Consider the following 144,179-nt stretch of genomic DNA (forward strand, 5'->3'; position numbering starts at 1 on the left):
TGACGCGCTGAATGCGATAAAACAAGTTTTAGGTCGCTAGCATGTATAGAAAAAAAGTTACTCACCGATATCCACGAAACAAACGAACGGAATTCGACTTCGTGTTTTAAGCAATATCAAAACAAAGACGACCGTTTCCGGCGTAATTTAACGCGCTGAATGCGATAAAACAAGTTTCAGGTCGCTAGCATGTATAGAAAAAAAGGAACTTACCGATATCCACGAAACAAACGAACGGAATTCGACTTCGTGTTTTAAGCAATATCAAAACAAAGACGACCGTTTCCGGCGTAATTTGACGCGCTGAATGCGATGAAACAAGTTTTAGGTCGCTAGCATGTATAGAAAAAAAGTCACCTACCGATATCTGAAAAACAAACAAACGGACTTCGACTTCGTGTTTTGAGCAATATTGAAACAACGACGGCCGTTTCCGGCGTAATTCGACGCGCTGAATGCGATAAAACAAGTTTTAGGTCGCTAGCATGTATAGAAAAAAAGTTACTCACCAATCTCCACAAAACAAACAAACGGAATTCGACTCCGTGTTTTGAGTAATATCAGAACAAAGACGACCGTTTCCGGCGTAATTTGACGCGCTGAATGCGATAAAACAAGTTTTAGGTCGCTAGCATGTATAGAAAAAAAGTTACTCACCGATATCCACGAAACAAACGAACGGAATTCGACTCCGTGTTTTCAGCAATATCAGAACAAAGACGACCGTTTCCGGCGTAATTTGACGCGCTGAATGCGATAAAACAAGTTTTAGGTCGCTAGCATGTATAGAAAAAAAGTTACCAACCGATATCTGAAAAACAAACAAACGGACTTCGACTTCGTGTTTTAAGCAATATCACAACAAAGACGACCGTTTCCGGCGTAATTTGACGCGCTGAATGCGATAAAACAAGTTTTAGGTCGCTAGCATGTATAGAAAAAAAGTTACTCACCGATATCCACGAAACAAACAAACGGAATTCGACTCCGTGTTTTGAGCAATATCACAACAAAGACGACCGTTTCCGGCGTAATTTGACGCGCTGAATGCGATAAAACAAGTTTTAGGTCGCTAGCATGTATAGAAAAAAAGTTACTCACCGATATCCACGAAACAAACAAACGGAATTCGACTCCGTGTTTTGAGCAATATCAGAACAAAGACGACCGTTTCCGGCGTAATTTGACCCGCTGAATGCGATAAAACAAGTTTTAGGTCGCTAGCACGTATAGAAAAAAAGGTACTCACCGATATCCACGAAACAAACGAACGGAATTCGACTTCGTGTTTTAAGCAATATCAAAACAAAGACGACCGTTTCCGGCGTAATTTGACGCGCTGAATGCGATAAAACAAGTTTTAGGTCGCTAGCATGTATAGAAAAAAAGTTACTCACCAATATCCACGAAACAAACGAACGGAATTCGACTTCGTGTTTTAAGCAATATTAAAACAAAGACGACCGTTTCCGGCGTAATTTGACGCGCTGAATGCGATAAAACAAGTTTTAGGTCGCTAGCGTGTATAGAAAAAAAGTTACTCACCGATATCCACGAAACAAACGAACGGAATTCGACTTCGTGTTTTAAGCAATATCAAAACAAAGACGACCGTTTCCGGCGTAATTTGACGCGCTGAATGCGATAAAACAAGTTTCAGGTCGCTAGCATGTATAGAAAAAAAGGAACTTACCGATATCCACGAAACAAACGAACGGAATTCGACTTCGTGTTTTAAGCAATATCAAAACAAAGACGACCGTTTCCGGCGTAATTTGACGCGCTGAATGCGATGAAACAAGTTTTAGGTCGCTAGCATGTATAGAAAAAAAGTCACCTACCGATATCTGAAAAACAAACAAACGGACTTCGACTTCGTGTTTTGAGCAATATTGAAACAACGACGGCCGTTTCCGGCGTAATTTGACGCGCTGAATGCGATAAAACAAGTTTTAGGTTGCTAGCATGTATAGAAAAAAAGTTACTCACCGATCTCCACAAAACAAACAAACGGAATTCGACTCCGTGTTTTGAGCAATATCAGAACAAAGACGACCGTTTCCGGCGTAATTTGACGCGCTGAATGCGATAAAACAAGTTTTAGGTCGCTAGCATGTATAGAAAAAAAGTCACCTACCGATATCTGAAAAACAAACAAACGGACTTCGACTTCGTGTTTTGAGCAATATTGAAACAACGACGGCCGTTTCCGGCGTAATTTGACGCGCTGAATGCGATAAAACAAGTTTTAGGTCGCTAGCATGTATAGAAAAAAAGTTACTCACCGATCTCCACAAAACAAACAAACGGAATTCGACTCCGTGTTTTGAGCAATATCAGAACAAAGACGACCGTTTCCGGCGTAATTTGACGCGCTGAATGCGATAAAACAAGTTTTAGGTCGCTAGCATGTATAGAAAAAAAGTTACTCACCGATATCCACGAAACAAACAAACGGAATTCGACTCCGTGTTTTGAGCAATATCAGAACAAAGACGACCGTTTCCGGCGTAATTTGACCCGCTGAATGCAATAAAACAAGTTTTAGGTCGCTAGCATGTATAGAAAAAAAGTTACCAACCGATATCTGAAAAACAAACAAACGGACTTCGCTTTCGTGTTTTAAGCAATATCAAAACAAAGACGACCGTTTCCGGCGTAATTTGACGCGCTGAATGCGATAAAACAAGTTTTAGGTCGCTAGCATGTATAGAAAAAAAGTTACTCACCGATATCCACGAAACATACAAACGGAATTCGACTCCGTGTTTTGAGCAATATCACAACAAAGACGACCGTTTCCGGCGTAATTTGACGCGCTGAATGCGATAAAACAAGTTTTAGGTCGCTAGCATGTATAGAAAAAAAGTTACTCACCGATATCCACGAAACAAACAAACGGAATTCGACTCCGTGTTTTGAGCAATATCAGAACAAAGACGACCGTTTCCGGCGTAATTTGACCCGCTGAATGCGATAAAACAAGTTTTAGGTCGCTAGCACGTATAGAAAAAAAGGTACTCACCGATATCCACGAAACAAACGAACGGAATTCGACTTCGTGTTTTAAGCAATATCAAAACAAAGACGACCGTTTCCGGCGAAATTTGACGCGCTGAATGCGATAAAACAAGTTTTAGGTCGCTAGCACGTATAGAAAAAAAGGTACTCACCGATATCCACGAAACAAACGAACGGAATTCGACTTCGTGTTTTAAGCAATATTAAAACAAAGACGACCGTTTCCGGCGTAATTTGACGCGCTGAATGCGATAAAACAAGTTTTAGGTCGCTAGCATGTATAGAAAAAAAGTTACTCACCGATATCCACGAAACAAACGAACGAAATTCGACTTCGTGTTTTAAGCAATATCAAAACAAAGACGACCGTTTCCGGCGTAATTTGACGCGCTGAATGCGATAAAACAAGTTTCAGGTCGCTAGCATGTATAGAAAAAAAGGAACTTACCAATATCCACGAAACAAACGAACGGAATTCGACTTCGTGTTTTAAGCAATATCAAAACAAAGACGACCGTTTCCGGCGTAATTTGACGCGCTGAATGCGATGAAACAAGTTTTAGGTCGCTAGCATGTATAGAAAAAAAGTCACCTACCGATATCTGAAAAACAAACAAACGGACTTCGACTTCGTGTTTTGAGCAATATTGAAACAACGACGGCCGTTTCCGGCGTAATTTGACGCGCTGAATGCGATAAAACAAGTTTTAGGTCGCTAGCATGTATAGAAAAAAAGTTACTCACCGATCTCCACAAAACAAACAAACGGAATTCGACTCCGTGTTTTGAGCAATATCAGAACAAAGACGACCGTTTCCGGCGTAATTTGACGCGCTGAATGCGATAAAACAAGTTTTAGGTCGCTAGCATGTATAGAAAAAAAGTTACTCACCGATATCCACGAAACGAACAAACGGAATTCGACTCCGTGTTTTCAGCAATATCAGAACAAAGACGACCGTTTCCGGCGTAATTTGACGCGCTGAATGCGATAAAACAAGTTTTAGGTCGCTAGCATGTATAGAAAAAAAGTTACCAACCGATCTCCACAAAACAAACAAACGGACTTCGACTCCGTGTTTTGAGCAATATCAGAACAAAGACGACCGTTTCCGGCGTAATTTGACGCGCTGAATGCGATAAAACAAGTTTTAGGTCGCTAGCATGTATAGAGAAAAAGTTACTCACCGATATCCACGAAACAAACAAACGGAATTCGACTCCGTGTTTTGAGCAATATCAGAACAAAGACGACCGTTTCCGGCGTAATTTGACCCGCTGAATGCAATAAAACAAGTTTTAGGTCGCTAGCATGTATAGAAAAAAAGTTACTCACCGATATCCACGAAACAAACAAACGGAATTCGACTCCGTGTTTTGAGCAATATCACAACAAAGACGACCGTTTCCGGCGTAATTTGACGCGCTGAATGCGATAAAACAAGTCTTAGGTCGCTAGCATGTATAGAAAAAAAGTTACTCACCGATATCCACGAAACAAACAAACGGAATTCGACTCCGTGTTTTGAGCAATATCACAACAAAGACGACCGTTTCCGGCGTAATTTGACGCGCTGAATGCGATAAAACAAGTCTTAGGTCGCTAGCATGTATAGAAAAAAAGTTACTCACCGATATCCACGAAACAAACAAACGGAATTCGACTCCGTGTTTTCAGCAATATCAGAACAAAGACGACCGTTTCCGGCGTAATTTGACGCGCTGAATGCGATAAAACAAGTTTTAGGTCGCTAGCATGTATAGAAAAAAAGTTACCAACCGATATCTGAAAAACAAACAAACGGACTTCGACTTCGTGTTTTAAGCAATATCAAAACAAAGACGACCGTTTCCGGCGTAATTTGACGCGCTGAATGCGATAAAACAAGTTTTAGGTCGCTAGCATGTATAGAAAAAAAGTTACTCACCGATATCCACGAAACAAACAAACGGAATTCGACTCCGTGTTTTGAGCAATATCAGAACAAAGACGACCGTTTCCGGCGTAATTTGACCCGCTGAATGCGATAAAACAAGTTTTAGGTCGCTAGCATGTATAGAAAAAAAGTTACCAACCGATATCTGAAAAACAAACAAACGGACTTCGACTTCGTGTTTTAAGCAATATCAAAACAAAGACGACCGTTTCCGGCGTAATTTGACGCGCTGAATGCGATAAAACAAGTTTTAGGTCGCTAGCATGTATAGAAAAAAAGTTACTCACCGATATCCACGAAACAAACAAACGGAATTCGACTCCGTGTTTTGAGCAATATCAGAACAAAGACGACCGTTTCCGGCGTAATTTGACGCGCTGAATGCGATAAAACAAGTTTTAGGTCGCTAGCATGTATAGAAAAAAAGTTACTCACCGATATCCACGAAACAAACAAACGGAATTCGACTCCGTGTTTTCAGCAATATCAGAACAAAGACGACCGTTTCCGGCGTAATTTGACGCGCTGAATGCGATAAAACAAGTTTTAGGTCGCTAGCATGTATAGAAAAAAAGTTACCAACCGATATCTGAAAAACAAACAAACGGACTTCGACTTCGTGTTTTAAGCAATATCAAAACAAAGACGACCGTTTCCGGCGTAATTTGACGCGCTGAATGCGATAAAACAAGTTTTAGGTCGCTAGCATGTATAGAAAAGAAGTTACTCACCGATATCCACGAAACAAACAAACGGAATTCGACTCCGTGTTTTGAGCAATATCAGAACAAAGACGACCGTTTCCGGCGTAATTTGACCCGCTGAATGCAATAAAACAAGTTTTAGGTCGCTAGCATGTATAGAAAAAAAGTTACCAACCGATATCTGAAAAACAAACAAACGGACTTCGCTTTCGTGTTTTGAGCAATATCAAAACAAAGACGACCGTTTCCGGCGTAATTTGACGCGCTGAATGCGATAAAACAAGTTTTAGGTCGCTAGCATGTATAGAAAAAAAGTTACTCACCGATATCCACGAAACAAACAAACGGAATTCGACTCCGTGTTTTGAGCAATATCACAACAAAGACGACCGTTTTCGGCGTAATTTGACGCGCTGAATGCGATAAAACAAGTTTTAGGTCGCTAGCATGTATAGAAAAAAAGTTACCAACCGATCTCCACAAAACAAACAAACGGAATTCGACTCCGTGTTTTGAGCAATATCAGAACAAAGACGACCGTTTCCGGCGTAATTTGACGCGCTGAATGCGATAAAACAAGTTTTAGGTCGCTAGCATGTATAGAAAAAAAGTTACTCACCGATATCCACGAAACAAACAAACGGAATTCGACTCCGTGTTTTGAGCAATATCAGAACAAAGACGACCGTTTCCGGCGTAATTTGACCCGCTGAATGCGATAAAACAAGTTTTAGGTCGCTAGCACGTATAGAAAAAAAGGTACTCACCGATATCCACGAAACAAACGAACGGAATTTGACTTCGTGTTTTAAGCAATATCAAAACAAAGACGACCGTTTCCGGCGTAATTTGACGCGCTGAATGCGATAAAACAAGTTTTAGGTCGCTAGCATGTATAGAAAAAAAGTTACTCACCAATATCCACGAAACAAACGAACGGAATGCGACTTCGTGTTTTAAGCAATATCAAAACAAAGACGACCGTTTCCGGCGTAATTTGACGCGCTGAATGCGATGAAACAAGTTTTAGGTCGCTAGCATGTATAGAAAAAAAGTCACCTACCGATATCTGAAAAACAAACAAACGGACTTCGACTTCGTGTTTTGAGCAATATTGAAACAACGACGGCCGTTTCCGGCGTAATTTGACGCGCTGAATGCGATAAAACAAGTTTTAGGTCGCTAGCATGTATAGAAAAAAAGTTACTCACCGATCTCCACAAAACAAACAAACGGAATTCGACTCCGTGTTTTCAGCAATATCAGAACAAAGACGACCGTTTCCGGCGTAATTTGACGCGCTGAATGCGATAAAACAAGTTTTAGGTCGCTAGCATGTATAGAAAAAAAGTCACCTACCGATATCTGAAAAACAAACAAACGGACTTCGACTTCGTGTTTTGAGCAATATTGAAACAACGACGGCCGTTTCCGGCGTAATTTGACGCGCTGAATGCGATAAAACAAGTTTTAGGTCGCTAGCATGTATAGAAAAAAAGTTACTCACCAATATCCACGAAACAAACGAACGGAATTCGACTTCGTGTTTTGAGCAATATTAAAACAAAGACGACCGTTTCCGGCGTAATTTGACGCGCTGAATGCGATAAAACAAGTTTTAGGTCGCTAGCATGTATAGAAAAAAAGTTACTCACCGATATCCACGAAACAAACGAACGGAATTCGACTTCGTGTTTTAAGCAATATCAAAACAAAGACGACCGTTTCCGGCGTAATTTAACGCGCTGAATGCGATAAAACAAGTTTCAGGTCGCTAGCATGTATAGAAAAAAAGGAACTTACCGATATCCACGAAACAAACGAACGGAATTCGACTTCGTGTTTTAAGCAATATCAAAACAAAGACGACCGTTTCCGGCGTAATTTGACGCGCTGAATGCGATGAAACAAGTTTTAGGTCGCTAGCATGTATAGAAAAAAAGTCACCTACCGATATCTGAAAAACAAACAAACGGACTTCGACTTCGTGTTTTGAGCAATATTGAAACAACGACGGCCGTTTCCGGCGTAATTCGACGCGCTGAATGCGATAAAACAAGTTTTAGGTCGCTAGCATGTATAGAAAAAAAGTTACTCACCAATCTCCACAAAACAAACAAACGGAATTCGACTCCGTGTTTTGAGTAATATCAGAACAAAGACGACCGTTTCCGGCGTAATTTGACGCGCTGAATGCGATAAAACAAGTTTTAGGTCGCTAGCATGTATAGAAAAAAAGTTACTCACCGATATCCACGAAACAAACGAACGGATATCGACTCCGTGTTTTCAGCAATATCAGAACAAAGACGACCGTTTCCGGCGTAATTTGACGCGCTGAATGCGATAAAACAAGTTTTAGGTCGCTAGCATGTATAGAAAAAAAGTTACCAACCGATATCTGAAAAACAAACAAACGGACTTCGACTTCGTGTTTTAAGCAATATCAAAACAAAGACGACCGTTTCCGACGTAATTTGACGCGCTGAATGCGATAAAACAAGTTTTAGGTCGCTAGCATGTATAGAAAAAAAGTTACTTACCGATATCCACGAAACAAACAAACGGAATTCGACTCCGTGTTTTGAGCAATATCAGAACAAAGACGACCGTTTCCGGCGTAATTTGACCCGCTGAATGCAATAAAACAAGTTTTAGGTCGCTAGCATGTATAGAAAAAAAGTTACCAACCGATATCTGAAAAACAAACAAACGGACTTCGCTTTCGTGTTTTAAGCAATATCAAAACAAAGACGACCGTTTCCGGCGTAATTTGACGCGCTGAATGCGATAAAACAAGTTTTAGGTCGCTAGCATGTATAGAAAAAAAGTTACTCACCGATATCCACGAAACAAACAAACGGAATTCGACTCCGTGTTTTGAGCAATATCAGAACAAAGACGACCGTTTCCGGCGTAATTTGACCCGCTGAATGCGATAAAACAAGTTTTAGGTCGCTAGCACGTATAGAAAAAAAGGTACTCACCGATATCCACGAAACAAACGAACGGAATTCGACTTCGTGTTTTAAGCAATATCAAAACAAAGACGACCGTTTCCGGCGTAATTTGACGCGCTGAATGCGATAAAACAAGTTTTAGGTCGCTAGCATGTATAGAAAAAAAGTTACTCACCAATATCCACGAAACAAACGAACGGAATTCGACTTCGTGTTTTAAGCAATATTAAAACAAAGACGACCGTTTCCGGCGTAATTTGACGCGCTGAATGCGATAAAACAAGTTTTAGGTCGCTAGCGTGTATAGAAAAAAAGTTACTCACCGATATCCACGAAACAAACGAACGGAATTCGACTTCGTGTTTTAAGCAATATCAAAACAAAGACGACCGTTTCCGGCGTAATTTGACGCGCTGAATGCGATAAAACAAGTTTCAGGTCGCTAGCATGTATAGAAAAAAAGGAACTTACCGATATCCACGAAACAAACGAACGGAATTCGACTTCGTGTTTTAAGCAATATCAAAACAAAGACGACCGTTTCCGGCGTAATTTGACGCGCTGAATGCGATGAAACAAGTTTTAGGTCGCTAGCATGTATAGAAAAAAAGTCACCTACCGATATCTGAAAAACAAACAAACGGACTTCGACTTCGTGTTTTGAGCAATATTGAAACAACGACGGCCGTTTCCGGCGTAATTTGACGCGCTGAATGCGATAAAACAAGTTTTAGGTTGCTAGCATGTATAGAAAAAAAGTTACTCACCGATCTCCACAAAACAAACAAACGGAATTCGACTCCGTGTTTTGAGCAATATCAGAACAAAGACGACCGTTTCCGGCGTAATTTGACGCGCTGAATGCGATAAAACAAGTTTTAGGTCGCTAGCATGTATAGAAAAAAAGTCACCTACCGATATCTGAAAAACAAACAAACGGACTTCGACTTCTTGTTTTGAGCAATATTGAAACAACGACGGCCGTTTCCGGCGTAATTTGACGCGCTGAATGCGATAAAACAAGTTTTAGGTCGCTAGCATGTATAGAAAAAAAGTTACTCACCGATCTCCACAAAACAAACAAACGGAATTCGACTCCGTGTTTTGAGCAATATCAGAACAAAGACGACCGTTTCCGGCGTAATTTGACGCGCTGAATGCGATAAAACAAGTTTTAGGTCGCTAGCATGTATAGAAAAAAAGTTACTCACCGATATCCACGAAACAAACAAACGGAATTCGACTCCGTGTTTTGAGCAATATCAGAACAAAGACGACCGTTTCCGGCGTAATTTGACCCGCTGAATGCAATAAAACAAGTTTTAGGTCGCTAGCATGTATAGAAAAAAAGTTACCAACCGATATCTGAAAAACAAACAAACGGACTTCGCTTTCGTGTTTTAAGCAATATCAAAACAAAGACGACCGTTTCCGGCGTAATTTGACGCGCTGAATGCGATAAAACAAGTTTTAGGTCGCTAGCATGTATAGAAAAAAAGTTACTCACCGATATCCACGAAACATACAAACGGAATTCGACTCCGTGTTTTGAGCAATATCACAACAAAGACGACCGTTTCCGGCGTAATTTGACGCGCTGAATGCGATAAAACAAGTTTTAGGTCGCTAGCATGTATAGAAAAAAAGTTACTCACCGATATCCACGAAACAAACAAACGGAATTCGACTCCGTGTTTTGAGCAATATCAGAACAAAGACGACCGTTTCCGGCGTAATTTGACCCGCTGAATGCGATAAAACAAGTTTTAGGTCGCTAGCACGTATAGAAAAAAAGGTACTCACCGATATCCACGAAACAAACGAACGGAATTCGACTTCGTGTTTTAAGCAATATCAAAACAAAGACGACCGTTTCCGGCGAAATTTGACGCGCTGAATGCGATAAAACAAGTTTTAGGTCGCTAGCACGTATAGAAAAAAAGGAACTTACCGATATCCACGAAACAAACGAACGGAATTCGACTTCGTGTTTTAAGCAATATCAAAACAAAGACGACCGTTTCCGGCGTAATTTGACGCGCTGAATGCGATGAAACAAGTTTTAGGTCGCTAGCATGTATAGAAAAAAAGTCACCTACCGATATCTGAAAAACAAACAAACGGACTTCGACTTCGTGTTTTGAGCAATATTAAAACAACGACGGCCGTTTCCGGCGTAATTTGACGCGCTGAATGCGATAAAACAAGTTTTAGGTCGCTAGCATGTATAGAAAAAAAGTTACTCACCGATCTCCACAAAACAAACAAACGGAATTCGACTCCGTGTTTTGAGCAATATCAGAACAAAGACGACCGTTTCCGGCGTAATTTGACGCGCTGAATGCGATAAAACAAGTTTTAGGTCGCTAGCATGTATAGAAAAAAAGTTACTCACCGATATCCACGAAACGAACAAACGGAATTCGACTCCGTGTTTTCAGCAATATCAGAACAAAGACGACCGTTTCCGGCGTAATTTGACGCGCTGAATGCGATAAAACAAGTTTTAGGTCGCTAGCATGTATAGAAAAAAAGTTACCAACCGATCTCCACAAAACAAACAAACGGACTTCGACTCCGTGTTTTGAGCAATATCAGAACAAAGACGACCGTTTCCGGCGTAATTTGACGCGCTGAATGCGATAAAACAAGTTTTAGGTCGCTAGCATGTATAGAGAAAAAGTTACTCACCGATATCCACGAAACAAACAAACGGAATTCGACTCCGTGTTTTGAGCAATATCAGAACAAAGACGACCGTTTCCGGCGTAATTTGACCCGCTGAATGCAATAAAACAAGTTTTAGGTCGCTAGCATGTATAGAAAAAAAGTTACCAACCGATATCTGAAAAACAAACAAACGGACTTCGCTTTCGTGTTTTAAGCAATATCAAAACAAAGACGACCGTTTCCGGCGTAATTTGACGCGCTGAATGCGATAAAACAAGTTTTAGGTCGCTAGCATGTATAGAAAAAAAGTTACTCACCGATATCCACGAAACAAACAAACGGAATTCGACTTCGTGTTTTAAGCAATATCAAAACAAAGACGACCGTTTCCGGCGTAATTTGACGCGCTGAATGCGATAAAACAAGTTTCAGGTCGCTAGCATGTATAGAAAAAAAGGAACTTACCGATATCCACGAAACAAACGAACGGAATTCGACTTCGTGTTTTAAGCAATATCAAAACAAAGACGACCGTTTCCGGCGTAATTTGACGCGCTGAATGCAATGAAACAAGTTTTAGGTCGCTAGCATGTATAGAAAAAAAGTTACCTACCGATATCTGAAAAACAAACAAACGGACTTCGACTTCGTGTTTCGAGCAATATCAAAACAAAGAGGGCCGTTTCCGGCGTAATTTGACGCGCCTAATGCGATAAAACAAGTTTTAGGTCGCTAGCATGTATAGAAAAAAAGGTACTCACCGATATCCACGAAACAAACGAACGGAATTCGACTTCGTGTTTCAAGCAATATCAAAACAAAGACGACCGTTTCCGGCGTAATTTGACGCGCTGAATGCGATAAAACAAGTTTTAGGTCGCTAGCATGTATAGAAAAAAAGTTACTCACCGATATCCACGAAACAAACAAACGGAATTCGACTCCGTGTTTTGAGCAATATCAGAACAAAGACGACCGTTTCCGGCGTAATTTGACGCGCTAAATGCGATAAAACAAGTTTTAGGTCGCTAGCATGTATAGAAAAAAAGTTACCAACCGATATCTGAAAAACAAACAAACGGACTTCGACTTCGTGTTTTAAGCAATATCAAAACAAAGACGACCGTTTACGGCGTAATTTGACGCGCTGAATGCGATAAAACAAGTTTTAGGTCGCTAGCATGTATAGAAAAAATGTTACTCACCGATATCCACAAAACAAACAAACGAAATTCGACTTCGTGTTTTAAGCAATATCAAAACAAAGACGACCGTTTCCGGCGTAATTTGACGCGCTGAATGCGATAAAACAAGTTTTAGGTCGCTAGCATGTATAGAAAAAAAGGAACTTACCGATATCCACGAAACAAACGAACGGAATTCGACTTCGTGTTTTAAGCAATATCAAAACAAAGACAACCGTTTCCGGCGTAATTTGACGCGCTGAATGCGATGAAACAAGTTTTAGGTCGCTAGCATGTATAGAAAAAAAGTTACCTACCGATATCTGAAAAACAAACAAACGGACTTCGACTTCGTGTTTCGAGCAATATCGAAACAAAGAGGGCCGTTTCCGGCGTAATTTGACGCGCTGAATGCGATGAAACAAGTTTTAGGTCGCTAGCATGTATAGAAAAAAAGTTACCTACCGATATCTGAAAAACAAACAAACGGACTTCGACTTCGTGTTTCGAGCAATATCGAAACAAAGAGGGCCGTTTCCGGCGTAATTTGACGCGCTGAATGCGATAAAACAAGTTTTAGGTCGCTAGCACGTATAGAAAAAAAGGTACTCACCGATATCCACGAAACAAACGAACGGAATTCGACTTCGTGTTTTAAGCAATATCAAAACAAAGACGACCGTTTCCGGCGTAATTTGACGCGCTGAATGCGATAAAACAAGTTTTAGGTCGCTAGCATGTATAGAAAAAAAGGAACTTACCGATATCCACGAAACAAACGAACGGAATTCGACTTCGTGTTTTAAGCAATATCAAAACAAAGACAACCGTTTCCGGCGTAATTTGACGCGCTGAATGCGATGAAACAAGTTTTAGGTCGCTAGCATGTATAGAAAAAAAGTTACTCACCGATATCCACGAAACAAACAAACGGAATTCGACTCCGTGTTTTGAGCAATATCAGAACAAAGACGACCGTTTCCGGCGTAATTTGACGCGCTAAATGCGATAAAACAAGTTTTAGGTCGCTAGCATGTATAGAAAAAAAGTTACCAACCGATATCTGAAAAACAAACAAACGGACTTCGACTTCGTGTTTTAAGCAATATCAAAACAAAGACGACCGTTTACGGCGTAATTTGACGCGCTGAATGCGATAAAACAAGTTTTAGGTCGCTAGCATGTATAGAAAAAATGTTACTCACCGATATCCACAAAACAAACAAACGAAATTCGACTTCGTGTTTTAAGCAATATCAAAACAAAGACGACCGTTTCCGGCGTAATTTGACGCGCTGAATGCGATAAAACAAGTTTTAGGTCGCTAGCATGTATAGAAAAAAAGGAACTTACCGGTATCCACGAAACAAACGAACGGAATTCGACTTCGTGTTTTAAGCAATATCAAAACAAAGACAACCGTTTCCGGCGTAATTTGACGCGCTGAATGCGATGAAACAAGTTTTAGGTCGCTAGCATGTATAGAAAAAAAGTTACCTACCGATATCTGAAAAACAAACAAACGGACTTCGACTTCGTGTTTCGAGCAATATCGAAACAAAGAGGGCCGTTTCCGGCGTAATTTGACGCGCTGAATGCGATGAAACAAGTTTTAGGTCGCTAGCATGTATAGAAAAAAAGTTACCTACCGATATCTGAAAAACAAACAAACGGACTTCGACTTCGTGTTTCGAGCAATATCGAAACAAAGAGGGCCGTTTCCGGCGTAATTTGACGCGCTGAATGCGATAAAACAAGTTTTAGGTCGCTAGCACGTATAGAAAAAAAGGTACTCACCGATATCCACGAAACAAACGAACGGAATTCGACTTCGTGTTTTAAGCAATATCAAAACAAAGACGACCGTTTCCGGCGTAATTTGACGCGCTGAATGCGATAAAACAAGTTTTAGGTCGCTAGCATGTATAGAAAAAAAGTTACTCACCAATATCCACGAAACAAACGAACGGAATTCGACTTCGTGTTTTAAGCAATATTAAAACAAAGACGACCGTTTCCGGCGTAATTTGACGCGCTGAATGCGATAAAACAAGTTTTAGGTCGCTAGCATGTATAGAAAAAAAGTTACTCACCGATATCCACGAAACAAACGAACGGAATTCGACTTCGTGTTTTAAGCAATATCAAAACAAAGACGACCGTTTCCGGCGTAATTTAACGCGCTGAATGCGATAAAACAAGTTTCAGGTCGCTAGCATGTATAGAAAAAAAGGAACTTACCGATATCCACGAAACAAACGAACGGAATTCGACTTCGTGTTTTAAGCAATATCAAAACAAAGACGACCGTTTCCGGCGTAATTTGACGCGCTGAATGCGATGAAACAAGTTTTAGGTCGCTAGCATGTATAGAAAAAAAGTCACCTACCGATATCTGAAAAACAAACAAACGGACTTCGACTTCGTGTTTTAAGCAATATCAAAACAAAGACAACCGTTTCCGGCGTAATTTGACGCGCTGAATGCGATGAAACAAGTTTTAGGTCGCTAGCATGTATAGAAAAAAAGTTACCTACCGATATCTGAAAAACAAACAAACGGACTTCGACTTCGTGTTTCGAGCAATATCGAAACAAAGAGGGCCGTTTCCGGCGTAATTTGACGCGCTGAATGCGATGAAACAAGTTTTAGGTCGCTAGCATGTATAGAAAAAAAGTTACCTACCGATATCTGAAAAACAAACAAACGGACTTCGACTTCGTGTTTCGAGCAATATCGAAACAAAGAGGGCCGTTTCCGGCGTAATTTGACGCGCTGAATGCGATAAAACAAGTTTTAGGTCGCTAGCACGTATAGAAAAAAAGGTACTCACCGATATCCACGAAACAAACGAACGGAATTCGACTTCGTGTTTTAAGCAATATCAAAACAAAGACGACCGTTTCCGGCGTAATTTGACGCGCTGAATGCGATAAAACAAGTTTTAGGTCGCTAGCATGTATAGAAAAAAAGTTACTCACCAATATCCACGAAACAAACGAACGGAATTCGACTTCGTGTTTTAAGCAATATTAAAACAAAGACGACCGTTTCCGGCGTAATTTGACGCGCTGAATGCGATAAAACAAGTTTTAGGTCGCTAGCATGTATAGAAAAAAAGTTACTCACCGATATCCACGAAACAAACGAACGGAATTCGACTTCGTGTTTTAAGCAATATCAAAACAAAGACGACCGTTTCCGGCGTAATTTAACGCGCTGAATGCGATAAAACAAGTTTCAGGTCGCTAGCATGTATAGAAAAAAAGGAACTTACCGATATCCACGAAACAAACGAACGGAATTCGACTTCGTGTTTTAAGCAATATCAAAACAAAGACGACCGTTTCCGGCGTAATTTGACGCGCTGAATGCGATGAAACAAGTTTTAGGTCGCTAGCATGTATAGAAAAAAAGTCACCTACCGATATCTGAAAAACAAACAAACGGACTTCGACTTCGTGTTTTGAGCAATATTGAAACAACGACGGCCGTTTCCGGCGTAATTCGACGCGCTGAATGCGATAAAACAAGTTTTAGGTCGCTAGCATGTATAGAAAAAAAGTTACTCACCGATCTCCACAAAACAAACAAACGGAATTCGACTCCGTGTTTTGAGCAATATCAGAACAAAGACGACCGTTTCCGGCGTAATTTAACGCGCTGAATGCGATAAAACAAGTTTTAGGTCGCTAGCATGTATAGAAAAAAAGTTACTCACCGATATCCACGAAACAAACAAACGGAATTCGACTCCGTGTTTTCAGCAATATCAGAACAAAGACGACCGTTTCCGGCGTAATTTGACGCGCTGAATGCGATAAAACAAGTTTTAGGTCGCTAGCATGTATAGAAAAAAAGTTACCAACCGATATCTGAAAAACAAACAAACGGACTTCGACTTCGTGTTTTAAGCAATATCAAAACAAAGACGACCGTTTCCGGCGTAATTTGACGCGCTGAATGCGATAAAACAAGTTTTAGGTCGCTAGCATGTATAGAAAAAAAGTTACTCACCGATATCCACGAAACAAACAAACGGAATTCGACTCCGTGTTTTGAGCAATATCAGAACAAAGACGACCGCTTCCGGCGTAATTTGACCCGCTGAATGCGATAAAACAAGTTTTAGGTCGCTAGCATGTATAGAAAAAAAGTTACCAACCGATATCTGAAAAACAAACAAACGGACTTCGACTTCGTGTTTTAAGCAATATCAAAACAAAGACGACCGTTTCCGGCGTAATTTGACGCGCTGAATGCGATAAAACAAGTTTTAGGTCGCTAGCATGTATAGAAAAAAAGTTACTCACCGATATCCACGAAACAAACGAACGGAATTCGACTTCGTGTTTTAAGCAATATCAAAACAAAGACGACCGTTTCCGGCGTAATTTAACGCGCTGAATGCGATAAAACAAGTTTTAGGTCGCTAGCATGTATAGAAAAAAAGTTACTCACCGATATCCACGAAACAAACAAACGGAATTCGACTCCGTGTTTTGAGCAATATCAGAACAAAGACGACCGTTTCCGGCGTAATTTGACGCGCTGAATGCGATAAAACAAGTTTTAGGTCGCTAGCATGTATAGAAAAAAAGTTACTCACCGATATCCACGAAACAAACAAACGGAATTCGACTCCGTGTTTTCAGCAATATCAGAACAAAGACGACCGTTTCCGGCGTAATTTGACGCGCTGAATGCGATAAAACAAGTTTTAGGTCGCTAGCATGTATAGAAAAAAAGTTACCAACCGATATCTGAAAAACAAACAAACGGACTTCGACTTCGTGTTTTAAGCAATATCAAAACAAAGACGACCGTTTCCGGCGTAATTTGACGCGCTGAATGCGATAAAACAAGTTTTAGGTCGCTAGCATGTATAGAAAAGAAGTTACTTACCGATATCCACGAAACAAACAAACGGAATTCGACTCCGTGTTTTGAGCAATATCAGAACAAAGACGACCGTTTCCGGCGTAATTTGACCCGCTGAATGCAATAAAACAAGTTTTAGGTCGCTAGCATGTATAGAAAAAAAGTTACCAACCGATATCTGAAAAACAAACAAACGGACTTCGGTTTCGTGTTTTAAGCAATATCAAAACAAAGACGACCGTTTCCGGCGTAATTTGACGCGCTGAATGCGATAAAACAAGTTTTAGGTCGCTAGCATGTATAGAAAAAAGTTACTCACCGATATCCACGAAACAAACAAACGGAATTCGACTCCGTGTTTTGAGCAATATCACAACAAAGACGACCGTTTCCTGCGTAATTTGACGCGCTGAATGCGATAAAACAAGTTTTAGGTCGCTAGCATGTATAGAAAAAAAGTTACCAATCGATATCTGAAAAACAAACAAACGGACTTCGACTTCGTGTTTTAAGCAATATCAAAACAAAGACGACCGTTTCCGGCGTAATTTGACGCGCTGAATGCGATAAAACAAGTTTTAGGTCGCTAGCATGTATAGAAAAAAAGTTACTCACCGATATCCACGAAACAAACAAACGGAATTCGACTCCGTGTTTTGAGCAATATCAGAACAAAGACGACCGTTTCCGGCGTAATTTGACCCGCTGAATGCGATAAAACAAGTTTTAGGTCGCCAGCATGTATAGAAAAAAAGTTACCAACCGATATCTGAAAAACAAACAAACGGACTTCGCTTTCGTGTTTTAAGCAATATCAAAACAACGACGACCGTTTCCGGCGTAATTTGACGCGCTGAATGCGATAAAACAAGTTTTAGGTCGCTAGCATGTATAGAAAAAAAGTTACTCACCAATATCCACGAAACAAACGAACGGAATTCGACTTCGTGTTTTAAGCAATATTAAAACAAAGACGACCGTTTCCGGCGTAATTTGACGCGCTGAATGCGATAAAACAAGTTTTAGGTCGCTAGCATGTATAGAAAAAAAGTTACTCACCGATATCCACGAAACAAACAAACGGAATTCGACTCCGTGTTTTGAGCAATATCAGAACAAAGACGACCGTTTCCGGCGTAATTTGACCCGCTGAATGCGATAAAACAAGTTTTAGGTCGCTAGCATGTATAGAAAAAAAGTTACCAACCGATATCTGAAAAACAAACAAACGGACTTCGCTTTCGTGTTTTAAGCAATATCAAAACAAAGACGACCGTTTCCGGCGTAATTTGACGCGCTGAATGCGATAAAACAAGTTCTAGGTCGCTAGCATGTATAGAAAAAAGTTACTCACCGATATCCACGAAACAAACAAACGGAATTCGACTCCGTGTTTTGAGCAATATCACAACAAAGACGACCGTTTCCGGCGTAATTTGACGCGCTGAATGCGATAAAACAAGTTTTAGGTCGCTAGCATGTATAGAAAAAAAGTTACCAATCGATATCTGAAAAACAAACAAACGGACTTCGACTTCGTGTTTTAAGCAATATCAAAACAAAGACGACCGTTTCCGGCGTAATTTGACGCGCTGAATGCGATAAAACAAGTTTTAGGTCGCTAGCATGTATAGAAAAAAAGTTACTCACCGATATCCACGAAACAAACAAACGGAATTCGACTCCGTGTTTTGAGCAATATCAGAACAAAGACGACCGTTTCCGGCGTAATTTGACCCGCTGAATGCGATAAAACAAGTTTTAGGTCGCCAGCATGTATAGAAAAAAAGTTACCAACCGATATCTGAAAAACAAACAAACGGACTTCGCTTTCGTGTTTTAAGCAATATCAAAACAACGACGACCGTTTCCGGCGTAATTTGACGCGCTGAATGCGATAAAACAAGTTTTAGGTCGCTAGCATGTATAGAAAAAAAGTTACTCACCGATATCCACGAAACAAACAAACGGAATTCGACTCTGTGTTTTGAGCAATATCAGAACAAAGACGACCGTTTCCGGCGTAATTTGACCCGCTGAATGCGATAAAACAAGTTTTAGGTCGCTAGCATGTATAGAAAAAAAGTTACCAACCGATATCTGAAAAACAAACAAACGGACTTCGACTTCGTGTTTTAAGCAATATCAAAACAAAGACGACCGTTTCCGGCGTAATTTGACGCGCTGAATGCGATAAAACAAGTTTTAGGTCGCTAGCATGTATAGAAAAAAAGTTACTCACCGATATCCACGAAACAAACAAACGGAATTCGACTCCGTGTTTTGAGCAATATCAGAACAAAGACGACCGTTTCCGGCGTAATTTGACGCGCTGAATGCGATAAAACAAGTTTTAGGTCGCTAGCATGTATAGAAAAAAAGTTACTCACCGATATCCACGAAACAAACAAACGGAATTCGACTCCGTGTTTTCAGCAATATCAGAACAAAGACGACCGTTTCCGGCGTAATTTGACGCGCTGAATGCGATAAAACAAGTTTTAGGTCGCTAGCATGTATAGAAAAAAAGTTACCAACCGATATCTGAAAAACAAACAAACGGACTTCGACTTCGTGTTTTAAGCAATATCAAAACAAAGACGACCGTTTCCGGCGTAATTTGACGCGCTGAATGCGATAAAACAAGTTTTAGGTCGCTAGCATGTATAGAAAAGAAGTTACTCACCGATATCCACGAAACAAACAAACGGAATTCGACTCCGTGTTTTGAGCAATATCAGAACAAAGACGACCGTTTCCGGCGTAATTTGACCCGCTGAATGCAATAAAACAAGTTTTAGGTCGCTAGCATGTATAGAAAAAAAGTTACCAACCGATATCTGAAAAACAAACAAACGGACTTCGCTTTCGTGTTTTGAGCAATATCAAAACAAAGACGACCGTTTCCGGCGTAATTTGACGCGCTGAATGCGATAAAACAAGTTTTAGGTCGCCAGCATGTATAGAAAAAAAGTTACCAACCGATATCTGAAAAACAAACAAACGGACTTCGCTTTCGTGTTTTAAGCAATATCAAAACAACGACGACCGTTTCCAGCGTAATTTGACGCGCTGAATGCGATAAAACAAGTTTTAGGTCGCTAGCATGTATAGAAAAAAAGTTACTCACCGATATCCACGAAACAAACAAACGGAATTCGACTCCGTGTTTTGAGCAATATCAGAACAAAGACGACCGTTTCCGGCGTAATTTGACCCGCTGAATGCGATAAAACAAGTTTTAGGTCGCTAGCATGTATAGAAAAAAAGTTACTCACCGATATCCACGAAACAAACAAACGGAATTCGACTCCGTGTTTTGAGCAATATCAGAACAAAGACGACCGTTTCCGGCGTAATTTGACCCGCTGAATGCGATAAAACAAGTTTTAGGTCGCCAGCATGTATAGAAAAAAAGTTACCAACCGATATCTGAAAAACAAACAAACGGACTTCGCTTTCGTGTTTTAAGCAATATCAAAACAACGACGACCGTTTCCGGCGTAATTTGACGCGCTGAATGCGATAAAACAAGTTTTAGGTCGCTAGCATGTATAGAAAAAAAGTTACTCACCAATATCCACGAAACAAACGAACGGAATTCGACTTCGTGTTTTAAGCAATATTAAAACAAAGACGACCGTTTCCGGCGTAATTTGACGCGCTGAATGCGATAAAACAAGTTTTAGGTCGCTAGCATGTATAGAAAAAAAGTTACTCACCGATATCCACGAAACAAACAAACGGAATTCGACTCCGTGTTTTGAGCAATATCAGAACAAAGACGACCGTTTCCGGCGTAATTTGACCCGCTGAATGCGATAAAACAAGTTTTAGGTCGCTAGCATGTATAGAAAAAAAGTTACCAACCGATATCTGAAAAACAAACAAACGGACTTCGCTTTCGTGTTTTAAGCAATATCAAAACAAAGACGACCGTTTCCGGCGTAATTTGACGCGCTGAATGCGATAAAACAAGTTCTAGGTCGCTAGCATGTATAGAAAAAAGTTACTCACCGATATCCACGAAACAAACAAACGGAATTCGACTCCGTGTTTTGAGCAATATCACAACAAAGACGACCGTTTCCGGCGTAATTTGACGCGCTGAATGCGATAAAACAAGTTTTAGGTCGCTAGCATGTATAGAAAAAAAGTTACCAATCGATATCTGAAAAACAAACAAACGGACTTCGACTTCGTGTTTTAAGCAATATCAAAACAACGACGACCGTTTCCAGCGTAATTTGACGCGCTGAATGCGATAAAACAAGTTTTAGGTCGCTAGCATGTATAGAAAAAAAGTTACTCACCGATATCCACGAAACAAACAAACGGAATTCGACTCCGTGTTTTGAGCAATATCAGAACAAAGACGACCGTTTCCGGCGTAATTTGACCCGCTGAATGCGATAAAACAAGTTTTAGGTCGCCAGCATGTATAGAAAAAAAGTTACCAACCGATATCTAAAAAACAAACAAACGGACTTCGCTTTCGTGTTTTAAGCAATATCAAAACAACGACGACCGTTTCCGGCGTAATTTGACGCGCTGAATGCGATAAAACAAGTTTTAGGTCGCTAGCATGTATAGAAAAAAAGTTACTCACCGATATCCACGAAACAAACAAACGGAATTCGACTCTGTGTTTTGAGCAATATCAGAACAAAGACGACCGTTTCCGGCGTAATTTGACCCGCTGAATGCGATAAAACAAGTTTTAGGTCGCTAGCATGTATAGAAAAAAAGTTACCAACCGATATCTGAAAAACAAACAAACGGACTTCGACTTCGTGTTTTAAGCAATATCAAAACAAAGACGACCGTTTCCGGCGTAATTTGACGCGCTGAATGCGATAAAACAAGTTTTAGGTCGCTAGCATGTATAGAAAAAAAGTTACTCACCGATATCCACGAAACAAACAAACGGAATTCGACTCCGTGTTTTGAGCAATATCAGAACAAAGACGACCGTTTCCGGCGTAATTTGACCCGCTGAATGCGATAAAACAAGTTTTAGGTCGCCAGCATGTATAGAAAAAAAGTTACCAACCGATATCTGAAAAACAAACAAACGGACTTCGCTTTCGTGTTTTAAGCAATATCAAAACAACGACGACCGTTTCCGGCGTAATTTGACCCGCTGAATGCAATAAAACAAGTTTTAGGTCGCTAGCATGTATAGAAAAAAAGTTACCAACCGATATCTGAAAAACAAACAAACGGACTTCGCTTTCGTGTTTTAAGCAATATCAAAACAAAGACGACCGTTTCCGGCGTAATTTGACGCGCTGAATGCGATAAAACAAGTTTTAGGTCGCTAGCATGTATAGAAAAAAGTTACTCACCGATATCCACGAAACAAACAAACGGAATTCGACTCCGTGTTTTGAGCAATATCACAACAAAGACGACCGTTTCCGGCGTAATTTGACGCGCTGAATGCGATAAAACAAGTTTTAGGTCGCTAGCATGTATAGAAAAAAAGTTACCAATCGATATCTGAAAAACAAACAAACGGACTTCGACTTCGTGTTTTAAGCAATATCAAAACAAAGACGACCGTTTCCGGCGTAATTTGACGCGCTGAATGCGATAAAACAAGTTTTAGGTCGCCAGCATGTATAGAAAAAAAGTTACTCACCGATATCCACGAAACAAACAAACGGAATTCGACTCCGTGTTTTGAGCAATATCAGAACAAAGACGACCGTTTCCGGCGTAATTTGACCCGCTGAATGCGATAAAACAAGTTTTAGGTCGCCAGCATGTATAGAAAAAAAGTTACCAACCGATATCTGAAAAACAAACAAACGGACTTCGCTTTCGTGTTTTAAGCAATATCAAAACAACGACGACCGTTTCCGGCGTAATTTGACCCGCTGAATGCAATAAAACAAGTTTTAGGTCGCTAGCATGTATAGAAAAAAAGTTACCAACCGATATCTGAAAAACAAACAAACGGACTTCGCTTTCGTGTTTTAAGCAATATCAAAACAAAGACGACCGTTTCCGGCGTAATTTGACGCGCTGAATGCGATAAAACAAGTTTTAGGTCGCTAGCATGTATAGAAAAAAGTTACTCACCGATATCCACGAAACAAACAAACGGAATTCGACTCCGTGTTTTGAGCAATATCACAACAAAGACGACCGTTTCCGGCGTAATTTGACGCGCTGAATGCGATAAAACAAGTTTTAGGTCGCTAGCATGTATAGAAAAAAAGTTACCAATCGATATCTGAAAAACAAACAAACGGACTTCGACTTCGTGTTTTAAGCAATATCAAAACAAAGACGACCGTTTCCGGCGTAATTTGACGCGCTGAATGCGATAAAACAAGTTTTAGGTCGCCAGCATGTATAGAAAAAAAGTTACTCACCGATATCCACGAAACAAACAAACGGAATTCGACTCCGTGTTTTGAGCAATATCAGAACAAAGACGACCGTTTCCGGCGTAATTTGACCCGCTGAATGCGATAAAACAAGTTTTAGGTCGCCAGCATGTATAGAAAAAAAGTTACCAACCGATATCTGAAAAACAAACAAACGGACTTCGCTTTCGTGTTTTAAGCAATATCAAAACAACGACGACCGTTTCCGGCGTAATTTGACGCGCTGAATGCGATAAAACAAGTTTTAGGTCGCTAGCATGTATAGAAAAAAAGTTACTCACCAATATCCACGAAACAAACGAACGGAATTCGACTTCGTGTTTTAAGCAATATTAAAACAAAGACGACCGTTTCCGGCGTAATTTGACGCGCTGAATGCGATAAAACAAGTTTTAGGTCGCTAGCATGTATAGAAAAAAAGTTACTCACCGATATCCACGAAACAAACAAACGGAATTCGACTCCGTGTTTTGAGCAATATCAGAACAAAGACGACCGTTTCCGGCGTAATTTGACCCGCTGAATGCGATAAAACAAGTTTTAGGTCGCTAGCATGTATAGAAAAAAAGTTACCAACCGATATCTGAAAAACAAACAAACGGACTTCGCTTTCGTGTTTTAAGCAATATCAAAACAAAGACGACCGTTTCCGGCGTAATTTGACGCGCTGAATGCGATAAAACAAGTTCTAGGTCGCTAGCATGTATAGAAAAAAGTTACTCACCGATATCCACGAAACAAACAAACGGAATTCGACTCCGTGTTTTGAGCAATATCACAACAAAGACGACCGTTTCCGGCGTAATTTGACGCGCTGAATGCGATAAAACAAGTTTTAGGTCGCTAGCATGTATAGAAAAAAAGTTACCAATCGATATCTGAAAAACAAACAAACGGACTTCGACTTCGTGTTTTAAGCAATATCAAAACAAAGACGACCGTTTCCGGCGTAATTTGACGCGCTGAATGCGATAAAACAAGTTTTAGGTCGCTAGCATGTATAGAAAAAAAGTTACTCACCGATATCCACGAAACAAACAAACGGAATTCGACTCCGTGTTTTGAGCAATATCAGAACAAAGACGACCGTTTCCGGCGTAATTTGACCCGCTGAATGCGATAAAACAAGTTTTAGGTCGCCAGCATGTATAGAAAAAAAGTTACCAACCGATATCTGAAAAACAAACAAACGGACTTCGCTTTCGTGTTTTAAGCAATATCAAAACAACGACGACCGTTTCCGGCGTAATTTGACGCGCTGAATGCGATAAAACAAGTTTTAGGTCGCTAGCATGTATAGAAAAAAAGTTACTCACCGATATCCACGAAACAAACAAACGGAATTCGACTCTGTGTTTTGAGCAATATCAGAACAAAGACGACCGTTTCTGGCGTAATTTGACCCGCTGAATGCGATAAAACAAGTTTTAGGTCGCTAGCATGTATAGAAAAAAAGTTACCAACCGATATCTGAAAAACAAACAAACGGACTTCGACTTCGTGTTTTAAGCAATATCAAAACAAAGACGACCGTTTCCGGCGTAATTTGACGCGCTGGATGCGATAAAACAAGTTTTAGGTCGCTAGCATGTATAGAAAAAAAGTTACTCACCGATATCCACGAAACAAACAAACGGAATTCGACTCCGTGTTTTGAGCAATATCAGAACAAAGACGACCGTTTCCGGCGTAATTTGACGCGCTGAATGCGATAAAACAAGTTTTAGGTCGCTAGCATGTATAGAAAAAAAGTTACTCACCGATATCCACGAAACAAACAAACGGAATTCGACTCCGTGTTTTCAGCAATATCAGAACAAAGACGACCGTTTCCGGCGTAATTTGACGCGCTGAATGCGATAAAACAAGTTTTAGGTCGCTAGCATGTATAGAAAAAAAGTTACCAACCGATATCTGAAAAACAAACAAACGGACTTCGACTTCGTGTTTTAAGCAATATCAAAACAAAGACGACCGTTTCCGGCGTAATTTGACGCGCTGAATGCGATAAAACAAGTTTTAGGTCGCTAGCATGTATAGAAAAGAAGTTACTCACCGATATCCACGAAACAAACAAACGGAATTCGACTCCGTGTTTTGAGCAATATCAGAACAAAGACGACCGTTTCCGGCGTAATTTGACCCGCTGAATGCAATAAAACAAGTTTTAGGTCGCTAGCATGTATAGAAAAAAAGTTACCAACCGATATCTGAAAAACAAACAAACGGACTTCGCTTTCGTGTTTTGAGCAATATCAAAACAAAGACGACCGTTTCCGGCGTAATTTGACGCGCTGAATGCGATAAAACAAGTTTTAGGTCGCCAGCATGTATAGAAAAAAAGTTACCAACCGATATCTGAAAAACAAACAAACGGACTTCGCTTTCGTGTTTTAAGCAATATCAAAACAACGACGACCGTTTCCGGCGTAATTTGACGCGCTGAATGCGATAAAACAAGTTTTAGGTCGCTAGCATGTATAGAAAAAAAGTTACTCACCGATATCCACGAAACAAACAAACGGAATTCGACTCCGTGTTTTGAGCAATATCAGAACAAAGACGACCGTTTCCGGCGTAATTTGACCCGCTGAATGCGATAAAACAAGTTTTAGGTCGCTAGCATGTATAGAAAAAAAGTTACCAACCGATATCTGAAAAACAAACAAACGGACTTCGACTTCGTGTTTTAAGCAATATCAAAACAAAGACGACCGTTTCCGGCGTAATTTGACGCGCTGAATGCGATAAAACAAGTTTTAGGTCGCTAGCATGTATAGAAAAAAAGTTACTCACCGATATCCACGAAACAAACAAACGGAATTCGACTCTGTGTTTTGAGCAATATCAGAACAAAGACGACCGTTTCCGGCGTAATTTGACGCGCTGAATGCGATAAAACAAGTTTTAGGTCGCTAGCATGTATAGAAAAAAAGTTACTCACCGATATCCACGAAACAAACAAACGGAATTCGACTCCGTGTTTTCAGCAATATCAGAACAAAGACGACCGTTTCCGGCGTAATTTGACGCGCTGAATGCGATAAAACAAGTTTTAGGTCGCTAGCATGTATAGAAAAAAAGTTACCAACCGATATCTGAAAAACAAACAAACGGACTTCGACTTCGTGTTTTAAGCAATATCAAAACAAAGACGACCGTTTCCGGCGTAATTTGACGCGCTGAATGCGATAAAACAAGTTTTAGGTCGCTAGCATGTATAGAAAAGAAGTTACTCACCGATATCCACGAAACAAACAAACGGAATTCGACTCCGTGTTTTGAGCAATATCAGAACAAAGACGACCGTTTCCGGCGTAATTTGACCCGCTGAATGCAATAAAACAAGTTTTAGGTCGCTAGCATGTATAGAAAAAAAGTTACCAACCGATATCTGAAAAACAAACAAACGGACTTCGCTTTCGTGTTTTGAGCAATATCAAAACAAAGACGACCGTTTCCGGCGTAATTTGACGCGCTGAATGCGATAAAACAAGTTTTAGGTCGCTAGCATGTATAGAAAAAAAGTTACTCACCGATATCCACGAAACAAACAAACGGAATTCGACTCCGTGTTTTGAGCAATATCAGAACAAAGACGACCGTTTCCGGCGTAATTTGACCCGCTGAATGCGATAAAACAAGTTTTAGGTCGCTAGCATGTATAGAAAAAAAGTTACCAACCGATATCTGAAAAACAAACAAACGGACTTCGACTTCGTGTTTTAAGCAATATCAAAACAAAGACGACCGTTTCCGGCGTAATTTGACGCGCTGAATGCGATAAAACAAGTTTTAGGTCGCTAGCATGTATAGAAAAAAAGTTACTCACCGATATCCACGAAACAAACAAACGGAATTCGACTCCGTGTTTTGAGCAATATCAGAACAAAGACGACCGTTTCCGGCGTAATTTGACGCGCTGAATGCGATAAAACAAGTTTTAGGTCGCTAGCATGTATAGAAAAAAAGTTACTCACCGATATCCACGAAACAAACAAACGGAATTCGACTCCGTGTTTTCAGCAATATCAGAACAAAGACGACCGTTTCCGGCGTAATTTGACGCGCTGAATGCGATAAAACAAGTTTTAGGTCGCTAGCATGTATAGAAAAAAAGTTACCAACCGATATCTGAAAAACAAACAAACGGACTTCGACTTCGTGTTTTAAGCAATATCAAAACAAAGACGACCGTTTCCGGCGTAATTTGACGCGCTGAATGCGATAAAACAAGTTTTAGGTCGCTAGCATGTATAGAAAAGAAGTTACTCACCGATATCCACGAAACAAACAAACGGAATTCGACTCCGTGTTTTGAGCAATATCAGAACAAAGACGACCGTTTCCGGCGTAATTTGACCCGCTGAATGCAATAAAACAAGTTTTAGGTCGCTAGCATGTATAGAAAAAAAGTTACCAACCGATATCTGAAAAACAAACAAACGGACTTCGCTTTCGTGTTTTGAGCAATATCAAAACAAAGACGACCGTTTCCGGCGTAATTTGACGCGCTGAATGCGATAAAACAAGTTTTAGGTCGCTAGCATGTATAGAAAAAAAGTTACTCACCGATATCCACGAAACAAACAAACGGAATTCGACTCCGTGTTTTGAGCAATATCACAACAAAGACGACCGTTTTCGGCGTAATTTGACGCGCTGAATGCGATAAAACAAGTTTTAGGTCGCTAGCATGTATAGAAAAAAAGTTACTCACCAATATCCACGAAACAAACGAACGGAATTCGACTTCGTGTTTTAAGCAATATTAAAACAAAGACGACCGTTTCCGGCGTAATTTGACGCGCTGAATGCGATAAAACAAGTTTTAGGTCGCTAGCATGTATAGAAAAAAAGTTACTCACCGATATCCACGAAACAAACAAACGGAATTCGACTCCGTGTTTTGAGCAATATCAGAACAAAGACGACCGTTTCCGGCGTAATTTGACTTGCTGAATGCGATAAAACAAGTTTTAGGTCGCTAGCATGTATAGAAAAAAAGTTACCAACCGATATCTGAAAAACAAACAAACGGACTTCGCTTTCGTGTTTTAAGCAATATCAAAACAAAGACGACCGTTTCCGGCGTAATTTGACGCGCTGAATGCGATAAAACAAGTTTTAGGTCGCTAGCATGTATAGAAAAAAGTTACTCACCGATATCCACGAAACAAACAAACGGAATTCGACTCCGTGTTTTGAGCAATATCACAACAAAGACGACCGTTTCCGGCGTAATTTGACGCGCTGAATGCGATAAAACAAGTTTTAGGTCGCTAGCATGTATAGAAAAAAAGTTACCAATCGATATCTGAAAAACAAACAAACGGACTTCGACTTCGTGTTTTAAGCAATATCAAAACAAAGACGACCGTTTCCGGCGTAATTTGACGCGCTGAATGCGATAAAACAAGTTTTAGGTCGCTAGCAGGTATAGAAAAAAAGTTACTCACCGATATCCACGAAACAAACAAACGGAATTCGACTCCGTGTTTTGAGCAATATCAGAACAAAGACGACCGTTTCCGGCGTAATTTGACCCGCTGAATGCGATAAAACAAGTTTTAGGTCGCCAGCATGTATAGAAAAAAAGTTACCAACCGATATCTGAAAAACAAACAAACGGACTTCGCTTTCGTGTTTTAAGCAATATCAAAACAACGACGACCGTTTCCGGCGTAATTTGACGCGCTGAATGCGATAAAACAAGTTTTAGGTCGCTAGCATGTATAGAAAAAAGTTACTCACCGATATCCACGAAACAAACAAACGGAATTCGACTCCGTGTTTTGAGCAATATCACAACAAAGACGACCGTTTCCGGCGTAATTTGACGCGCTGAATGCGATAAAACAAGTTTTAGGTCGCTAGCATGTATAGAAAAAAAGTTACCAATCGATATCTGAAAAACAAACAAACGGACTTCGACTTCGTGTTTTAAGCAATATCAAAACAAAGACGACCGTTTCCGGCGTAATTTGACGCGCTGAATGCGATAAAACAACTTTTAGGTCGCTAGCATGTATAGAAAAAAAGTTACTCACCGATATCCACGAAACAAACAAACGGAATTCGACTCCGTGTTTTGAGCAATATCAGAACAAAGACGACCGTTTCCGGCGTAATTTGACCCGCTGAATGCGATAAAACAAGTTTTAGGTCGCCAGCATGTATAGAAAAAAAGTTACCAACCGATATCTGAAAAACAAACAAACGGACTTCGCTTTCGTGTTTTAAGCAATATCAAAACAAAGACGACCGTTTCCGGCGTAATTTGACGCGCTGAATGCGATAGAACAAGTTTTAGGTCGCTAGCATGTATAGAAAAAAAGTTACTCACCGATATCCACGAAACAAACAAACGGAATTCGACTCCGTGTTTTGAGCAATATCACAACAAAGACGACCGTTTCCGGCGTAATTTGACGCGCTGAATGCGATAAAACAAGTTTTAGGTCGCTAGCATGTATAGAAAAAAAGTTACTCACCAATATCCACGAAACAAACGAACGGAATTCGACTTCGTGTTTTAAGCAATATTAAAACAAAGACGACCGTTTCCGGCGTAATTTGACGCGCTGAATGCGATAAAACAAGTTTTAGGTCGCTAGCATGTATAGAAAAAAAGTTACTCACCGATATCCACGAAACAAACGAACGGAATTCGACTTCGTGTTTTAAGCAATATCAAAACAAAGACGACCGTTTCCGGCGTAATTTGACGCGCTGAATGCGATAAAACAAGTTTCAGGTCGCTAGCATGTATAGAAAAAAAGGAACTTACCGATATCCACGAAACAAACGAACGGAATTCGACTTCGTGTTTTAAGCAATATCAAAACAAAGACGACCGTTTCCGGCGTAATTTGACGCGCTGAATGCGATAAAACAAGTTTTAGGTCGCTAGCATGTATAGAAAAAAAGTTACCTACCGATATCTGAAAAACAAACAAACGGACTTCGACTTCGTGTTTCGAGCAATATCAAAACAAAGAGGGCCGTTTCCGGCGTAATTTGACGCGCCTAATGCGATAAAACAAGTTTTAGGTCGCTAGCATGTATAGAAAAAAAGGTACTTACCGATATCCACGAAACAAACGAACGGAATTCGACTTCGTGTTTTAAGCAATATCAAAACAAAGACGACCGTTTCCGGCGTAATTTGACGCGCTGAATGCGATAAAACAAGTTTTAGGTCGCTAGCATGTATAGAAAAAAAGTTACTCACCGATCTCCACAAAACAAACAAACGGAATTCGACTCCGTGTTTTGAGCAGTATCAGAACAAAGACGACCGTTTTCGGCGTAATTTGACGCGCTAAATGCAATAAAACAAGTTTTAGGTCGCTAGCATGTATAGAAAAAAAGTTACTCACCGATATCCACGAAACAAACAAACGGAATTCGACTCTGTGTTTTCAGCAATATCAGAACAAAGACGACCGTTTCCGGCGTACTTTGACGCGCTGAATGCGATAAAACAAGTTTTAGGTCGCTAGCATGTATAGAAAAAAAGTTAATCACCGATATCCACGAAACAAACAAACGGAATTCGACTCCGTGTTTTGAGCAATATCAGAACAAAGACGACCGTTTCCGGCGTAATTTGACGCGCTGAATGCGATAAAACAAGTTTTAGGTCGCTAGCATGTATAGAAAAAAAGTTACTCACCGATATCCACGAAACAAACAAACGGAATTCGACTCCGTGTTTTCAGCAATATCAGAACAAAGACGACCGTTTCCGGCGTAATTTGACGCGCTGAATGCGATAAAACAAGTTTTAGGTCGCTAGCATGTATAGAAAAAAAGTTACCAACCGATATCTGAAAAACAAACAAACGGACTTCGACTTCGTGTTTTAAGCAATATCAAAACAAAGACGACCGTTTTCGGCGTAATTTGACGCGCTGAATGCGATAAAACAAGTTTCAGGTCGCTAGCATGTATAGAAAAAAAGGAACTTACCGATATCCACGAAACAAACGAACGGAATTCGACTTCGTGTTTTAAGCAATATCAAAACAAAGACGACCGTTTCCGGCGTAATTTGACGCGCTGAATGCGATAAAACAAGTTTTAGGTCGCTAGCATGTATAGAAAAAAAGTTACTCACCGATATCCACGAAACAAACAAACGGAATTCGACTCCGTGTTTTGAGCAATATCACAACAAAGACGACCGTTTCCGGCGTAATTTGACGCGCTGAATGCGATAAATCAAGTTTTAGGTCGCTAGCATGTATAGAAAAAAAGTTACTCACCGATCTCCACAAAACAAACAAACGGAATTCGACTCCGTGTTTTGAGCAATATCAGAACAAAGACGACCGTTTCCGGCGTAATTTGACGCGCTGAATGCGATAAAACAAGTTTTAGGTCGCTAGCATGTATAGAAAAAAAGTTACCTACCGATATCTGAAAAACAAACAAACGGACTTCGACTTCGTGTTTCGAGCAATATCAAAACAAAGAGGGCCGTTTCCGGCGTAATTTGACGCGCCTAATGCGATAAAACAAGTTTTAGGTCGCTAGCATGTATAGAAAAAAAGGTACTTACCGATATCCACGAAACAAACGAACGGAATTCGACTTCGTGTTTTAAGCAATATCAAAACAAAGACGACCGTTTCCGGCGTAATTTGACGCGCTGAATGCGATAAAACAAGTTTTAGGTCGCTAGCATGTATAGAAAAAAAGTTACTCACCGATCTCCACAAAACAAACAAACGGAATTCGACTCCGTGTTTTGAGCAGTATCAGAACAAAGACGACCGTTTTCGGCGTAATTTGACGCGCTAAATGCAATAAAACAAGTTTTAGGTCGCTAGCATGTATAGAAAAAAAGTTACTCACCGATATCCACGAAACAAACAAACGGAATTCGACTCTGTGTTTTCAGCAATATCAGAACAAAGACGACCGTTTCCGGCGTACTTTGACGCGCTGAATGCGATAAAACAAGTTTTAGGTCGCTAGCATGTATAGAAAAAAAGTTAATCACCGATATCCACGAAACAAACAAACGGAATTCGACTCCGTGTTTTGAGCAATATCAGAACAAAGACGACCGTTTCCGGCGTAATTTGACGCGCTGAATGCGATAAAACAAGTTTTAGGTCGCTAGCATGTATAGAAAAAAAGTTACTCACCGATATCCACGAAACAAACAAACGGAATTCGACTCCGTGTTTTCAGCAATATCAGAACAAAGACGACCGTTTCCGGCGTAATTTGACGCGCTGAATGCGATAAAACAAGTTTTAGGTCGCTAGCATGTATAGAAAAAAAGTTACCAACCGATATCTGAAAAACAAACAAACGGACTTCGACTTCGTGTTTTAAGCAATATCAAAACAAAGACGACCGTTTTCGGCGTAATTTGACGCGCTGAATGCGATAAAACAAGTTTCAGGTCGCTAGCATGTATAGAAAAAAAGGAACTTACCGATATCCACGAAACAAACGAACGGAATTCGACTTCGTGTTTTAAGCAATATCAAAACAAAGACGACCGTTTCCGGCGTAATTTGACGCGCTGAATGCGATAAAACAAGTTTTAGGTCGCTAGCATGTATAGAAAAAAAGTTACTCACCGATATCCACGAAACAAACAAACGGAATTCGACTCCGTGTTTTGAGCAATATCACAACAAAGACGACCGTTTCCGGCGTAATTTGACGCGCTGAATGCGATAAATCAAGTTTTAGGTCGCTAGCATGTATAGAAAAAAAGTTACTCACCGATCTCCACCAAACAAACAAACGGAATTCGACTCCGTGTTTTGAGCAATATCAGAACAAAGACGACCGTTTCCGGCGTAATTTGACGCGCTGAATGCGATAAAACAAGTTTTAGGTCGCTAGCATGTATAGAAAAAAAGTTACTCACCGATATCCACGAAACAAACAAACGGAATTCGACTCCGTGTTTTCAGCAATATCAGAACAAAGACGACCGTTTCCGGCGTAATTTGACGCGCTGAATGCGATAAAACAAGTTTTAGGTCGCTAGCATGTATAGAAAAAAAGTTACCAACCGATATCTGAAAAACAAACAAACGGACTTCGACTTCGTGTTTTAAGCAATATCAAAACAAAGACGACCGTTTCGGGCGTAATTTGACGCGCTGAATGCGATGAAACAAGTTTTAGGTCGCTAGCATGTATAGAAAAAAAGTTACTCACCGATATCCACGAAACAAACAAACGGAATTCGACTCCGTGTTTTGAGCAATATCAGAACAAAGACGACTGTTTCCGGCGTAATTTGACCCGCTGAATGCGATAAAACAAGTTTTAGGTCGCTAGCATGTATAGAAAAAAAGTTACTCACCGATATCCACGAAACAAACAAACGGAATTCGACTCCGTGTTTTGAGCAATATCACAACAAAGACGACCGTTTCCGGCGTAATTTGACCCGCTGAATGCGATAAAACAAGTTTTAGGTCGCTAGCATGTATAGAAAAAAAGTTACCAACCGATATCTGAAAAACAAACAAACGGACTTCGCTTTCGTGTTTTAAGCAATATCAAAACAAAGACGACCGTTTCCGGCGTAATTTGACGCGCTGAATGCGATAAAACAAGTTTTAGGTCGCTAGCATGTATAGAAAAAAAGTTACTCACCGATATCCACGAAACAAACAAACGGAATTCGACTCCGTGTTTTGAGCAATATCACAACAAAGACGACCGTTTCCGGCGTAATTTGACGCGCTGAATGCGATAAAACAAGTTTTAGGTCGCTAGCATGTATAGAAAAAAAGTTACTCACCAATATCCACGAAACAAACGAACGGAATTCGACTTCGTGTTTTAAGCAATATTAAAACAAAGACGACCGTTTCCGGCGTAATTTGACGCGCTGAATGCGATAAAACAAGTTTTAGGTCGCTGGCATGTATAGAAAAAAAGTTACTCACCGATATCCACGAAACAAACGAACGGAATTCGACTTCGTGTTTTAAGCAATATCAAAACAAAGACGACCGTTTCCGGCGTAATTTGACGCGCTGAATGCGATAAAACAAGTTTCAGGTCGCTAGCATGTATAGAAAAAAAGGAACTTACCGATATCCACGAAACAAACGAACGGAATTCGACTTCGTGTTTTAAGCAATATCAAAACAAAGACGACCGTTTCCGGCGTAATTTGACGCGCTGAATGCGATGAAACAAGTTTTAGGTCGCTAGCATGTATAGAAAAAAAGTTACCTACCGATATCTGAAAAACAAACAAACGGACTTCGACTTCGTGTTTCGAGCAATATCAGAACAAAGAGGGCCGTTTCCGGCGTAATTTGACGCGCCTAATGCGATAAAACAAGTTTTAGGTCGCTAGCATGTATAGAAAAAAAGGTACTCACCGATATCCACGAAACAAACGAACGGAATTCGACTTCGTGTTTTAAGCAATATCAAAACAAAGACGACCGTTTCCGGCGTAATTTGACGCGCTGAATGCGATAAAACAAGTTTTAGGTCGCTAGCATGTATAGAAAAAAAGTTACTCACCGATCTCCACAAAACAAACAAACGGAATTCGACTCCGTGTTTTGAGCAATATCAGAACAAAGACGACCGTTTCCGGCGTCATTTGACGCGCTGAATGCGATAAAACAAGTTTTAGGTCGCTAGCATGTATAGAAAAAAAGTTACTCACCGATATCCACGAAACAAACAAACGGAATTCGACTCCGTGTTTTCAGCAATATCAGAACAAAGACGACCGTTTCCGGCGTAATTTGACGCGCTGAATGCGATAAAACAAGTTTTAGGTCGCTAGCATGTATAGAAAAAAAGTTACCAACCGATATCTGAAAAACAAACAAACGGACTTCGACTTCGTGTTTTAAGCAATATCAAAACAAAGACGACCGTTTTCGGCGTAATTTGACGCGCTGAATGCGATAAAACAAGTTTTAGGTCGCTAGCATGTATAGAAAAAAAGGAACTTACCGATATCCACGAAACAAACGAACGGAATTCGACTTCGTGTTTTAAGCAATATCAAAACAAAGACAACCGTTTCCGGCGTAATTTGACGCGCTGAATGCGATGAAACAAGTTTTAGGTCGCTAGCATGTATAGAAAAAAAGTTACCTACCGATATCTGAAAAACAAACAAACGGACTTCGACTTCGTGTTTCGAGCAATATTAAAACAAAGACGACCGTTTCCGGCGTAATTTGACGCGCTGAATGCGATAAAACAAGTTTTAGGTCGCTAGCATGTATAGAAAAAAAGTTACTCACCGATATCCACGAAACAAACGAACGGAATTCGACTTCGTGTTTTAAGCAATATCAAAACAAAGACGACCGTTTCCGGCGTAATTTGACCCGCTGAATGCGATAAAACAAGTTTTAGGTCGCTAGCATGTATAGAAAAAAAGTTACTCACCGATATCCACGAAACAAACGAACGGAATTCGACTCCGTGTTTTGAGCAATATCACAACAAAGACGACCGTTTCCGGCGTAATTTGACGCGCTGAATGCGATAAAACAAGTTTTAGGTCGCTAGCATGTATAGAAAAAAAGTTACTCACCAATATCCACGAAACAAACGAACGGAATTCGACTTCGTGTTTTAAGCAATATTAAAACAAAGACGACCGTTTCCGGCGTAATTTGACGCGCTGAATGCGATGAAACAAGTTTTAGGTCGCTAGCATGTATAGAAAAAAAGTTACCTACCGATATCTGAAAAACAAACAAACGGACTTCGACTTCGTGTTTCGAGCAATATCAAAACAAAGAGGGCCGTTTCCGGCGTAATTTGACGCGCTGAATGCGATAAAACAAGTTTTAGGTCGCTAGCATGTATAGAAAAAAAGTTACTCACCAATATCCACGAAACAAACGAACGGAATTCGACTCCGTGTTTTAAGCAATATTAAAACAAAGACGACCGTTTCCGGCGTAATTTGACGCGCTGAATGCGATAAAACAAGTTTTAGGTCGCTAGCATGTATAGAAAAAAAGTTACTCACCGATATCCACGAAACAAACGAACGGAATTCGACTTCGTGTTTTAAGCAGTATCAAAACAAAGACGACCGTTGCCGGCGTAATTTGACGCGCTGAATGCGATAAAACAAGTTTCAGGTCGCTAGCATGTATAGAAAAAAAGGAACTTACCGATATCCACGAAACAAACGAACGGAATTCGACTTCGTGTTTTAAGCAATATCAAAACAAAGACGACCGTTTCCGGCGTAATTTGACGCGCTGAATGCGATGAAACAAGTTTTAGGTCGCGAGCATGTATAGAAAAAAAGTCACCTACCGATATCTGAAAAACAAACAAACGGACTTTGACTTCGTGTTTTGAGCAATATTGAAACAACGACGGCCGTTTCCGGCGTAATTTGACGCGCTGAATGCGATAAATCAAGTTTTAGGTCGCTAGCATGTATAGAAAAAAAGTTACTCACCGATCTCCACAAAACAAACAAACGGAATTCGACTCCGTGTTTTGAGCAATATCAGAACAAAGACGACCGTTTCCGGCGTAATTTGACGCGCTGAATGCGATAAAACAAGTTTCAGGTCGCTAGCATGTATAGAAAAAAAGTTACTCACCGATATCCACGAAACAAACAAACGGAATTCGACTCCGTGTTTTCAGCAATATCAGAACAAAGACGACCGTTTCCGGCGTAATTTGACGCGCTGAATGCGATAAAACAAGTTTTAGGTCGCTAGCATGTATAGAAAAAAAGTTACCAACCGATATCTGAAAAACAAACAAACGGACTTCGACTTCGTGTTTTAAGCAATATCAAAACAAAGACGACCGTTTCCGGCGTAATTTGACGCGCTGAATGCGATAAAACAAGTTTTAGGTCGCTAGCATGTATAGAAAAAAAGTTACTCACCGATATCCACGAAACAAACGAACGGAATTCGACTTCGTGTTTTAAGCAATATCAAAACAAAGACGACCGTTTCCGGCGTAATTTGACCCGATGAATGCGATAAAACAAGTTTTAGGTCGCTAGCATGTATAGAAAAAAAGTTACTCACCGATATCCACGAAACAAACGAACGGAATTCGACTCCGTGTTTTGAGCAATATCACAACAAAGACGACCGTTTCCGGCGTAATTTGACGCGCTGAATGCGATAAAACAAGTTTTAGGTCGCTAGCATGTATAGAAAAAAAGTTACTCACCAATATCCACGAAACAAACGAACGGAATTCGACTTCGTGTTTTAAGCAATATTAAAACAAAGACGACCGTTTCCGGCGTAATTTGACGCGCTGAATGCGATAAAACAAGTTTTAGGTCGCTAGCATGTATAGAAAAAAAGTTACTCACCGATATCCACGAAACAAACGAACGGAATTCGACTTCGTGTTTTAAGCAATATCAAAACAAAGACGACCGTTTCCGGCGTAATTTGACGCGCTGAATGCGATAAAACAAGTTTCAGGTCGCTAGCATGTATAGAAAAAAAGGAACTTACCGATATCCACGAAACAAACGAACGGAATTCGACTTCGTGTTTTAAGCAATATCAAAACAAAGACGACCGTTTCCGGCGTAATTTGACGCGCTGAATGCGATGAAACAAGTTTTAGGTCGCTAGCATGTATAGAAAAAAAGTTACCTACCGATATCTGAAAAACAAACAAACGGACTTCGACTTCGTGTTTCGAGCAATATCAGAACAAAGAGGGCCGTTTCCGGCGTAATTTGACGCGCCTAATGCGATAAAACAAGTTTGAGGTCGCTAGCATGTATAGAAAAAAAGGTACTCACCGATATCCACGAAACAAACGAACGGAATTCGACTTCGTGTTTTAAGCAATATCAAAACAAAGACGACCGTTTCCGGCGTAATTTGACGCGCTGAATGCGATAAAACAAGTTTTAGGTCGCTAGCATGTATAGAAAAAAAGTTACTCACCGATCTCCACAAAACAAACAAACGGAATTCGACTCCGTGTTTTGAGCAATATCAGAACAAAGACGACCGTTTCCGGCGTCATTTGACGCGCTGAATGCGATAAAACAAGTTTTAGGTCGCTAGCATGTATAGAAAAAAAGTTACTCACCGATATCCACGAAACAAACAAACGGAATTCGACTCCGTGTTTTCAGCAATATCAGAACAAAGACGACCGTTTCCGGCGTAATTTGACGCGCTGAATGCGATAAAACAAGTTTTAGGTCGCTAGCATGTATAGAAAAAAAGTTACCAACCGATATCTGAAAAACAAACAAACGGACTTCGACTTCGTGTTTTAAGCAATATCAAAACAAAGACGACCGTTTTCGGCGTAATTTGACGCGCTGAATGCGATAAAACAAGTTTTAGGTCGCTAGCATGTATAGAAAAAAAGGAACTTACCGATATCCACGAAACAAACGAACGGAATTCGACTTCGTGTTTTAAGCAATATCAAAACAAAGACAACCGTTTCCGGCGTAATTTGACGCGCTGAATGCGATGAAACAAGTTTTAGGTCGCTAGCATGTATAGAAAAAAAGTTACCTACCGATATCTGAAAAACAAACAAACGGACTTCGACTTCGTGTTTCGAGCAATATTAAAACAAAGACGACCGTTTCCGGCGTAATTTGACGCGCTGAATGCGATAAAACAAGTTTTAGGTCGCTAGCATGTATAGAAAAAAAGTTACTCACCGATATCCACGAAACAAACGAACGGAATTCGACTTCGTGTTTTAAGCAATATCAAAACAAAGACGACCGTTTCCGGCGTAATTTGACCCGCTGAATGCGATAAAACAAGTTTTAGGTCGCTAGCATGTATAGAAAAAAAGTTACTCACCGATATCCACGAAACAAACGAACGGAATTCGACTCCGTGTTTTGAGCAATATCACAACAAAGACGACCGTTTCCGGCGTAATTTGACGCGCTGAATGCGATAAAACAAGTTTTAGGTCGCTAGCATGTATAGAAAAAAAGTTACTCACCGATATCCACGAAACAAACGAACGGAATTCGACTTCGTGTTTTAAGCAATATCAAAACAAAGACGACCGTTTCCGGCGTAATTTGACGCGCTGAATGCGATAAAACAAGTTTCAGGTCGCTAGCATGTATAGAAAAAAAGGAACTTACCGATATCCACGAAACAAACGAACGGAATTCGACTTCGTGTTTTAAGCAATATCAAAACAAAGACGACCGTTTCCGGCGTAATTTGACGCGCTGAATGCGATGAAACAAGTTTTAGGTCGCTAGCATGTATAGAAAAAAAGTTACCTACCGATATCTGAAAAACAAACAAACGGACTTCGACTTCGTGTTTCGAGCAATATCAGAACAAAGAGGGCCATTTCCGGCGTAATTTGACGCGCCTAATGCGATAAAACAAGTTTTAGGTCGCTAGCATGTATAGAAAAAAAGGTACTCACCGATATCCACGAAACAAACGAACGGAATTCGACTTCGTGTTTTAAGCAATATCAAAACAAAGACGACCGTTTCCGGCGTAATTTGACGCGCTGAATGCGATAAAACAAGTTTTAGGTCGCTAGCATGTATAGAAAAAAAGTTACTCACCGATCTCCACAAAACAAACAAACGGAATTCGACTCCGTGTTTTGAGCAATATCAGAACAAAGACGACCGTTTCCGGCGTCATTTGACGCGCTGAATGCGATAAAACAAGTTTTAGGTCGCTAGCATGTATAGAAAAAAAGTTACTCACCGATATCCACGAAACAAACAAACGGAATTCGACTCCGTGTTTTCAGCAATATCAGAACAAAGACGACCGTTTCCGGCGTAATTTGACGCGCTGAATGCGATAAAACAAGTTTTAGGTCGCTAGCATGTATAGAAAAAAAGTTACCAACCGATATCTGAAAAACAAACAAACGGACTTCGACTTCGTGTTTTAAGCAATATCAAAACAAAGACGACCGTTTTCGGCGTAATTTGACGCGCTGAATGCGATAAAACAAGTTTTAGGTCGCTAGCATGTATAGAAAAAAAGGAACTTACCGATATCCACGAAACAAACGAACGGAATTCGACTTCGTGTTTTAAGCAATATCAAAACAAAGACAACCGTTTCCGGCGTAATTTGACGCGCTGAATGCGATGAAACAAGTTTTAGGTCGCTAGCATGTATAGAAAAAAAGTTACCCACCGATATCTGAAAAACAAACAAACGGACTTCGACTTCGTGTTTCGAGCAATATCAAAACAAAGAGGGCCGTTTCCGGCGTAATTTGACGCGCTGAATGCGATAAAACAAGTTTTAGGTCGCTAGCACGTATAGAAAAAAAGGTACTCACCGATATCCACGAAACAAACGAACGGAATTCGACTTCGTGTTTTAAGCAATATCAAAACAAAGACGACCGTTTCCGGCGTAATTTGACGCGCTGAATGCGATAAAACAAGTTTTAGGTCGCTAGCATGTATAGAAAAAAAGTTACTCACCAATATCCACGAAACAAACGAACGGAATTCGACTTTTTGTTTTGAGCAATATTAAAACAAAGACGACCGTTTCCGGCGTAATTTGACGCGCTGAATGCGATAAAACAAGTTTTAGGTCGCTAGCATGTATAGAAAAAAAGTTACTCACCGATATCCACGAAACAAACGAACGGAATTCGACTTCGTGTTTTAAGCAATATCAAAACAAAGACGACCGTTTCCGGCGTAATTTGACGCGCTGAATGCGATAAAACAAGTTTCAGGTCGCTAGCATGTATAGAAAAAAAGGAACTTACCGATATCCACAAAACAAACAAACGGAATTCGACTCCGTGTTTTGAGCAATATCAGAACAAAGACGACCGTTTCCGGCGTAATTTGACGCGCTGAATGCGATAAAACAAGTTTTAGGTCGCTAGCATGTATAGAAAAAAAGTTACTCACCGATATCCACGAAACAAACAAACGGAATTCGACTCCGTGTTTTCAGCAATATCAGAACAAAGACGACCGTTTCCGGCGTAATTTGACGCGCTGAATGCGATAAAACAAGTTTTAGGTCGCTAGCATGTATAGAAAAAAAGTTACCAACCGATATCTGAAAAACAAACAAACGGACTTCGACTTCGTGTTTTAAGCAATATCAAAACAAAGACGACCGTTTCCGGCGTAATTTCACGCGCTGAATGCGATAAAACAAGTTTAAGGTCGCTAGCATGTATAGAAAAAAAGTTACTCACCGATATCCACGAAACAAACAAACGGAATTCGACTCCGTGTTTTGAGCAATATCAGAACAAAGACGACCGTTTCCGGCGTAATTTGACCCGCTGAATGCGATACAACAAGTTTTAGGTCGCTAGCATGTATAGAAAAAAAGTTACTCACCGATATCCACGAAACAAACAAACGGAATTCGACTCCGTGTTTTGAGCAATATCACAACAAAGACGACCGTTTCCGGCGTAATTTGACGCGCTGAATGCGATAAAACAAGTTTTAGGTCGCTAGCATGTATAGAAAAAAAGTTACTCACCAATATCCACGAAACAAACGAACGGAATTCGACTTCGTGTTTTAAGCAATATCAAAACAAAGACGACCGTTTCCGGCGTAATTTGACGCGCTGAATGCGATAAAACAAGTTTCAGGTCGCTAGCATGTATAGAAAAAAAGTTACTCACCGATCTCCACAAAACAAACAAACGGAATTCGACTCCGTGTTTTGAGCAATATCAGAACAAAGACGACCGTTTCCGGCGTAATTTGACGCGCTGAATGCGATAAAACAAGTTTTAGGTCGCTAGCATGTATAGAAAAAAAGTTACTCACCGATATCCACGAAACAAACAAACGGAATTCGACTCCGTGTTTTCAGCAATATCAGAACAAAGACGACCGTTTCCGGCGTAATTTGACGCGCTGAATGCGATAAAACAAGTTTTAGGTCGCTAGCATGTATAGAAAAAAAGTTACCAACCGATATCTGAAAAACAAACAAACGGACTTCGACTTCGTGTTTCAAGCAATATCAAAACAAAGACGACCGTTTCCGGCGTAATTTGACGCGCTGAATGCGATAAAACAAGTTTAAGGTCGCTAGCATGTATAGAAAAAAAGTTACTTACCGATATCCACGAAACAAACAAACGGAATTCGACTCCGTGTTTTGAGCAATATCAGAACAAAGACGACCGTTTCCGGCGTAATTTGACCCGCTGAATGCGATACAACAAGTTTTAGGTCGCTAGCATGTATAGAAAAAAAGTTACTCACCGATATCCACGAAACAAACAAACGGAATTCGACTCCGTGTTTTGAGCAATATCACAACAAAGACGACCGTCTCCGGCGTAATTTGACGCGCTGAATGCGATAAAACAAGTTTTAGGTCGCTAGCATGTATAGAAAAAAAGTTACTCACCGATATCCACGAAACAAACAAACGGAATTCGACTCCGTGTTTTCAGCAATATCAGAACAAAGACGACCGTTTCCGGCGTAATTTGACGCGCTGAATGCGATAAAACAAGTTTTAGGTCGCTAGCATGTATAGAAAAAAAGTTACCAACCGATATCTGAAAAACAAACAAACGGACTTCGACTTCGTGTTTTAAGCAATATCAAAACAAAGACGACCGTTTCCGGCGTAATTTGACGCGCTGAATGCGATAAAACAAGTTTTAGGTCGCTAGCATGTATAGAAAAAAAGTTACTCACCGATATCCACGAAACAAACAAACGGAATTCGACTCCGTGTTTTCAGCAATATCAGAACAAAGACGACCGTTTCCGGCGTAATTTGACGCGCTGAATGCGATAAAACAAGTTTTAGGTCGCTAGCATGTATAGAAAAAAAGTTACCAACCGATATCTGAAAAACAAACAAACGGACTTCGACTTCGTGTTTTAAGCAATATCGAAACAAAGACGACCGTTTCCGGCGTAATTTGACGCGCTGAATGCGATAAAACAAGTTTTAGGTCGCTAGCATGTATAGAAAAAAAGTTACTCACCGATATCCACGAAACAAACAAACGGAATTCGACTCCGTGTTTTGAGCAATATCAGAACAAAGACGACCGTTTCCGGCGTAATTTGACCCGCTGAATGCGATAAAACAAGTTTTAGGTCGCTAGCATGTATAGAAAAAAAGTTACCAACCGATATCTGAAAAACAAACAAACGGACTTCGCTTTCGTGTTTTAAGCAATATCAAAACAAAGACGACCGTTTCCGGCGTAATTTGACGCGCTGAATGCGATAAAACAAGTTTTAGGTCGCTAGCATGTATAGAAAAAAAGTTACTCACTGATATCCACGAAACAAACAAACGGAATTCGACTCCGTGTTTTGAGCAATATCACAACAAAGACGACCGTTTCCGGCGTAATTTGACGCGCTGAATGCGATAAAACAAGTTTTAGGTCGCTAGCATGTATAGAAAAAAAGTTACTCACCAATATCCACGAAACAAACGAACGGAATTCGACTTCGTGTTTTAAGCAATATTAAAACAAAGACGACCGTTTCCGGCGTAATTTGACGCGCTGAATGCGATAAAACAAGTTTTAGGTCGCTAGCATGTATAGAAAAAAAGTTACTCACCGATATCCACGAAACAAACGAACGGAATTCGACTTCGTGTTTTAAGCAATATCAAAACAAAGACGACCGTTTCCGGCGTAATTTGACGCGCTGAATGCGATAAAACAAGTTTCAGGTCGCTAGCATGTATAGAAAAAAAGGAACTTACCGATATCCACGAAACAAACGAACGGAATTCGACTTCGTGTTTTAAGCAATATCAAAACAAAGACGACCGTTTCCGGCGTAATTTGACGCGCTGAATGCGATGAAACAAGTTTTAGGTCGCTAGCATGTATAGAAAAAAAGTTACCTACCGATATCTGAAAAACAAACTAACGGACTTCGACTTCGTGTTTCAAGCAATATCAAAACAAAGAGGGCCGTTTCCGGCGTAATTTGACGCGCCTAATGCGATAAAACAAGTTTTAGGTCGCTAGCATGTATAGAAAAAAAGGTACTCACCGATATCCACGAAACAAACGAACGGAATTCGACTTCGTGTTTTAAGCAATATCAAAACAAAGACGACCGTTTCCGGCGTAATTTGACGCGCTGAATGCGATAAAACAAGTTTTAGGTCGCTAGCATGTATAGAAAAAAAGTTACTCACCGATCTCCACAAAACAAACAAACGGAATTCGACTCCGTGTTTTGAGCAATATCAGAACAAAGACGGCCGCTTCCGGCGTCATTTGACGCGCTGAATGCGATAAAACAAGTTTTAGGTCGCTAGCATGTATAGAAAAAAAGTTACTCACCGATATCCACGAAACAAACAAACGGAATTCGACTCCGTGTTTTCAGCAATATCAGAACAAAGACGACCGTTTCCGGCGTAATTTGACGCGCTGAATGCGATAAAACAAGTTTTAGGTCGCTAGCATGTATAGAAAAAAAGTTACCAACCGATATCTGAAAAACAAACAAACGGACTTCGACTTCGTGTTTTAAGCAATATCAAAACAAAGACGACCGTTTCCGGCGTAATTTGACGCGCTGAATGCGATAAAACAAGTTTTAGGTCGCTAGCATGTATAGAAAAAAAGTTACTCACCGATATCCACGAAACAAACAAACGGAATTCGACTCCGTGTTTTGAGCAATATCAGAACAAAGACGACCGTTTCCGGCGTAATTTGACCCGCTGAATGCGATAAAACAAGTTTTAGGTCGCTAGCATGTATAGAAAAAAAGTTACCAACCGATATCTGAAAAACAAACAAACGGACTTCGCTTTCGTGTTTTAAGCAATATCAAAACAAAGACGACCGTTTCCGGCGTAATTTGACGCGCTGAATGCGATAAAACAAGTTTTAGGTCGCTAGCATGTATAGAAAAAAAGTTACTCACCGATATCCACGAAACAAACAAACGGAATTCGACTCCGTGTTTTGAGCAATATCACAACAAAGACGACCGTTTCCGGCGTAATTTGACCCGCTGAATGCGATAAAACAAGTTTTAGGTCGCTAGCATGTATAGAAAAAAAGTTACCAACCGATATCTGAAAAACAAACAAACGGACTTCGCTTTCGTGTTTTAAGCAATATCAAAACAAAGACGAACGTTTCCGGCGTAATTTGACGCGCTGAATGCGATAAAACAAGTTTTAGGTCGCTAGCATGTATAGAAAAAAAGTTACTCACCGATATCCACGAAACAAACAAACGGAATTCGACTCCGTGTTTTGAGCAATATCACAACAAAGACGACCGTTTCCGGCGTAATTTGACGCGCTGAATGCGATAAAACAAGTTTTAGGTCGCTAGCATGTATAGAAAAAAAGTTACTTACCAATATCCACGAAACAAACGAACGGAATTCGACTTCGTGTTTTAAGCAATATTAAAACAAAGACGACCGTTTCCGGCGTAATTTGACGCGCTGAATGCGATAAAACAAGTTTTAGGTCGCTAGCATGTATAGAAAAAAAGTTACTCACCGATATCCACGAAACAAACGAACGGAATTCGACTTCGTGTTTTAAGCAATATCAAAACAAAGACGACCGTTTCCGGCGTAATTTGACGCGCTGAATGCGATAAAACAAGTTTCAGGTCGCTAGCATGTATAGAAAAAAAGGAACTTACCGATATCCACGAAACAAACGAACGGAATTCGACTTCGTGTTTTAAGCAATATCAAAACAAAGACGACCGTTTCCGGCGTAATTTGACGCGCTGAATGCGATGAAACAAGTTTTAGGTCGCTAGCATGTATAGAAAAAAAGTTACCTACCGATATCTGAAAAACAAACAAACGGACTTCGACTTCGTGTTTCGAGCAATATCAAAACAAAGAGGGCCGTTTCCGGCGTAATTTGACGCGCCTAATGCGATAAAACAAGTTTTAGGTCGCTAGCATGTATAGAAAAAAAGGTACTCACCGATATCCACGAAACAAACGAACGGAATTCGACTTCGTGTTTCAAGCAATATCAAAACAAAGACGACCGTTTCCGGCGTAATTTGACGCGCTGAATGCGATAAAACAAGTTTTAGGTCGCTAGCATGTATAGAAAAAAAGTTACTCACCGATATCCACGAAACAAACAAACGGAATTCGACTCCGTGTTTTCAGCAATATCAGAACAAAGACGACCGTTTCCGGCGTAATTTGACGCGCTGAATGCGATAAAACAAGTTTTAGGTCGCTAGCATGTATAGAAAAAAAGTTACCAACCGATATCTGAAAAACAAACAAACGGACTTCGACTTCGTGTTTCAAGCAATATCAAAACAAAGACGACCGTTTCCGGCGTAATTTGACGCGCTGAATGCGATAAAACAAGTTTAAGGTCGCTAGCATGTATAGAAAAAAAGTTACTCACCGATATCCACGAAACAAACAAACGGAATTCGACTCCGTGTTTTGAGCAATATCAGAACAAAGACGACCGTTTCCGGCGTAATTTGACCCGCTGAATGCGATAAAACAAGTTTTAGGTCGCTAGCATGTATAGAAAAAAAGTTACTCACCGATATCCACGAAACAAACAAACGGAATTCGACTCCGTGTTTTGAGCAATATCACAACAAAGACGACCGTTTCCGGCGTAATTTGACGCGCTGAATGCGATAAAACAAGTTTTAGGTCGCTAGCATGTATAGAAAAAAAGTTACTCACCAATATCCACGAAACAAACGAACGGAATTCGACTTCGTGTTTTAAGCAATATTAAAACAAAGACTACCGTTTCCGGCGTAATTTGACGCGCTGAATGCGATAAAACAAGTTTTAGGTCGCTAGCATGTATAGAAAAAAAGTTACTCACCGATATCCACGAAACAAACGAATGGAATTCGACTTCGTGTTTTGAGCAATATCAAAACAAAGACGACCGTTTCCGGCGTAATTTGACGCGCTGAATGCGATAAAACAAGTTTCAGGTCGCTAGCATGTATAGAAAAAAAGGAACTCACCGATATCCACGAAACAAACAAACGGAATTCGACTTCGTGTTTTAAGCAATATCAAAACAAAGACGACCGTTTCCGGCGTAATTTGACGCGCTGAATGCGATAAAACAAGTTTTAGGTCGCTAGCATGTATAGAAAAAAAGGAACTTACCGATATCCACGAAACAAACGAACGGAATTCGACTTCGTGTTTTAAGCAATATCAAAACAAAGACAACCGTTTCCGGCGTAATTTGACGCGCTGAATGCGATGAAACAAGTTTTAGGTCGCTAGCATGTATAGAAAAAAAGTTACCTACCGATATCTGAAAAACAAACAAACGGACTTCGACTTCGTGTTTCGAGCAATATCAAAACAAAGAGGGCCGTTTCCGGCGTAATTTGACGCGCTGAATGCGATAAAACAAGTTTTAGGTCGCTAGCATGTATAGAAAAAAAGTTACTCACCAATATCCACGAAACAAACGAACGGAATTCGACTTCGTGTTTTAAGCAATATTACAACAAAGACGACCGTTTCCGGCGTAATTTGACGCGCTGAATGCGATAAAACAAGTTTTAGGTCGCTAGCATGTATAGAAAAAAAGTTACTCACCGATATCCACGAAACAAACGAACGGAATTCGACTTCGTGTTTTAAGCAATATCAAAACAAAGACGACCGTTTCCGGCGTAATTTGACGCGCTGAATGCGATAAAACAAGTTTCAGGTCGCTAGCATGTATAGAAAAAAAGGAACTTACCGATATCCACGAAACAAACGAACGGAATTCGACTTCGTGTTTTAAGCAATATCAAAACAAAGACGACCGTTTCCGGCGTAATTTGACGCGCTGAATGCGATGAAACAAGTTTCAGGTCGCGAGCATGTATAGAAAAAAAGTCACCTACCGATATCTGAAAAACAAACAAACGGACTTTGACTTCGTGTTTTGAGCAATATTGAAACAACGACGGCCGTTTCCGGCGTAATTTGACGCGCTGAATGCGATAAATCAAGTTTTAGGTCGCTAGCATGTATAGAAAAAAAGTTACTCACCGATCTCCACAAAACAAACAAACGGAATTCGACTCCGTGTTTTGAGCAATATCAGAACAAAGACGACCGTTTCCGGCGTAATTTGACGCGCTGAATGCGATAAAACAAGTTTTAGGTCGCTAGCATGTATAGAAAAAAAGTTACTCACCGATATCCACGAAACAAACAAACGGAATTCGACTCCGTGTTTTCAGCAATATCAGAACAAAGACGACCGTTTCCGGCGTAATTTGACGCGCTGAATGCGATAAAACAAGTTTTAGGTCGCTAGCATGTATAGAAAAAAAGTTACCAACCGATATCTGAAAAACAAACAAACGGACTTCGACTTCGTGTTTTAAGCAATATCAAAACAAAGACGACCGTTTCCGGCGTAATTTGACGCGCTGAATGCGATAAAACAAGTTTTAGGTCGCTAGCATGTATAGAAAAAAAGTTACTCACCGATATCCACGAAACAAACAAACGGAATTCGACTCCGTGTTTTGAGCAATATCAGAACAAAGACGACCGTTTCCGGCGTAATTTGACCCGCTGAATGCGATAAAACAAGTTTTAGGTCGCTAGCATGTATAGAAAAAAAGTTACTCACCGATATCCACGAAACAAACAAACGGAATTCGACTCCGTGTTTTGAGCAATATCACAACAAAGACGACCGTTTCCGGCGTAATTTGACGCGCTGAATGCGATAAAACAAGTTTTAGGTCGCTAGCATGTATAGAAAAAAAGTTACTCACCGATATCCACGAAACAAACGAACGGAATTCGACTTCGTGTTTTAAGCAATATCAAAACAAAGACGACCGTTTCCGGCGTAATTTGACGCGCTGAATGCGATAAAACAAGTTTCAGGTCGCTAGCATGTATAGAAAAAAAGGAACTTACCGATATCCACGAAACAAACAAACGGAATTCGACTTCGTGTTTTAAGCAATATCAAAACAAAGACGACCGTTTCCGGCGTAATTTGACGCGCTGAATGCGATAAAACAAGTTTTAGGTCGCTAGCATGTATAGAAAAAAAGGAACTTACCGATTTCCACGAAACAAACGAACGGAATTCGACTTCGTGTTTTAAGCAATATCAAAACAAAGACGACCGTTTCCGGCGTAATTTGACGCGCTGAATGCGATGAAACACGTTTTAGGTCGCTAGCATGTATAGAAAAAAAGTCACCTACCGATATCTGAAAAACAAACAAACGGACTTCGACTTCGTGTTTTGAGCAATATTGAAACAACGACGACCGTTTCCGGCGTAATTTGACGCGCTGAATGCGATAAAACAAGTTTTAGGTCGCTAGCATGTATAGAAAAAAAGTTACTCACCGATCTCCACAAAACAAACAAACGGAATTCGACTCCGTGTTTTGAGCAATATCAGAACAAAGACGACCGTTTCCGGCGTAATTTGACGCGCTGAATGCGATAAAACAAGTTTTAGGTCGCTAGCATGTATAGAAAAAAAGTTACTCACCGATCTCCACAAAACAAACAAACGGAATTCGACTCCGTGTTTTGAGCAATATCAGAACAAAGACGACCGTTTCCGGCGACATTTGACGCGCTGAATGCGATAAAACAAGTTTTAGGTCGCTAGCATGTATAGAAAAAAAGTTACTCACCGATATCCACGAAACAAACAAACGGAATTCGACTCCGTGTTCTCAGCAATATCAGAACAAAGACGACCGTTTCCGGCGTAATTTGACGCGCTGAATGCGATAAAACAAGTTTTGGGTCGCTAGCATGTATAGAAAAAAAGTTACCAACCGATATCTGAAAAACAAACAAACGGACTTCGACTTCGTGTTTTAAGCAATATCAAAACAAAGACGACCGTTTCCGGCGTAATTTGACGCGCTGAATGCGATAAAACAAGTTTTAGGTCGCTAGCATGTATAGAAAAAAAGTTACTCACCGATATCCACGAAACAAACAAACGGAATTCGACTCCGTGTTTTGAGCAATATCAGAACAAAGACGACCGTTTCCGGCGTAATTTGACCCGCTGAATGCGATAAAACAAGTTTTAGGTCGCTAGCATGTATAGAAAAAAAGTTACCAACCGATATCTGAAAAACGAACAAACGGACTTCGCTTTCGTGTTTTAAGCAATATCAAAACAAAGACGACCGTTTCCGGCGTAATTTGACGCGCTGAATGCGATAAAACAAGTTTTAGGTCGCTAGCATGTATAGAAAAAAAGTTACTCACCGATATCCACGAAACAAACGAACGGAATTCGACTTCGTGTTTTAAGCAATATCAAAACAAAGACGACCGTTTCCGGCGTAATTTGACGCGCTGAATGCGATAAAACAAGTTTCAGGTCGCTAGCATGTATAGAAAAAAAGGAACTTACCGATATCCACGAAACAAACGAACGGAATTCGACTTCGTGTTTCAAGCAATATCAAAACAAAGACGACCGTTTCCGGCGTAATTTGACGCGCTGAATGCGATGAAACAAGTTTTAGGTCGCTAGCATGTATAGAAAAAAAGTTACCTACCGATATCTGAAAAACAAACAAACGGACTTCGACTTCGTGTTTCGAGCAATATCAAAACAAAGAGGGCCGTTTCCGGCGTAATTTGACGCGCCTAATGCGATAAAACAAGTTTTAGGTCGCTAGCATGTATAGAAAAAAAGGTACTCACCGATATCCACGAAACAAACGAACGGAATTCGACTTCGTGTTTCAAGCAATATCAAAACAAAGACGACCGTTTCCGGCGTAATTTGACGCGCTGAATGCGATAAAACAAGTTTTAGGTCGCTAGCATGTATAGAAAAAAAGTTACTCACCGATATCCACGAAACAAACAAACGGAATTCGACTCCGTGTTTTGAGCAATATCAGAACAAAGACGACCGTTTCCGGCGTAATTTGACGCGCTAAATGCGATAAAACAAGTTTTAGGTCGCTAGCATGTATAGAAAAAAAGTTACCAACCGATATCTGAAAAACAAACAAACGGACTTCGACTTCGTGTTTTAAGCAATATCAAAACAAAGACGACCGTTTACGGCGTAATTTGACGCGCTGAATGCGATAAAACAAGTTTTAGGTCGCTAGCATGTATAGAAAAAAAGTTACTCACCGATATCCACAAAACGAACAAACGGAATTCGACTTCGTGTTTTAAGCAATATCAAAACAAAGACGACCGTTTCCGGCGTAATTTGACGCGCTGAATGCGATAAAACAAGTTTTAGGTCGCTAGCATGTATAGAAAAAAAGGAACTTACCGATATCCACGAAACAAACGAACGGAATTCGACTTCGTGTTTTAAGCAATATCAAAACAAAGACAACCGTTTCCGGCGTAATTTGACGCGCTGAATGCGATGAAACAAGTTTTAGGTCGCTAGCATGTATAGAAAAAAAGTTACCTACCGATATCTGAAAAACAAACAAACGGACTTCGACTTCGTGTTTCGAGCAATATCAAAACAAAGAGGGCCGTTTCCGGCGTAATTTGACGCGCTGAATGCGATAAAACAAGTTTAAGGTCGCTAGCACGTATAGAAAAAAAGGTACTCACCGATATCCACGAAACAAACGAACGGAATTCGACTTCGTGTTTTAAGCAATATCAAAACAAAGACGACCGTTTCCGGCGTAATTTGACGCGCTGAATGCGATAAAACAAGTTTTAGGTCGCTAGCATGTATAGAAAAAAAGTTACTCACCAATATCCACGAAACAAACGAACGGAATTCGACTTCGTGTTTTAAGCAATATTAAAACAAAGACGACCGTTTCCGGCGTAATTTGACGCGCTGAATGCGATAAAACAAGTTTTAGGTCGCTAGCATGTATAGAAAAAAAGTTACTCACCGATATCCACGAAACAAACGAACGGAATTCGACTTCGTGTTTTAAGCGATATCAAAACAAAGACGACCGTTTCCGGCGTAATTTGACGCGCTGAATGCGATAAAACAAGTTTCAGGTCGCTAGCATGTATAGAAAAAAAGGAACTTACCGATATCCACGAAACAAACGAACGGAATTCGACTTCGTGTTTTAAGCAATATCAAAACAAAGACGACCGTTTCCGGCGTAATTTGACGCGCTGAATGCGATGAAACACGTTTTAGGTCGCTAGCATGTATAGAAAAAAAGTCACCTACCGATATCTGAAAAACAAACAAACGGACTTCGACTTCGTGTTTTGAGCAATATTGAAACAACGACGACCGTTTCCGGCGTAATTTGACGCGCTGAATGCGATAAAACAAGTTTTAGGTCGCTAGCATGTATAGAAAAAAAGTTACTCACCGATCTCCACAAAACAAACAAACGGAATTCGACTCCGTGTTTTGAGCAATATCAGAACAAAGACGACCGTTTCCGGCGTAATTTGACGCGCTGAATGCGATGAAACAAGTTTTAGGTCGCTAGCATGTATAGAAAAAAAGTTACCTACCGATATCTGAAAAACAAACAAACGGACTTCGACTTCGTGTTTCGAGCAATATCAAAACAAAGAGGGCCGTTTCCGGCGTAATTTGACGCGCCTAATGCGATAAAACAAGTTTTAGGTCGCTAGCATGTATAGAAAAAAAGGTACTCACCGATATCCACGAAACAAACGAACGGAATTCGACTTCGTGTTTCAAGCAATATCAAAACAAAGACGACCGTTTCCGGCGTAATTTGACGCGCTGAATGCGATAAAACAAGTTTTAGGTCGCTAGCATGTATAGAAAAAAAGTTACTCACCGATATCCACGAAACAAACAAACGGAATTCGACTCCGTGTTTTGAGCAATATCAGAACAAAGACGACCGTTTCCGGCGTAATTTGACGCGCTAAATGCGATAAAACAAGTTTTAGGTCGCTAGCATGTATAGAAGAAAAGTTACCAACCGATATCTGAAAAACAAACAAACGGACTTCGACTTCGTGTTTTAAGCAATATCAAAACAAAGACGACCGTTTACGGCGTAATTTGACGCGCTGAATGCGATAAAACAAGTTTTAGGTCGCTAGCATGTATAGAAAAAAAGTTACTCACCGATATCCACAAAACGAACAAACGGAATTCGACTTCGTGTTTTAAGCAATATCAAAACAAAGACGACCGTTTCCGGCGTAATTTGACGCGCTGAATGCGATAAAACAAGTTTTAGGTCGCTAGCATGTATAGAAAAAAAGGAACTTACCGATATCCACGAAACAAACGAACGGAATTCGACTTCGTGTTTTAAGCAATATCAAAACAAAGACAACCGTTTCCGGCGTAATTTGACGCGCTGAATGCGATGAAACAAGTTTTAGGTCGCTAGCATGTATAGAAAAAAAGTTACCTACCGATATCTGAAAAACAAACAAACGGACTTCGACTTCGTGTTTCGAGCAATATCAAAACAAAGAGGGCCGTTTCCGGCGTAATTTGACGCGCTGAATGCGATAAAACAAGTTTAAGGTCGCTAGCACGTATAGAAAAAAAGGTACTCACCGATATCCACGAAACAAACGAACGGAATTCGACTCCGTGTTTTGAGCAATATCACAACAAAGACGACCGTTTCCGGCGTAATTTGACGCGCTGAATGCGATAAAACAAGTTTTAGGTCGCTAGCATGTATAGAAAAAAAGTTACTCACCAATATCCACGAAACAAACGAACGGAATTCGACTTCGTGTTTTAAGCAATATTAAAACAAAGACGACCGTTTCCGGCGTAATTTGACGCGCTGAATGCGATAAAACAAGTTTTAGGTCGCTAGCATGTATAGAAAAAAAGTTACTCACCGATATCCACGAAACAAACGAACGGAATTCGACTTCGTGTTTTAAGCAATATCAAAACAAAGACGACCGTTTCCGGCGTAATTTGACGCGCTGAATGCGATAAAACAAGTTTTAGGTCGCTAGCATGTATAGAAAAAAAGTTACCAACCGATATCTGAAAAACAAACAAACGGACTTCGACTTCGTGTTTTAAGCAATATCAAAACAAAGACGACCGTTTACGGCGTAATTTGACGCGCTGAATGCGATAAAACAAGTTTTAGGTCGCTAGCATGTATAGAAAAAAAGTTACTCACCGATATCCACAAAACGAACAAACGGAATTCGACTTCGTGTTTTAAGCAATATCAAAACAAAGACGACCGTTTCCGGCGTAATTTGACGCGCTGAATGCGATAAAACAAGTTTTAGGTCGCTAGCATGTATAGAAAAAAAGGAACTTACCGATATCCACGAAACAAACGAACGGAATTCGACTTCGTGTTTTAAGCAATATCAAAACAAAGACAACCGTTTCCGGCGTAATTTGACGCGCTGAATGCGATGAAACAAGTTTTAGGTCGCTAGCATGTATAGAAAAAAAGTTACCTACCGATATCTGAAAAACAAACAAACGGACTTCGACTTCGTGTTTCGAGCAATATCAAAACAAAGAGGGCCGTTTCCGGCGTAATTTGACGCGCTGAATGCGATAAAACAAGTTTAAGGTCGCTAGCACGTATAGAAAAAAAGGTACTCACCGATATCCACGAAACAAACGAACGGAATTCGACTCCGTGTTTTGAGCAATATCACAACAAAGACGACCGTTTCCGGCGTAATTTGACGCGCTGAATGCGATAAAACAAGTTTTAGGTCGCTAGCATGTATAGAAAAAAAGTTACTCACCAATATCCACGAAACAAACGAACGGAATTCGACTTCGTGTTTTAAGCAATATTAAAACAAAGACGACCGTTTCCGGCGTAATTTGACGCGCTGAATGCGATAAAACAAGTTTTAGGTCGCTAGCATGTATAGAAAAAAAGTTACTCACCGATATCCACGAAACAAACGAACGGAATTCGACTTCGTGTTTTAAGCAATATCAAAACAAAGACGACCGTTTCCGGCGTAATTTGACGCGCTGAATGCGATAAAACAAGTTTTAGGTCGCTAGCATGTATAGAAAAAAAGTTACCAACCGATATCTGAAAAACAAACAAACGGACTTCGACTTCGTGTTTTAAGCAATATCAAAACAAAGACGACCGTTTACGGCGTAATTTGACGCGCTGAATGCGATAAAACAAGTTTTAGGTCGCTAGCATGTATAGAAAAAAAGTTACTCACCGATATCCACAAAACGAACAAACGGAATTCGACTTCGTGTTTTAAGCAATATCAAAACAAAGACGACCGTTTCCGGCGTAATTTGACGCGCTGAATGCGATAAAACAAGTTTTAGGTCGCTAGCATGTATAGAAAAAAAGGAACTTACCGATATCCACGAAACAAACGAACGGAATTCGACTTCGTGTTTTAAGCAATATCAAAACAAAGACAACCGTTTCCGGCGTAATTTGACGCGCTGAATGCGATGAAACAAGTTTTAGGTCGCTAGCATGTATAGAAAAAAAGTTACCTACCGATATCTGAAAAACAAACAAACGGACTTCGACTTCGTGTTTCGAGCAATATCAAAACAAAGAGGGCCGTTTCCGGCGTAATTTGACGCGCTGAATGCGATAAAACAAGTTTAAGGTCGCTAGCACGTATAGAAAAAAAGGTACTCACCGATATCCACGAAACAAACGAACGGAATTCGACTTCGTGTTTTAAGCAATATCAAAACAAAGACGACCGTTTCCGGCGTAATTTGACGCGCTGAATGCGATAAAACAAGTTTTAGGTCGCTAGCATGTATAGAAAAAAAGTTACTCACCAATATCCACGAAACAAACGAACGGAATTCGACTTCGTGTTTTAAGCAATATTAAAACAAAGACGACCGTTTCCGGCGTAATTTGACGCGCTGAATGCGATAAAACAAGTTTTAGGTCGCTAGCATGTATAGAAAAAAAGTTACTCACCGATATCCACGAAACAAACGAACGGAATTCGACTTCGTGTTTTAAGCGATATCAAAACAAAGACGACCGTTTCCGGCGTAATTTGACGCGCTGAATGCGATAAAACAAGTTTCAGGTCGCTAGCATGTATAGAAAAAAAGGAACTTACCGATATCCACGAAACAAACGAACGGAATTCGACTTCGTGTTTTAAGCAATATCAAAACAAAGACGACCGTTTCCGGCGTAATTTGACGCGCTGAATGCGATGAAACACGTTTTAGGTCGCTAGCATGTATAGAAAAAAAGTCACCTACCGATATCTGAAAAACAAACAAACGGACTTCGACTTCGTGTTTTGAGCAATATTGAAACAACGACGACCGTTTCCGGCGTAATTTGACGCGCTGAATGCGATAAAACAAGTTTTAGGTCGCTAGCATGTATAGAAAAAAAGTTACTCACCGATCTCCACAAAACAAACAAACGGAATTCGACTCCGTGTTTTGAGCAATATCAGAACAAAGACGACCGTTTCCGGCGTAATTTGACGCGCTGAATGCGATGAAACAAGTTTTAGGTCGCTAGCATGTATAGAAAAAAAGTTACCTACCGATATCTGAAAAACAAACAAACGGACTTCGACTTCGTGTTTCGAGCAATATCAAAACAAAGAGGGCCGTTTCCGGCGTAATTTGACGCGCCTAATGCGATAAAACAAGTTTTAGGTCGCTAGCATGTATAGAAAAAAAGGTACTCACCGATATCCACGAAACAAACGAACGGAATTCGACTTCGTGTTTCAAGCAATATCAAAACAAAGACGACCGTTTCCGGCGTAATTTGACGCGCTGAATGCGATAAAACAAGTTTTAGGTCGCTAGCATGTATAGAAAAAAAGTTACTCACCGATATCCACGAAACAAACAAACGGAATTCGACTCCGTGTTTTGAGCAATATCAGAACAAAGACGACCGTTTCCGGCGTAATTTGACGCGCTAAATGCGATAAAACAAGTTTTAGGTCGCTAGCATGTATAGAAGAAAAGTTACCAACCGATATCTGAAAAACAAACAAACGGACTTCGACTTCGTGTTTTAAGCAATATCAAAACAAAGACGACCGTTTACGGCGTAATTTGACGCGCTGAATGCGATAAAACAAGTTTTAGGTCGCTAGCATGTATAGAAAAAAAGTTACTCACCGATATCCACAAAACGAACAAACGGAATTCGACTTCGTGTTTTAAGCAATATCAAAACAAAGACGACCGTTTCCGGCGTAATTTGACGCGCTGAATGCGATAAAACAAGTTTTAGGTCGCTAGCATGTATAGAAAAAAAGGAACTTACCGATATCCACGAAACAAACGAACGGAATTCGACTTCGTGTTTTAAGCAATATCAAAACAAAGACAACCGTTTCCGGCGTAATTTGACGCGCTGAATGCGATGAAACAAGTTTTAGGTCGCTAGCATGTATAGAAAAAAAGTTACCTACCGATATCTGAAAAACAAACAAACGGACTTCGACTTCGTGTTTCGAGCAATATCAAAACAAAGAGGGCCGTTTCCGGCGTAATTTGACGCGCTGAATGCGATAAAACAAGTTTAAGGTCGCTAGCACGTATAGAAAAAAAGGTACTCACCGATATCCACGAAACAAACGAACGGAATTCGACTTCGTGTTTTAAGCAATATCAAAACAAAGACGACCGTTTCCGGCGTAATTTGACGCGCTGAATGCGATAAAACAAGTTTTAGGTCGCTAGCATGTATAGAAAAAAAGTTACTCACCAATATCCACGAAACAAACGAACGGAATTCGACTTCGTGTTTTAAGCAATATTAAAACAAAGACGACCGTTTCCGGCGTAATTTGACGCGCTGAATGCGATAAAACAAGTTTTAGGTCGCTAGCATGTATAGAAAAAAAGTTACTCACCGATATCCACGAAACAAACGAACGGAATTCGACTTCGTGTTTTAAGCAATATCAAAACAAAGACGACCGTTTCCGGCGTAATTTGACGCGCTGAATGCGATAAAACAAGTTTTAGGTCGCTAGCATGTATAGAAAAAAAGTTACTCACCGATATCCACGAAACAAACAAACGGAATTCGACTCCGTGTTTTGAGCAATATCACAACAAAGACGACCGTTTCCGGCGTAATTTGACGCGCTGAATGCGATAAAACAAGTTTTAGGTCGCTAGCATGTATAGAAAAAAAGTTACTCACCAATATCCACGAAACAAACGAACGGAATTCGACTTCGTGTTTTAAGCAATATTAAAACAAAGACGACCGTTTCCGGCGTAATTTGACGCGCTGAATGCGATGAAACAAGTTTTAGGTCGCTAGCATGTATAGAAAAAAAGTTACCTACCGATATCTGAAAAACAAACAAACGGACTTCGACTTCGTGTTTCGAGCAATATCAAAACAAAGAGGGCCGTTTCCGGCGTAATTTGACGCGCTGAATGCGATAAAACAAGTTTAAGGTCGCTAGCACGTATAGAAAAAAAGGTACTCACCGATATCCACGAAACAAACGAACGGAATTCGACTTCGTGTTTTAAGCAATATCAAAACAAAGACGACCGTTTCCGGCGTAATTTGACGCGCTGAATGCGATAAAACAAGTTTTAGGTCGCTAGCATGTATAGAAAAAAAGTTACTCACCAATATCCACGAAACAAACGAACGGAATTCGACTTCGTGTTTTAAGCAATATTAAAACAAAGACGACCGTTTCCGGCGTAATTTGACGCGCTGAATGCGATAAAACAAGTTTTAGGTCGCTAGCATGTATAGAAAAAAAGTTACTCACCGATATCCACGAAACAAACGAACGGAATTCGACTTCGTGTTTTAAGCAATATCAAAACAAAGACGACCGTTTCCGGCGTAATTTGACGCGCTGAATGCGATAAAACAAGTTTTAGGTCGCTAGCATGTATAGAAAAAAAGTTACTCACCGATATCCACGAAACAAACAAACGGAATTCGACTCCGTGTTTTGAGCAATATCACAACAAAGACGACCGTTTCCGGCGTAATTTGACGCGCTGAATGCGATAAAACAAGTTTTAGGTCGCTAGCATGTATAGAAAAAAAGTTACTCACCAATATCCACGAAACAAACGAACGGAATTCGACTTCGTGTTTTAAGCAATATTAAAACAAAGACGACCGTTTCCGGCGTAATTTGACGCGCTGAATGCGATAAAACAAGTTTTAGGTCGCTAGCATGTATAGAAAAAAAGTTACTCACCGATATCCACGAAACAAACGAACGGAATTCGACTTCGTGTTTTAAGCAATATCAAAACAAAGACGACCGTTTCCGGCGTAATTTGACGCGCTGAATGCGATAAAACAAGTTTCAGGTCGCTAGCATGTATAGAAAAAAAGGAACTTACCGATATCCACGAAACAAACGAACGGAATTCGACTTCGTGTTTTAAGCAATATCAAAACAAAGACGACCGTTTTCGGCGTAATTTGACGCGCTGAATGCAATGAAACAAGTTTTAGGTCGCTAGCATGTATAGAAAAAAAGTTACCTACCGATATCTGAAAAACAAACAAACGGACTTCGACTTCGTGTTTCGAGCAATATCAAAACAAAGAGGGCCGTTTCCAGCGTAATTTGACGCGCCTAATGCGATAAAACAAGTTTTAGGTCGCTAGCATGTATAGAAAAAAAGGTACTCACCGATATCCACGAAACAAACGAACGGAATTCGACTTCGTGTTTCAAGCAATATCAAAACAAAGACGACCGTTTTTGGCGTAATTTGACGCGCTGAATGCGATAAAACAAGTTTTAGGTCGCTAGCATGTATAGAAAAAAAGTTACTCACCGATATCCACGAAACAAACAAACGGAATTCGACTCCGTGTTTTGAGCAATATCAGAACAAAGACGACCGTTTCCGGCGTAATTTGACGCGCTAAATGCGATAAAACAAGTTTCAGGCCGCTAGCATGTATAGAAAAAAAGGAACTTACCGATATCCCCGAAACAAACGAACGGAATTCGACTTCGTGTTTTGAGCAATATCAAAACAAAGACGACCGTTTCCGGCGTAATTTGACGCGCTGAATGCGATGAAACAAGTTTTAGGTCGCTAGCATGTATAGAAAAAAAGTCACGTACCGATATCTGAAAAACAAACAAACGGACTTCGACTTCGTGTTTTGAGCAATATTGAAACAACGACGGCCGTTTCCGGCGTAATTTGACGCGCTGAATGCGATAAAACAAGTTTTAGGTCGCTAGCATGTATAGAAAAAAAGTTACTCACCCATCTCCACGAAACAAACAAACGGAATTCGACTCCGTGTTTTGAGCAATATCAGAACAAAGACGACCGTTTCCGGCGTAATTTGACGCGCTGAATGCGATAAAACAAGTTTTAGGTCGCTAGCATGTATAGAAAAAAAGTTACTCACCGATATCCACGAAACAAACAAACGGAATTCGACTCCGTGTTTTCAGCAATATCAGAACAAAGACGACCGTTTCCGGCGTAATTTGACGCGCTGAATGCGATAAAACAAGTTTTAGGTCGCTAGCATGTATAGAAAAAAAGTTACCAACCGATATCTGAAAAACAAACAAACGGACTTCGACTTCGTGTTTTAAGCAATATCAAAACAAAGACGACCGTTTCCGGCGTAATTTGACGCGCTGAATGCGATAAAACAAGTTTTAGGTCGCTAGCCTGTATAGAAAAAAAGTTACTCACCGATATCCACGAAACAAACAAACGGAATTCGACTCCGTGTTTTGAGCAATATCAGAACAAAGACGACCGTTTCCGGCGTAATTTGACCCGCTGAATGCGATAAAACAAGTTTTAGGTCGCTAGCATGTATAGAAAAAAAGTTACCAACCGATATCTGAAAAACAAACAAACGGACTTCGCTTTCGTGTTTTAAGCAATATCAAAACAAAGACGACCGTTTCCGGCGTAATTTGACGCGCTGAATGCGATAAAACAAGTTTTAGGTCGCTAGCATGTATAGAAAAAAAGTTACTCACCGATATCCACGAAACAAACAAACGGAATTCGACTCCGTGTTTTGAGCAATATCACAACAAAGACGACCGTTTCCGGCGTAATTTGACGCGCTGAATGTGATAAAACAAGTTTTAGGTCGCTAGCATGTATAGAAAAAAAGTTACTCACCAATATCCACGAAACAAACGAACGGAATTCGACTTCGTGTTTTAAGCAATATTAAAACAAAGACGACCGTTTCCGGCGTAATTTGACGCGCTGAATGCGATAAAACAAGTTTTAGGTCGCTAGCATGTATAGAAAAAAAGTTACTCACCGATATCCACAAAACAAACAAACGGAATTCGACTTCGTGTTTTAAGCAATATCAAAACAAAGACGACCGTTTCCGGCGTAATTTGACGCGCTGAATGCGATAAAACAAGTTTTAGGTCGCTAGCATGTATAGAAAAAAAGGAACTTACCGATATCCACGAAACAAACGAACGGAATTCGACTTCGTGTTTTAAGCAATATCGAAACAAAGACAACCGTTTCCGGCGTAATTTGACGCGCTGAATGCGATGAAACAAGTTTTAGGTCGCTAGCATGTATAGAAAAAAAGTTACCTACCGATATCTGAAAAACAAACAAACGGACTTCGACTTCGTGTTTCGAGCAATATCAAAACAAAGAGGGCCGTTTCCGGCGTAATTTGACGCGCTGAATGCGATAAAACAAGTTTTAGGTCGCTAGCACGTATAGAAAAAAAGGTACTCACCGATATCCACGAAACAAACGAACGGAATTCGACTTCGTGTTTTAAGCAATATCAAAACAAAGACGACCGTTTCCGGCGTAATTTGACGCGCTGAATGCGATAAAACAAGTTTTAGGTCGCTAGCATGTATAGAAAAAAAGTTACTCACCGATATCCACGAAACAAACAAACGGAATTCGACTCCGTGTTTTGAGCAATATCACAACAAAGACGACCGTTTCCGGCGTAATTTGACGCGCTGAATGTGATAAAACAAGTTTTAGGTCGCTAGCACGTATAGAAAAAAAGGTACTCACCGATATCCACGAAACAAACGAACGGAATTCGACTTCGTGTTTTAAGCAATATTAAAACAAAGACGACCGTTTCCGGCGTAATTTGACGCGCTGAATGCGATAAAACAAGTTTTAGGTCGCTAGCATGTATAGAAAAAAAGTTACTCACCGATATCCACGAAACAAACGAACGGAATTCGACTTCGTGTTTTAAGCAATATCAAAACTAAGACGACCGTTTCCGGCGTAATTTGACGCGCTGAATGCGATAAAACAAGTTTCAGGTCGCTAGCATGTATAGAAAAAAAGGAACTTACCGATATCCACGAAACAAACGAACGGAATTCGACTTCGTGTTTTAAGCAATATCGAAACAAAGACAACCGTTTCCGGCGTAATTTGACGCGCTGAATGCGATGAAACAAGTTTTAGGTCGCTAGCATGTATAGAAAAAAAGTTACCTACCGATATCTGAAAAACAAACAAACGGACTTCGACTTCGTGTTTCGAGCAATATCAAAACAAAGAGGGCCGTTTCCGGCGTAATTTGACGCGCTGAATGCGATAAAACAAGTTTTAGGTCGCTAGCACGTATAGAAAAAAAGGTACTCACCGATATCCACGAAACAAACGAACGGAATTCGACTTCGTGTTTTAAGCAATATCAAAACAAAGACGACCGTTTCCGGCGTAATTTGACGCGCTGAATGCGATAAAACAAGTTTTAGGTCGCTAGCATGTATAGAAAAAAAGTTACTCACCGATATCCACGAAACAAACAAACGGAATTCGACTCCGTGTTTTGAGCAATATCACAACAAAGACGACCGTTTCCGGCGTAATTTGACGCGCTGAATGTGATAAAACAAGTTTTAGGTCGCTAGCACGTATAGAAAAAAAGGTACTCACCGATATCCACGAAACAAACGAACGGAATTCGACTTCGTGTTTTAAGCAATATTAAAACAAAGACGACCGTTTCCGGCGTAATTTGACGCGCTGAATGCGATAAAACAAGTTTTAGGTCGCTAGCATGTATAGAAAAAAAGTTACTCACCGATATCCACGAAACAAACGAACGGAATTCGACTTCGTGTTTTAAGCAATATCAAAACAAAGACGACCGTTTCCGGCGTAATTCGACGCGCTGAATGCGATAAAACAAGTTTCAGGTCGCTAGCATGTATAGAAAAAAAAGAACTTACCGATATCCACGAAACAAACGAACGGAATTCGACTTCGTGTTTTAAGCAATATCAAAACAAAGACGACCGTTTCCGGCGTAATTTGACGCGCTGAATGCGATGAAACAAGTTTTAGGTCGCTAGCATGTATAGAAAAAAAGTCACCTACCGATATCTGAAAAACAAACAAACGGACTTCGACTTCGTGTTTTGAGCAATATTGAAACAACGACGGCCGTTTCCGGCGTAATTTGACGCGCTGAATGCGATAAAACAAGTTTTAGGTGGCTAGCATGTATAGAAAAAAAGTTACTCACCGATCTCCACAAAACAAACAAACGGAATTCGACTCCGTGTTTTGAGCAATATCAGAACAAAGACGACCGTTTCCGGCGTAATTTGACGCGCTGAATGCGATAAAACAAGTTTTAGGTCGCTAGCATGTATAGAAAGAAAGTTACTCACCGATATCCACGAAACAAACAAACGGAATTCGACTCCGTGTTTTCAGCAATATCAGAACAAAGACGACCGTTTCCGGCGTAATTTGACGCGCTGAATGCGATAAAACAAGTTTTAGGTCGCTAGCATGTATAGAAAAAAAGTTACCAACCGATATCTGAAAAACAAACAAACGGACTTCGACTTCGTGTTTTAAGCAATATCAAAACAAAGACGACCGTTTCCGGCGTAATTTGACGCGCTGAATGCGATAAAACAAGTTTTGGGTCGCTAGCATGTATAGAAAAAAAGTTACTCACCGATATCCACGAAACAAACAAACGGAATTCGACTCCGTGTTTTGAGCAATATCAGAACAAAGACGACCGTTTCCGGCGTAATTTGACCCGCTGAATGCGATAAAACAAGTTTTAGGTCGCTAGCATGTATAGAAAAAAAGTTACCAACCGATATCTGAAAAACAAACAAACGGACTTCGCTTCCGTGTTTTAAGCAATATCAAAACAAAGACGACCGTTTCCGGCGTAATTTGACGCGCTGAATGCGATAAAACAAGTTTTAGGTCGCTAGCATGTATAGAAAAAAAGTTACTCACCGATATCCACGAAACAAACAAACGGAATTCGACTCCGTGTTTTGAGCAATATCACAACAAAGACGACCGTTTCCGGCGTAATTTGACGCGCTGAATGCGATAAAACAAGTTTTAGGTCGCTAGCATGTATAGAAAAAAAGTTACTTACCAATATCCACGAAACAAACGAACGGAATTCGACTTCGTGTTTTAAGCAATATTAAAACAAAGACGACCGTTTCCGGCGTAATTTGACGCGCTGAATGCGATAAAACAAGTTTTAGGTCGCTAGCATGTATAGAAAAAAAGTTACTCACCGATATCCACGAAACAAACGAACGGAATTCGACTTCGTGTTTTTTCAGCAATATCAAAACAAAGACGACCGTTTCCGGCGTGATTTGACGCGCTGCATGCGATAAAACAAGTTTCAGGTCGCTGGCATGTATAGAAAAAAAGGAACTTACCGATATCTACGAAACAAACGAACGGAATTCGACTTCGTGTTTTGAGCAATATCAAAACAAAGACGACCGTTTCCGGCGTAATTTGACGCGCTGAATGCGATGAAACAAGTTTTAGGTCGCTAGCATGTATAGAAAAAAAGTCACCTACCGATATCTGAAAAACAAACAAACGGACTTCGACTTCGTGTTTTGAGCAATATTGAAACAACGACGGCCGTTTCCGGCGTAATTTGACGCGCTGAATGCGATAAAACAAGTTTTAGGTCGCTAGCATGTATAGAAAAAAAGTTACTCACCGATCTCCACGAAACAAACAAACGGAATTCGACTCCGTGTTTTGAGCAATATCAGAACAAAGACGACCGTTTCCGGCGTAATTTGACGCGCTGAATGCGATAAAACAAGTTTTAGGTCGCTAGCATGTATAGAAAAAAAGTTACTCACCGATATCCACGAAACAAACGAACGGAATTCGACTTCGTGTTTTAAGCAATATCAAAACAAAGACGACCGTTTCCGGCGTAATTTGACGCGCTGAATGCGATAAAACAAGTTTCAGGTCGCTAGCATGTATAGAAAAAAAGGAACTTACCGATATCCACGAAACAAACGAACGGAATTCGACTTCGTGTTTTAAGCAATATCAAAACAAAGACGACCGTTTCCGGCGTAATTTGACGCGCTGAATGCGATGAAACAAGTTTTAGGTCGCTAGCATGTATAGAAGAAAAGTTACCTACCGATATCTGAAAAACAAACAAACGGACTTCGACTTCGTGTTTCGAGCAATATCAAAACAAAGAGGGCCGTTTCCGGCGTAATTTGACGCGCCTAATGCGATAAAACAAGTTTTAGGTCGCTAGCATGTATAGAAAAAAAGGTACTCACCGATATCCACGAAACAAACGAACGGAATTCGACTTCGTGTTTTAAGCAATATCAAAACAAAGACGACCGTTTCCGGCGTAATTTGACGCGCTGAATGCGATAAAACAAGTTTTAGGTCGCTAGCATGTATAGAAAAAAAGTTACTCACCGATATCCACGAAACAAACAAACGGAATTCGACTCCGTGTTTTGAGCAATATCACAACAAAGACGACCGTTTCCGGCGTAATTTGACGCGCTGAATGTGATAAAACAAGTTTTAGGTCGCTAGCATGTATAGAAAAAAAGTTACTCACCAATATCCACGAAACAAACGAACGGAATTCGACTTCGTGTTTTAAGCAATATTAAAACAAAGACGACCGTTTCCGGCGTAATTTGACGCGCTGAATGCGATAAAACAAGTTTTAGGTCGCTAGCATGTATAGAAAAAAAGTTACTCACCGATATCCACGAAACAAACGAACGGAATTCGACTTCGTGTTTTAAGCAATATCAAAACAAAGACGACCGTTTCCGGCGTAATTTGACGCGCTGAATGCGATAAAACAAGTTTCAGGTCGCTAGCATGTATAGAAAAAAAGGAACTTACCGATATCCACGAAACAAACGAACGGAATTCGACTTCGTGTTTTAAGCAATATCAAAACAAAGACGACCGTTTCCGGCGTAATTTGACGCGCTGAATGCGATGAAACAAGTTTTAGGTCGCTAGCATGTATAGAAGAAAAGTTACCTACCGATATCTGAAAAACAAACAAACGGACTTCGACTTCGTGTTTCGAGCAATATCAAAACAAAGAGGGCCGTTTCCGGCGTAATTTGACGCGCCTAATGCGATAAAACAAGTTTTAGGTCGCTAGCATGTATAGAAAAAAAGGTACTCACCGATATCCACGAAACAAACGAACGGAATTCGACTTCGTGTTTTAAGCAATATCAAAACAAAGACGACCGTTTCCGGCGTAATTTGACGCGCTGAATGCGATAAAACAAGTTTTAGGTCGCTAGCATGTAGAGAAAAAAAGTTACTCACCGATCTCCACAAAACAAACAAACGGAATTCGACTCCGTGTTTTGAGCAATATCAGAACAAAGACGAACGTTTTCGGCGTAATTTGACGCGCTGAATGCGATGAAACAAGTTTTAGGGCGCTAGCATGTATAGAAAAAAAGTTACTAACCGATATCTGAAAAACAAACAAACGGACTCCGACTTCGTCTATCGAGCAATATCAGAACAAAGACGACCGCCTCCGGCGTAATTTGACGCGCTGAATGCGATGAAACAAGTTTTAGGTCGCTAGCATGTATAGAAAAAAAGTTACTAACCGATATCTGAAAAACAAACAAACGGACTCCGACTTCGTCTATCGAGCAATATCAGAACAAAGACGACCGTTTCCGGCGTAATTTGACGCGCTGAATGCGATGAAACGAGTTTTAGGTCGCTAGCATGTATAGAAAAAAAGTTACTCACCGATATCCACGAAACAAACAAACGGAATTCGACTCCGTGTTTTAAGCAATATCAGAACAAAGACGACCGTTTCCGGCGTAATTTGACGCGCTGAATGCGATGAAACAAGTTTTAGGTCGCTAGCATGTATAGAAAAAAAGTTACTTACCAATATCTGAAAAACAAACAAACGGACTTCGACTTCGTGTTTCAAGCAATATCAAAACAAAGACGGCCGTGTCCGGCGTAATTTGACGCGCTGAATGCGATAAAACAAGTTTTAGGTCGCTAGCATGTATAGAAAAAAAGTTACTCACCGATATCCACGAAACAAACGAACGAAATTCGACTTCGTGTTTTGAGCAATATCAAAACAAAGACGACCGTTTCCGGCGTAATTTGACGCGCTGAATGCGATGAAACAAGTTTCAGGTCGCTAGCATGTATAGAAAAAAAGGTACTCACCGATATCCACGAAACAAACGAACGGAATTCGACTTTGTGTTTTAAGCAATATCAAAACAAAGACGGCCGTTTCCGGCGTAATTTGACGCGCTGAATGTGATAAAACAAGTTTCAGGTCGCTAGCATGTATAGAAAAAAAGTTACTAACCAATATCTGAAAAACAAACAAACGGACTTCGACTTCGTGTTTCGAGCAATATCAAAACGAAGACGGTCGTTTCCGGCGTAATTTGACGCGCTAAATGCGATGAAACAAGTTTTAGGTCGCTAGCATGTATAGAAAAAAAGTTACTCAATGATATCCACGAAACAAACAAACGGAATTCGACTCCGTGTTTTGAGCAATATCAGAACAAAGACGACCGTTTCCGGCGTAATTTGACGCGCTGAATGCGATGAAACAAGTTTTAGGGCGCTAGCATGTATAGAAAAAAAGTTACTAACCGATATCTGAAAAACAAACAAACGGACTCCGACTTCGTCTATCGAGCAATATCAGAACAAAGACGACCGTTACCGGCGTAATTTGACGCGCTGAATGCGATGAAACGAGTTTTAGGTCGCTAGCATGTATAGAAAAAAAGTTACTCACCAATATCTGAAAAACAAACAAACGGACTCCGACTTCGTCTATCGAGCAATATCAGAACAAAGACGACCGTTTCCGGCGTAATTTGACGGGCTGAATGCGATAAAACAAGTTTTAGGTCACTAGCATGTATAAAAAAAAGTTACTAACCGATATCTGAAAAACAAACAAACGGACTTCGACTTCGTGTTTCGAGCAATATCAAAACAAAGACGGCCGTTTTCGGCGTAATTTGACGCGCTGAATGCGATAAAACAAGTTTTAGGTCGCTAGCATGTATAGAAAAAAAGTTACTCACCGATATCCACGAAACAAACGAACGAAATTCGACTTCGTGTTTTGAGCAATATCAAAACAAAGACGACCGTTTCCGGCGTAATTTGACGGGCTAAATGCGATGAAACAAGTTTTAGGTCGCTAGCATGTATAGAAAAAAAGTTACTCACCGATATCCACGAAACAAACAAACGGAATTCGACACCGTGTTTTGAGCAATATCAGAACAAAGACGACCGTCTCCGGCGTAATTTGACGCGCTGAATGCGATCAAACAAGTTTTAGGTCGCTAGCATGTATAGAAAAAAAGTTACTAACCGATATCTGAAAAACAAACAAACGGACTCCGACTTCGTCTATTGAGCAATATCAGAACAAAGACGACCGTTTCCGGCGTAATTTGACGCGCTGAATGCGATGAAACGAGTTTTAGGTCGCTAGCATGTATAGAAAAAAAGTTACTCACCGATATCCACGAAACAAACAAACGGAATTCGACTCCGTGTTTTGAGCAATATCAGAACAAAGACGACCGTTTCCGGCGTAATTTGACGCGCTGAATGCGATGAAACAAGTTTTAGGTCGCTAGCATGTATAGAAAAAAAGTTACTTACCAATATCTGAAAAACAAACAAACGGACTTCGACTTCGTGTTTCGAGCAATATCAAAACAAAGACGGCCGTGTCCGGCGTAATTTGACGCGCTGAATGCGATAAAACAAGTTTTAGGTCGCTAGCATGTATAGAAAAAAAGTTACTCACCGATATCCACGAAACAAACGAACGAAATTCGACTTCGTGTTTTGAGCAATATCAAAACAAAGACGACCGTTTCCGGCGTAATTTGACGCGCTGAATGCGATAAAACAAGTTTCAGGTCGCTAGCATGTATAGAAAAAAAGGTACTCACCGATATCCACGAAACAAACGAACGGAATTCGACTTTGTGTTTTAAGCAATATCAAAACAAAGACGGCCGTTTCCGGCGTAATTTGACGCGCTGAATGCGATAAAACAAGTTTTAGGTCGCTAGCATGTATAGAAAAAAAGTTACTAACCAATATCTGAAAAACAAACAAACGGACTTCGACTTCGTGTTTCGAGCAATATCAAAACGAAGACGGTCGTTTCCGGCGTAATTTGACGCGCTGAATGCGATGAAACAAGTTTTAGGTCGCTAGCATGTATAGAAAAAAAGTTACTCACCGATATCCACGAAACAAACAAACGGAATTCGACTCCGTGTTTTGAGCAATATCAGAACAAAGACGACCGTTTCCGGCGTAATTTGACGCGCTGAATGCGATGAAACAAGTTTTAGGGCGCTAGCATGTATAGAAAAAAAGTTACTAACCGATATCTGAAAAACAAACAAACGGACTCCGACTTCGTCTATCAAGCAATATCAAAACAAAGACGACCGTTTCCGGCGTAATTTGACGGGCTGAATGCGATAAAACAAGTTTTAGGTCACTAGCATGTATAAAAAAAAAGTTACTCACCGATATCCACGAAACAAACGAACGAAATTCGACTTCGTGTTTTGAGCAATATCAAAACAAAGACGACCGTTTCCGGCGTAATTTGACGGGCTAAATGCGATGAAACAAGTTTTAGGTCGCTAGCATGTATAGAAAAAAAGTTACTCACCGATATCCACGAAACAAACAAACGGAATTCGACTCCGTGTTTTGAGCAATATCAGAACAAAGACGACCGTTTCCGGCGTAATTTGACGCGCTGAATGCGATGAAACGAGTTTTAGGTCGCTAGCATGTATAGAAAAAAAGTTACTCACCAATATCTGAAAAACAAACAAACGGACTCCGACTTCGTCTATCGAGCAATATCAGAACAAAGACGACCGTTTCCGGCGTAATTTGACGGGCTGAATGCGATAAAACAAGTTTTAGGTCACTAGCATGTATCAAAAAAAAGTTACTGACCGATATCTGAAAAACAAACAAACGGACTTCGACTTCGTGTTTCGAGCAATATCAAAACAAAGACGGCCGTTTTCGGCGTAATTTGACGCGCTGAATGCGATAAAACAAGTTTTAGGTCGCTAGCATGTATAGAAAAAAAGTTACTCACCGATATCCACGAAACAAACAAACAAAATTCGACTTCGTGTTTTGAGCAATATCAAAACAAAGACGACCGTTTCCGGCGTAATTTGACGGGCTAAATGCGATGAAACAAGTTTTAGGTCGCTAGCATGTATAGAAAAAAAGTTACTCACCGATATCCACGAAACAAACAAACGGAATTCGACTCCGTGTTTTGAGCAATATCAGAACAAAGACGACCGTTTCCGGCGTAATTTGACGCGCTGAATGCGATGAAACAAGTTTTAGGTCGCTAGCATGTATAGAAAAAAAGTTACTAACCGATATCTGAAAAACAAACAAACGGACTCCGACTTCGTCTATCGAGCAATATCAGAACAAAGACGACCGTTTCCGGCGTAATTTGACGCGCTGAATGCGATAAAACGAGTTTTAGGTCGCTAGCATGTATAGAAAAAAAGTTACTCACCGATATCCACGAAACAAACAAACGGAATTCGACTCCGTGTTTTGAGCAATATCAGAACAAAGACGACCGTTTCCGGCGTAATTTGACGCGCTGAATGCGATAAAACAAGTTTCAGGTCGCTAGCATGTATAGAAAAAAAGTTACTCACCGATATCCACGAAACAAACGAACGGAATTCGACTTTGTGTTTTAAGCAATATCAAAACGAAGACGGCCGTTTCCGGCGTAATTTGACGCGCTGAATGCGATAAAACAAGTTTTAGGTCGCTAGCATGTATAGAAAAAAAGTTACTAACCAATATCTGAAAAACAAACAAACGGACTTCGACTTCGTGTTTCGAGCAATATCAAAACGAAGACGGTCGTTTTCGGCGTAATTTGACGCGCTGAATGCGATGAAACAAGTTTTAGGTCGCTAGCATGTATAGAAAAAAAGTTACTCACCGATATCCACGAAACAAACGAACGAAATTCGACTTCGTGTTTTGAGCAATATCAAAACAAAGACGACCGTTTCCGGCGTAATTTGACGCGCTGAATGCGATGAAACAAGTTTCAGGTCGCTAGCATGTATAGAAAAAAAGTTACTCACCGATATCCACGAAACAAACAAACGGAATTCGACTCCGTGTTTTGAGCAATATCAGAACAAAGACGACCGTTTCCGGCGTAATTTGACGCGCTGAATGCGATGAAACAAGTTTTAGGTCGCTAGCATGTATAGAAAAAAAGTTACAACCGATATCTGAAAAACAAACAAACGGACTCCGACTTCGTCTATCGAGCAATATCAGAACAAAGACGACCGTTACCGGCGTGATCTGACGCGCTGAATGCGATGAAACGAGTTTTAGGTCGCTAGCATGTATAGAAAAAAAGTTACTCACCAATATCTGAAAAACAAACAGACGGACTCCGACTTCGTCTATCGAGCAATATCAGAACAAAGACGACCGTTTCCGGCGTAATTTGACGGGCTGAATGCGATAAAACAAGTTTTAGGTCACTAGCATGTATAAAAAAAAAGTTACTAACCGATATCTGAAAATCAAACAAACGGACTTCGACTTCGTGTCTCGAGCAATATCAAAACAAAGACGGCCGTTTTCGGCGTAATTTGACGCGCTGAATGCGATAAAACAAGTTTTAGGTCGCTAGCATGTATAAAAAAAAAGTTACTTACCGATATCCACGAAACAAACGAACGAAATTCGACTTCGTGTTTTGAGCAATATCAAAACAAAGACGACCGTTTCCGGCGTAATTTGACGGGCTGAATGCGATAAAACAAGTTTTAGGTCACTAGCATGTATAGAAAAAAAGTTACTAACCAATATCTGAAAAACAAACAAACGGACTTCGACTTCGTGTTTCGAGCAATATCAAAACGAAGACGGTCGTTTTCGGCGTAATTTGACGCGCTGAATGCGATGAAACAAGTTTTAGGTCGCTAGCATGTATAGAAAAAAAGTTACTAACCAATATCTGAAAAACAAACAAACGGACTTCGACTTCGTGTTTCGAGCAATATCAAAACGAAGACGGTCGTTTCCGGCGTAATTTGACGCGCTGAATGCGATGAAACAAGTTTTAGGTCGCTAGCATGTATAGAAAAAAAGTTACTCACCGATATCCACGAAACAAACAAACGGAATTCGACTCCGTGTTTTGAGCAATATCAGAACAAAGACGACCGTTTCCGGCGTGATTTGACGCGCTGAATGCGATGAAACAAGTTTTAGGGCGCTAGCATGTATAGAAAAAAAGTTACTAACCGATATCTGAAAAACAAACAAACGGACTCCGACTTTGTCTATCGAGCAATATCAGAACAAAGACGACCGTTTCCGGCGTAATTTAACGGGCTGAATGCGATGAAACAAGTTTTAGGTCACTAGCATGTATAAAAAAAAAGTTACTAACCGATATCTGAAAAACAAACAAACGGACTTCGACTTCGTGTTTCGAGCAATATCAAAACAAGGACGGCCGTTTTCGGCGTAATTTGACGCGCTGAATGCGATAAAACAAGTTTTAGGTCGCTAGCATGTATAGAAAAAAAGTTACTCACCGATATCCACGAAACAAACGAACGAAATTCGACTTCGTGTTTTGAGCAATATCAAAACAAAGACGACCGTTTCCGGCGTAATTTGACGGGCTAAATGCGATGAAACAAGTTTTAGGTCGCTAGCATGTATAGATAAAAAGTTACTCACCGATATCCACGAAACAAACAAACGGAATTCGACTCCGTGTTTTGAGCAATATCAGAACAAAGACGACCGTTTCCGGCGTAATTTGACGCGCTGAATGCGATGAAACAAGTTTTAGGTCGCTAGCATGTATAGAAAAAAAGTTACTCACCGATATCCACGAAACAAACGAACGAAATTCGACTTCGTGTTTTGAGCAATATCAAAACAAAGACGACCGTTTCCGGCGTAATTTGACGCGCTGAATGCGATAAAACAAGTTTCAGGTCGCTAGCATGTATAGAAAAAAAGTTACTCACCGATATCCACGAAACAAACGAACGGAATTCGACTTTGTGTTTTAAGCAATATCAAAACAAAGACGGCCGTTTCCGGCGTAATTTGACGCGCTGAATGCGATAAAACAAGTTTTAGGTCGCTAGCGTGTATAGAAAAAAAGTTACTAACCAATATCTGAAAAACAAACAAACGGACTTCGACTTCGTGTTTCGAGCAATATCAAAACGAAGACGGTCGTTTTCGGCGTAATTTGACGCGCTGAATGCGATGAAACAAGTTTTAGGTCGCTAGCATGTATAGAAAAAAAGTTACTCACCGATATCCACGAAACAAACGAACGAAATTCGACTTCGTGTTTTGAGCAATATCAAAACAAAGACGACCGTTTCCGGCGTAATTTGACGGGCTAAATGCGATGAAACAAGTTTTAGGTCGCTAGCATGTATAGAAAAAAAGTTACTCACCGATATCCACAAAACAAACAAACGGAATTCGACTCCGTGTTTTGAGCAATATCAGAACAAAGACGACCGTTTCCGGCGTAATTTGACGCGCTGAATGCGATGAAACAAGTTTTAGGTCGCTAGCATGTATAGAAAAAAAGTTACCAACCGATATCTGAAAAACAAACAAACGGACTCCGACTTCGTCTATCGAGCAATATCAGAACAAAGACGACCGTTACCGGCGTAATTTGACGCGCTGAATGCGATGAAACGAGTTTTAGGTCGCTAGCATGTATAGAAAAAAAGTTACTCACCAATATCTGAAAAACAAACAAACGGACTCCGACTTCGTCTATCGAGCAATATCAGAACAAAGACGACCGTTTCCGGCGTAATTTGACGCGCTGAATGTGATAAAACAAGTTTTAGGTCGCTAGCATGTATAGAAAAAAAGTTACTAACCAATATCTGAAAAACAAACAAACGGACTTCGACTTCGTGTTTCGAGCAATATCAAAACGAAGACGGTCGTTTCCGGCGTAATTTGACGCGCTAAATGCGATGAAACAAGTTTTAGGTCGCTAGCATGTATAGAAAAAAAGTTACTCAATGATATCCACGAAACAAACAAACGGAATTCGACTCCGTGTTTTGAGCAATATCAGAACAAAGACGACCGTTTCCGGCGTAATTTGACGCGCTGAATGCGATGAAACAAGTTTTAGGTCGCTAGCATGTATAGAAAAAAAGTTACTCACCGATATCCACGAAACAAACAAACGGAATTCGACTCCGTGTTTTGAGCAATATCAGAACAAAGACGAACGTTTTCGGCGTAATTTGACGCGCTGAATGCGATGAAACAAGTTTTAGGGCGCTAGCATGTATAGAAAAAAAGTTACTCACCGATATCCACGAAACAAACAAACGGAATTCGACTCCGTGTTTTGAGCAATATCAGAACAAAGACGAACGTTTTCGGCGTAATTTGACGCGCTGAATGCGATGAAACAAGTTTTAGGGCGCTAGCATGTATAGAAAAAAAGTTACTGACCGATATCTGAAAAACAAACAAACGGACTCCGACTTCGTCTATCGAGCAATATCAGAACAAAGACGACCGCCTCCGGCGTAATTTGACGCGCTGAATGCGATGAAACAAGTTTTAGGTCGCTAGCATGTATAGAAAAAAAGTTACTAACCGATATCTGAAAAACAAACAAACGGACTCCGACTTCGTCTATCGAGCAATATCAGAACAAAGACGACCGTTTCCGGCGTAATTTGACGCGCTGAATGCGATGAAACGAGTTTTAGGTCGCTAGCATGTATAGAAAAAAAGTTACTCACCGATATCCACGAAACAAACAAACGGAATTCGACTCCGTGTTTTAAGCAATATCAGAACAAAGACGACCGTTTCCGGCGTAATTTGACGCGCTGAATGCGATGAAACAAGTTTTAGGTCGCTAGCATGTATAGAAAAAAAGTTACTTACCAATATCTGAAAAACAAACAAACGGACTTCGACTTCGTGTTTCGAGCAATATCAAAACAAAGACGGCCGTGTCCGGCGTAATTTGACGCGCTGAATGCGATAAAACAAGTTTTAGGTCGCTAGCATGTATAGAAAAAAAGTTACTCACCGATATCCACGAAACAAACGAACGAAATTCGACTTCGTGTTTTGAGCAATATCAAAACAAAGACGACCGTTTCCGGCGTAATTTGACGCGCTGAATGCGATGAAACAAGTTTCAGGTCGCTAGCATGTATAGAAAAAAAGGCACTCACCGATATCCACGAAACAAACGAACGGAATTCGACTTTGTGTTTTAAGCAATATCAAAACAAAGACGGCCGTTTCCGGCGTAATTTGACGCGCTGAATGTGATAAAACAAGTTTTAGGTCGCTAGCATGTATAGAAAAAAAGTTACTAACCAATATCTGAAAAACAAACAAACGGACTTCGACTTCGTGTTTCGAGCAATATCAAAACGAAGACGGTCGTTTCCGGCGTAATTTGACGCGCTAAATGCGATGAAACAAGTTTTAGGTCGCTAGCATGTATAGAAAAAAAGTTACTCAATGATATCCACGAAACAAACAAACGGAATTCGACTCCGTGTTTTGAGCAATATCAGAACAAAGACGACCGTTTCCGGCGTAATTTGACGCGCTGAATGCGATGAAACAAGTTTTAGGGCGCTAGCATGTATAGAAAAAAAGTTACTAACCGATATCTGAAAAACAAACAAACGGACTCCGACTTCGTCTATCGAGCAATATCAGAACAAAGACGACCGTTACCGGCGTAATTTGACGCGCTGAATGCGATGAAACGAGTTTTAGGTCGCTAGCATGTATAGAAAAAAAGTTACTCACCAATATCTGAAAAACAAACAAACGGACTCCGACTTCGTCTATCGAGCAATATCAGAACAAAGACGACCGTTTCCGGCGTAATTTGACGGGCTGAATGCGATAAAACAAGTTTTAGGTCACTAGCATGTATAAAAAAAAGTTACTAACCGATATCTGAAAAACAAACAAACGGACTTCGACTTCGTGTTTCGAGCAATATCAAAACAAAGACGGCCGTTTTCGGCGTAATTTGACGCGCTGAATGCGATAAAACAAGTTTTAGGTCGCTAGCATGTATAGAAAAAAAGTTACTCACCGATATCCACGAAACAAACGAACGAAATTCGACTTCGTGTTTTGAGCAATATCAAAACAAAGACGACCGTTTCCGGCGTAATTTGACGGGCTAAATGCGATGAAACAAGTTTTAGGTCGCTAGCATGTATAGAAAAAAAGTTACTCACCGATATCCACGAAACAAACAAACGGAATTCGACACCGTGTTTTGAGCAATATCAGAACAAAGACGACCGTCTCCGGCGTAATTTGACGCGCTGAATGCGATCAAACAAGTTTTAGGTCGCTAGCATGTATAGAAAAAAAGTTACTAACCGATATCTGAAAAACAAACAAACGGACTCCGACTTCGTCTATTGAGCAATATCAGAACAAAGACGACCGTTTCCGGCGTAATTTGACGCGCTGAATGCGATGAAACGAGTTTTAGGTCGCTAGCATGTATAGAAAAAAAGTTACTCACCGATATCCACGAAACAAACAAACGGAATTCGACTTCGTGTTTTAAGCAATATTAGAACAAAGACGACCGTTTCCGGCGTAATTTGACGCGCTGAATGCGATAAAACAAGTTTTAGGTCGCTAGCATGTATAGAAAAAAAGTTACTCACCGATATCCACGAAACAAACGAACGGAATTCGACTTCGTGTTTTAAGCAATATCAAAACAAAGACGACCGTTTCCGGCGTAATTTGACGCGCTGAATGCGATAAAACAAGTTTCAGGTCGCTAGCATGTATAGAAAAAAAGGAACTTACCGATATCCACGAAACAAACGAACGGAATTCGACTTCGTGTTTTAAGCAATATCAAAACAAAGACGACCGTTTCCGGCGTAATTTGACGCGCTGAATGCGATGAAACAAGTTTTAGGTCGCTAGCATGTATAGAAGAAAAGTTACCTACCGATATCTGAAAAACAAACAAACGGACTTCGACTTCGTGTTTCGAGCAATATCAAAACAAAGAGGGCCGTTTCCGGCGTAATTTGACGCGCCTAATGCGATAAAACAAGTTTTAGGTCGCTAGCATGTATAGAAAAAAAGGTACTCACCGATATCCACGAAACAAACGAACGGAATTCGACTTCGTGTTTTAAGCAATATCAAAACAAAGACGACCGTTTCCGGCGTAATTTGACGCGCTGAATGCGATAAAACAAGTTTTAGGTCGCTAGCATGTATAGAAAAAAAGTTACTCACCGATATCCACGAAACAAACAAACGGAATTCGACTCCGTGTTTTGAGCAATATCACAACAAAGACGACCGTTTCCGGCGTAATTTGACGCGCTGAATGTGATAAAACAAGTTTTAGGTCGCTAGCATGTATAGAAAAAAAGTTACTCACCAATATCCACGAAACAAACGAACGGAATTCGACTTCGTGTTTTAAGCAATATTAAAACAAAGACGACCGTTTCCGGCGTAATTTGACGCGCTGAATGCGATAAAACAAGTTTTAGGTCGCTAGCATGTATAGAAAAAAAGTTACTCACCGATATCCACGAAACAAACGAACGGAATTCGACTTCGTGTTTTAAGCAATATCAAAACAAAGACGACCGTTTCCGGCGTAATTTGACGCGCTGAATGCGATAAAACAAGTTTCAGGTCGCTAGCATGTATAGAAAAAAAGGAACTTACCGATATCCACGAAACAAACGAACGGAATTCGACTTCGTGTTTTAAGCAATATCAAAACAAAGACGACCGTTTCCGGCGTAATTTGACGCGCTGAATGCGATGAAACAAGTTTTAGGTCGCTAGCATGTATAGAAGAAAAGTTACCTACCGATATCTGAAAAACAAACAAACGGACTTCGACTTCGTGTTTCGAGCAATATCAAAACAAAGAGGGCCGTTTCCGGCGTAATTTGACGCGCCTAATGCGATAAAACAAGTTTTAGGTCGCTAGCATGTATAGAAAAAAAGGTACTCACCGATATCCACGAAACAAACGAACGGAATTCGACTTCGTGTTTTAAGCAATATCAAAACAAAGACGACCGTTTCCGGCGTAATTTGACGCGCTGAATGCGATAAAACAAGTTTTAGGTCGCTAGCATGTAGAGAAAAAAAGTTACTCACCGATCTCCACAAAACAAACAAACGGAATTCGACTCCGTGTTTTGAGCAATATCAGAACAAAGACGAACGTTTTCGGCGTAATTTGACGCGCTGAATGCGATGAAACAAGTTTTAGGGCGCTAGCATGTATAGAAAAAAAGTTACTAACCGATATCTGAAAAACAAACAAACGGACTCCGACTTCGTCTATCGAGCAATATCAGAACAAAGACGACCGCCTCCGGCGTAATTTGACGCGCTGAATGCGATGAAACAAGTTTTAGGTCGCTAGCATGTATAGAAAAAAAGTTACTAACCGATATCTGAAAAACAAACAAACGGACTCCGACTTCGTCTATCGAGCAATATCAGAACAAAGACGACCGTTTCCGGCGTAATTTGACGCGCTGAATGCGATGAAACGAGTTTTAGGTCGCTAGCATGTATAGAAAAAAAGTTACTCACCGATATCCACGAAACAAACAAACGGAATTCGACTCCGTGTTTTAAGCAATATCAGAACAAAGACGACCGTTTCCGGCGTAATTTGACGCGCTGAATGCGATGAAACAAGTTTTAGGTCGCTAGCATGTATAGAAAAAAAGTTACTTACCAATATCTGAAAAACAAACAAACGGACTTCGACTTCGTGTTTCGAGCAATATCAAAACAAAGACGGCCGTGTCCGGCGTAATTTGACGCGCTGAATGCGATAAAACAAGTTTTAGGTCGCTAGCATGTATAGAAAAAAAGTTACTCACCGATATCCACGAAACAAACGAACGAAATTCGACTTCGTGTTTTGAGCAATATCAAAACAAAGACGACCGTTTCCGGCGTAATTTGACGCGCTGAATGCGATGAAACAAGTTTCAGGTCGCTAGCATGTATAGAAAAAAAGGTACTCACCGATATCCACGAAACAAACGAACGGAATTCGACTTTGTGTTTTAAGCAATATCAAAACAAAGACGGCCGTTTCCGGCGTAATTTGACGCGCTGAATGTGATAAAACAAGTTTTAGGTCGCTAGCATGTATAGAAAAAAAGTTACTAACCAATATCTGAAAAACAAACAAACGGACTTCGACTTCGTGTTTCGAGCAATATCAAAACGAAGACGGTCGTTTCCGGCGTAATTTGACGCGCTAAATGCGATGAAACAAGTTTTAGGTCGCTAGCATGTATAGAAAAAAAGTTACTCAATGATATCCACGAAACAAACAAACGGAATTCGACTCCGTGTTTTGAGCAATATCAGAACAAAGACGACCGTTTCCGGCGTAATTTGACGCGCTGAATGCGATGAAACAAGTTTTAGGGCGCTAGCATGTATAGAAAAAAAGTTACTAACCGATATCTGAAAAACAAACAAACGGACTCCGACTTCGTCTATCGAGCAATATCAGAACAAAGACGACCGTTACCGGCGTAATTTGACGCGCTGAATGCGATGAAACGAGTTTTAGGTCGCTAGCATGTATAGAAAAAAAGTTACTCACCAATATCTGAAAAACAAACAAACGGACTCCGACTTCGTCTATCGAGCAATATCAGAACAAAGACGACCGTTTCCGGCGTAATTTGACGGGCTGAATGCGATAAAACAAGTTTTAGGTCACTAGCATGTATAAAAAAAAGTTACTAACCGATATCTGAAAAACAAACAAACGGACTTCGACTTCGTGTTTCGAGCAATATCAAAACAAAGACGGCCGTTTTCGGCGTAATTTGACGCGCTGAATGCGATAAAACAAGTTTTAGGTCGCTAGCATGTATAGAAAAAAAGTTACTCACCGATATCCACGAAACAAACGAACGAAATTCGACTTCGTGTTTTGAGCAATATCAAAACAAAGACGACCGTTTCCGGCGTAATTTGACGGGCTAAATGCGATGAAACAAGTTTTAGGTCGCTAGCATGTATAGAAAAAAAGTTACTCACCGATATCCACGAAACAAACAAACGGAATTCGACACCGTGTTTTGAGCAATATCAGAACAAAGACGACCGTCTCCGGCGTAATTTGACGCGCTGAATGCGATCAAACAAGTTTTAGGTCGCTAGCATGTATAGAAAAAAAGTTACTAACCGATATCTGAAAAACAAACAAACGGACTCCGACTTCGTCTATTGAGCAATATCAGAACAAAGACGACCGTTTCCGGCGTAATTTGACGCGCTGAATGCGATGAAACGAGTTTTAGGTCGCTAGCATGTATAGAAAAAAAGTTACTCACCGATATCCACGAAACAAACAAACGGAATTCGACTCCGTGTTTTGAGCAATATCAGAACAAAGACGACCGTTTCCGGCGTAATTTGACGCGCTGAATGCGATGAAACAAGTTTTAGGTCGCTAGCATGTATAGAAAAAAAGTTACTTACCAATATCTGAAAAACAAACAAACGGACTTCGACTTCGTGTTTCGAGCAATATCAAAACAAAGACGGCCGTGTCCGGCGTAATTTGACGCGCTGAATGCGATAAAACAAGTTTTAGGTCGCTAGCATGTATAGAAAAAAAGTTACTCACCGATATCCACGAAACAAACGAACGAAATTCGACTTCGTGTTTTGAGCAATATCAAAACAAAGACGACCGTTTCCGGCGTAATTTGACGCGCTGAATGCGATAAAACAAGTTTCAGGTCGCTAGCATGTATAGAAAAAAAGGTACTCACCGATATCCACGAAACAAACGAACGGAATTCGACTTTGTGTTTTAAGCAATATCAAAACAAAGACGGCCGTTTCCGGCGTAATTTGACGCGCTGAATGCGATAAAACAAGTTTTAGGTCGCTAGCATGTATAGAAAAAAAGTTACTAACCAATATCTGAAAAACAAACAAACGGACTTCGACTTCGTGTTTCGAGCAATATCAAAACGAAGACGGTCGTTTCCGGCGTAATTTGACGCGCTGAATGCGATGAAACAAGTTTTAGGTCGCTAGCATGTATAGAAAAAAAGTTACTCACCGATATCCACGAAACAAACAAACGGAATTCGACTCCGTGTTTTGAGCAATATCAGAACAAAGACGACCGTTTCCGGCGTAATTTGACGCGCTGAATGCGATGAAACAAGTTTTAGGGCGCTAGCATGTATAGAAAAAAAGTTACTAACCGATATCTGAAAAACAAACAAACGGACTCCGACTTCGTCTATCAAGCAATATCAAAACAAAGACGACCGTTTCCGGCGTAATTTGACGGGCTGAATGCGATAAAACAAGTTTTAGGTCACTAGCATGTATAAAAAAAAAGTTACTCACCGATATCCACGAAACAAACGAACGAAATTCGACTTCGTGTTTTGAGCAATATCAAAACAAAGACGACCGTTTCCGGCGTAATTTGACGGGCTAAATGCGATGAAACAAGTTTTAGGTCGCTAGCATGTATAGAAAAAAAGTTACTCACCGATATCCACGAAACAAACGAACGGAATTCGACTTCGTGTTTTAAGCAATATCAAAACAAAGACGACCGTTTCCGGCGTAATTTGACGCGCTGAATGCGATAAAACAAGTTTCAGGTCGCTAGCATGTATAGAAAAAAAGGAACTTACCGATATCCACGAAACAAACGAACGGAATTCGACTTCGTGTTTTAAGCAATATCAAAACAAAGACGACCGTTTCCGGCGTAATTTGACGCGCTGAATGCGATGAAACAAGTTTTAGGTCGCTAGCATGTATAGAAGAAAAGTTACCTACCGATATCTGAAAAACAAACAAACGGACTTCGACTTCGTGTTTCGAGCAATATCAAAACAAAGAGGGCCGTTTCCGGCGTAATTTGACGCGCCTAATGCGATAAAACAAGTTTTAGGTCGCTAGCATGTATAGAAAAAAAGGTACTCACCGATATCCACGAAACAAACGAACGGAATTCGACTTCGTGTTTTAAGCAATATCAAAACAAAGACGACCGTTTCCGGCGTAATTTGACGCGCTGAATGCGATAAAACAAGTTTTAGGTCGCTAGCATGTATAGAAAAAAAGTTACTCACCGATATCCACGAAACAAACAAACGGAATTCGACTCCGTGTTTTGAGCAATATCACAACAAAGACGACCGTTTCCGGCGTAATTTGACGCGCTGAATGTGATAAAACAAGTTTTAGGTCGCTAGCATGTATAGAAAAAAAGTTACTCACCAATATCCACGAAACAAACGAACGGAATTCGACTTCGTGTTTTAAGCAATATTAAAACAAAGACGACCGTTTCCGGCGTAATTTGACGCGCTGAATGCGATAAAACAAGTTTTAGGTCGCTAGCATGTATAGAAAAAAAGTTACTCACCGATATCCACGAAACAAACGAACGGAATTCGACTTCGTGTTTTAAGCAATATCAAAACAAAGACGACCGTTTCCGGCGTAATTTGACGCGCTGAATGCGATAAAACAAGTTTCAGGTCGCTAGCATGTATAGAAAAAAAGGAACTTACCGATATCCACGAAACAAACGAACGGAATTCGACTTCGTGTTTTAAGCAATATCAAAACAAAGACGACCGTTTCCGGCGTAATTTGACGCGCTGAATGCGATGAAACAAGTTTTAGGTCGCTAGCATGTATAGAAGAAAAGTTACCTACCGATATCTGAAAAACAAACAAACGGACTTCGACTTCGTGTTTCGAGCAATATCAAAACAAAGAGGGCCGTTTCCGGCGTAATTTGACGCGCCTAATGCGATAAAACAAGTTTTAGGTCGCTAGCATGTATAGAAAAAAAGGTACTCACCGATATCCACGAAACAAACGAACGGAATTCGACTTCGTGTTTTAAGCAATATCAAAACAAAGACGACCGTTTCCGGCGTAATTTGACGCGCTGAATGCGATAAAACAAGTTTTAGGTCGCTAGCATGTAGAGAAAAAAAGTTACTCACCGATCTCCACAAAACAAACAAACGGAATTCGACTCCGTGTTTTGAGCAATATCAGAACAAAGACGAACGTTTTCGGCGTAATTTGACGCGCTGAATGCGATGAAACAAGTTTTAGGGCGCTAGCATGTATAGAAAAAAAGTTACTAACCGATATCTGAAAAACAAACAAACGGACTCCGACTTCGTCTATCGAGCAATATCAGAACAAAGACGACCGCCTCCGGCGTAATTTGACGCGCTGAATGCGATGAAACAAGTTTTAGGTCGCTAGCATGTATAGAAAAAAAGTTACTAACCGATATCTGAAAAACAAACAAACGGACTCCGACTTCGTCTATCGAGCAATATCAGAACAAAGACGACCGTTTCCGGCGTAATTTGACGCGCTGAATGCGATGAAACGAGTTTTAGGTCGCTAGCATGTATAGAAAAAAAGTTACTCACCGATATCCACGAAACAAACAAACGGAATTCGACTCCGTGTTTTAAGCAATATCAGAACAAAGACGACCGTTTCCGGCGTAATTTGACGCGCTGAATGCGATGAAACAAGTTTTAGGTCGCTAGCATGTATAGAAAAAAAGTTACTTACCAATATCTGAAAAACAAACAAACGGACTTCGACTTCGTGTTTCGAGCAATATCAAAACAAAGACGGCCGTGTCCGGCGTAATTTGACGCGCTGAATGCGATAAAACAAGTTTTAGGTCGCTAGCATGTATAGAAAAAAAGTTACTCACCGATATCCACGAAACAAACGAACGAAATTCGACTTCGTGTTTTGAGCAATATCAAAACAAAGACGACCGTTTCCGGCGTAATTTGACGCGCTGAATGCGATGAAACAAGTTTCAGGTCGCTAGCATGTATAGAAAAAAAGGTACTCACCGATATCCACGAAACAAACGAACGGAATTCGACTTTGTGTTTTAAGCAATATCAAAACAAAGACGGCCGTTTCCGGCGTAATTTGACGCGCTGAATGTGATAAAACAAGTTTTAGGTCGCTAGCATGTATAGAAAAAAAGTTACTAACCAATATCTGAAAAACAAACAAACGGACTTCGACTTCGTGTTTCGAGCAATATCAAAACGAAGACGGTCGTTTCCGGCGTAATTTGACGCGCTAAATGCGATGAAACAAGTTTTAGGTCGCTAGCATGTATAGAAAAAAAGTTACTCAATGATATCCACGAAACAAACAAACGGAATTCGACTCCGTGTTTTGAGCAATATCAGAACAAAGACGACCGTTTCCGGCGTAATTTGACGCGCTGAATGCGATGAAACAAGTTTTAGGGCGCTAGCATGTATAGAAAAAAAGTTACTAACCGATATCTGAAAAACAAACAAACGGACTCCGACTTCGTCTATCGAGCAATATCAGAACAAAGACGACCGTTACCGGCGTAATTTGACGCGCTGAATGCGATGAAACGAGTTTTAGGTCGCTAGCATGTATAGAAAAAAAGTTACTCACCAATATCTGAAAAACAAACAAACGGACTCCGACTTCGTCTATCGAGCAATATCAGAACAAAGACGACCGTTTCCGGCGTAATTTGACGGGCTGAATGCGATAAAACAAGTTTTAGGTCACTAGCATGTATAAAAAAAAGTTACTAACCGATATCTGAAAAACAAACAAACGGACTTCGACTTCGTGTTTCGAGCAATATCAAAACAAAGACGGCCGTTTTCGGCGTAATTTGACGCGCTGAATGCGATAAAACAAGTTTTAGGTCGCTAGCATGTATAGAAAAAAAGTTACTCACCGATATCCACGAAACAAACGAACGAAATTCGACTTCGTGTTTTGAGCAATATCAAAACAAAGACGACCGTTTCCGGCGTAATTTGACGGGCTAAATGCGATGAAACAAGTTTTAGGTCGCTAGCATGTATAGAAAAAAAGTTACTCACCGATATCCACGAAACAAACAAACGGAATTCGACACCGTGTTTTGAGCAATATCAGAACAAAGACGACCGTCTCCGGCGTAATTTGACGCGCTGAATGCGATCAAACAAGTTTTAGGTCGCTAGCATGTATAGAAAAAAAGTTACTAACCGATATCTGAAAAACAAACAAACGGACTCCGACTTCGTCTATTGAGCAATATCAGAACAAAGACGACCGTTTCCGGCGTAATTTGACGCGCTGAATGCGATGAAACGAGTTTTAGGTCGCTAGCATGTATAGAAAAAAAGTTACTCACCGATATCCACGAAACAAACAAACGGAATTCGACTCCGTGTTTTGAGCAATATCAGAACAAAGACGACCGTTTCCGGCGTAATTTGACGCGCTGAATGCGATGAAACAAGTTTTAGGTCGCTAGCATGTATAGAAAAAAAGTTACTTACCAATATCTGAAAAACAAACAAACGGACTTCGACTTCGTGTTTCGAGCAATATCAAAACAAAGACGGCCGTGTCCGGCGTAATTTGACGCGCTGAATGCGATAAAACAAGTTTTAGGTCGCTAGCATGTATAGAAAAAAAGTTACTCACCGATATCCACGAAACAAACGAACGAAATTCGACTTCGTGTTTTGAGCAATATCAAAACAAAGACGACCGTTTCCGGCGTAATTTGACGCGCTGAATGCGATAAAACAAGTTTCAGGTCGCTAGCATGTATAGAAAAAAAGGTACTCACCGATATCCACGAAACAAACGAACGGAATTCGACTTTGTGTTTTAAGCAATATCAAAACAAAGACGGCCGTTTCCGGCGTAATTTGACGCGCTGAATGCGATAAAACAAGTTTTAGGTCGCTAGCATGTATAGAAAAAAAGTTACTAACCAATATCTGAAAAACAAACAAACGGACTTCGACTTCGTGTTTCGAGCAATATCAAAACGAAGACGGTCGTTTCCGGCGTAATTTGACGCGCTGAATGCGATGAAACAAGTTTTAGGTCGCTAGCATGTATAGAAAAAAAGTTACTCACCGATATCCACGAAACAAACAAACGGAATTCGACTCCGTGTTTTGAGCAATATCAGAACAAAGACGACCGTTTCCGGCGTAATTTGACGCGCTGAATGCGATGAAACAAGTTTTAGGGCGCTAGCATGTATAGAAAAAAAGTTACTAACCGATATCTGAAAAACAAACAAACGGACTCCGACTTCGTCTATCAAGCAATATCAAAACAAAGACGACCGTTTCCGGCGTAATTTGACGGGCTGAATGCGATAAAACAAGTTTTAGGTCACTAGCATGTATAAAAAAAAAGTTACTCACCGATATCCACGAAACAAACGAACGAAATTCGACTTCGTGTTTTGAGCAATATCAAAACAAAGACGACCGTTTCCGGCGTAATTTGACGGGCTAAATGCGATGAAACAAGTTTTAGGTCGCTAGCATGTATAGAAAAAAAGTTACTCACCGATATCCACGAAACAAACAAACGGAATTCGACTCCGTGTTTTGAGCAATATCAGAACAAAGACGACCGTTTCCGGCGTAATTTGACGCGCTGAATGCGATGAAACGAGTTTTAGGTCGCTAGCATGTATAGAAAAAAAGTTACTCACCAATATCTGAAAAACAAACAAACGGACTCCGACTTCGTCTATCGAGCAATATCAGAACAAAGACGACCGTTTCCGGCGTAATTTGACGGGCTGAATGCGATAAAACAAGTTTTAGGTCACTAGCATGTATCAAAAAAAAGTTACTGACCGATATCTGAAAAACAAACAAACGGACTTCGACTTCGTGTTTCGAGCAATATCAAAACAAAGACGGCCGTTTTCGGCGTAATTTGACGCGCTGAATGCGATAAAACAAGTTTTAGGTCGCTAGCATGTATAGAAAAAAAGTTACTCACCGATATCCACGAAACAAACAAACAAAATTCGACTTCGTGTTTTGAGCAATATCAAAACAAAGACGACCGTTTCCGGCGTAATTTGACGGGCTAAATGCGATGAAACAAGTTTTAGGTCGCTAGCATGTATAGAAAAAAAGTTACTCACCGATATCCACGAAACAAACAAACGGAATTCGACTCCGTGTTTTGAGCAATATCAGAACAAAGACGACCGTTTCCGGCGTAATTTGACGCGCTGAATGCGATGAAACAAGTTTTAGGTCGCTAGCATGTATAGAAAAAAAGTTACTAACCGATATCTGAAAAACAAACAAACGGACTCCGACTTCGTCTATCGAGCAATATCAGAACAAAGACGACCGTTTCCGGCGTAATTTGACGCGCTGAATGCGATAAAACGAGTTTTAGGTCGCTAGCATGTATAGAAAAAAAGTTACTCACCGATATCCACGAAACAAACAAACGGAATTCGACTCCGTGTTTTGAGCAATATCAGAACAAAGACGACCGTTTCCGGCGTAATTTGACGCGCTGAATGCGATGAAACAAGTTTTAGGTCGCTAGCATGTATAGAAAAAAAGTTACTTACCAATATCTGAAAAACAAACAAACGGACTTCGACTTCGTGTTTCGAGCAATATCAAAACAAAGACGGCCGTGTCCGGCGTAATTTGACGCGCTGAATGCGATAAAACAAGTTTTAGGTCGCTAGCATGTATAGAAAAAAAGTTACTCACCGATATCCACGAAACAAACGAACGAAATTCGACTTCGTGTTTTGAGCAATATCAAAACAAAGACGACCGTTTCCGGCGTAATTTGACGCGCTGAATGCGATAAAACAAGTTTCAGGTCGCTAGCATGTATAGAAAAAAAGTTACTCACCGATATCCACGAAACAAACGAACGGAATTCGACTTTGTGTTTTAAGCAATATCAAAACGAAGACGGCCGTTTCCGGCGTAATTTGACGCGCTGAATGCGATAAAACAAGTTTTAGGTCGCTAGCATGTATAGAAAAAAAGTTACTAACCAATATCTGAAAAACAAACAAACGGACTTCGACTTCGTGTTTCGAGCAATATCAAAACGAAGACGGTCGTTTTCGGCGTAATTTGACGCGCTGAATGCGATGAAACAAGTTTTAGGTCGCTAGCATGTATAGAAAAAAAGTTACTCACCGATATCCACGAAACAAACGAACGAAATTCGACTTCGTGTTTTGAGCAATATCAAAACAAAGACGACCGTTTCCGGCGTAATTTGACGCGCTGAATGCGATGAAACAAGTTTTAGGTCGCTAGCATGTATAGAAAAAAAGTTACTCACCGATATCCACGAAACAAACAAACGGAATTCGACTCCGTGTTTTGAGCAATATCAGAACAAAGACGACCGTTTCCGGCGTAATTTGACGCGCTGAATGCGATGAAACAAGTTTTAGGTCGCTAGCATGTATAGAAAAAAAGTTACAACCGATATCTGAAAAACAAACAAACGGACTCCGACTTCGTCTATCGAGCAATATCAGAACAAAGACGACCGTTACCGGCGTGATCTGACGCGCTGAATGCGATGAAACGAGTTTTAGGTCGCTAGCATGTATAGAAAAAAAGTTACTCACCAATATCTGAAAAACAAACAGACGGACTCCGACTTCGTCTATCGAGCAATATCAGAACAAAGACGACCGTTTCCGGCGTAATTTGACGGGCTGAATGCGATAAAACAAGTTTTAGGTCACTAGCATGTATAAAAAAAAAGTTACTAACCGATATCTGAAAATCAAACAAACGGACTTCGACTTCGTGTCTCGAGCAATATCAAAACAAAGACGGCCGTTTTCGGCGTAATTTGACGCGCTGAATGCGATAAAACAAGTTTTAGGTCGCTAGCATGTATAAAAAAAAAGTTACTTACCGATATCCACGAAACAAACGAACGAAATTCGACTTCGTGTTTTGAGCAATATCAAAACAAAGACGACCGTTTCCGGCGTAATTTGACGGGCTGAATGCGATAAAACAAGTTTTAGGTCACTAGCATGTATAGAAAAAAAGTTACTAACCAATATCTGAAAAACAAACAAACGGACTTCGACTTCGTGTTTCGAGCAATATCAAAACGAAGACGGTCGTTTTCGGCGTAATTTGACGCGCTGAATGCGATGAAACAAGTTTTAGGTCGCTAGCATGTATAGAAAAAAAGTTACTAACCAATATCTGAAAAACAAACAAACGGACTTCGACTTCGTGTTTCGAGCAATATCAAAACGAAGACGGTCGTTTCCGGCGTAATTTGACGCGCTGAATGCGATGAAACAAGTTTTAGGTCGCTAGCATGTATAGAAAAAAAGTTACTCACCGATATCCACGAAACAAACAAACGGAATTCGACTCCGTGTTTTGAGCAATATCAGAACAAAGACGACCGTTTCCGGCGTGATTTGACGCGCTGAATGCGATGAAACAAGTTTTAGGGCGCTAGCATGTATAGAAAAAAAGTTACTAACCGATATCTGAAAAACAAACAAACGGACTCCGACTTTGTCTATCGAGCAATATCAGAACAAAGACGACCGTTTCCGGCGTAATTTAACGGGCTGAATGCGATGAAACAAGTTTTAGGTCACTAGCATGTATAAAAAAAAAGTTACTAACCGATATCTGAAAAACAAACAAACGGACTTCGACTTCGTGTTTCGAGCAATATCAAAACAAAGACGGCCGTTTTCGGCGTAATTTGACGCGCTGAATGCGATAAAACAAGTTTTAGGTCGCTAGCATGTATAGAAAAAAAGTTACTCACCGATATCCACGAAACAAACGAACGAAATTCGACTTCGTGTTTTGAGCAATATCAAAACAAAGACGACCGTTTCCGGCGTAATTTGACGGGCTAAATGCGATGAAACAAGTTTTAGGTCGCTAGCATGTATAGATAAAAAGTTACTCACCGATATCCACGAAACAAACAAACGGAATTCGACTCCGTGTTTTGAGCAATATCAGAACAAAGACGACCGTTTCCGGCGTAATTTGACGCGCTGAATGCGATGAAACAAGTTTTAGGTCGCTAGCATGTATAGAAAAAAAGTTACTCACCGATATCCACGAAACAAACGAACGAAATTCGACTTCGTGTTTTGAGCAATATCAAAACAAAGACGACCGTTTCCGGCGTAATTTGACGCGCTGAATGCGATAAAACAAGTTTCAGGTCGCTAGCATGTATAGAAAAAAAGTTACTCACCGATATCCACGAAACAAACGAACGGAATTCGACTTTGTGTTTTAAGCAATATCAAAACAAAGACGGCCGTTTCCGGCGTAATTTGACGCGCTGAATGCGATAAAACAAGTTTTAGGTCGCTAGCGTGTATAGAAAAAAAGTTACTAACCAATATCTGAAAAACAAACAAACGGACTTCGACTTCGTGTTTCGAGCAATATCAAAACGAAGACGGTCGTTTTCGGCGTAATTTGACGCGCTGAATGCGATGAAACAAGTTTTAGGTCGCTAGCATGTATAGAAAAAAAGTTACTCACCGATATCCACGAAACAAACGAACGAAATTCGACTTCGTGTTTTGAGCAATATCAAAACAAAGACGACCGTTTCCGGCGTAATTTGACGGGCTAAATGCGATGAAACAAGTTTTAGGTCGCTAGCATGTATAGAAAAAAAGTTACTCACCGATATCCACAAAACAAACAAACGGAATTCGACTCCGTGTTTTGAGCAATATCAGAACAAAGACGACCGTTTCCGGCGTAATTTGACGCGCTGAATGCGATGAAACAAGTTTTAGGTCGCTAGCATGTATAGAAAAAAAGTTACCAACCGATATCTGAAAAACAAACAAACGGACTCCGACTTCGTCTATCGAGCAATATCAGAACAAAGACGACCGTTACCGGCGTAATTTGACGCGCTGAATGCGATGAAACGAGTTTTAGGTCGCTAGCATGTATAGAAAAAAAGTTACTCACCAATATCTGAAAAACAAACAAACGGACTCCGACTTCGTCTATCGAGCAATATCAGAACAAAGACGACCGTTTCCGGCGTAATTTGACGGGCTGAATGCGATAAAACAAGTTTTAGGTCACTAGCATGTATAAAAAAAAAGTTACTAACCGATATCTGAAAAACAAACAAACGGACTTCGACTTCGTGTTTCGAGCAATATCAAAACAAAGACGGCCGTTTTCGGCGTAATTTGACGCGCTGAATGCGATAAAACAAGTTTTAGGTCGCTAGCATGTATAAAAAAAAAGTTACTTACCGATATCCACGAAACAAACGAACGAAATTCGACTTCGTGTTTTGAGCAATATCAAAACAAAGACGACCGTTTCCGGCGTAATTTGACGGGCTGAATGCGATAAAACAAGTTTTAGGTCACTAGCATGTATAGAAAAAAAGTTACTAACCAATATCTGAAAAACAAACAAACGGACTTCGACTTCGTGTTTCGAGCAATATCAAAACGAAGACGGTCGTTTTCGGCGTAATTTGACGCGCTGAATGCGATGAAACAAGTTTTAGGTCGCTAGCATGTATAGAAAAAAAGTTACTCACCGATATCCACGAAACAAACGAACGAAATTCGACTTCGTGTTTTGAGCAATATCAAAACAAAGACGACCGTTTCCGGCGTAATTTGACGGGCTAAATGCGATGAAACAAGTTTTAGGTCGCTAGCATGTATAGAAAAAAAGTTACTCACCGATATCCACGAAACAAACAAACGGAATTCGACTCCGTGTTTTGAGCAATATCAGAACAAAGACGACCGTTTCCGGCGTAATTTGACGCGCTGAATGCGATGAAACAAGTTTTAGGTCGCTAGCATGTATAGAAAAAAAGTTACCAACCGATATCTGAAAAACAAACAAACGGACTCCGACTTCGTCTATCGAGCAATATCAGAACAAAGACGACCGTTTCCGGCGTATCTTGACGCGCTGAATGCGATGAAACAAGTTTTAGGGCGCTAGCATGTATAGAAAAAAAGTTACTAACCGATATCTGAAAAACAAACAAACGGACTCCGACTTCGTCTATCGAGCAATATCAGAACAAAGACGACCGTTTCCGGCGTAATTTGACGGGCTGAATGCGATGAAACAAGTTTTAGGTCACTAGCATGTATAAAAAAAAAGTTACAAACCGATATCTGAAAAACAAACAAACGGACTTCGACTTCGTGTTTCGAGCAATATCAAAACAAAGACGGCCGTTTTCGGCGTAATTTGACGCGCTGAATGTGATAAAACAAGTTTTAGGTCGCTAGCATGTATAGAAAAAAAGTTACTCACCGATATCCACGAAACAAACGAACGAAATTCGACTTCGTGTTTTGAGCAATATCAAAACAAAGACGACCGTTTCCGGCGTAATTTGACGGGCTAAATGCGATGAAACAAGTTTTAGGTCGCTAGCATGTATAGAAAAAAAGTTACTCACCGATATCCGCGAAACAAACAAACGGGATTCGACTCCGTGTTTTGAGCAATATCAGAACAAAGACGACCGTCTCCGGCGTAATTTGACGCGCTGAATGCGATGAAACAAGTTTTAGGTCGCTAGCATGTATAGAAAAAAAGTTACCAACCGATATCTGAAAAACAAACAAACGGACTCCGACTTCGTCTATCGAGCAATATCAGAACAAAGACGACCGTTACCGGCGTAATTTGACGCGCTGAATGCGATGAAACGAGTTTTAGGTCGCTAGCATGTATAGAAAAAAAGTTACTCACCAATATCTGAAAAACAAACAAACGGACTCCGACTTCGTCTATCGAGCAATATCAGAACAAAGACGACCGTTTCCGGCGTAATTTGACGGGCTGAATGCGATAAAACAAGTTTTAGGTCACTAGCATGTATAAAAAAAAAGTTACTAACCGATATCTGAAAAACAAACAAACGGACTTCGACTTCGTGTTTCGAGCAATATCAAAACAAAGACGGCCGTTTTCGGCGTAATTTGACGCGCTGAATGCGATAAAACAAGTTTTAGGGCGCTAGCATGTATAGAAAAAAAGTTACTAACCGATATCTGAAAAACAAACAAACGGACTCCGACTTCGTCTATCGAGCAATATCAGAACAAAGACGACCGTCTCCGGCGTAATTTGACGCGCTGAATGCGATGAAACAAGTTTTAGGTCGCTAGCATGTATAGAAAAAAAGTTACTAACCGATATCTGAAAAACAAACAAACGGACTCCGACTTCGTCTATCGAGCAATATCAGAACAAAGACGACCGTTTCCGGCGTAATTTGACGCGCTGAATGCGATGAAACGAGTTTTAGGTCGCTAGCATGTATAGAAAAAAAGTTACTCACCGATATCCACGAAACAAACAAACGGAATTCGACTCCGTGTTTTGAGCAATATCAGAACAAAGACGACCGTTTCCGGCGTAATTTGACGCGCTGAATGCGATGAAACAAGTTTTAGGTCGCTAGCATGTATAGAAAAAAAGTTACTTACCAATATCTGAAAAACAAACAAACGGACTTCGACTTCGTGTTTCGAGCAATATCAAAACAAAGACGGCCGTGTCCGGCGTAATTTGACGCGCTGAATGCGATAAAACAAGTTTTAGGTCGCTAGCATGTATAGAAAAAAAGTTACTCACCGATATCCACGAAACAAACGAACGAAATTCGACTTCGTGTTTTGAGCAATATCAAAACAAAGACGGCCGTTTTCGGCGTAATTTGACGCGCTGAATGCGATAAAACAAGTTTTAGGTCGCTAGCATGTATAGAAAAAAAGTTACTCACCGATATCCACGAAACAAACGAACGAAATTCGACTTCGTGTTTTGAGCAATATCAAAACAAAGACGACCGTTTCCGGCGTAATTTGACGGGCTAAATGCGATGAAACAAGTTTTAGGTCGCTAGCATGTATAGAAAAAAAGTTACTCACCGATATCCACGAAACAAACAAACGGAATTTGACTCCGTGTTTTGAGCAATATCAGAACAAAGACGACCGTTTCCGGCGTAATTTGACGCGCTGAATGCGATGAAACAAGTTTTAGGTCGCTAGCATGTATAGAAAAAAAGTTACCAACCGATATCTGAAAAACAAACAAACGGACTCCGACTTCGTCTATCGAGCAATATCAGAACAAAGACGACCGTTACCGGCGTAATTTGACGCGCTGAATGCGATGAAACGAGTTTTAGGTCGCTAGCATGTATAGAAAAAAAGTTACTCACCAATATCTGAAAAACAACAAACGGACTCCGACTTCGTCTATCGAGCAATATCAGAACAAAGACGACCGTTCCTGGCGTAATTTGACGGGCTGAATGCGATAAAACAAGTTTTAGGTCACTAGCATGTATAAAAAAAAAGTTACTAACCGATATCTGAAAAACAAACAAACGGACTTCGACTTCGTGTTTCGAGCAATATCAAAACAAAGACGGCCGTTTTCGGCGTAATTTGACGCGCTGAATGCGATAAAACAAGTTTTAGGTCGCTAGCATGTATAGAAAAAAAGTTACTCACCGATATCCACGAAACAAACAAACGGAATTCGACTCCGTGTTTTGAGCAATATCAGAACAAAGACGAACGTTTTCGGCGTAATTTGACGCGCTGAATGCGATGAAACAAGTTTTAGGGCGCTAGCATGTATAGAAAAAAAGTTACTAACCGATATCTGAAAAACAAACAAACGGACTCCGACTTCGTCTATCGAGCAATATCAGAACAAAGACGACCGCCTCCGGCGTAATTTGACGCGCTGAATGCGATGAAACAAGTTTTAGGTCGCTAGCATGTATAGAAAAAAAGTTACTAACCGATATCTGAAAAACAAACAAACGGACTCCGACTTCGTCTATCGAGCAATATCAGAACAAAGACGACCGTTTCCGGCGTAATTTGACGCGCTGAATGCGATGAAACGAGTTTTAGGTCGCTAGCATGTATAGAAAAAAAGTTACTCACCGATATCCACGAAACAAACAAACGGAATTCGACTCCGTGTTTTAAGCAATATCAGAACAAAGACGACCGTTTCCGGCGTAATTTGACGCGCTGAATGCGATGAAACAAGTTTTAGGTCGCTAGCATGTATAGAAAAAAAGTTACTTACCAATATCTGAAAAACAAACAAACGGACTTCGACTTCGTGTTTCGAGCAATATCAAAACAAAGACGGCCGTGTCCGGCGTAATTTGACGCGCTGAATGCGATAAAACAAGTTTTAGGTCGCTAGCATGTATAGAAAAAAAGTTACTCACCGATATCCACGAAACAAACGAACGAAATTCGACTTCGTGTTTTGAGCAATATCAAAACAAAGACGACCGTTTCCGGCGTAATTTGACGCGCTAAATGCGATGAAACAAGTTTCAGGTCGCTAGCATGTATAGAAAAAAAGGTACTCACCGATATCCACGAAACAAACGAACGGAATTCGACTTTGTGTTTTAAGCAATATCAAAACAAAGACGGCCGTTTCCGGCGTAATTTGACGCGCTGAATGTGATAAAACAAGTTTTAGGTCGCTAGCATGTATAGAAAAAAAGTTACTAACCAATATCTGAAAAACAAACAAACGGACTTCGACTTCGTGTTTCGAGCAATATCAAAACGAAGACGGTCGTTTCCGGCGTAATTTGACGCGCTAAATGCGATGAAACAAGTTTTAGGTCGCTAGCATGTATAGAAAAAAAGTTACTTACCAATATCTGAAAAACAAACAAACGGACTTCGACTTCGTGTTTCGAGCAATATCAAAACAAAGACGGCCGTGTCCGGCGTAATTTGACGCGCTGAATGCGATAAAACAAGTTTTAGGTCGCTAGCATGTATAGAAAAAAAGTTACTCACCGATATCCACGAAACAAACGAACGAAATTCGACTTCGTGTTTTGAGCAATATCAAAACAAAGACGACCGTTTCCGGCGTAATTTGACGCGCTAAATGCGATGAAACAAGTTTCAGGTCGCTAGCATGTATAGAAAAAAAGGTACTCACCGATATCCACGAAACAAACGAACGGAATTCGACTTTGTGTTTTAAGCAATATCAAAACAAAGACGGCCGTTTCCGGCGTAATTTGACGCGCTGAATGTGATAAAACAAGTTTTAGGTCGCTAGCATGTATAGAAAAAAAGTTACTAACCAATATCTGAAAAACAAACAAACGGACTTCGACTTCGTGTTTCGAGCAATATCAAAACGAAGACGGTCGTTTCCGGCGTAATTTGACGCGCTAAATGCGATGAAACAAGTTTTAGGTCGCTAGCATGTATAGAAAAAAAGTTACTCAATGATATCCACGAAACAAACAAACGGAATTCGACTCCGTGTTTTGAGCAATATCAGAACAAAGACGACCGTTTCCGGCGTAATTTGACGCGCTGAATGCGATGAAACAAGTTTTAGGTCGCTAGCATGTATAGAAAAAAAGTTACTCACCGATATCCACGAAACAAACAAACGGAATTCGACTCCGTGTTTTGAGCAATATCAGAACAAAGACGAACGTTTTCGGCGTAATTTGACGCGCTGAATGCGATGAAACAAGTTTTAGGGCGCTAGCATGTATAGAAAAAAAGTTACTCACCGATATCCACGAAACAAACAAACGGAATTCGACTCCGTGTTTTGAGCAATATCAGAACAAAGACGAACGTTTTCGGCGTAATTTGACGCGCTGAATGCGATGAAACAAGTTTTAGGGCGCTAGCATGTATAGAAAAAAAGTTACTAACCGATATCTGAAAAACAAACAAACGGACTCCGACTTCGTCTATCGAGCAATATCAGAACAAAGACGACCGCCTCCGGCGTAATTTGACGCGCTGAATGCGATGAAACAAGTTTTAGGTCGCTAGCATGTATAGAAAAAAAGTTACTAACCGATATCTGAAAAACAAACAAACGGACTCCGACTTCGTCTATCGAGCAATATCAGAACAAAGACGACCGTTTCCGGCGTAATTTGACGCGCTGAATGCGATGAAACGAGTTTTAGGTCGCTAGCATGTATAGAAAAAAAGTTACTCACCGATATCCACGAAACAAACAAACGGAATTCGACTCCGTGTTTTAAGCAATATCAGAACAAAGACGACCGTTTCCGGCGTAATTTGACGCGCTGAATGCGATGAAACAAGTTTTAGGTCGCTAGCATGTATAGAAAAAAAGTTACTTACCAATATCTGAAAAACAAACAAACGGACTTCGACTTCGTGTTTCGAGCAATATCAAAACAAAGACGGCCGTGTCCGGCGTAATTTGACGCGCTGAATGCGATAAAACAAGTTTTAGGTCGCTAGCATGTATAGAAAAAAAGTTACTCACCGATATCCACGAAACAAACGAACGAAATTCGACTTCGTGTTTTGAGCAATATCAAAACAAAGACGACCGTTTCCGGCGTAATTTGACGCGCTGAATGCGATGAAACAAGTTTCAGGTCGCTAGCATGTATAGAAAAAAAGGTACTCACCGATATCCACGAAACAAACGAACGGAATTCGACTTTGTGTTTTAAGCAATATCAAAACAAAGACGGCCGTTTCCGGCGTAATTTGACGCGCTGAATGTGATAAAACAAGTTTTAGGTCGCTAGCATGTATAGAAAAAAAGTTACTAACCAATATCTGAAAAACAAACAAACGGACTTCGACTTCGTGTTTCGAGCAATATCAAAACGAAGACGGTCGTTTCCGGCGTAATTTGACGCGCTAAATGCGATGAAACAAGTTTTAGGTCGCTAGCATGTATAGAAAAAAAGTTACTCAATGATATCCACGAAACAAACAAACGGAATTCGACTCCGTGTTTTGAGCAATATCAGAACAAAGACGACCGTTTCCGGCGTAATTTGACGCGCTGAATGCGATGAAACAAGTTTTAGGGCGCTAGCATGTATAGAAAAAAAGTTACTAACCGATATCTGAAAAACAAACAAACGGACTCCGACTTCGTCTATCGAGCAATATCAGAACAAAGACGACCGTTACCGGCGTAATTTGACGCGCTGAATGCGATGAAACGAGTTTTAGGTCGCTAGCATGTATAGAAAAAAAGTTACTCACCAATATCTGAAAAACAAACAAACGGACTCCGACTTCGTCTATCGAGCAATATCAGAACAAAGACGACCGTTTCCGGCGTAATTTGACGGGCTGAATGCGATAAAACAAGTTTTAGGTCACTAGCATGTATAAAAAAAAGTTACTAACCGATATCTGAAAAACAAACAAACGGACTTCGACTTCGTGTTTCGAGCAATATCAAAACAAAGACGGCCGTTTTCGGCGTAATTTGACGCGCTGAATGCGATAAAACAAGTTTTAGGTCGCTAGCATGTATAGAAAAAAAGTTACTCACCGATATCCACGAAACAAACGAACGAAATTCGACTTCGTGTTTTGAGCAATATCAAAACAAAGACGACCGTTTCCGGCGTAATTTGACGGGCTAAATGCGATGAAACAAGTTTTAGGTCGCTAGCATGTATAGAAAAAAAGTTACTCACCGATATCCACGAAACAAACAAACGGAATTCGACACCGTGTTTTGAGCAATATCAGAACAAAGACGACCGTCTCCGGCGTAATTTGACGCGCTGAATGCGATCAAACAAGTTTTAGGTCGCTAGCATGTATAGAAAAAAAGTTACTAACCGATATCTGAAAAACAAACAAACGGACTCCGACTTCGTCTATTGAGCAATATCAGAACAAAGACGACCGTTTCCGGCGTAATTTGACGCGCTGAATGCGATGAAACGAGTTTTAGGTCGCTAGCATGTATAGAAAAAAAGTTACTCACCGATATCCACGAAACAAACAAACGGAATTCGACTCCGTGTTTTGAGCAATATCAGAACAAAGACGACCGTTTCCGGCGTAATTTGACGCGCTGAATGCGATGAAACAAGTTTTAGGTCGCTAGCATGTATATAAAAAAAGTTACTTACCAATATCTGAAAAACAAACAAACGGACTTCGACTCCGTGTTTCGAGCAATATCAAAACAAAGACGGCCGTGTCCGGCGTAATTTGACGCGCTGAATGCGATAAAACAAGTTTTAGGTCGCTAGCATGTATAGAAAAAAAGTTACTCACCGATATCCACGAAACAAACGAACGAAATTCGACTTCGTGTTTTGAGCAATATCAAAACAAAGACGACCGTTTCCGGCGTAATTTGACGCGCTGAATGCGATAAAACAAGTTTCAGGTCGCTAGCATGTATAGAAAAAAAGGTACTCACCGATATCCACGAAACAAACGAACGGAATTCGACTTTGTGTTTTAAGCAATATCAAAACAAAGACGGCCGTTTCCGGCGTAATTTGACGCGCTGAATGCGATAAAACAAGTTTTAGGTCGCTAGCATGTATAGAAAAAAAGTTACTAACCAATATCTGAAAAACAAACAAACGGACTTCGACTTCGTGTTTCGAGCAATATCAAAACGAAGACGGTCGTTTCCGGCGTAATTTGACGCGCTGAATGCGATGAAACAAGTTTTAGGTCGCTAGCATGTATAGAAAAAAAGTTACTCACCGATATCCACGAAACAAACAAACGGAATTCGACTCCGTGTTTTGAGCAATATCAGAACAAAGACGACCGTTTCCGGCGTAATTTGACGCGCTGAATGCGATGAAACAAGTTTTAGGGCGCTAGCATGTATAGAAAAAAAGTTACTAACCGATATCTGAAAAACAAACAAACGGACTCCGACTTCGTCTATCAAGCAATATCAAAACAAAGACGACCGTTTCCGGCGTAATTTGACGGGCTGAATGCGATAAAACAAGTTTTAGGTCACTAGCATGTATAAAAAAAAAGTTACTAACCGATATCTGAAAAACAAACAGACGGACTTCGACTTCGTGTTTCGAGCAATATCAAAACAAAGACGGCCGTTTTCGGCTTAATTTGACGCGCTGAATGCGATAAAACAAGTTTTAGGTCGCTAGCATGTATAGAAAAAAAGTTACTCACCGATATCCACGAAACAAACGAACGAAATTCGACTTCGTGTTTTGAGCAATATCAAAAGAAAGACGACCGCTTCCGGCGTAATTTGACGGGCTAAATGCGATGAAACAAGTTTCAGGTCGCTAGCATGTATAGAAAAAAAGGTACTCACCGATAGCCACGAAACAAACGAACGGAATTCGACTTTGTGTTTTAAGCAATATCAAAACAAAGACGGCCGTTTCCGGCGTAATTTGACGCGCTGAATGCGATAAAACAAGTTTTAGGTCGCTAGCATGTATAGAAAAAAAGGTACTAACCGATATCTGAAAAACAAACAAACGGACTCCGACTTCGTGTTTCGAGCAATATCAAAACAAAGACGGCCGTGTCCGGCGTAATTTGACGCGCTGAATGCGATAAAACAAGTTTTAGGTCGCTAGCATGTATAGAAAAAAAGTTACTCACCGATATCCACGAAACAAACGAACGAAATTCGACTTCGTGTTTTGAGCAATATCAAAACAAAGACGACCGTTTCCGGCGTAATTTGACGCGCTGAATGCGATAAAACAAGTTTCAGGTCGCTAGCATGTATAGAAAAAAAGGTACTCACCGATATCCACGAAACAAACGAACGGAATTCGACTTTGTGTTTTAAGCAATATCAAAACAAAGACGGCCGTTTCCGGCGTAATTTGACGCGCTGAATGCGATCAAACAAGTTTTAGGTCGCTAGCATGTATAGAAAAAAAGTTACTAACCGATATCTGAAAAACAAACAAACGGACTCCGACTTCGTCTATCGAGCAATATCAGAACAAAGACGACCGTTTCCGGCGTAATTTGACGCGCTGAATGCGATGAAACGAGTTTTAGGTCGCTAGCATGTATAGAAAAAAAGTTACTCACCGATATCCACGAAACAAACAAACGGAATTCGACTCCGTGTTTTGAGCAATATCAGAACAAAGACGACCGTTTCCGGCGTAATTTGACGCGCTGAATGCGATGAAACAAGTTTTAGGGCGCTAGCATGTATAGAAAAAAAGTTACTAACCGATATCTGAAAAACAAACAAACGGACTCCGACTTCGTCTATCGAGCAATATCAGAACAAAGACGACCGTTTCCGGCGTAATTTGACGGGCTGAATGCGATAAAACAAGTTTTAGGTCACTAGCATGTATAAAAAAAAAGTTACTAACCGATATCTGAAAAACAAACAAACGGACTTCGACTTCGTGTTTCGAGCAATATCAAAACAAAGACGGCCGTTTTCGAAGTAATTTGACGCGCTGAATGCGATAAAACAAGTTTTAGGTCGCTAGCATGTATAGAAAAAAAGTTACTCACCGATATCCACGCAACAAACAAACGGAATTCGACTCCGTGTTTTGAGCAATATCAGAACAAAGACGACCGTTTCCGGCGTAATTTGACGCGCTGAATGCGATGAAACAAGTTTTAGGGCGCTAGCATGTATAGAAAAAAAGTTACTAACCGATATCTGAAAAACAAACAAACGGACTCCGACTTCGTCTATCGAGCAATATCAGAACAAAGACGACCGTTTCCGGCGTAATTTGACGGGCTGAATGCGATAAAACAAGTTTTAGGTCACTAGCATGTATAAAAAAAAAGTTACTAACCGATATCTGAAAAACAAACAAACGGACTTCGACTTCGTGTTTCGAGCAATATCAAAACAAAGACGGCCGTTTTCGGCGTAATTTGACGCGCTGAATGCGATAAAACAAGTTTTAGGTCGCTAGCATGTATAGAAAAAAAGTTACTCACCGATATCCACGAAACAAACGAACGAAATTCGACTTCGTGTTTTGAGCAATATCAAAACAAAGACGACCGTTTCCGGCGTAATTTGACGGGCTAAATGCGATGAAACAAGTTTTAGGTCGCTAGCATGTATAGAAAAAAAGTTACTCACCGATATCCACGAAACAAACAAACGGAATTCGACTCCGTGTTTTGAGCAATATCAGAACAAAGACGAACGTTTCCGGCGTAATTTGACGCGCTGAATGCGATGAAACAAGTTTGAGGTCGCTAGCATGTATAGAAAAAAAGTTACTAACCGATATCTGAAGAACAAACAAACGGACTCCGACTTCGTCTATCGAGCAATATCAGAACAAAGACGACCGTTTCCGGCGTAATTTGACGCGCTGAATGCGATGAAACGAGTTTTAGGTCGCTAGCATGTATAGAAAAAAAGTTACTCACCGATATCCACGAAACAAACAAACGGAATTCGACTCCGTGTTTTGAGCAATATCAGAACAAAGACGACCGTTTCCGGCGTAATTTGACGCGCTGAATGCGATGAAACAAGTTTTAGGTCGCTAGCATGTATAGAAAAAAAGTTACTAACAAATATCTGAAAAACAAACAAACGGACTTCGACTTCGTGTTTCGAGCAATATCAGAACAAAGACGGCCGTGTCCGGCGTAATTTGACGCGCTAAATGCGATAAAACAAGTTTTAGGTCGCTAGCATGTATAGAAAAAAAGTTACTCTCCGATATCCACGAAACAAACGAACGAAATTCGACTTCGTGTTTTGAGCAATATCAAAACAAAGACGACCGTTTCCGGCGTAATTTGACGGGCTAAATGCGATGAAACAAGTTTTAGGTCGCTAGCATGTATAGAAAAAAAGTTACTTACCGATATCCACGAAACAAACAAACGGAATTCGACACCGTGTTTTGAGCAATATCAGAACAAAGACGACCGTCTCCGGCGTAATTTGACGAGCTGAATGCGATAAAACAAGTTTTAGGTCGCTAGCATGTATAGAAAAAAAGTTACTAACCGATATCTGAAAAACAAACAAACGGACTCCGACTTCGTCTATCGAGCAATATCAGAACAAAGACGACCGTTTCCGGCGTAATTTGAGGCGCTGAATGCGATGAAACAAGTTTTAGGTCGCTAGCATGTATAGAAAAAAAGTTACTTACCAATATCTGAAAAACAAACAAACGGACTTCGACTTCGTGTTTCGAGCAATATCAAAACAAAGACGGCCGTGTCCGGCGTAATTTGACGCGCTGAATGCGATAAAACAAGTTTTGGGTCGCTAGCATGTATAGAACAAAAGTTACTCACCGATATCCACGAAACAAACGAACGAAATTCGACTTCGTGTTTTGAGCAATATCAAAACAAAGACGACCGTTTCCGGCGTAATTTGACGCGCTGAATGCGATAAAACAAGTTTCAGGTCGCTAGCATGTATAGAAAAAAAGGTACTCACCGATATCCACGAAACAAACGAACGGAATTCGACTTTGTGTTTTAAGCAATATCAAAACAAAGACGGCCGTTTCCGGCGTAATTTGACGCGCTGAATGCGATAAAACAAGTTTTAGGTCGCTAGCATGTATAGAAAAAAAGTTACTAACCAATATCTGAAAAACAAACAAACGGACTTCGACTTCGTGTTTCGAGCAATATCAAAACGAAGACGGTCGTTTCCGGCGTAATTTGACGCGCTGAATGCGATGAAACAAGTTTTAGGTCGCTAGCATGTATAGAAAAAAAGTTACTCACCGATATCCACGAAACAAACAAACGGAATTCGACTCCGTGTTTTGAGCAATATCAGAACAAAGACGACCGTTTCCGGCGTAATTTGACGCGCTGAATGCGATGAAACAAGTTTTAGGGCGCTAGCATGTATAGAAAAAAAGTTACTAACCGATATCTGAAAAACAAACAAACGGACTCCGACTTCGTCTATCAAGCAATATCAGAACAAAGACGACCGTTTCCGGCGTAATTTGACGGGCTGAATGCGATAAAACAAGTTTTAGGTCACTAGCATGTATAAAAAAAAAGTTACTAACCGATATCTGAAAAACAAACAAACGGACTTCGACTTCGTGTTTCGAGCAATATCAAAACAAAGACGGCCGTTTTCGGCTTAATTTGACGCGCTGAATGCGATAAAACAAGTTTTAGGTCGCTAGCATGTATAGAAAAAAAGTTACTCACCGATATCCACGAAACAAACGAACGAAATTCGACTTCGTGTTTTGAGCAATATCAAAACAAAGACGACCGTTTCCGGCGTAATTTGACGGGCTAAATGCGATGAAACAAGTTTTAGGTCGCTAGCATGTATAGAAAAAAAGTTACTCACCGATATCCACGAAACAAACAAACGGAATTCGACTCCGTGTTTTGAGCAATATCAAAACAAAGACGGCCGTTTTCGGCGTAATTTGACGCGCTGAATGCGATGAAACAAGTTTTAGGTCGCTAGCATGTATAGAAAAAAAGTTACTCACCGATATCCACGAAACAAACGAACGAAATTCGACTTCGTGTTTTGAGCAATATCAAAACAAAGACGACCGTTTCCGGCGTAATTTGACGGGCTAAATGCGATGAAACAAGTTTTAGGTCGCTAGCATGTATAGAAAAAAAGTTACTCACCGATATCCACGAAACAAACAAACGGAATTCGACTCCGTGTTTTGAGCAATATCAGAACAAAGACGAACGTTTCCGGCGTAATTTGACGCGCTGAATGCGATGAAACAAGTTTGAGGTCGCTGGCATGTATAGAAAAAAAGTTACTAACCGATATCTGAAAAACAAACAAACGGACTCCGACTTCGTCTATCGAGCAATATCAAAACAAAGACGGCCGTGTCCGGCGTAATTTGACGCGCTGAATGCGATGAAACAAGTTTTAGGTCGCTAGCATGTATGGAAAAAAAGTTACTCACCGATATCCACGAAACAAACAAACGGAATTCGACTCCGTGTTTTGAGCAATATCAGAACAAAGACGACCGTTTCCGGCGTAATTTGACGCGCTGAATGCGATGAAACAAGTTTGAGGTCGCTAGCATGTATAGAAAAAAAGTTACTAACCGATATCTAAAAAACAAACAAACGGACTCCGACTTCGTCTATCGAGCAATATCAGAACAAAGACGACCGATTCCGGCGTAATTTGACGCGCTGAATGCGATGAAACGAGTTTTAGGTCGCTAGCATGTATAGAAAAAAAGTTACTCACCGATATCCACGAAACAAACAAACGGAATTCGACTCCGTGTTTTGAGCAATATCAGAACAAAGACGACCGTTTCCGGCGTAATTTGACGCGCTGAATGCGATGAAACAAGTTTTAGGTCGCTAGCATGTATAGAAAAAAAGTTACTAACCAATATCTGAAAAACAAACAAACGGACTTCGACTTCGTGTTTCGAGCAATATCAAAACAAAGACGGCCGTGTCCGGCGTAATTTGACGCGCTGAATGCGATAAAACAAGTTTTAGGTCGCAAGCATGTATAGAAAAAAAGTTACTCACCGATATCCACGAAACAAACGAACGAAATTCGACTTCGTGTTTTGAGCAATATCAAAACAAAGACGACCGTTTCCGGCGTAATTTGACGCGCTGAATGCGATAAAACAAGTTTCAGGTCGCTAGCATGTATAGAAAAAAAGTTACTCACCGATATCCACGAAACAAACGAACGGAATTCGACTTCGTGTTTTAAGCAATATCAAAACGAAGACGACCGTTTCCGGCGTAATTTGACGGGCTCAATGCGATAAAACAAGTTTTAGGTCGCTAGCATGTATAGAAAAAAAGTTACTAACCGATATCTGAAAAACAAACAAACGGACTCCGACTTCGTCTATCGAGCAATATCAGAACAAAGACGATCGTTTCCGGCGTAATTTGACGCGCTGAATGCGATAAAACGAGTTTTAGGTCGCTAGCATGTATAGAAAAAAAGTTACTCACCGATATCCACGAAACAAACAAACGGAATTCGACTCCGTGTTTTGAGCAATATCAGAACAAAGACGACCGTTTCCGGCGTAATTTGACGCGCTGAATGCGATGAAACGAGTTTTAGGTCGCTAGCATGTATAGAAAAAAAGTTACTCACCGATATCCACGAAACAAACAAACGGAATTCGACTCCGTGTTTTGAGCAATATCAGAACAAAGACGACCGTTTCCGGCGTAATTTGACGCGCTGAATGCGATGAAACAAGTTTTAGGTCGCTAGCATGTATAGAAAAAAAGTTACTTACCAATATCTGAAAAACAAACAAACGGACTTCGACTTCGTGTTTTGAGCAATATCAAAACAAAGACGGCCGTGTCCGGCGTAATTTGACGCGCTGAATGCGATAAAACAAGTTTTAGGTCGCTAGCATGTATAGAAAAAAAGTTACTCACCGATATCCACGAAACAAACGAACGAAATTCGACTTCGTGTTTTGAGCAATATCAAAACAAAGACGACCGTTTCCGGCGTAATTTGACGCGCTGAATGCGATAAAACAAGTTTTAGGTCGCTAGCATGTATAGAAAAAAAGTTACTAACCGATATCTGAAAAACAAACAAACGGACTCCGACTTCGTCTATCGAGCAATATCAGAACAAAGACGACCGTTTCCGGCGTAATTTGAGGCGCTGAATGCGATGAAACAAGTTTTAGGTCGCTAGCATGTATAGAAAAAAAGTTACTTACCAATATCTGAAAAACAAACAAACGGACTTCGACTTCGTGTTTCGAGCAATATCAAAACAAAGACGGCCGTGTCCGGCGTAATTTGACGCGCTGAATGCGATAAAACAAGTTTTGGGTCGCTAGCATGTATAGAACAAAAGTTACTCACCGATATCCACGAAACAAACGAACGAAATTCGACTTCGTGTTTTGAGCAATATCAAAACAAAGACGACCGTTTCCGGCGTAATTTGACGCGCTGAATGCGATAAAACAAGTTTCAGGTCGCTAGCATGTATAGAAAAAAAGGTACTCACCGATATCCACGAAACAAACGAACGGAATTCGACTTTGTGTTTTAAGCAATATCAAAACAAAGACGGCCGTTTCCGGCGTAATTTGACGCGCTGAATGCGATAAAACAAGTTTTAGGTCGCTAGCATGTATAGAAAAAAAGTTACTAACCAATATCTGAAAAACAAACAAACGGACTTCGACTTCGTGTTTCGAGCAATATCAAAACGAAGACGGTCGTTTCCGGCGTAATTTGACGCGCTGAATGCGATGAAACAAGTTTTAGGTCGCTAGCATGTATAGAAAAAAAGTTACTCACCGATATCCACGAAACAAACAAACGGAATTCGACTCCGTGTTTTGAGCAATATCAGAACAAAGACGACCGTTTCCGGCGTAATTTGACGCGCTGAATGCGATGAAACAAGTTTTAGGGCGCTAGCATGTATAGAAAAAAAGTTACTAACCGATATCTGAAAAACAAACAAACGGACTCCGACTTCGTCTATCAAGCAATATCAGAACAAAGACGACCGTTTCCGGCGTAATTTGACGGGCTGAATGCGATAAAACAAGTTTTAGGTCACTAGCATGTATAAAAAAAAAGTTACTAACCGATATCTGAAAAACAAACAAACGGACTTCGACTTCGTGTTTCGAGCAATATCAAAACAAAGACGGCCGTTTTCGGCTTAATTTGACGCGCTGAATGCGATAAAACAAGTTTTAGGTCGCTAGCATGTATAGAAAAAAAGTTACTCACCGATATCCACGAAACAAACGAACGAAATTCGACTTCGTGTTTTGAGCAATATCAAAACAAAGACGACCGTTTCCGGCGTAATTTGACGGGCTAAATGCGATGAAACAAGTTTTAGGTCGCTAGCATGTATAGAAAAAAAGTTACTCACCGATATCCACGAAACAAACAAACGGAATTCGACTCCGTGTTTTGAGCAATATCAAAACAAAGACGGCCGTTTTCGGCGTAATTTGACGCGCTGAATGCGATGAAACAAGTTTTAGGTCGCTAGCATGTATAGAAAAAAAGTTACTCACCGATATCCACGAAACAAACGAACGAAATTCGACTTCGTGTTTTGAGCAATATCAAAACAAAGACGACCGTTTCCGGCGTAATTTGACGGGCTAAATGCGATGAAACAAGTTTTAGGTCGCTAGCATGTATAGAAAAAAAGTTACTCACCGATATCCACGAAACAAACAAACGGAATTCGACTCCGTGTTTTGAGCAATATCAGAACAAAGACGAACGTTTCCGGCGTAATTTGACGCGCTGAATGCGATGAAACAAGTTTGAGGTCGCTGGCATGTATAGAAAAAAAGTTACTAACCGATATCTGAAAAACAAACAAACGGACTCCGACTTCGTCTATCGAGCAATATCGAAACAAAGACGGCCGTGTCCGGCGTAATTTGACGCGCTGAATGCGATGAAACAAGTTTTAGGTCGCTAGCATGTATGGAAAAAAAGTTACTCACCGATATCCACGAAACAAACAAACGGAATTCGACTCCGTGTTTTGAGCAATATCAGAACAAAGACGACCGTTTCCGGCGTAATTTGACGCGCTGAATGCGATGAAACAAGTTTGAGGTCGCTAGCATGTATAGAAAAAAAGTTACTAACCGATATCTAAAAAACAAACAAACGGACTCCGACTTCGTCTATCGAGCAATATCAGAACAAAGACGACCGATTCCGGCGTAATTTGACGCGCTGAATGCGATGAAACGAGTTTTAGGTCGCTAGCATGTATAGAAAAAAAGTTACTCACCGATATCCACGAAACAAACAAACGGAATTCGACTCCGTGTTTTGAGCAATATCAGAACAAAGACGACCGTTTCCGGCGTAATTTGACGCGCTGAATGCGATGAAACAAGTTTTAGGTCGCTAGCATGTATAGAAAAAAAGTTACTAACCAATATCTGAAAAACAAACAAACGGACTTCGACTTCGTGTTTCGAGCAATATCAAAACAAAGACGGCCGTGTCCGGCGTAATTTGACGCGCTGAATGCGATAAAACAAGTTTTAGGTCGCAAGCATGTATAGAAAAAAAGTTACTCACCGATATCCACGAAACAAACGAACGAAATTCGACTTCGTGTTTTGAGCAATATCAAAACAAAGACGACCGTTTCCGGCGTAATTTGACGCGCTGAATGCGATAAAACAAGTTTCAGGTCGCTAGCATGTATAGAAAAAAAGTTACTCACCGATATCCACGAAACAAACGAACGGAATTCGACTTCGTGTTTTAAGCAATATCAAAACGAAGACGACCGTTTCCGGCGTAATTTGACGGGCTCAATGCGATAAAACAAGTTTTAGGTCGCTAGCATGTATAGAAAAAAAGTTACTAACCGATATCTGAAAAACAAACAAACGGACTCCGACTTCGTCTATCGAGCAATATCAGAACAAAGACGATCGTTTCCGGCGTAATTTGACGCGCTGAATGCGATAAAACGAGTTTTAGGTCGCTAGCATGTATAGAAAAAAAGTTACTCACCGATATCCACGAAACAAACAAACGGAATTCGACTCCGTGTTTTGAGCAATATCAGAACAAAGACGACCGTTTCCGGCGTAATTTGACGCGCTGAATGCGATGAAACGAGTTTTAGGTCGCTAGCATGTATAGAAAAAAAGTTACTCACCGATATCCACGAAACAAACAAACGGAATTCGACTCCGTGTTTTGAGCAATATCAGAACAAAGACGACCGTTTCCGGCGTAATTTGACGCGCTGAATGCGATGAAACAAGTTTTAGGTCGCTAGCATGTATAGAAAAAAAGTTACTTACCAATATCTGAAAAACAAACAAACGGACTTCGACTTCGTGTTTTGAGCAATATCAAAACAAAGACGGCCGTGTCCGGCGTAATTTGACGCGCTGAATGCGATAAAACAAGTTTTAGGTCGCTAGCATGTATAGAAAAAAAGTTACTCACCGATATCCACGAAACAAACGAACGAAATTCGACTTCGTGTTTTGAGCAATATCAAAACAAAGACGACCGTTTCCGGCGTAATTTGACGCGCTGAATGCGATAAAACAAGTTTGAGGTCGCTAGCATGTATAGAAAAAAAGTTACTAACCGATATCTGAAAAACAAACAAACGGACTCCGACTTCGTCTATCGAGCAATATCAGAACAAAGACGACCGTTTCCGGCGTAATTTGACGCGCTGAATGCGATGAAACGAGTTTTAGGTCGCTAGCATGTATAGAAAAAAAGTTACTCACCGATATCCACGAAACAAACAAACGGAATTCGACTCCGTGTTTTGAGCAATATCAGAACAAAGACGACCGTTTCCGGCGTAATTTGACGCGCTGAATGCGATGAAACAAGTTTTAGGTCGCTAGCATGTATAGAAAAAAAGTTACTAACCAATATCTGAAAAACAAACAAACGGACTTCGACTTCGTGTTTCGAGCAATATCAAAACAAAGACGGCCGTGTCCGGCGTAATTTGACGCGCTGAATGCGATAAAACAAGTTTTAGGTCGCTAGCATGTATAGAAAGAAAGTTACTCACCGATATCCACAAAACAAACGAACGAAATTCGACTTCGTGTTTTGAGCAATATCAAAACAAAGACGACCGTTTCCGGCGTAATCTGACGCGCTGAATGCGATGAAACAAGTTTTAGGGCGCTAGCATGTATAGAAAAAAAGTTACTAACCGATATCTGAAAAACAAACAAACGGACTCCGACTTCGTCTATCGAGCAATATCAGAACAAAGACGACCGTTTCCGGCGTAATTTGACGGGCTGAATGCGATAAAACAAGTTTTAGGTCACTAGCATGTATAAAAAAAAAGTTACTCACCGATATCCACGAAACAAACGAACGAAATTCGACTTCGTGTTTTGAGCAATATCAAAACAAAGACGACCGTTTCCGGCGTAATTTGACGCGCTGAATGCGATGAAACGAGTTTTAGGTCGCTAGCATGTATAGAAAAAAAGTTACTCACCGATATCCACGAAACAAACAAACGGAATTCGACTCCGTGTTTTGAGCAATATCAGAACAAAGACGACCGTTTCCGGCGTAATTTGACGCGCTGAATGCGATGAAACAAGTTTTAGGTCGCTAGCATGTATAGAAAAAAAGTTACTAACCAATATCTGAAAAACAAACAAACGGACTTCGACTTCGTGTTTCGAGCAATATCAAAACAAAGACGGCCGTGTCCGGCGTAATTTGACGCGCTGAATGCGATAAAACAAGTTTTAGGTCGCTAGCATGTATAGAAAGAAAGTTACTCACCGATATCCACAAAACAAACGAACGAAATTCGACTTCGTGTTTTGAGCAATATCAAAACAAAGACGACCGTTTCCGGCGTAATCTGACGCGCTGAATGCGATGAAACAAGTTTTAGGGCGCTAGCATGTATAGAAAAAAAGTTACTCACCGATATCCACGAAACAAACGAACGAAATTCGACTTCGTGTTTTGAGCAATATCAAAACAAAGACGACCGTTTCCGGCGTAATTTGACGGGCTAAATGCGATGAAACAAGTTTTAGGTCGCTAGCATGTATAGAAAAAAAGTTACTAACCAATATCTGAAAAACAAACAAACGGACTTCGACTTCGTGTTTCGAGCAATATCAAAACAAAGACGGCCGTGTCCGGCGTAATTTGACGCGCTGAATGCGATAAAACAAGTTTTAGGTCGCTAGCATGTATAGAAAAAAAGTTACTCACCGATATCCACGAAACAAACGAACGAAATTCGACTTCGTGTTTTGAGCAATATCAAAACAAAGACGACCGTTTCCGGCGTAATCTGACGCGCTGAATGCGATGAAACAAGTTTTAGGGCGCTAGCATGTATAGAAAAAAAGTTACTAACCGATATCTGAAAAACAAACAAACGGACTCCGACTTCGTCTATCGAGCAATATCAGAACAAAGACGACCGTTTCCGGCGTAATTTGACGGGCTGAATGCGATAAAACAAGTTTTAGGTCACTAGCATGAATAAAAAAAAAGTTACTCACCGATATCCACGAAACAAACGAACGAAATTCGACTTCGTGTTTTGAGCAATATCAAAACAAAGACGACCGTTTCCGGCGTAATTTGACGGGCTAAATGCGATGAAACAAGTTTTAGGTCGCTAGCATGTATAGAAAAAAAGTTACTCACCGATATCCACGAAACAAACAAACGAAATTCGACTCCGTGTTTTGAGCAATATCAGAACAAAGACGACCGTTTCCGGCGTAATTTGACGCGCTGAATGCGATGAAACAAGTTTTAGGTCGCTAGCATGTATAGAAAAAAAGTTACTAACCAATATCTGAAAAACAAACAAACGGACTTCGACTTCGTGTTTCGAGCAATATCAAAACAAAGACGGCCGTGTCCGGCGTAATTTGACGCGCTGAATGCGATAAAACAAGTTTTAGGTCGCTAGCATGTATAGAAAGAAAGTTACTCACCGATATCCACAAAACAAACGAACGAAATTCGACTTCGTGTTTTGAGCAATATCAAAACAAAGACGACCGTTTCCGGCGTAATCTGACGCGCTGAATGCGATGAAACAAGTTTTAGGGCGCTAGCATGTATAGAAAAAAAGTTACTAACCGATATCTGAAAAACAAACAAACGGACTCCGACTTCGTCTATCGAGCAATATCAGAACAAAGACGACCGTTTCCGGCGTAATTTGACGGGCTGAATGCGATAAAACAAGTTTTAGGTCACTAGCATGTATAAAAAAAAAGTTACTCACCGATATCCACGAAACAAACGAACGAAATTCGACTTCGTGTTTTGAGCAATATCAAAACAAAGACGACCGTTTCCGGCGTAATTTGACGGGCTAAATGCGATGAAACAAGTTTTAGGTCGCTAGCATGTATAGAAAAAAAGTTACTAACCAATATCTGAAAAACAAACAAACGGACTTCGACTTCGTGTTTCGAGCAATATCAAAACAAAGACGGCCGTGTCCGGCGTAATTTGACGCGCTGAATGCGATAAAACAAGTTTTAGGTCGCTAGCATGTATAGAAAAAAAGTTACTCACCGATATCCACGAAACAAACGAACGAAATTCGACTTCGTGTTTTGAGCAATATCAAAACAAAGACGACCGTTTCCGGCGTAATCTGACGCGCTGAATGCGATGAAACAAGTTTTAGGGCGCTAGCATGTATAGAAAAAAAGTTACTAACCGATATCTGAAAAACAAACAAACGGACTCCGACTTCGTCTATCGAGCAATATCAGAACAAAGACGACCGTTTCCGGCGTAATTTGACGGGCTGAATGCGATAAAACAAGTTTTAGGTCACTAGCATGAATAAAAAAAAAGTTACTCACCGATATCCACGAAACAAACGAACGAAATTCGACTTCGTGTTTTGAGCAATATCAAAACAAAGACGACCGTTTCCGGCGTAATTTGACGGGCTAAATGCGATGAAACAAGTTTTAGGTCGCTAGCATGTATAGAAAAAAAGTTACTCACCGATATCCACGAAACAAACAAACGAAATTCGACTCCGTGTTTTGAGCAATATCAGAACAAAGACGACCGTTTCCGGCGTAATTTGACGCGCTGAATGCGATGAAACAAGTTTGAGGTCGCTAGCATGTATAGAAAAAAAGTTACTAACCGATATCTGAAAAACAAACAAACGGACTCCGACTTCGTCTATCGAGCAATATCAGAACAAAGACGACCGTTTCCGGCGTAATTTGACGCGCTGAATGCGATGAAACGAGTTTTAGGTCGCTAGCATGTATAGAAAAAAAGTTACTCACCGATATCCACGAAACAAACAAACGGAATTCGACTCCGTGTTTCGAGCAATATCAGAACAAAGACGACCGTTTCCGGCGTAATTTGACGCGCTGAATGCGATGAAACAAGTTTTAGGTCGCTAGCATGTATAGAAAAAAAGTTACTAACCAATATCTGAAAAACAAACAAACGGACTTCGACTTCGTGTTTCGAGCAATATCAAAACAAAGACGGCCGTGTCCGGCGTAATTTGACGCGCTGAATGCGATAAAACAAGTTTTAGGTCGCTAGCATGTATAGAAAAAAAGTTACTCACCGATATCCACGAAACAAACGAACGGAATTCGACTTCGTGTTTTGAGCAATATCAAAACAAAGACGACCGTTCCCGGCGTAATTTGACGCGCTTAATGCGATAAAACAAGTTTCAGGTCGCTAGCATGTATAGAAAAAAAGTTACTCACCGATATCCACGAAACAAACGAACGGAATTTGACTTCGTGTTTTAAGCAATATCAAAACGAAGACGACCGTTTCCGGCGTAATTTGACGGGCTCAATGCGATAAAACAAGTTTTAGGTTGCTAGCATGTATAGAAAAAAAGTTACTAACCGATATCTGAAAAACAAACAAACGGACTCCGACTTCGTCTATCGAGCAATATCAAAACAAAGACGGCCGTGTCCGGCGTAATTTGACGCGCTGAATGCGATGAAACAAGTTTTAGGTCGCTAGCATGTATAGAAAAAAAGTTACTCACCGATATCCACGAAACAAACAAACGGAATTCGACTCCGTGTTTTGAGCAATATCAGAACAAAGACGACCGTTTCCGGCGTAATTTGACGCGCTGAGTGCGATGAAACAAGTTTGAGGTCGCTAGCATGTATAGAAAAAAAGTTACTAACCGATATCTGAAAAACAAACAAACGGACTCCGACTTCGTCTATCGAGCAATATCAGAACAAAGACGACCGTTTCCGGCGTAATTTGACGCGCTGAATGCGATGAAACAAGTTTTAGGTCGCTAGCATGTATAGAAAAAAAGTTACTAACCAATATCTGAAAAACAAACAAACGGACTTCGACTTCGTGTTTCGAGCAATATCAAAACAAAGACGGCCGTGTCCGGCGTAATTTGACGCGCTGAATGCGATAAAACAAGTTTTAGGTCGCTAGCATGTATAGAAAAAAAGTTACTCACCGATATCCACGAAACAAACGAACGAAATCCGACTTCGTGTTTTGAGCAATATCAAAACAAAGACGACCGTTTCCGGCGTAATTTGACGCGCTGAATGCGATAAAACAAGTTTCAGGTCGCTAGCATGTATAGAAAAAAAGTTACTCACCGATATCCACGAAACAAACAAACGGAATTCGACTCCGTGTTTTGAGCAATATCAGAACAAAGACGACCGTTTCCGGCGTAATTTGACGCGCTGAATGCGATGAAACAAGTTTTAGGTCGCTAGCATGTATAGAAAAAAAGTTACTCACCGATATCCACGAAACAAACAAACGGAATTCGACTCCGTGTTTTGAGCAATATCAGAACAAAGACGACCGTTTCCGGCGTAATTTGACGCGCTGAACGCGATGAAACAAGTTTTAGGGCGCTAGCATGTATAGAAAAAAAGTTACTAACCGATATCTGAAAAACAAACAAACGGACTCCGACTTCGTCTATCGAGCAATATCAGAACAAAGACGACCGTTCCCGGCGTAATTTGACGGGCTGAATGCGATAAAACAAGTTTCAGGTCACTAGCATGTATAAAAAAAAAGTTACTAACCGATATCTGAAAAACAAACGAACGGACTTCGACTTCGTGTTTCGAGCAATATCAAAACAAAGACGGCCGTTTTCGGCGTAATTTGACGCGCTGAATGCGATAAAACAAGTTTCAGGTCGCTAGCATGTATAGAAAAAAAGTTACTCACCGATATCCACGAAACAAACGAACGAAATTCGACTTCGTGTTTTGAGCAATATCAAAACAAAGACGACCGTTTCCGGCGTAATTTGACGGGCTAAATGCGATGAAACAAGTTTTAGGTCGCTAGCATGTATAGAAAAAAAGTTACTCACCGATATCCACGAAACAAACAAACGGAATTCGACTCCGTGTCTTGAGCAATATCAGAACAAAGACGACCGTTTCCGGCGTAATTTGACGCGCTGAATGCGATGAAACAAGTTTGAGGTCGCTAGCATGTATAGAAAAAAAGTTACTAACCGATATCTGAAAAACAAACAAACGGACTCCGTTTTCGTCTATCGAGCAATATCAGAACAAAGACGACCGTTTCTGGCGTAATTTGACGCGCTGAATGCGATGAAACAAGTTTTAGGTCGCTAGCATGTATAGAAAAAAAGTTACTAACCAATATCTGAAAGACAAACAAACGGACTTCGACTTCGTGTTTCGAGCAATATCAAAACAAAGACGGCCGTGTCCGGCGTAATTTGACGCGCTGAATGCGATAAAACAAGTTTTAGGTCGCTAGCATGTATAGAAAAAAAGTTACTCACCGATATCCACGAAACAAACGAACGAAATTCGACTTCGTGTTTTAAGCAATATCAAAACAAAGACGACCGTTTCCGGCGTAATTTGACGCGCTGAATGCGATAAAACAAGTTTTAGGTCGCTAGCATGTATAGAAAAAAAGTTACTAACCGATATCTGAAAAACAAACAAACGGACTCCGACTTCGTCTATCGAGCAATATCAGAACAAAGACGACCGTTTCCGGCGTAATTTGACGCGCTGAATGCGATAAAACGAGTTTCAGGTCGCTAGCATGTATAGAAAAAAAGTTACTCACCGATATCCACGAAACAAACGAACGAAATTCGACTTCGTGTTTTGAGCAATATCAAAACAAAGACGACCGTTTCCGGCGTAATTTGACGGGCTAAATGCGATGAAACAAGTTTTAGGTCGCTAGCATGTATTGAAAAAAAGTTACTCACCGATATCCACGAAACAAACAAACGGAATTCGACTCCGTGTTTTGAGCAATATCAGAACAAAGACGACCGTTTCCGGCGTAATTTGACGCGCTGAATGCGATGAAACAAGTTTTAGGACGCTAGCATGTATAGAAAAAAAGTTACTAACCGATATCTGAAAAAAAAACAAACGGACTCCGACTTCGTCTATCGAGCAATATCAGAACAAAGACGACCGTTTCCGGCGTAATTTGACGCGCTGAATGCGATGAAACGAGTTTTAGGTCGCTAGCATGTATAGAAAAAAAGTTACTAACCAATATCTGAAAAACAAACAAACGGACTTCGACTTCGTGTTTCGAGCAATATCAAAACAAAGACGGCCGTGTCCGGCGTAATTTGACGCGCTGAATGCGATAAAACAAGTTTTAGGTCGCTAGCATGTATAGAAAAGAAGTTACTCACCGATATCCACGAAACAAACGAACGGAATTCGACTTCGTGTTTTAAGCAATATCAAAACGAAGACGACCGTTTCCGGCGTAATTTGACGGGCTCAATGCGATAAAACAAGTTTTAGGTCGCTAGCATGTATAGAAAAAAAGTTACTAACCGATATCTGAAAAACAAACAAACGGACTCCGACTTCGTCTATCGAGCAATATCAGAACAAAGACGACCGTTTCCGGCGTAATTTGACGCGCTGAATGCGATAAAACGAGTTTTAGGTCGCTAGCATGTATAGAAAAAAAGTTACTCACCGATATCCACGAAACAAACAAACGGAATTCGACTCCGTGTTTTGAGCAATATCAGAACAAAGACGACCGTTTCCGGCGTAATCTGACGCGCTGAATGCGATGAAACAAGTTTTAGGGCGCTAGCATGTATAGAAAAAAAGTTACTAACCGATATCTGAAAAACAAACAAACGGACTCCGACTTCGTCTATCGAGCACTATCAGAACAAAGACGACCGTTTCCGGCGTAATTTGACGGGCTGAATGCGATAAAACAAGTTTTAGGTCACTAGCATGTATAAAAAAAAAGTTACTCACCGATATCCACGAAACAAACGAACGAAATTCGACTTCGTGTTTTGAGCAATATCAAAACAAAGACGACGGTTTCCGGCGTAATTTGACGGGCTGAATGCGATAAAACAAGTTTCAGGTCACTAGCATGTATAAATAAAAAGTTACTAACCGATATCTGAAAAACAAACGAACGGACTTCGACTTCGTGTTTCGAGCAATATCAAAACAAAGACGGCCGTTTTCGGCGTAATTTGACGCGCTGAATGCGATAAAACAAGTTTCAGGTCGCTAGCATGTATAGAAAAAAAGTTACTCACCGATATCCACGAAACAAACGAACGAAATTCGACTTCGTGTTTTGAGCAATATCAAAACAAAGACGACCGTTTCCGGCGTAATTTGACGGGCTAAATGCGATGAAACAAGTTTTAGGTCGCTAGCATGTATAGAAAAAAAGTTACTCACCGATATCCACGAAACAAACAAACGGAATTCGACTCCGTGTCTTGAGCAATATCAGAACAAAGACGACCGTTTCCGGCGTAATTTGACGCGCTGAATGCGATGAAACAAGTTTGAGGTCGCTAGCATGTATAGAAAAAAAGTTACTAACCGATATCTGAAAAACAAACAAACGGACTCCGTTTTCGTCTATCGAGCAATATCAGAACAAAGACGACCGTTTCTGGCGTAATTTGACGCGCTGAATGCGATGAAACAAGTTTTAGGTCGCTAGCATGTATAGAAAAAAAGTTACTAACCAATATCTGAAAGACAAACAAACGGACTTCGACTTCGTGTTTCGAGCAATATCAAAACAAAGACGGCCGTGTCCGGCGTAATTTGACGGGCTGAATGCGATAAAACAAGTTTTAGGTCGCTAGCATGTATAGAAAAAAAGTTACTCACCGATATCCACGAAACAAACGAACGAAATTCGACTTCGTGTTTTAAGCAATATCAAAACAAAGACGACCGTTTCCGGCGTAATTTGACGCGCTGAATGCGATAAAACAAGTTTCAGGTCGCTAGCATGTATAGAAAAAAAGTTACTCACCGATATCCACGAAACAAACGAACGGAATTCGACTTCGTGTTTTAAGCAATATCAAAACGAAGACGACCGTTTCCGGCGTAATTTGACGGGCTCAATGCGAGAAAACAAGTTTTAGGTCGCTAGCATGTATAGAAAAAAAGTTACTCACCGATATCCACGAAACAAACAAACGGAATTCGACTCCGTGTTTTAAGCAATATCAGAACAAAGACGACCGTTTCCGGCGTAATCTGACGCGCTGAATGCGATGAAACAAGTTTTAGGGCGCTAGCATGTATAGAAAAAAAGTTACTAACCGCTATCTGAAAAACAAACAAACGGACTCCGACTTCGTCTATCGAGCACTATCAGAACAAAGACGACCGTTTCCGGCGTAATTTGACGGGCTGAATGCGATAAAACAAGTTTTAGGTCACTAGCATGTATAAAAAAAAAGTTACTCACCGATATCCACGAAACAAACGAACGAAATTCGACTTCGTGTTTTGAGCAATATCAAAACAAAGACGACCGTTTCCGGCGTAATTTGACGGGCTCAATGCGATGAAACAAGTTTTAGGTCGCTAGCATGTATAGAAAAAAAGTTACTCACCGATATCCACGAAACAAACAAACGGAATTCGACTCCGTGTTTTGAGCAATATCAGAACAAAGACGACCGTTTCCGGCGTAATTTGACGCGCTGAATGCGATGAAACAAGTTTGAGGTCGCTAGCATGTATAGAAAAAAAGTTACTAACCGATATCTGAAAAACAAACAAACGGACTCCGACTTCGTCTATCGAGCAATATCAGAACAAAGACGACCGTTTCCGGCGTAATTTGACGCGCTGAATGCGATGAAACGAGTTTTAGGTCGCTAGCATGTATAGAAAAAAAGTTACTCACCGATATCCACGAAACAAACAAACGGAATTCGACTCCGTGTTTTGAGCAATATCAGAACAAAGACGACCGTTTCCGGCGTAATTTGACGCGCTGAATGCGATGAAACAAGTTTTAGGTCGCTAGCATGTATAGAAAAAAAGTTACTAACCAATATCTGAAAAACAAACAAACGGACTCCGACTTCGTCTATCGAGCAATATCAGAACAAAGACGACCGTTTCCGGCGTAATTTAACGCGCTGAATGCGATGAAACGAGTTTTAGGTCGCTAGCATGTATAGAAAAAAAGTTACTCACCGATATCCACGAAACAAACAAACGAAATTCGACTCCGTGTTTTGAGCAATATCAGAACAAAGACGACCGTTTCCGGCGTAATTTGACGCGCTGAATGCGATGAAACAAGTTTGAGGTCGCTAGCATGTATAGAAAAAAAGTTACTAACCGATATCTGAAAAACAAACAAACGGACTCCGACTTCGTCTATCGAGCAATATCAGAACAAAGACGACCGTTTCCGGCGTAATTTGACGCGCTGAATGCGATGAAACGAGTTTTAGGTCGCTAGCATGTATAGAAAAAAAGTTACTCACCGATATCCACGAAACAAACAAACGGAATTCGACTCCGTGTTTTGAGCAATATCAGAACAAAGACGACCGTTTCCGGCGTAATTTGACGCGCTGAATGCGATGAAACAAGTTTTAGGTCGCTAGCATGTATAGAAAAAAAGTTACTTACCAATATCTGAAAAACAAACAAACGGACTTCGACTTCGTGTTCCGAGCAATATCAAAACAAAGACGGCCGTGTCCGGCGTAATTTGACGCGCTGAATGCGATAAAACAAGTTTTAGGTCGCTAGCATGTATAGAAAAAAAGTTACTCACCGATATCCACGAAACAAACGAACGAAATTCGACTTCGTGTTTTGAGCAATATCAAAACAAAGACGACCGTTTCCGGCGTAATTTGACGCGCTGAATGCGATAAAACAAGTTTCAGGTCGCTAGCATGTATAGAAAAAAAGTTACTCACCGATATCCACGAAACAAACGAACGGAATTCGACTTCGTGTTTTAAGCAATATCAAAACGAAGACGACCGTTTCCGGCGTAATTTGACGGGCTCAATGCGATAAAACAAGTTTTAGGTCGCTAGCATGTATAGAAAAAAAGTTACTAACCGATATCTGAAAAACAAACAAACGGACTCCGACTTCGTCTATCGAGCAATATCAGAACAAAGACGACCGTTTCCGGCGTAATTTGACGCGCTGAATGCGATGAAACAAGTTTTAGGTCGCTAGCATGTATAGAAAAAAAGTTACTCACCGATATCCACGAAACAAACAAACGGAATTCGACTCCGTGTTTTGAGCAATATCAGAACAAAGACGACCGTTTCCGGCGTAATTTGACGCGCTGAATGCGATGAAACAAGTTTGAGGTCGCTAGCATGTATAGAAAAAAAGTTACTAACCGATATCTGAAAAACAAACAAACGGACTCCGACTTCGTCTATCGAGCAATATCAAAACAAAGACGACCGTTTCCGGCGTAATTTGACGCGCTGAATGCGATGAAACGAGTTTTAGGTCGCTAGCATGTATAGAAAAAAAGTTACTCACCGATATCCACGAAACAAACAAACGGAATTCGACTCCGTGTTTTGAGCAATATCAGAACAAAGACGACCGTTTCCGGCGTAATTTGACGCGCTGAATGCGATGAAACAAGTTTTAGGTCGCTAGCATGTATAGAAAAAAAGTTACTAACCAATATCTGAAAAACAAACAAACGGACTTCGACTTCGTGTTTCGAGCAATATCAAAACAAAGACGGCCGTGTCCGGCGTAATTTGACGCGCTGAATGCGATAAAACAAGTTTTAGGTCGCTAGCATGTATAGAAAAAAAGTTACACACCGATATCCACGAAACAAACGTACGAAATTCGACTTCGTGTTTTGAGCAATATCAAAACAAAGACGACCGTTTCCGGCGTAATTTGACGCGCTGAATGCGATAAAACGAGTTTTAGGTCGCTAGCATGTATAGAAAAAAAGTTACTCACCGATATCCACGAAACAAACAAACGGAATTCGACTCCGTGTTTTGAGCAATATCAGAACAAAGACGACCGTTTCCGGCGTAATTTGACGCGCTGAATGCGATGAAACAAGTTTTAGGTCGCTAGCATGTATAGAAAAAAAGTTACTTACCAATATCTGAAAAACAAACAAACGGACTTCGACTTCGTGTTCCGAGCAATATCAAAACAAAGACGGCCGTGTCCGGCGTAATTTGACGCGCTGAATGCGATAAAACAAGTTTTAGGTCGCTAGCATGTATAGAAAAAAAGTTACTCACCGATATCCACGAAACAAACGAACGAAATTCGACTTCGTGTTTTGAGCAATATCAAAACAAAGACGACCGTTTCCGGCGTAATTTGACGCGCTGAATGCGATAAAACAAGTTTCAGGTCGCTAGCATGTATAGAAAAAAAGTTACTCACCGATATCCACGAAACAAACGAACGGAATTCGACTTCGTGTTTTAAGCAATATCAAAACGAAGACGACCGTTTCCGGCGTAATTTGACGGGCTCAATGCGATAAAACAAGTTTTAGGTCGCTAGCATGTATAGAAAAAAAGTTACTAACCGATATCTGAAAAACAAACAAACGGACTCCGACTTCGTCTATCGAGCAATATCAGAACAAAGACGACCGTTTCCGGCGTAATTTGACGCGCTGAATGCGATGAAACAAGTTTTAGGTCGCTAGCATGTATAGAAAAAAAGTTACTCACCGATATCCACGAAACAAACAAACGGAATTCGACTCCGTGTTTTGAGCAATATCAGAACAAAGACGACCGTTTCCGGCGTAATTTGACGCGCTGAATGCGATGAAACAAGTTTGAGGTCGCTAGCATGTATAGAAAAAAAGTTACTAACCGATATCTGAAAAACAAACAAACGGACTCCGACTTCGTCTATCGAGCAATATCAGAACAAAGACGACCGTTTCCGGCGTAATTTGACGCGCTGAATGCGATGAAACGAGTTTTAGGTCGCTAGCATGTATAGAAAAAAAGTTACTCACCGATATCCACGAAACAAACAAACGGAATTCGACTCCGTGTTTTGAGCAATATCAGAACAAAGACGACCGTTTCCGGCGTAATTTGACGCGCTGAATGCGATGAAACAAGTTTTAGGTCGCTAGCATGTATAGAAAAAAAGTTACTAACCAATATCTGAAAAACAAACAAACGGACTTCGACTTCGTGTTTCGAGCAATATCAAAACAAAGACGGCCGTGTCCGGCGTAATTTGACGCGCTGAATGCGATAAAACAAGTTTTAGGTCGCTAGCATGTATAGAAAAAAAGTTACACACCGATATCCACGAAACAAACGTACGAAATTCGACTTCGTGTTTTGAGCAATATCAAAACAAAGACGACCGTTTCCGGCGTAATTTGACGCGCTGAATGCGATAAAACAAGTTTCAGGTCGCTAGCATGTATAGAAAAAAAGTTACTCACCGATATCCACGAAACAAACGAACGGAATTCGACTTCGTGTTTTAAGCAATATCAAAACGAAGACGACCGTTTCCGGCGTAATTTGACGGGCTCAATGCGATAAAACAAGTTTTAGGTCGCTAGCATATATAGAAAAAAAGTTACTCACCGATATCTGAAAAACAAACAAACGGACTCCGACTTCGTCTATCGAGCAATATCAAAACAAAGACGGCCGTGTCCGGCGTAATTTGACGCGCTGAATGCGATGAAACAAGTTTTAGGTCGCTAGCATGTATAGAAAAAAAGTTACTCACCGATATCCACGAAACAAACAAACGAAATTCGACTCCGTGTTTTGAGCAATATCAGAACAAAGACGACCGTTTCCGGCGTAATTTGACGCGCTGAATGCGATGAAACAAGTTTGAGGTCGCTAGCATGTATAGAAAAAAAGTTACTAACCGATATCTGAAAAACAAACAAACGGACTCCGACTTCGTCTATCGAGCAATATCAGAACAAAGACGACCGTTTCCGGCGTAATTTGACGCGCTGAATGCGATGAAACGAGTTTTAGGTCGCTAGCATGTATAGAAAAAAAGTTACTTACCAATATCTGAAAAACAAACAAACGGACTTCGACTTCGTGTTCCGAGCAATATCAAAACAAAGACGGCCGTGTCCGGCGTAATTTGACGCGCTGAATGCGATAAAACAAGTTTTAGGTCGCTAGCATGTATAGAAAAAAAGTTACTCACCGATATCCACGAAACAAACGAACGAAATTCGACTTCGTGTTTTGAGCAATATCAAAACAAAGACGACCGTTTCCGGCGTAATTTGACGCGCTGAATGCGATAAAACAAGATTCAGGTCGCTAGCATGTATAGAAAAAAAGTTACTCACCGATATCCACGAAACAAACGAACGGAATTCGACTTCGTGTTTTAAGCAATATCAAAACGAAGACGACCGTTTCCGGCGTAATTTGACGGGCTCAATGCGATAAAACAAGTTTTAGGTCGCTAGCATGTATAGAAAAAAAGTTACTAACCGATATCTGAAAAACAAACAAACGGACTCCGACTTCGTCTATCGAGCAATATCAGAACAAAGACGACCGTTTCCGGCGTAATTTGACGCGCTGAATGCGATAAAACGAGTTTTAGGTCGCTAGCATGTATAGAAAAAAAGTTACTCACCGATATCCACGAAACAAACGAACGAAATTCGACTTCGTGTTTTGAGCAATATCAAAACAAAGACGACCGTTTCCGGCGTAATTTGACCGGCTAAATGCGATGAAACAAGTTTTAGGTCGCTAGCATGTATAGAAAAAAAGTTACTCACCGATATCCACGAAACAAACAAACGGAATTCGACTCCGTGTTTTGAGCAATATCAGAACAAAGACGACCGTCTCCGGCGTAATTTGACGCGCTGAATGCGATGAAACAAGTTTTAGGACGCTAGCATGTATAAAAAAAAAGTTACTAACCGATATCTGAAAAACAAACAAACGGACTCCGACTTCGTCTATCGAGCAATATCAGAACAAAGACGACCGTTTCCGGCGTAATTTGACGCGCTGAATGCGATGAAACGAGTTTTAGGTCGCTAGCATGTATAGAAAAAAAGTTACTAACCAATATCTGAAAAACAAACAAACGGACTTCGACTTCGTGTTTCGAGCAATATCAAAACAAAGACGGCCGTGTCCGGCGTAATTTGACGCGCTGAATGCGATAAAACAAGTTTTAGGTCGCTAGCATGTATAGAAAAAAAGTTACTCACCGATATCCACGAAACAAACGAACGGAATTCGACTTCGTGTTTTAAGCAATATCAAAACGGAGACGACCGTTTCCGGCGTAATTTGACGGGCTCAATGCGATAAAACAAGTTTTAGGTCGCTAGCATGCATAGAAAAAAAGTTACTAACCGATATCTGAAAAACAAACAAACGGACTCCGACTTCGTCTATCGAGCAATATCAGAACAAAGACGACCGTTTCCGGCGTAATTTGACGCGCTGAATGCGATAAAACGAGTTTTAGGTCGCTAGCATGTATAGAAAAAAAGTTACTCACCGATATCCACGAAACAAACAAACGGAATTCGACTCCGTGTTTTGAGCAATATCAGAACAAAGACGACCGTTTCCGGCGTAATCTGACGCGCTGAATGCGATGAAACAAGTTTTAGGGCGCTAGCATGTATAGAAAAAAAGTTACTAACCGATATCTGAAAAACAAACAAACGGACTCCGACTTCGTCTATCGAGCAATATCAGAACAAAGACGACCGTTTCCGGCGTAATTTGACGGGCTGAATGCGATAAAACAAGTTTTAGGTCACTAGCATGTATAAAAAAAAAGTTACTCACCGATATCCACGAAACAAACGAACGAAATTCGACTTCGTGTTTTGAGCAATATCAAAACAAAGACGACCGTTTCCGGCGTAATTTGACGGGCTAAATGCGATGAAACAAGTTTTAGGTCGCTAGCATGTATAGAAAAAAAGTTACTCACCGATATCCACGAAACAAACAAACGGAATTCGACTCCGTGTTTTGAGCAATATCAGAACAAAGACGACCGTTTCCGGCGTAATTTGACGCGCTGAATGCGATGAAACAAGTTTGAGGTCGCTAGCATGTATAGAAAAAAAGTTACTAACCGATATCTGAAAAACAAACAAACGGACTCGGACTTCGTCTATCGAGCAATATCAGAACAAAGACGACCGTTTCCGGCGTAATTTGACGCGCTGAATGCGATGAAACGAGTTTTAGGTCGCTAGCATGTATAGAAAAAAAGTTACTCACCGATATCCACGAAACAAACAAACGGAATTCGACTCCGTGTTTTGAGCAATATCAGAACAAAGACGACCGTTTCCGGCGTAATTTGACGCGCTGAATGCGATGAAACAAGTTTTAGGTCGCTAGCATGTATAGAAAAAAAGTTACTAACCAATATCTGAAAAACAAACAAACGGACTTCGACTTCGTGTTTCGAGCAATATCAAAACAAAGACGGCCGTGTCCGGCGTAATTTGACGCGCTGAATGCGATAAAACAAGTTTTAGGTCGCTAGCATGTATAGAAAAAAAGTTACTCACCGATATCCACGAAACAAACGTACGAAATTCGACTTCGTGTTTTGAGCGATATCAAAACAAAGACGACCGTTTCCGGCGTAATTTGACGCGCTGAATGCGATAAAACAAGTTTCAGGTCGCTAGCATGTATAGAAAAAAAGTTACTCACCGATATCCACGAAACAAACGAACGGAATTCGACTTCGTGTTTTAAGCAATATCAAAACGAAGACGACCGTTTCCGGCGTAATTTGACGGGCTCAATGCGATAAAACAAGTTTTAGGTCGCTAGCATATATAGAAAAAAAGTTACTAACCGATATCTGAAAAACAAACAAACGGACTCCGACTTCGTCTATCGAGCAATATCAAAACAAAGACGGCCGTGTCCGGCGTAATTTGACGCGCTGAATGCGATGAAACAAGTTTTAGGTCGCTAGCATGTATAGAAAAAAAGTTACTCACCGATATCCACGAAACAAACAAACGAAATTCGACTCCGTGTTTTGAGCAATATCAGAACAAAGACGACCGTTTCCGGCGTAATTTGACGCGCTGAATGCGATGAAACAAGTTTGAGGTCGCTAGCATGTATAGAAAAAAAGTTACTAACCGATATCTGAAAAACAAACAAACGGACTCCGACTTCGTCTATCGAGCAATATCAGAACAAAGACGACCGTTTCCGGCGTACTTTGACGCGCTGAATGCGATGAAACGAGTTTTAGGTCGCTAGCATGTATAGAAAAAAAGTTACTCACCGATATCCACGAAACAAACAAACGGAATTCGACTCCGTGTTTTGAGCAATATCAGAACAAAGACGACCGTTTCCGGCGTAATTTGACGCGCTGAATGCGATGAAATAAGTTTTAGGTCGCTAGCATATATAGAAAAAAAGTTACTAATCAATATCTGAAAAACAAACAAACGGACTTCGACTTCGTGTTTCGAGCAATATCAAAACAAAGACGGCCGTGTCCGGCGTAATTTGACGCGCTGAATGCGATAAAACAAGTTTTAGGTCGCTAGCATGTATAGAAAAAAAGTTACTCACCGATATCCACGAAACAAACGAACGAAATTCGACTTCGTGTTTTGAGCAATATCAGAACAAAGACGACCGTCTCCGGCGTAATTTGACGCGCTGAATGCGATGAAACAAGTTTTAGGACGCTAGCATGTATAAAAAAAAAGTTACTAACCGATATCTGAAAAACAAACAAACGGACTCCGACTTCGTCTATCGAGCAATATCAGAACAAAGACGACCGTTTCCGGCGTAATTTGACGCGCTGAATGCGATGAAACGAGTTTTAGGTCGCTAGCATGTATAGAAAAAAAGTTACTAACCAATATCTGAAAAACAAACAAACGGACTTCGACTTCGTGTTTCGAGCAATATCAAAACAAAGACGGCCGTGTCCGGCGTAATTTGACGCGCTGAATGCGATAAAACAAGTTTTAGGTCGCTAGCATGTATAGAAAAAAAGTTACTCACCGATATCCACGAAACAAACGAACGGAATTCGACTTCGTGTTTTAAGCAATATCAAAACGAAGACGACCGTTTCCGGCGTAATTTGACGGGCTCAATGCGATAAAACAAGTTTTAGGTCGCTAGCATGCATAGAAAAAAAGTTACTAACCGATATCTGAAAAACAAACAAACGGACTCCGACTTCGTCTATCGAGCAATATCAGAACAAAGACGACCGTTTCCGGCGTAATTTGACGCGCTGAATGCGATAAAACGAGTTTTAGGTCGCTAGCATGTATAGAAAAAAAGTTACTCACCGATATCCACGAAACAAACAAACGGAATTCGACTCCGTGTTTTGAGCAATATCAGAACAAAGACGACCGTTTCCGGCGTAATCTGACGCGCTGAATGCGATGAAACAAGTTTTAGGGCGCTAGCATGTATAGAAAAAAAGTTACTAACCGATATCTGAAAAACAAACAAACGGACTCCGACTTCGTCTATCGAGCAATATCAGAACAAAGACGACCGTTTCCGGCGTAATTTGACGGGCTGAATGCGATAAAACAAGTTTTAGGTCACTAGCATGTATAAAAAAAAAGTTACTCACCGATATCCACGAAACAAACGAACGAAATTCGACTTCGTGTTTTGAGCAATATCAAAACAAAGACGACCGTTTCCGGCGTAATTTGACGGGCTAAATGCGATGAAACAAGTTTTAGGTCGCTAGCATGTATAGAAAAAAAGTTACTCACCGATATCCACGAAACAAACAAACGGAATTCGACTCCGTGTTTTGAGCAATATCAGAACAAAGACGACCGTTTCCGGCGTAATTTGACGCGCTGAATGCGATGAAACAAGTTTGAGGTCGCTAGCATGTATAGAAAAAAAGTTACTAACCGATATCTGAAAAACAAACAAACGGACTCCGACTTCGTCTATCGAGCAATATCAGAACAAAGACGACCGTTTCCGGCGTAATTTGACGCGCTGAATGCGATGAAACGAGTTTTAGGTCGCTAGCATGTATAGAAAAAAAGTTACTCACCGATATCCACGAAACAAACAAACGGAATTCGACTCCGTGTTTTGAGCAATATCAGAACAAAGACGACCGTTTCCGGCGTAATTTGACGCGCTGAATGCGATGAAACAAGTTTTAGGTCGCTAGCATGTATAGAAAAAAAGTTACTAACCAATATCTGAAAAACAAACAAACGGACTTCGACTTCGTGTTTCGAGCAATATCAAAACAAAGACGGCCGTGTCCGGCGTAATTTGACGCGCTGAATGCGATAAAACAAGTTTTAGGTCGCTAGCATGTATAGAAAAAAAGTTACTCACCGATATCCACGAAACAAACGTACGAAATTCGACTTCGTGTTTTGAGCGATATCAAAACAAAGACGACCGTTTCCGGCGTAATTTGACGCGCTGAATGCGATAAAACAAGTTTCAGGTCGCTAGCATGTATAGAAAAAAAGTTACTCACCGATATCCACGAAACAAACGAACGGAATTCGACTTCGTGTTTTAAGCAATATCAAAACGAAGACGACCGTTTCCAGCGTAATTTGACGGGCTCAATGCGATAAAACAAGTTTTAGGTCGCTAGCATATATAGAAAAAAAGTTACTAACCGATATCTGAAAAACAAACAAACGGACTCCGACTTCGTCTATCGAGCAATATCAAAACAAAGACGGCCGTGTCCGGCGTAATTTGACGCGCTGAATGCGATGAAACAAGTTTTAGGTCGCTAGCATGTATAGAAAAAAAGTTACTCACCGATATCCACGAAACAAACAAACGAAATTCGACTCCGTGTTTTGAGCAATATCAGAACAAAGACGACCGTTTCCGGCGTAATTTGACGCGCTGAATGCGATGAAACAAGTTTGAGGTCGCTAGCATGTATAGAAAAAAAGTTACTAACCGATATCTGAAAAACAAACAAACGGACTCCGACTTCGTCTATCGAGCAATATCAGAACAAAGACGACCGTTTCCGGCGTAATTTGACGCGCTGAATGCGATGAAACGAGTTTTAGGTCGCTAGCATGTATAGAAAAAAAGTTACTCACCGATATCCACGAAACAAACAAACGGAATTCGACTCCGTGTTTTGAGCAATATCAGAACAAAGACGACCGTTTCCGGCGTAATTTGACGCGCTGAATGCGATGAAATAAGTTTTAGGTCGCTAGCATATATAGAAAAAAAGTTACTAATCAATATCTGAAAAACAAACAAACGGACTTCGACTTCGTGTTTCGAGCAATATCGAAACAAAGACGGCCGTGTCCGGCGTAATTTGACGCGCTGAATGCGATAAAACAAGTTTTAGGTCGCTAGCATGTATAGAAAAAAAGTTACTCACCGATATCCACGAAACAAACGAACGAAATTCGACTTCGTGTTTTGAGCAATATCAAAACAAAGACGACCGTTTTCGGCGTAATTTGACGCGCTGAATGCGATAAAACAAGTTTCAGGTCGCTAGCATGTATAGAAAAAAAGTTACTCACCGATATCCACGAAACAAACGAACGGAATTCGACTTCGTGTTTTAAGCAATATCAAAACGAAGACGACCGTTTCCGGCGTAATTTGACGGGCTCAATGCGATTAAACAAGTTTTAGGTCGCTAGCATGTATAGAAAAAAAGTTACTAACCGATATCTGAAAAACAAACAAACGGACTCCGACTTCGTCTATCGAGCAATATCAGAACAAAGACGACCGTTTCCGGCGTAATTTGACGCGCTGAATGCGATGAAACGAGTTTTAGGTCGCTAGCATGTATAGAAAAAAAGTTACTCACCGATATCCACGAAACAAACAAACGGAATTCGACTCCGTGTTTTGAGCAATATCAGAACAAAGACGACCGTTTCCGGCGTAATTTGACGCGCTGAATGCGATGAAACAAGTTTGAGGTCGCTAGCATGTATAGAAAAAAAGTTACTAACCGATATCTGAAAAACAAACAAACGGACTCCGACTTCGTCTATCGAGCAATATCAGAACAAAGACGACCGTTTCCGGCGTAATTTGACGCGCTGAATGCGATGAAACGAGTTTTAGGTCGCTAGCATGTATAGAAAAAAAGTTACTCACCGATATCCACGAAACAAACAAACGGAATTCGACTCCGTGTTTTGAGCAATATCAGAACAAAGACGACCGTTTCCGGCGTAATTTGACGCGCTGAATGCGATGAAATAAGTTTTAGGTCGCTAGCATGTATAGAAAAAAAGTTACTAACCAATATCTGAAAAACAAACAAACGGACTTCGACTTCGTGTTTCGAGCAATATCAAAACAAAGACGGCCGTGTCCGGCGTAATTTGACGCGCTGAATGCGATAAAACAAGTTTTAGGTCGCTAGCATGTATAGAAAAAAAGTTACTCACCGATATCCACGAAACAAACGAACGAAATTCGACTTCGTGTTTTGAGCAATATCAAAACAAAGACGACCGTTTCCGGCGTAATTTGACGCGCTGAATGCGATAAAACAAGTTTCAGGTCGCTAGCATGTATAGAAAAAAAGTTACTCACCGATATCCACGAAACAAACGAACGGAATTCGACTTCGTGTTTTAAGCAATATCAAAACGAAGACGACCGTTTCCGGCGTAATTTGACGCGCTGAATGCGATAAAACAAGTTTCAGGTCGCTAGCATGTATAGAAAAAAAGTTACTCACCGATATCCACGAAACAAACGAACGGAATTCGACTTCGTGTTTTAAGCAATATCAAAACGAAGACGACCGTTTCCGGCGTAATTTGACGGGCTCAATGCGATAAAACAAGTTTTAGGTCGCTAGCATATATAGAAAAAAAGTTACTAACCGATATCTGAAAAACAAACAAACGGACTCCGACTTCGTCTATCGAGCAATATCAAAACAAAGACGGCCGTGTCCGGCGTAATTTGACGCGCTGAATGCGATGAAACAAGTTTTAGGTCGCTAGCATGTATAGAAAAAAAGTTACTCACCGATATCCACGAAACAAACAAACGAAATTCGACTCCGTGTTTTGAGCAATATCAGAACAAAGACGACCGTTTCCGGCGTAATTTGACGCGCTGAATGCGATGAAACAAGTTTGAGGTCGCTAGCATGTATAGAAAAAAAGTTACTAACCGATATCTGAAAAACAAACAAACGGACTCCGACTTCGTCTATCGAGCAATATCAGAACAAAGACGACCGTTTCCGGCGTAATTTGACGCGCTGAATGCGATGAAACGAGTTTTAGGTCGCTAGCATGTATAGAAAAAAAGTTACTCACCGATATCCACGAAACAAACAAACGGAATTCGACTCCGTGTTTTGAGCAATATCAGAACAAAGACGACCGTTTCCGGCGTAATTTGACGCGCTGAATGCGATGAAATAAGTTTTAGGTCGCTAGCATGTATAGAAAAAAAGTTACTAACCAATATCTGAAAAACAAACAAACGGACTTCGACTTCGTGTTTCGAGCAATATCAAAACAAAGACGGCCGTGTCCGGCGTAATTTGACGCGCTGAATGCGATAAAACAAGTTTTAGGTCGCTAGCATGTATAGAAAAAAAGTTACTCACCGATATCCACGAAACAAACGAACGAAATTCGACTTCGTGTTTTGAGCAATATCAAAACAAAGACGACCGTTTCCGGCGTAATTTGACGCGCTGAATGCGATGAAACAAGTTTCAGGTCGCTAGCATGTATAGAAAAAAAGTTACTCACCGATATCCACGAAACAAACGAACGGAATTCGACTTCGTGTTTTAAGCAATATCAAAACGAAGACGACCGTTTCCGGCGTAATTTGACGGGCTCAATGCGATAAAACAAGTTTTAGGTCGCTAGCATGTATAGAAAAAAAGTTACTAACCAATATCTGAAAAACAAACAAACGGACTCCGACTTCGTCTATCGAGCAATATCAGAACAAAGACGACCGTTTCCGGCGTAATTTGACGCGCTGAATGCGATGAAACGAGTTTTAGGTCGCTAGCATGTATAGAAAAAAAGTTACTCACCGATATCCACGAAACAAACAAACGGAATTCGACTCCGTGTTTTGAGCAATATCAGAACAAAGACGACCGTTTCCGGCGTAATTTGACGCGCTGAATGCGATGAAACAAGTTTTAGGTCGCTAGCATGTATAGAAAAAAAGTTACTAACCGATATCTGAAAAACAAACAAACGGACTCCGACTTCGTCTATCGAGCAATATCAAAACAAAGACGGCCGTGTCCGGCGTAATTTGACGCGCTGAATGCGATGAAACAAGTTTTAGGTCGCTAGCATGTATAGAAAAAAAGTTACTCACCGATATCCACGAAACAAACAAACGAAATTCGACTCCGTGTTTTGAGCAATATCAGAACAAAGACGACCGGTTCCGGCGTAATTTGACGCGCTGAATGCGATGAAACAAGTTTGAGGTCGCTAGCATGTATAGAAAAAAAGTTACTAACCGATATCTGAAAAACAAACAAACGGACTCCGACTTCGTCTATCGAGCAATATCAGAACAAAGACGACCGTTTCCGGCGTAATTTGACGCGCTGAATGCGATGAAACGAGTTTTAGGTCGCTAGCATGTATAGAAAAAAAGTTACTCACCGATATCCACGAAACAAACAAACGGAATTCGACTCCGTGTTTTGAGCAATATCAGAACAAAGACGACCGTTTCCGGCGTAATTTGACGCGCTGAATGCGATGAAATAAGTTTTAGGTCGCTAGCATGTATAGAAAAAAAGTTACTAACCAATATCTGAAAAACAAACAAACGGACTTCGACTTCGTGTTTCGAGCAATATCAAAACAAAGACGGCCGTGTCCGGCGTAATTTGACGCGCTGAATGCGATAAAACAAGTTTTAGGTCGCTAGCATGTATAGAAAAAAAGTTACTCACCGATATCCACGAAACAAACGAACGAAATTCGACTTCGTGTTTTGAGCAATATCAAAACAAAGACGACCGTTTCCGGCGTAATTTGACGCGCTGAATGCGATAAAACAAGTTTCAGGTCGCTAGCATGTATAGAAAAAAAGTTACTCACCGATATCCACGAAACAAACGAACGGAATTCGACTTCGTGTTTTGAGCAATATCAGAACAAAGACGACCGTTTCCGGCGTAATTAGACGCGCTGAATGCGATGAAATAAGTTTTAGGTCGCTAGCATGTATAGAAAAAAAGTTACTAACCAATATCTGAAAAGCAAACAAACGGACTTCGACTTCGTGTTTCGAGCAATATCAAAACAAAGACGGCCGTGTCCGGCGTAATTTGACGCGCTGAATGCGATAAAACAAGTTTTAGGTCGCTAGCATGTATAGAAAAAAAGTTACTCACCGATATCCACGAAACAAACAAACGGAATTCGACTCCGTGTTTTGAGCAATATCAGAACAAAGACGACCGTTTCCGGCGTAATTTGACGCGCTGAATGCGATGAAACAAGTTTTAGGTCGCTAGCATGTATAGAAAAAAAGTTACTAACCAATATCTGAAAAACAAACAAACGGACTTCGACTTCGTGTTTCGAGCAATATCAAAACAAAGACGGCCGTGTCCGGCGTAATTTGACGCGCTGAATGCGATAAAACAATTTTAGGTCGCTAGCATGTATAGAAAAAAAGTTACTCACCGATATCCACGAAACAAACGTACGAAATTCGACTTCGTGTTTTGAGCGATATCAAAACAAAGACGACCGTTTCCGGCGTAATTTGACGCGCTGAATGCGATAAAACAAGTTTCAGGTCGCTAGCATGTATAGAAAAAAAGTTACTCACCGATATCCACGAAACAAACGAACGGAATTCGACTTCGTGTTTTAAGCAATATCAAAACGAAGACGACCGTTTCCGGCGTAATTTGACGGGCTCAATGCGATAAAACAAGTTTTAGGTCGCTAGCATATATAGAAAAAAAGTTACTAACCGATATCTGAAAAACAAACAAACGGACTCCGACTTCGTCTATCGAGCAATATCAAAACAAAGACGGCCGTGTCCGGCGTAATTTGACGCGCTAAATGCGATGAAACAAGTTTTAGGTCGCTAGCATGTATAGAAAAAAAGTTACTCACCGATATCCACGAAACAAACAAACGAAATTCGACTCCGTGTTTTGAGCAATATCAGAACAAAGTCGACCGTTTCCGGCGTAATTTGACGCGCTGAATGCGATGAAACAAGTTTGAGGTCGCTAGCATGTATAGAAAAAAAGTTACTAACCGATATCTGAAAAACAAACAAACGGACTCCGACTTCGTCTATCGAGCAATATCAGAACAAAGACGACCGTTTCCGGCGTAATTTGACGCGCTGAATGCGATGAAACGAGTTTTAGGTCGCTAGCATGTATAGAAAAAAAGTTACTCACCGATATCCACGAAACAAACAAACGGAATTCGACTCCGTGTTTTGAGCAATATCAGAACAAAGACGACCGTTTCCGGCGTAATCTGACGCGCTGAATGCGATGAAACAAGTTTTAGGGCGCTAGCATGTATAGAAAAAAAGTTACTAACCGATATCTGAAAAACAAACAAACGGACTCCGACTTCGTCTATCAAGCAATATCAGAACAAAGACGACCGTTTCCGGCGTAATTTGACGGGCTGAATGCGATAAAACAAGTTTTAGGTCACTAGCATGTATAAAAAAAAAGTTACTCACCGATATCCACGAAACAAACGAACGAAATTCGACTTCGTGTTTTGAGCAATATCAAAACAAAGACGACCGTTTCCGGCGTAATTTGACGGGCTAAATGCGATGAAACAAGTTTTAGGTCGCTAGCATGTATAGAAAAAAAGTTACTCACCGATATCCACGAAACAAACAAACGGAATTCGACTCCGTGTTTTGAGCAATATCAGAACAAAGACGACCGTTTCCGGCGTAATTTGACGCGCTGAATGCGATGAAACAAGTTTGAGGTCGCTAGCATGTATAGAAAAAAAGTTACTAACCGATATCTGAAAAACAAACAAACGGACTCCGACTTCGTCTATCGAGCAATATCAGAACAAAGACGACCGTTTCCGGCGTAATTTGACGCGCTGAATGCGATGAAACGAGTTTTAGGTCGCTAGCATGTATAGAAAAAAAGTTACTCACCGATATCCACGAAACAAACAAACGGAATTCGACTCCGTGTTTTGAGCAATATCAGAACAAAGACGACCGTTTCCGGCGTAATTTGACGCGCTGAATGCGATGAAACAAGTTTTAGGTCGCTAGCATGTATAGAAAAAAAGTTACTAACCAATATCTGAAAAACAAACAAACGGACTTCGACTTCGTGTTTCGAGCAATATCAAAACAAAGACGGCCGTGTCCGGCGTAATTTGACGCGCTGAATGCGATAAAACAAGTTTTAGGTCGCTAGCATGTATAGAAAAAAAGTTACTCACCGATATCCACGAAACAAACGTACGAAATTCGACTTCGTGTTTTGAGCGATATCAAAACAAAGACGACCGTTTCCGGCGTAATTTGACGCGCTGAATGCGATAAAACAAGTTTCAGGTCGCTAGCATGTATAAAAAAAAAGTTACTCACCGATATCCACGAAACAAACGAACGGAATTCGACTTCGTGTTTTGAGCAATATCAAAACGAAGACGACCGTTTCCGGCGTAATTTGACGGGCTCAATGCGATAAAACAAGTTTTAGGTCGCTAGCATATATAGAAAGAAAGTTACTAACCGATATCTGAAAAACAAACAAACGGACTCCGACTTCGTCTATCGAGCAATATCAAAACAAAGACGACCGTTTCCGGCGTAATTTGACGGGCTAAATGCGATGAAACAAGTTTTAGGTCGCTAGCATGTATAGAAAAAAAGTTACTCACCGATATCCACGAAACAAACAAACGGAATTCGACTCCGTGTTTTGAGCAATATCAGAACAAAGACGACCGTTTCCGGCGTAATTTGACGCGCTGAATGCGATGAAACAAGTTTGAGGTCGCTAGCATGTATAGAAAAAAAGTTACTAACCGATATCTGAAAAACAAACAAACGGACTCCGACTTCGTCTATCGAGCAATATCAGAACAAAGACGACCGTTTCCGGCGTAATTTGACGCGCTGAATGCGATGAAACGAGTTTTAGGTCGCTAGCATGTATAAAAAAAAAGTTACTCACCGATATCCACGAAACAAACAAACGGAATTCGACTCCGTGTTTTGAGCAATATCAGAACAAAGACGACCGTTTCCGGCGTAATTTGACGCGCTGAATGCGATGAAACAAGTTTTAGGTCGCTAGCATGTATAGAAAAAAAGTTACTAACCAATATCTGAAAAACAAACAAACGGACTTCGACTTCGTGTTTCGAGCAATATCAAAACAAAGACGGCCGTGTCCGGCGTAATTTGACGCGCTGAATGCGATAAAACAAGTTTTAGGTCGCTAGCATGTATAGAAAAAAAGTTACTCACCGATATCCACGAAACAAACGAACGAAATTCGACTTCGTGTTTTGAGCAATATCAAAACAAAGACGACCGTTTCCGGCGTAATTTGACGCGCTGAATGCGATAAAACAAGTTTCAGGTCGCTAGCATGTATAGAAAAAAAGTTACTCACCGATATCCACAAAACAAACGAACGGAATTCGACTTCGTGTTTTAAGCAATATCAAAACGAAGACGACCGTTTCCGGCGTAATTTGACGGGCTCAATGCGATAAAACAAGTTTTAGGTCGCTAGCATGTATAGAAAAAAAGTTACTAACCGATATCTGAAAAACAAACAAACGGACTCCGCTTCGTCTATCGAGCAATATCAAAACAAAGACGGCCGTGTCCGGCGTAATTTGACGCGCTAAATGCGATGAAACAAGTTTTAGGTCGCTAGCATGTATAGAAAAAAAGTTACTCACCGATATCCACGAAACAAACAAACGGAATTCGACTCCGTGTTTTGAGCAATATCAGAACAAAGACGACCGTTTCCGGCGTAATTTGACGCGCTGAATGCGATAAAACAAGTTTCAGGTCGCTAGCATGTATAGAAAAAAAGTTACTCACCGATATCCACGAAACAAACGAACGGAATTCGACTTTGTGTTTTAAGCAATATCAAAACGAAGACGACCGTTTCCGGCGTAATTTGACGGGCTAAATGCGATAAAACAAGTTTTAGGTCGCTAGCATGTATAGAAAAAAAGTTACTCACCGATATCCACGAAACAAACAAACGGAATTCGACTCCGTGTTTTGAGCAATATCAGAACAAAGACGACCGTTTCCGGCGTAATTTGACGCGCTGAATGCGATGAAACAAGTTTGAGGTCGCTAGCATGTATAGAAAAAAAGTTACTAACCGATATCTGAAAAACAAACAAACGGACTCCGACTTCGTCTATCGAGCAATATCAGAACAAAGACGACCGTTTCCGGCGTAATTTGACGCGCTGAATGCGATGAAACGAGTTTTAGGTCGCTAGCATGTATAGAAAAAAAGTTACTCACCGATATCCACGAAACAAACAAACGGAATTCGACTCCGTGTTTTGAGCAATATCAGAACAAAGACGACCGTTTCCGGCGTAATTTGACGCGCTGAATGCGATGAAACAAGTTTTAGGTCGCTAGCATGTATAGAAAAAAAGTTACTAACCAATATCTGAAAAACAAACAAACGGACTTCGACTTCGTGTTTCGAGCAATATCAAAACAAAGACGGCCGTGTCCGGCGTAATTTGACGCGCTGAATGCGATAAAACAAGTTTTAGGTCGCTAGCATGTATAGAAAAAAAGTTACTCACCGATATCCACGAAACAAACGAACGAAATTCGACTTCGTGTTTTGAGCAATATCAAAACAAAGACGACCGTTTCCGGCGTAATTTGACGCGCTGAATGCGATAAAACAAGTTTCAGGTCGCTAGCATGTATAGAAAAAAAGTTACTCACCGATATCCACAAAACAAACGAACGGAATTCGACTTCGTGTTTTAAGCAATATCAAAACGAAGACGTCCGTTTCCGGCGTAATTTGACGGGCTCAATGCGATAAAACAAGTTTTAGGTCGCTAGCATGTATAGAAAAAAAGTTACTAACCGATATCTGAAAAACAAACAAACGGACTCCGACTTCGTCTATCGAGCAATATCAAAACAAAGACGGCCGTGTCCGGCGTAATTTGACGCGCTGAATGCGATGAAACAAGTTTTAGGTCGCTAGCATGTATAGAAAAAAAGTTACTCACCGATATCCACGAAACAAACAAACGGAATTCGACTCCGTGTTTTGAGCAATATCAGAACAAAGACGACCGTTTCCGGCGTAATTTGACGCGCTGAATGCGATAAAACAAGTTTCAGGTCGCTAGCATGTATAGAAAAAAAGTTACTCACCGATATCCACGAAACAAACGAACGGAATTCGACTTCGTGTTTTAAGCAATATCAAAACGAAGACGACCGTTTCCGGCGTAATTTGACGGGCTAAATGCGATAAAACAAGTTTTAGGTCGCTAGCATGTATAGAAAAAAAGTTACTAACCGATATCTGAAAAACAAACAAACGGACTCCGACTTCGTCTATCGAGCAATATCAGAACAAAGACGACCGTTTCCGGCGTAATTTGACGCGCTGAATGCGATAAAACGAGTTTTAGGTCGCTAGCATGTATAGAAATAAAGTTACTCACCGATATCCACGAAACAAACGAACGAAATTCGACTTCGTGTTTTGAGCAATATCAAAACAAAGACGACCGTTTCCGGCGTAATTTGACGGGCTAAATGCGATGAAACAAGTTTTAGGTCGCTAGCATGTATAGAAAAAAAGTTACTCACCGATATCCACGAAACAAACAAACGGAATTCGACTCCGTGTTTTGAGCAATATCAGAACAAAGACGACCGTTTCCGGCGAAATTTGACGCGCTGAATGCGATGAAACAAGTTTTAGGTCGCTAGCATGTATAGAAAAAAAGTTACTAACCGATATCTGAAAAACAAACAAACGGACTCCGACTTCGTCTATCGAGCAATATCAGAACAAAGACGACCGTTTCCGGCGTAATTTGACGGGCTGAATGCGATAAAACAAGTTTTAGGTCACTAGCATGTATAAAAAAAAAGTTACTCACCGATATCCAAGAAACAAACGAACGAAATTCGACTTCGTGTTTTGAGCAATATCAAAACAAAGACGACCGTTTCCGGCGTAATTTGACGGGCTAAATGCGATGAAACAAGTTTTAGGTCGCTAGCATGTATAGAAAAAAAGTTACTCACCGATATCCACGAAACAAACAAACGGAATTCGACTCCGTGTTTTGAGCAATATCAGAACAAAGACGACCGTTTCCGGCGTAATTTGACGCGCTAAATGCGATGAAACAAGTTTGAGGTCGCGAGCATGTATAGAAAAAAAGTTACTAACCGATATCTGAAAAACAAACAAACGGACTCCGACTTCGTCTATCGAGCAATATCAGAACAAAGACGACCGTTTCCGGCGTAATTTGACGCGCTGCATGCGATAAAACGAGTTTTAGGTCGCTAGCATGTATAGAAAAAAAGTTACTCACCGATATCCACGAAACAAACGAACGAAATTCGACTTCGTGTTTTGAGCAATATCAAAACAAAGACGACCGTTTCCGGCGTAATTTGACGGGCTAAATGCGATGAAACAAGTTTTAGGTCGCTAGCATGTATAGAAAAAAAGTTACTCACCGATATCCACGAAACAAACAAACGGAATTCGACTCCGTGTTTTGAGCAATATCAGAACAAAGACGACCGTTTCCGGCGTAATTTGACGCGCTGAATGCGATGAAACAAGTTTTAGGTCGCTAGCATGTATAGAAAAAAAGTTACTAACCGATATCTGAAAAACAAACAAACGGACTCCGACTTCGTCTATCGAGCAATATCAGAACAAAGACGACCGTTTCCGGCGTAATTTGACGCGCTGAATGCGATAAAACAAGTTTCAGGTCGCTAGCATGTATAGAAAAAAAGTTACTCACCGATATCCACAAAACAAACGAACGGAATTCGACTTCGTGTTTTAAGCAATATCAAAACGAAGACGACCGTTTCCGGCGTAATTTGACGGGCTCAATGCGATAAAACAAGTTTTAGGTCGCTAGCATGTATAGAAAAAAAGTTACTAACCGATATCTGAAAAACAAACAAACGGACTCCGACTTCGTCTATCGAGCAATATCAAAACAAAGACGGCCGTGTCCGGCGTAATTTGACGCGCTGAATGCGATGAAACAAGTTTTAGGTCGCTAGCATGTATAGAAAAAAAGTTACTCACCGATATCCACGGAACAAACAAACGGAATTCGACTCCGTGTTTTGAGCAATATCAGAACAAAGACGACCGTTTCCGGCGTAATTTGACGCGCTGAATGCGATAAAACAAGTTTCAGGTTGCTAGCATGTATAGAAAAAAAGTTACTCACCGATATCCACGAAACAAACGAACGGAATTCGACTTTGTGTTTTAAGCAATATCAAAACGAAGACGACCGTTTCCGGCGTAATTTGACGGGCTAAATGCGATAAAACAAGTTTTAGGTCGCTAGCATGTATAGAAAAAAAGTTACTCACCGATATCCACGAAACAAACAAACGGAATTCGACTCCGTGTTTTGAGCAATATCAGAACAAAGACGACCGTTTCCGGCGTAATTTGACGCGCTGAATGCGATGAAACAAGTTTGAGGTCGCTAGCATGTATAGAAAAAAAGTTACTAACCGATATCTGAGAAACAAACAAACGGACTCCGACTTCGTCTATCGAGCAATATCAGAACAAAGACGACCGTTTCCGGCGTAATTTGACGCGCTGAATGCGATAAAACAAGTTTTAGGTCGCTAGCATGTATAGAAAAAAAGTTACTCACCGATATCCACGAAACAAACGAACGAAATTCGACTTCGTGTTTTGAGCAATATCAAAACAAAGACGACCGTTTCCGGCGTAATTTGACGCGCTGAATGCGATAAAACAAGTTTCAGGTCGCTAGCATGTATAGAAAAAAAGTTACTCACCGATATCCACAAAACAAACGAACGGAATTCGACTTCGTGTTTTAAGCAATATCAAAACGAAGACGACCGTTTCCGGCGTAATTTGACGGGCTCAATGCGATAAAACAAGTTTTAGGTCGCTAGCATGTATAGAAAAAAAGTTACTAACCGATATCTGAAAAACAAACAAACGGACTCCGACTTCGTCTATCGAGCAATATCAAAACAAAGACGGCCGTGTCCGGCGTAATTTGACGCGCTGAATGCGATGAAACAAGTTTTAGGTCGCTAGCATGTATAGAAAAAAAGTTACTCACCGATATCCACGAAACAAACAAACGGAATTCGACTCCGTGTTTTGAGCAATATCAGAACAAAGACGACCGTTTCCGGCGTAATTTGACGCGCTGAATGCGATAAAACAAGTTTCAGGTCGCTAGCATGTATAGAAAAAAAGTTACTCACCGATATCCACGAAACAAACGAACGGAATTCGACTTTGTGTTTTAAGCAATATCAAAACGAAGACGACCGTTTCCGGCGTAATTTGACGGGCTAAATGCGATAAAACAAGTTTTAGGTCGCTAGCATGTATAGAAAAAAAGTTACTAACCGATATCTGAAAAACAAACAAACGGACTCCGACTTCGTCTATCGAGCAATATCAGAACAAAGACGACCGTTTCCGGCGTAATTTGACGCGCTGAATGCGATAAAACGAGTTTTAGGTCGCTAGCATGTATAGAAATAAAGTTACTCACCGATATCCACGAAACAAACGAACGAAATTCGACTTCGTGTTTTGAGCAATATCAAAACAAAGACGACCGTTTCCGGCGTAATTTGACGGGCTCAATGCGATGAAACAAGTTTTAGGTCGCTAGCATGTATAGAAAAAAAGTTACTCACCGATATCCACGAAACAAACAAACGGAATTCGACTCCGTGTTTTGAGCAATATCAGAACAAAGACGACCGTTTCCGGCGTAATTTGACGCGCTGAATGCGATGAAACAAGTTTTAGGTCGCTAGCATGTATAGAAAAAAAGTTACTAACCGATATCTGAAAAACAAACAAACGGACCTCGACTTCGTCTATCGAGCAATATCAGAACAAAGACGACCGTTTCCGGCGTAATTTGACGGGCTGAATGCGATAAAACAAGTTTTAGGTCACTAGCATGTATAAAAAAAAAGTTACTCACCGATATCCAAGAAACAAACGAACGAAATTCGACTTCGTGTTTTGAGCAATATCAAAACAAAGACGACCGTTTCCGGCGTAATTTGACGGGCTAAATGCGATGAAACAAGTTTTAGGTCGCTAGCATGTATAGAAAAAAAGTTACTCACCGATATCCACGAAACAAACAAACGGAATTCGACTCCGTGTTTTGAGCAATATCAGAACAAAGACGACCGTTTCCGGCGTAATTTGACGCGCTAAATGCGATGAAACAAGTTTGAGGTCGCTAGCAT

The sequence above is a fragment of the Diprion similis genome, chromosome 11 (assembly GCF_021155765.1).
Source record: "Diprion similis isolate iyDipSimi1 chromosome 11, iyDipSimi1.1, whole genome shotgun sequence".
Taxonomy (NCBI): Eukaryota; Metazoa; Arthropoda; class Insecta; order Hymenoptera; family Diprionidae; genus Diprion; species Diprion similis.